The sequence below is a fragment of the Mesoplodon bidens genome, assembly GCF_964165515.1.
Source record: "Mesoplodon bidens genome assembly, chromosome: 16".
Taxonomy (NCBI): Eukaryota; Metazoa; Chordata; class Mammalia; order Artiodactyla; family Ziphiidae; genus Mesoplodon; species Mesoplodon bidens.
Window position 1 is genome coordinate 17,772,451 of NC_138173.1, and position 144,179 is coordinate 17,916,629.

The 144,179-nt window shown below is 42.1% G+C and overlaps 2 protein-coding genes and 1 pseudogene across 4 annotated transcripts; 2 read left to right on the forward strand and 1 right to left on the reverse strand.

Annotated features, from left to right (window-relative positions):
* Positions 1–1,211: 1,211 nt before the first annotated feature.
* On the forward strand, positions 1,212–37,948 carry TERF1 (telomeric repeat binding factor 1). 2 transcript variants are annotated; one of them, XM_081214307.1, is made up of 10 exons: positions 1,212–1,537; positions 6,309–6,404; positions 8,882–9,003; positions 10,734–10,820; positions 14,369–14,518; positions 15,277–15,389; positions 18,246–18,305; positions 20,010–20,101; positions 29,210–29,319; positions 36,578–37,948. In XM_081214307.1, the coding sequence occupies exons 1-10, from the start codon at positions 1,231–1,233 to the stop codon at positions 36,752–36,754; spliced, it is 1,314 nt and encodes a 437-aa protein (XP_081070433.1). In that variant the 5' UTR covers positions 1,212–1,230; the 3' UTR covers positions 36,755–37,948. The 2 variants fall into 2 exon arrangements, with proteins under 2 accessions (XP_081070433.1, XP_081070434.1); XM_081214308.1 differs by lacking the exon at positions 18,246–18,305.
* Positions 37,949–45,538: 7,590 nt separating this feature from the next.
* On the reverse strand, positions 45,539–72,399 carry SBSPON (somatomedin B and thrombospondin type 1 domain containing; the record flags this gene model as incomplete). Its single annotated transcript, XM_081258162.1, has 5 exons — positions 45,539–45,718; positions 51,126–51,302; positions 52,852–52,942; positions 61,288–61,482; positions 72,186–72,399. The coding sequence occupies 5 exons, from the start codon at positions 72,397–72,399 to the stop codon at positions 45,601–45,603; spliced, it is 795 nt and encodes a 264-aa protein (XP_081114288.1). The 3' UTR covers positions 45,539–45,600.
* On the forward strand, positions 46,128–47,984 carry LOC308629860 (heterogeneous nuclear ribonucleoprotein A1-like; annotated as a pseudogene). The gene is made up of 2 exons: positions 46,128–46,443; positions 46,663–47,984. The product of its transcript is annotated as a heterogeneous nuclear ribonucleoprotein A1-like (transcript).
* Positions 72,400–144,179: the final 71,780 nt, after the last annotated feature.

A 144,179-nucleotide genomic window follows, 5' to 3' on the forward strand; every position in this document is an offset into this window, starting at 1 on the left:
TTATTTATTTATTTATTTTTGGCTGTGTTGGGTCTTCGTTTCTGTGCGAGGGCTTTCTCTAGTTGTGGCAAGTGGGGGCCACTCTTCATCGCAGTGCGCGGGCCTCTCACTGTCACGGCCTCTCTTGTTGCGGAGCACAGGCTCCAGACGCGCAGGCTCGGTAGTTGTGGCTTACAGGCCCAGTTGCTCTGCGGCATGTGGGATCCTCCCAGACCAGGGCTTGAACCCGTGTCCCCTGCATTGGCAGGCAGATTCTCAACCACTGCGCCACCAGGGAAGCCCAAAAGAAACTTTTTATTCAGTTATAACCCATATACTGAAAAGTGCATATATCATGTTCATTGAATTTTCATAAAGGACCACACTGATGTAACTACCTGGACCCACGTAGAGAAATTTCTATTTCTTCCCTTCCCCCAACGCCCTCTTGTGCTCAAAGGTAAGTTTGAAAATTCAAAGTAAGTATTCACTTATTGTTGTAAAGCTGAATGCTATAGTCTATTTCAAGCCCTGAAAAAAATTCATTCCCATAATAATATACTCTTCCTAGAGCAAGAATTCGGAAAATTTGGTCCCCAGAGAAGCAGCCTCAGTATCACTGACTTGCGAGCGTATCACTTGCAAATTCAAGGATCCCAAGCCAGATCTACAGAACAAAAACTCTGGGGGTGGAGCCGGCAATCCGTGTTTTTAACAAGCCTCGGGGCTTATTCTGATGCCCGTTAAGGTTGGAGAAGCACAGATCTAAGTCTGTTGGAAGAGTTTTGGTTCGTGATCGCACAGTAACTGTTAAGTGAATACCAGGATCTAAAGTGTTACGCTCGAAAAATAGTGACAAGTTTTAATCACCTATCTCATTTTTGAAGCACACTGAGAGTAAAATGTTTTTCCATTTTAACTAACCGTGTTGTTGTTCTAGTCAGTGTTGCATTTTAGCACGAGGATAAAGCAGCCCCCCGCTCCCCGACCTCCTATTCTCTCTCCGCATCCAGCCAGAACTCGTCTAGTTTACCAACAAAACTGCACCCCTGGGCGGCGGGGAGTTCAACATCCAGAGGCGGGAGCAGATTTCGGCCAATCAGAAGCCAGGTTCGAGCCGCTCGCCCATCCCGGTGGTGTGTGATTGGTGGTTTCCCGCGGGCGGAAGCGACCCTCCGCGGCTCCGCCCCGCGCGGCGCGAGCCAATCGTCGCTCCGCAGGAAAAGACAGAAGCCGTGCTAGAGATGTAATATGGCGGAGAACACCGCCTCCGCGGCTCTGAGCCCGCGAGGGCTTGCGGATGGGGAGGATGCGGATTCCCTGGAGGAGCGGATGGTGGAAACGGCGAGAGATGATCAGGAGCAGTTTGAGTGCCAGGAACTGCTCGAGTGCCAGGTGCAGTTGGGGGCCCCTGAGGAAGAGGAGGACGCGGGCCTGGTGGCTGAGGCCGAGGCGGTAGCTTCCGGCTGGATGCTCGATTTCCTCTGCCTGTCTCTTTGCCGGGCCTTCTGTGACGGCCGCTCGGACGACTTCCACCGCACCCGCGACAGCGCCGAGGGTGAGCGCGCCCGGGCCGGGGGCGGGGACCGCGGCGGGCTGCCGAGGCCTGGTTTGCGGCGCTGTCCCCCAGGGTGTCGGGGATCGGGTTGCTGCGGCGCCGGAACGGAGAGCCCCCAGCTCAGAGTTGATCGTTGGTTCGAATGCTGCATCCGCCTCCTCTCAGCTCCTCAGTTTTGCTCAGATTCGTTAGAGTTGATAAAGGGTTAAGTGAGTTAAAATGAACAAAACTACACTTAATCCAGTGTCCAGTTCCTTTTGTCGCCTGTGGCGCTTGTGTTTCTTGCTTTTTTCGGCAGAGATACTCCTGTAAAGGCATTTATTTAACAAGTCACTGTGACCTAGGCATCAGTGTTTTCTATTACTTCGGGAGCTATCTAAACCTGGTTTAGCCCGCTGGCTCCGTGTAGGCTTCAGAATAAAAGTAACTGACAATGAAATCTGCCGCCTACACAAGGACAGCCTGTAAGCGATGGACAGAGAGAGACCTTGACGCCTAGAGAAGGCTAGCTGGCTTTTTGAATGATAACCGAAAGATGCTCTGGTATTTATATGAGTTGACCGTCAACTTTTTGCAGCCGAACGCAACCCCAAGCTACTATTTAGTAGGAAATCAAATACCTCAGAAAACCGTATTGGTACATTTCAGCTTCACGGTTATCCCGTGAGTTAGGCAAGTAATCTCAGTTTATAGAGGAGTGAACTAGTTAAAACAACCTAAAGCATTGATAGGTTAAAGGGTTGTTCCAGACGCATGCCTTATCTTCCAATTCAAGAAGCTTTCCTCCGTGTCACAGCTAACACTAGAGCCATGGTTAATTAACATTAATTAGGAAGTTAAATCCTGGAATGAAGCCAGTTCATTTAATAATTCGAATTATTAAAAAGTCCTCTTTGGGGAGGAGGCTAAAATTATCTATGTGTTAATGAATTTGAATTGGAAACATCAGTATGAGCTCCTGTTTATAACATATATCAATGCATATTACACATATATAGACACAGGTTAGGATATACTCATATATTTCCTTGTTCTGTCAGATGAAAGGGTGTAGAAGCAATGTAACCCTAGCATCAAGGGGTACACTTAGCGCTCAAGTCTTGGTTTCCAATACCATTCTCCAGAGAAATGGCCTGATTCTGGGACTGGGACAGGAAATATACAAGTTGAATCTGGAGCATCTTGTAACAGAAAGTAAGAAAGTGCTAAAAACAAAGCAAAACAAAACCCCCAAAGAAACAAAAAAAATCCCATAATTATGGAAGTAGTACAAAGGGACACGGGAGCCAATCGTAAGGGCTCCCAATGGCCAAAGCTGAAATAACTCGAGCAAGAAAATACAGTTGACCCTTAAACAACACACAGGTGTGAACTGCACCTGTCCACCTACAAGCCAATTTTTCTCAGTAGTAAATAAGACAGTACTACGTAATCTGTGGTTGGTTAAACTGGGAATACAGAGGGCCAACACTGGGATTTTCAACTGCTCAGAGGGTCAGCACCCCAACCCTGGCATTGTTCAAAGGTCAACTGTAGTGTTGGATTATAACCCAAAATACAAAATAAATATCCATAAAGTTCATACTGATGTAAATAAAGGGTGGAATAAATATACAAATGGAAGAAGAGACAAATCTCCGACGCAGAAAAATTCCAGGTAATTCATGTAGCTACTCTGTCCTCAAGGAGGTGGAGCGTAACTCCCCACTCCTTAAGTGTGGGCTGTGAAGAGCACAGGATAGAAAGGGGGAGAAAGTAGAGAAAGCTGACAAACACTGGCTCACCTAGGTAATCAAGGTCAGCATCAGCAGTGATAGCTAGTAGCATGTACGCTTGCTACAATGTGATGAAAATGGAACCTTACCTCTGTGATCCTCCTCCCCAAACCCCATAACTCTAGTCTAATCATGAGAAAAATATCAGACAAATCCCAATAGAGAGGTACATTGTACAAAATACCTCAAAATTGTCAAGGTCATCAAAACCTGGGAAAGTCTGAGGAACTGTTATAGCCAAGAGATGCCCAAAGAGACATGATGACTAAATGTCGTGTGGTGCCCTGGTTGGGATCTTGCAGCAGAAAAAGGACATTAAGTAAAAACTAAGGAAATCTGAATAAAGCGTGGACTTTAGTTACTAATGTATCAATATTGGTTAATTAATGTAACATGTAATACTAATTAATGCAAGATGCTAATAACAGGGTAAAGTGGTTGGAGGGTATATGGGGCCTCCTTACTATCTTTCTTCACTACAGTATGTATATTTAAAACCATTCTAAAAAATAAAGTTTATTTATTTATTTTTTAAAATTAATTAATTTATTTATTTTTGGCTGCCTTGGGTCTTCATTGCTGCATGTGGGCTTTCTCTAGTTGTGGCGAGCGGGGGCTACTCTTCGTTGCGGTGCGCGGGCTTCTCATTGCGGTGGCTTCTCTTGTTGCAGAGCATGGGCTCTAGGAGTGCGGGCTTCAGTAGTTGTGACACGTGGGCTCAGTAAAAAAGGACCTTGTAAGGTTCTAGCCCAAGACCCAAGGAATAATCTAGGTCATCTCCATTATTTGAAGGTTAAAGGTACAGAAACCCAGAAAGAGCAAACTTTTTCAGGTTGCATTGCTAAAGCAGATATGCAAACTGTGAACATAATATTGTCTCGGTATTCCATTTTTGACTAAAAGGACTCCCTTTTATCTCTTACAGAATTTCATTTACTACGCTTTTCAAGATTGTAAACATATACAACTCTGATGCTTCCTAGAAAATTCTTAGCTCTTTCATTCCAACTCAGAATTATTCTCCACCTCACTTATCTCAGATAATGCCTTTTCCAGACTGATATTCCTAATCTATCTCCAACGTGGGAAGCAGTGTAGAATTGTAATTAAGACCATGGGCTCCATAGTAAATTGTCTGAGTTTGATTCCTGGCTCTGCTGGTTTATAGCCATAAGACTTGAAGCAACGACTTGGTACCACCAGTTCCCGTGGTACCACAATTTCCTCATCTGTAAAATGGTAGTAATAATGGCAGCTACCTCAAAGGGCTGTTGAGAGAAGCAGATGAACTGATATGTATAAAGTAAGGTTTCCCAACCTCAGCCTGTTGACATTTTGCACCACATGATTCTTTATTCTGTGTATGCTTGAGGGTGGAGGGGGAATGAGGTGGAGGTTCTCCCGCGCATTGTAGGATCCTTGACCTCAGCCACTAGGTGCCAGTAGCACCCCTCCCACTCGTGACAATCAAAAATGGCTCCAGGGGCTTCCCTGGTGGCGCAGTGGTTGAGAGTCCGCCTGCCAATGCAGGGGACGCGGGTTCGTGCCCCAGTCTGGGAAGATTCCACATGCCGCGGAGCGGCTGGGCCCGTGAGCCATGGCCGCTGAGCCTGCGCGTCCGGAGCCTGTGCTCCGCAACGGGAGAGGCCACAACAGGGAGAGACCCGCGTACCGCAAAAAAAAAAAAAAAAAAAGTCTCCAGACATTGCCAAATGTGTCCTAGGGAACAAAATCACCCCTAGTTGAGAACCACTGCTAAGTGCTTAAATATAGTTATTACTGTTGCTGGTCATTAGATCCTCCCTGATGTAGTGTTTGGTTACAGGTGTGGAAAAAGCAGACAGCCAGGTTCAACCAGAGTAGGTTTTCATTGTTTTTGTTTTGTTTTATGCCTAACAGGGACGAAGAGCAGCAGGGCAGTGGTGTGTAGGGTATCTGTAGTTATCGCATACGTAGACTAAATATGGAGGGAAGTGAAGACAGAAAGGATCTGACTTTCTTCCCTAGAACAGATTAGGTCTTTCTTCTGTTTTGCTGCTATACCATACTTACCCTTTATGACACATTAACATTTTAATTAGTCTCTTGCATAATGTTTTGTTTAATTCGTGCCTTCTCAGACTAAAACCTTCCTGAGGAGCAGGGACTGGCTATCTTATTATTCAGACATCAGTCCCTACCACTGGCCAGCAGTAGATGTTCAGTCCATGTTGAATAAGTTGTGTTTAAATTTTATATAAATTTTGTGCTCTTTTTGAATCCTATTTAATTATATTATGACTATATTTGGTCCAGATAATCTCTGGTGTAGCATAAGGTTATGGCATATTAAAATTGAGGAAATAAATACAAATAAATGTTTTTATTTGTTGCATCTGCTTAGCAGCTGCAGGACTGTTTTTTGGTTTGCTGGTTAATATAATCTTTGTCTTTCATTTATACATGGTAAATTCAGTGAAAACCAGGATTATGGTTTACTCAGTGTTGTATGTACTTACTACCTAGCATAACATCTGGGTGGGTGTTCAAATATTGGGGAGATTAACATTAATAAATGTTTTTAAAATAAAGCTTTGTAAACTGAACAGACTCTCGCTTAACTGAAACCTTGACAGAAATAATATATTTCCTATAATATTAGGCATTTTAAGGTATAAAGTAAGTTTCCAGGTAATGATTTGACACATTTTACAGTTTGGATCTAAATCTCCCTTTTCATTAGTTTAGACTGCTACCTGTGAAAGTACGTAGTTTTCAAGATTTATTATTCTGCCTGTGAAACATCAGTTTTATTTTGAAGGAAAAGTCTTCATTGTTATTCTTTTTTGTTCTGATTTCCTAAAAGTTGTCTATAAATAAAGCATACACTCTAAATTTATGATAATCTTTGGGTGATATTGTAACTTATTTCTCTGCAAACCACACAGAGGCACTGCTGGGTCAAGTTTGGAGTTTTGTTTTGATGTTTTAATAAGATTCACTTTCTTCACTTTCAGCTATTATCCATGGATTGTCCAGTCTAACAGCTTATCAACTGAGAACTATATACATATGTCAATTTCTGACAAGAATTGCAGCCGGAAAAACCCTTGGTAAATATGTTTTTATCTTATATTGTACATATTTCAATCTATGTCTAAAGGGGAGACAATGAGAAGAAACAGATGGGAGTAGTCCTTTGTTTTTGAGAGTTTGCTCACGTGTATTTGGCATGTACATCTATACACAGACATATTTAAAGCTAGCAAAAGAAATATAATCTAATATCTTCTTAGAGTGATGGTTCTCAAATTTTAGCTTGCTTCTGAATTAGTAGAAAACTTGTTGCGGAGCAGAATGGTGAGTCCCCTTCTCCAACATGAGTTTCTGATTCAGTAGGGTGAGTGAGGGGCCCTGGAGTTTACATTTCTATTAAGTTCCCAGGTGATTCTGATGTTGCTGTTGGGGGACCATGCTCCATGTACTCTGTCTTAAAGACGTCATTGAATGGGGCTATGGTAACTTTGTGGTGACTCCTATTACTGCCATGCATACTCTGTTTCTAACTGGCAACAGTGATATTTGAAACCTCTTATTTCAGCTTGATTTCAGCACTTACTTAATAAGGGAATATGATTTTATAACTATAATTCTCTCTCTCCCTTGTCCTCATAGTTTATTTTATTTTATTTTAGATTGTAATGGCCACGCCAGGTTCAGTTTATCAGTAATGGCTAATATTTACAGTGTGGTTATTTAAAGGACCTTTTGATGCAAATAATTCCATATTTATATTGGTTTTTACAATTTACAAAACGCTTTCCTGGCAGTCTCCAGTGGTGGGCAGTAATCGCACGGAACTGTTCACTTATAAACAGACTGGGTGGCAGGAAATCCCACCCTTTTAGGACCTCTCTGGGAACCCACACTCATCCAGCTCTGGCTCATGTGGCGTGCTGTGTCGTGGGGGTGAGTTGGAGCTGGACAGTCAGTGGATTAGGGCTAGAGGCAAAGCAGACGTGTGGGAGACAGTAGGTAGGTAGGCTGGGCTGGTGGCCGAGGAAGAAAACGGGCCGATGTAGACCATAAGCTAACATGGTTCACAGAGCTGTCTGGTAAATTAAATGTGACAGAATGTTCTAGAAGTGCCTGGCTGGGCTTCACATACAGCAGTTGTTCATTATATTCTTATTTTCCCTTCCAACAACCTTTTCTCTCAAAACAAGGGTACAAAAAAAAATCCCTGTTTTGTGTGTGACCCCATGGTTTAATCTTGAAATTCACCAGGGTGCATCTTAGATATAATAGGCTGGTGTCAGTGATCAAGAATCACTATATTTCAAGAGAGGCAGCATTTAAAACTTCATTTTAGTTTATGTATTGGATTTTCAGCTACACGTGACCCTGAATTTCAAATGGAGATGTTTGTGTGTAATTTGCTAAGTAGTTACCAGCCACTGTGAGTCTTTGATAAGAATAAGCTGATAAATTCTGTTTTAAGAAAGTTTAACAGTAGTACAAATATTGTCTCATTAAATATTCACATAGTATTTATTTACAGCATTTTATAGGTGAGAAAACTGAGGCTTAGAAAGGCAAAATAACTTTTTCAACACCACACAGGTAATACATGATAGAGTCTGGAATAAACTCCAAAGTTTTTAAAACCACTATACAATATTGCAACAGATAGTATATGGTGATGAGAAAGAGGAAGGAGTAAAACGGTGACTCCTTACGTTTTTGTTTTTTTTAATAAATTTATTTATTTTGGCTGCGTTGGGTCTTCGTTGCTGTGTGCAGGCTTTTTCTAGTTGCACCGCACGGGCTTTCTCTAGTTGCAGCGAGCGGGGGCTACCCTTCATTGTGGCGCGCGGGCTCTAGGCGCGTGGGCTTCAGTAGTTGTGGCACGCGGGCTCAGTAGTTGTGGCTTGCAGGCTCTAGAGCACAGGCTCAGTAATTGTGGTGCACAGACTTAGTTGCTCCACGGCATGTGGGATCTTCCCAGACCAGGGCTCGAACCCGTGTCCCCTGCTTTGGCAGGCGGATTCTTAACCACTGCGCCACCAGGAAAGTCACTCCTTAGGTTTTTAAGCCTTGGTGATTGGAATAATGTTGGTAGAGAGAGAAGTTCTTGATTGATCCTGTTTCAAATATCTACAAAATATATAACAAGGATTTAAAGTAGTATATGTGAAGATCAAATTTCACAAGAAACTAATTTCATGCTCTGGCTCAATGAAGTCTGTTATACTGCAGTTAGACTTACAAACCATTTAAGAATTCTGTTACTGTGACACCTTATGTAAAATATCGTTTATTTCAGCTCTTAAAATCAGTATTTTAGTAGAGAAAATCTTCAGATGTTTTGTGGACCCATATATAGTCTTTTCTGTTTTTTTTTTTTTAAGTTGATTTTAATGAGGAAATTAACTTGAAACATCTTCCCTAAACTGGTATATATGAGAGCAGTGCCTGGCACATAGTATACACTCAGTCAATATTTAAAGAAATGAATTTATAAAAAAATTAACAAAGTAAAGTTCTTCATGGCTTTCTAAGTTACTTATTTTTATTTTGGCTTTAAAAGATGCACAGTTTGAAAGTGATGAACGAATTACACCCTTGGAATCCGCCCTGATGATTTGGGCGTCAATTGAAAAGGAACATGACAAGCTTCATGAAGAAATACAGAATTTAATTAAAATTCAGGTATGAGTGTTACTTTGTGTTATTATTATTTTGCTAGAAAATAAAAACAATTTCTGAAGAAACTAAGAGCCACTTAATAGAAGTTGGATGGTAAACCTGTAGTAAAGTTTAATATAATCATTCTCTTTAGAAATTTTACCTATGATTTATAGTCTTGACATGAGGTCTAAGAGTTGGGACTTAATGTTTTCCATCTAAGTGCATATTGCCCCCACGTTGGAAAATATGCCAGATCTATTTAAAGATTACTAAACAACTTTCAAAAACCAGTGGTTTGGGCTTCGCTGGTGGCGCAGTGGTTGAAAGTCTGCCTGCCGATGCAGGGGACACGGGTTGGTGCCCCCGGTCCGGGAAGATCCCACATGCCGCGGAGCAGCTAGGCCCGTGAGCCATGGCCGCTGAGCCTGTGCGTTCGGAGCCTGTGCTCCGCAATGGGAGAGGCCACAACAGTGAGAGACCCGTGTACCGCAAAAAAAAAAAAAAAAACAACCCAGTGGTTTATGCTCTCCCATTTAAAGATTACCTTTTATTTTTATTTTTTTTTAATATTTTTTTGGCCACGCCACATGGCATGTGGGATCTTAGTTCCCTGACCAGGGATCGAACCCGCTCCCCCTGCAGTGGACACGTGGAGTCTTAACCACTGGACCACTAGAGAAGTCCCTGAAGATTATCAAATAATAAGAAATGAATGGGTTTTTGCGATTAAGAGAATGTAAAATTTTAACTATGTAGAGAAAATTTTAGTAGGAGTAGCCTATTAAAGAGTGAGAAACCAAAGAAACTCATTCAAAGATATAATAGCAGGGAAAATATGTTTTGCTTACAGGCAAAGTATGTACTCAGGAATTTCATAGTTAAATAAACTTATCCTAGTTTTTAAAAGAATTTTCATGGTTGGGTAGGAGAAAATCCAGGTGGTTTCCCACCTTCTCAGGAATTAATTATTGATGGTGTGGTGACTGTCAATTAGAATTAAGACCTGAAGGGAATGGGCAGAAAAATGACTGCTGCTTTTAAGAATTTCAGCCCAGGGCAGAGGGATTTGTCATGTTATCCCAATCTTTTGGAGTTCTAGGGGAAGCAGGCGTTTGCTAAATATACTAGTAAAGTTGAACGGGTTACCATAAAATACATAGCAAATGTGTAATAATATATTGCTTACTGTTTGCCAGATACTGTTCTAAGCACTTTTATATATAATTCTTTAATCCTTAACTGCCCTATGAAATAGGTACTATTATTTTCACCATTTTACATTGGTGTAAAGAAACAGGTGCCAAGAGGTTAAATAGCTTTCCCAAGTTTACAAACCTACCCAGATGGTAATGGTGGTCCTATATCTCACCACATACGGTATCAAACAGGCCAGTTTATAAAATGATTATTCAAAAGCATCTGGCTTCCTGAGTTTCTATTGGCGATTTTCCTGGGGTCCTAAGTAGCAGCTTTTATATATCCTAATCATCACAAACACCACCCAGCTACCTCTTCTCTCTCTTCCCTTTTGCTTAAAATTACTATTTAGGTGGGTCCTCAATATATATAATGTAGCTCCTGATTGATTTATTAATTCCTGCCTTTAATAGCATTTATCAAATCAAAATTAGTAAGCTACATAAGAATATTTTAAATGAAGTAGTTTAGACTTACCTGAATTATTTCAATATTAAACAATTAGATATTTTAAAAAGCAATCTAAGGTTTGTATTTGTCATCCCATCTTTTAGGCTATAGCTGTTTGCATGGAAAATGGAAATTTTAAGGAAGCAGAAGAAGTCTTTGAAAGAATATTTGGTGACCCAAATTCTTATACGGTAATTATTTAAATTAGAATCAGAAGTTTGGAGCCGTTTATATGGAATAAAGAAAATTGAAAGAACATTGGAGGAAAGAAGAAATGTTTTCTCTTTTTTTTTTTTTTCCTTTGCGGTATGCGGGCCTCTCCCGTTGCGGAGCACAGGCTCCGGATGCGCAGGCTCAGTGGCCATGGCTCACGGGCTCAGCCGCTCCACGGCATGTGGGATTTTCCTGGACTGGGGCGCGAACCCATGTCCCCTACATTGGCAGGCGGACTCTCAACCACTGCGCCACCAGGGAAGCCCAGTGTTTTCTCTTTTAAACAGTATAGTCCAACAGAAATATAATGCCAGTCCCGTATGTGATTTTAAATTTTCTAGTAGCCACATTAAAAAAGTAAAAAGAAACAAGTAAAATTAATTTTAGTAACACTTTATTTAACCCAGTATATCCAAAAACATTATTCTTTTTAACAATCAATATAATAAGTATTGGTGAGATATTTTGCACTCCCTTTTTTGTACAGTCAGCCCTCTGTATCCTGGGTTCCATATCTGGGGATTCAACCCACTGCAGATTGAAAATATTTAGGGAGAAAAAATTCCAGAAAGTTTCAAAAAGCAAAACTTGAATTTGTCACACACTGGCAACTATTTACCTAGCATTTACATTGTATTAGGTATTATAAGTAATCTAGATACGATTTAAAGTATATGTGAGGAAATGTGTAGGTTATATGCAAATACTACACCATTTTATATAAGGGACTTGAACATCCTTGGATTTTGGTACCCGAGGGGAGTCCTGGAGCCAATCCCATGTGGATACCAAGGTACAACTGTACTAAGTCTTTGAAATCTAGGGTGTATTTTACACTTAAGGCTAAATTCAGGGCTTACGCCTTTCAAGGGCTGAGTAGCCTTGTGTGGCTAGTGGCTACCATATTGAGCAGTGCAGGTGTAGAAGAATGCATTATAACTTGCTTATTTTTCTGGAGGTTTCTTATGTTATCAGTAGTTTTTGTGTGTATGTGTAATGTTAAGGTCAATAGAAGTTAATTTTACAGTATTAAAAACAAAGTTATGAGAGCAAATTAAGCTTATTCAAAGAAACGTAGTTTTATACAGTTTTTAGTGAACTCTATTGAACAATAGCATACCTTTAGTAGAGGACACGTATCATAAGTGTATAAGTAGGTGTATTTTCACAAAAGGAACACACTTGTGTGGTGACCTCCTAGATCAAGAAACAGAACATCACCAGTACCCTCCAGGCACTGTCCTTCCCACCTTCTCAAGGGTAACCTCTATCCTGACTTGAAACATCCAAGATTAGTCTTTCTTATTTCTGAGCTTTATATAACGGAATCATATAGCCCGTTTATATTTTTAAGAGAGATACATGGTGTTGCTTATAACAATTGTTTGTTCATTCATATTGCTCCATTGTAGGAATATACTACAATTTATCCATTCTACTGTGGATGGACATTTGAGTTATTTCCGTATTTTGTCCATTACATTCCTTTACATGTCTTTTGTAGAAAAAATATGTGTTTCTATTGGGTATATACTTAGGAATAGAATTGGTGGGTTGTAGGATAATGCACATACTCAGTTTTAGTAGATACTGCCAGAGTTTTCCAAAGTAGTTATTATCAATTCCTCCAGTAGTGTGGGAGAGTTCCAGTTGCTTCACAGACCTTATATGTGGTTTTCATTATAGTCATTCTGGCAAATATGTAGTGCTATCTCATTGGGTTTTTAATTTCTGTTTCTTTGATGATTAATGAAGTTGAGTACCTTTTCACATGGTGGTTTGAGGGAGAGGGAATCACCTTAATTCACTGAAGGACTGAGCCTTTAGTAAGGCTTATTCTATCTCTAATTTGCCCCTGTTCCTACGGTGTAACCCTCCTGAGATTTCAGCTGGGAGCCTGGTATGTTTATTGGGTTCCCTGCCCTTACTTTTTTGCCTTAGTACTGTGAGACTACTGAAAATTCCACTCTGCTTGTACTTCACAGAAGAGGAAACTTTATGGCCAGTAAGCCTAAGAGAGAAAGTGTCAACCTCACTAATATTCGTAATCAGGTTAATACCAAGTAATGTATTGAAATAGCATTTCCTATACTTCTGATTGGCAATGATTAAAAATGTCTTAGCATATCAACAGTTGGCTCAAAATGTGGAGAAATGATAAGAGTGCCATACCTTCCTCTCAGAAGGGTAAATTGGTACTTAAGCTTTGGAGAGCATTTTAACAAAATCAGTAAGCATGCATTCCAGTAACTCCACTTCTAGATAAATACCCTAGAGTAACTGTTTTTACTTTCACTGCGTGCTTTTAAAACCATGAAGCTTTATTAAAAAAATAAAAACTGAAGAAAGAAAACTAGGCCCTACTGTGACAGTTGTTCTGGGATAGAGCTTGAGAAGTGGAATTTTTTTTTAAGCTTTATAGCTTTATTGTGTAACCAGCATTGAAAGAACTGTTGTCTAAGAAAAACTTGCACTGTGCCCAAGAAGACATGTAGGAAAATGTTTAATAGCATTGTGGTAATAGAAAATAGCCTACATGCTTTCAACAGGTTGGAGGGAAAGGTGAATAAATGGTATATATTTTTTAAATTTTACTTTTATTTATTTATTTATTTATATTTGACTGCGTTGGGTCTTCATTGCTGTGCGCGGGCTCTCTCCATTTGCGGCGATGGGGGGACCACTCTTTGTCACGGTGCACGGGCTTCTCATTGTGGTGGCTTCTCCTGTTGCGGAGCATGGGCTGTAGGCATGCGGGCTTCAGTAGTTGTGGCACACGGGCTCAGTCGTTGTGGCTCGTGGGCTCTAGAGCGCAGGCTCAGTAGTTGTGGCGCATGGGCTTAGTTGCTCCGCGGCACGTGGGATCTTCCTGGACCAGGGTTTGAACCCGTGTCCCCTGCACTGGCAGGCGGATTCTTAACCACTGTGCCACCAGGGAAGCCCCTAAATGGTATTTTTGATCAATGGAATACTGTACAACAGTGAAAGTAACTAGTAATTCTGTAAATATCAAATCAACATGGATGTCCTAGAGTTGAGCAAAATATAGAAAGTTTCAAAATACACATACTATAACACCATTGGTATAAAGTTAAAACCATGCTAAACAATGCTATATATATAGTTTATGGATGCATACATATGTATAGTGCAAGTGCAAAGGAATGCATGGATGTGCTAAAGTTCTAAATTCAGGATAATGGTTACTTTGAGAAGAGGAAGGCCAGGGTGGGGGAAGGGTGCCATCAGATTATGATAGTAAATAAGGCTTCTATTATACAGATAATGATTTATTTCTTAAACTTGCTAATGGATATTTAGGTTCATAAGGTTTTTTAATCCTTTAGCATATGTGTAAAATATTAATTTTTTTAAGTCAAAAATATATTGGTGGGCATTTAAAATGCGAGCATTTTTAGAACCTCTTGAGTTTTTGTTTATAAAGTGATTTTTTTCAGTTAAATATAAAATTTCTAGTATTTTATTTGTGATTTATGTGTTAATAAGTTTCTTCTGTTTTCTTTAGCCTTTAAAAAGGAAATTGCTTATGATAATCTCTAAGAAAGATACATTCCATTCCTTATTTCAACACTGCAGCTACAACCACATGATGGAGAAAATTAAGAGTTATGTGAATTATGTGCTAAGTGAAAAATCATCAACCTTTCTAATGAAGGTATGCATATTTCAGAGAGATTCTAAACAGACTTAAGAGTAATTGTTACAATAAAGGAGAATACTTGAAATAGAAATTCTTCAAAACTAATCAGAATTTTATTTAGTGATTTTGTAGAAGAATGTGGTGAAATGTTATAATTAGTGGATCTAAATTAGTGGATCTAAATAAAGTGGATCTTTGTAGTATTTTTACAACTTTTCAAAGTAAAAGTTGGGGAAATTTTTCAAAATACAAAGTTAAGGGGAAAACTTATCAAAACGAATTAAGAAATAAGTGAAAAGAAATAGTTTAATTAAATTTAAATGAAATTTTTAGCGTATTTTTGGGAAAAGTCAAATTGGACTGAAGATGGGTCATTAAAATTTTTCTTTTTACAACATTTTATCCTGTCTCAGCCTCAAAAAGTTTTAACTTAATATGTTATACGAGAGCATTGATTAATTTGAGATAGTTTTAAAATACATAGACTCTTAAAAAAATTTTTTTTAAAGTAACCTTTTATCTTAACACTGACTAGAGAGCATTGTCTGTATCAAGTACCTGTGCAAGGAAAGCCCTTCTCCATAATGCTTATAAACCAAGCAGGTTGCTGATGGTGATATCATAGTTACTGGGGAAAATAACGCACTGCCCTTTTTTGACCTGTGATGAGACACTTGGGTTATGACTGTCAAAGAACAAGGAGGCTTAATTAAATGTTACTTATTTTAAATGTCTTAATGCATCCCTTCGTCTCCTGCAACCCCCTTTTTAAGGCAGCAGCAAAAGTAGTGGAAAGTAAAAGAGCAAGAACAACAGCTTCTCAAGATAAACCTAATAGTAATGATACTGAATTGGAAACTGAAGCTAATTTGGATATAGGAGAAAGGTTTGTAAATTCATTAGTATATTTTTTGTCTTATGAATGTAATATCTGTGTAAAAGTGATGCTAGCGAACCACTGTTAATAAAAATGATTATCGAGTAGAAGGTATATTGCTTTACTGATGGCTAACATTTGGATGTTTGCGAGTGCTGTAGAGTTAGGGCTTACGCATATTCTGTTACATACGCTAAGCAAAAGTAGAGAGAAAATAGCACTGTGTAGCTAGTGTGAGTGACATCATTTCTCATCCTCAGGGAACATGAACTCTAGAACAGTGTTGAGGTTGAAAGCCTGAGTCATCTGTGCCCCTTAGTTCTCAAATCCTACCTGCCCTCCTGTGACTGTTGCACTGAGGGTTATTCTAATATGTTAAAATATTGTTCATCTTCTCTAAGGGTAGGCTAACTGCTTCATCTGGTGCGCAAGTGCAGAAACAGTGATTTGCTCCAGCGTGGGAGGGAAATAAGGCTGTGTCAGTCCTACAAGTTGAGAGACAAGAGTTCAGTTTCTAAAATTATTTCTTCTTTAGGGATTTTCAAGGGTAATTTTTACAGAATTGGCTTTTACCTTTTGCTTTAGAAACTAACCCTATGGGAGAAGATAAACTCTACCATTATAATGATCTTTTCTATTGAACCTATGGTCCATTCCTCCTCTTCATCCCCCCTTAAACCAAGGCCAAATAGTCAAATCCTTCTGGTCTCTGGATGGATGTATTTGGCAGTGGATGTAATATTACTCTTTTCTTGGGACCATGACATAAGCCCTGTAAGTCCCCACCTTAACTACTTATTGAGATGTGGGGATTGGAGTGTGAGTTGGATGGACATGGCATTGGTCACACTTGAGGACTGAGCTCAGTCTTACAATTCTTTTTGTCCCTGCCTATCAGAGCATGATCTGTTCCTCACTGCTTCATCTTGCCAAGGGCTCTGTTGCAGTCTTATTGCTCATTGGGTTTTTCCTAAGACCCATTTTGAGAAGTAGGGATTTCATTTTTATTGGCTCAGTTATTTAATTTTGTTTAGGAAATCAAACTTTAGTAATACCAAGACCCAGTGCATTCTATGGCCCAGCCTTCCTGCCTGCTGTAATACTGCTTTAAAGTAAAATAAGATTAGAACTTACTGTGATTCTTGCATATAATGAACACATTTCCTATGTATTCTCCTAATGTAGTACTACCCACTTATTTCAAATGCCCTCCTAGACACAAACAGCTCAGTGTGTAAAACAGAGCTCTTGATGTTCTCATCTGTCTCTCTCTACCCTAACTCTCCTCCTTTACCTCACACATCCAGTTGGTTATCTCCCCAAGTGTTAACGAATTCCATATCAGAAATGTCTCTCTAATCCATTCTTATCATTTATATCCTAGATTATTACTTAGCTTTGTGCCACACAAATCCATTCTTGATGTGACTTCCAGGGTTAGCTTCCCATAAAAATAAATCTGTTTAACTCACTTTCCAGCTTAATAACCTCTGTTGGCTTTCTGTTTCCTACTTGATGGATAAAATTTTATTGCATGGCTTCCAAAGCCGTATATAGCCCCTTTCTGGGTATTTTTTTTTTTCTCCCTCATATACACCTTGTCCCTAAGCATTAACCCCTCCCTGCCCACATCCATGGCACTTTCTAGCTATACAACTTGATCTTCAAATATTACAAGTTCTTTCATGCCTTGACTCTTGCTTCAACTTTGGATTTCCTTCTTTCTCTTCAAGGTAAGCTCTTATTTGCTATTCAAGGTCTAGCTCAAAGTTCACCTATAAGAAGTCTTGCTGAGCTCTGAGCAGAGTTGTCACTTCTGTGCTCCCACAGCACCAAGTCATACCTCTATAGGAGGACTTATCTTCGAGAATAACATATCTGTTTACCTGTCTGTATCTCACTAGATGGAGAGTGTTTTGGAGGTTCTTAAATAGCTTTGAATCCTTGGTGCCTAGTTCATTACCAGGCATGCATTACATCTTGTAGTGCACTAGACACGGAGAAAACCCAAAAACTAGAGACATGGTAAAGATAAGAATCAAGCAAATATCAAAACCATCCTGGGAGTCAAATTCACCAGTTTCAAGGCAAGAATGAATAAGACGTAAGTAAAGCAAGGATAGAAACAAGTGTCATTTCAAGGTCAGACAAATGCCGGGAAAGATGAAACCCTCATGCTGTCAATACTAGATGAAATATTTTGTTCTGGTAAAGCTTATAAACTATTTGAGGCAATAAGAATTACAGACTTGAAACAGAAACAGTAGCAGACACTACATAATTTGTTGTTAAAGTTTAAAGATAGACTTAAGTGCTGAAGGAGTTTGAGGGACAGCTTCAAGAAAGTGTGAACATGGAGCCGGACCTTGAAGGATGGTTAAGGTTTTTACAGGTGGATGGAAGAAGAAATGTCATTTCAGGAGAGAGGAAGAGTTCCAGTGACGGCATCGAGCTGTAGATAGTCATGCTGTGTTTGTTGGAGCTAATTTTAACTATAGCAGAGGGGAGGAATTTTATTAAAAAGTCTAGTTGGAGACTGCTGGGGAGGATAAGGAATTAAACTTGAATTCATAGAAATAAAGATCCATGAGAGAGTTTTTGAAAGAGTGACATTGTGAATGCTCAGTTACAGCTCAATTCTGCTGAACTTATGTTTGGGGAAGACATTGATTTAATGTCTCTGGTAAGCACATCTGGGCAAAAATTAGCCATGTTGTAATGGACTGTAAAGGTCTTAATTTTACCAGAGTTTCTTTCCAGAGATACTTTTTATAAGTTGAAAAATGGCTTGATTATGTGGAAAGTACAATCCTGATGAAAAGTTTCTCTTGTTTACATTCTTACAAATGTTTTCTTCTTTTAAAGTGTTAGTGACAAACAGTCTGCGGTAACTGAATCCTCAGGGGATACAGTATCCTTATTGAGGTGAAGTAATTTGACATTTTTCTTTTCTGTGTTTAAAATCTTTGAAGCAATTCATGCAAACCTAGGTAGTTTATAATAACTGCCACGCACATGGTATGGTTTGAAGAATCATCGCAGGGTCCTACTTACCTCCACAGATACTTAAGACTCTGATGGGTCTTGAAATGCCAAACTATGGAGACCTGCCTCTTGGGATCCTGGGTTGTTTCACATTATTTCTACAAGGCTTGCACGTGGAGGGGGTACTTGAACTTAAAGCAAATGATTAGTAAACTCTTATTCTGTCAGAAGCAACGGTGTGATGCTGGGGCAGGAAGGGGATGGAGCTGACATTTCTGGTGAATGCCCCCAATTGCGAGTTTATGAAATTACTTAAGAAGCTGTTTAATCTATTAGAAATGCTATAACAGACAATGTAACATGTTCAGAGAGCAGAACGTCTGCATGAGTGATTTCATAGTGTAGAGCAATTGGGATGCTAAATGGAACCGTGCGTGGGGGTGGCTGACCTGGTGTGGAGGAGGTCACTGGAGATGAGGAGTTGAGGGGCCAGTTTGTCATCCGGGTTATCCATGGAAACACGGAAATAGTTCATGGTGATGGCGGCACTCGGGGATCGAGAAAGGTCTGCAAATCCTGGGAGGTGCTTGGAAGGATAGTGAAAGATTATGGAGAATGGTAGATAGCGATACACCTCCGTGGCATGAATCCTCAAAGGCTAAGGTTTCTGTGGAAGCAGGATCCTGAAGGTGGCATCCATTAGGAAATGGGAAATATAGAGACCCACCTCTCGGACCCTGTGGTTTGCAGAAGATGAAGCTAATCTCTACTTGAGGAGGCCACAAGGAGAGAAATACTGTTCCCAGGGGAGAGCTAGACTTTAGACAGGCGAAGAAGTTGAGACTGGCATTCCAGAGAGCACAATGGAAAGTTTGGGGACGGCGGGAAAGCATTAGTAGGTTGCATAGAGCACTTATAGGGGTCAAAGTATAGATTTTAGGTGGTGATAAAATAGCTGCCTAAGCTTAGTTGAACTTTTTTTTTTCCATTGTAGTTTGTTCCTTTGTAAATTGGAATAATGCGAACATTGCAGGTTGTCCAAAAATTCTGCCACATCCTGTATTTCCAAACAGTCTTACCTTTCCAGAAAGCCCTTTCTGGAATCTATGAAGATAATCAAGTGATATCTACCATCATGTATAAAGTAATTTTGGAATTTCTGTAATTGGAATGCCAAAAGAATCTTGATTTCTGAGTAGATGAGATGGAGAAAATAAATGGGAGAGAGGGAAGTCTGAAGAAGAAAAATCTTAAGAGGCTAAAGATTAAGATGGAACATTAAGGCTTCCCTGGTGGCGCAGTGGTTGGGAGTCCGTCTGCCAATGCAGGGGACGTGGGTTCGTGCCCCGGTCCAGGAGGATCCCACGTGCCGCGGAGCGGCTGGGCCCGTGGGCCATGGCTGCTGGGCCTGCGCGTCCGGAGCCTGTGCTCCGCAACGGGAGAGGCCACGGCAGTGAGAGGTCCGCATACCGCAAAAAAAAAAAAAAAAGATGGGGCGATGGGGCATTAGTGCAAGGAGCACCAAAGGGAAACAGACCAAAGTAGAAGCAGGTCCTAGATAGAGATTGAGACAAATCATCTACCTTTTTCTATAGCTTTTCTAGTCTTTTCAGAACAAATCACAAGCTTTTGTATTTCATTTAGGTCTCACAAAAATCTCTTCTTATCTAAGTTGGAACATGGAAACCGACAACAAGATGTTAATAAGAAAGAGGAAAGAGTGGAAACTCCTCGAAGTAAGTACGCTTATTACAGTTTTCGGAGTGGAGAATCGATACATCCTTGAAAGCGATCCAGCCCTTGACTGCACCCCACAACACACAAACACACATCAGAAAACTAAAGCATGAAGGGATTAAATGTCATGACTTCAAAGAGTTAATTAGAGGTGGTGCTTAATTTAGAAAGTTACAGTTGGTTCTTGTTATTTACGGTAATGTTCTATAAGGTCATTGTAAACACTTAGTGAATACTGAATGATTACAGGGGAATACAGGGTTAGGTTCTTTTGAGCCTCTGGTTACAACATTTTGGTCAACTCTTCAATACATAACCTTGTTTTATGTGTTTCTGTTTATTTATTTAGGCCGCACCATGCGGCACGTGGGATCTTAGTTCCCCGACCAGGAATGGAACCCGTGCCCCCCACAGTGGAAGCACGGAGTCTTAACCACTGGACCGCCACGGAAGTCCCTGTTTCTGTTTAAAGAAACCTTATTTAATATACATTGTTGATTCATTAACATTGAACCCAGGCCAACAACACTGTAACTCATGCCTAACCACATATTTTTCTCTGTAAGGAACATCATTCATAGCCTTCTTGCACTCAGGAACACTAGACAGCACTTCCACAATACACTTGGGGAAAATTTTAAACAGCAGAATTACCCCCCAAAAAACACAAAAATACAGCACTAAATAGACTGTAAAAAGAACAATTATTTCTAGCCTGGAAGCAATAAGAAAGCAGAGCTTCACCTTGTTTAACCTCAGCTGGGAACATGAACTCAAATATTTTGCCACTCTGTGCATGTCCACCAGTGTCCACAAAAGCACTGCAAGTTTTGATTTTTGTTAAAACTTTCAGCAGGTAGGTAAATTTTCAAATACCAGAATCCATGAATATAATGAGTATTGACTATATATAGACTCCGTCATTGCAGATTGCATTTAGAATTTATTCCTCATTGCATTTAGAATGTATTATCCTTATAAAAGGCATTGTTTGCTAGATTTAAAAAACAAGCAACAATAACCTCCCAAAAAAACCTTAAAAGCAGTCCGTAATTATTTTCGATTATAATATAATTGTAAGTTCCTCCTAGGTATATATTCATTCAAAAAATGTTTATTGAACCTGTACTATGTTCTAATGCAAGGATTTTTTTTTTTTTTTTTTTTTTTTTTGCGGTACGCAGGCCTCTCACTGCTGTGGTCTCTCCCGTTGCAGAGCACAGGCTCTGGACGCGCAGGCTCAGTGGCCATGGCTCACGGGCCCAGCCGCTCCGCGACATGTGGGATCTTCCCAGACCGGGGCACGAACCCGCGTCCCCTGCATCAGCAGGTGGACTCTCAACCACTGCACCACCAGGAAAGCCCTAATGCAAGGATTTTTAAACTTTATTGATCCAAATCTAAATACTTACTGATCAATATAAAAATAATAGATGTACCAACTTGATTCCAGGTACATAGTATGCCTGAAGTAAATATTAATTGAATAAATTTATTCTTAGCTGATGGCTGATGATAGGGCCACTGTTAGCTAGTATTTGTAAATTACAGCTCTAAAACATTTACATCTGTAGATATTATCATCGTCCTCACTTTAAAGATGGTAAAGTTAAACTCAAAGAAATATTTGCTTCATGTTGGTGGAGTTCCTAGCTGCAAAATGGCTAGGAATCATAATTCTAGAGTAAAATAATTTGGGGATTTTCCTGGACTTTTAATTTCATAATACAAATTTCAAAGAAATGGAAGCATACACTTTTTTACACTCTAGCTGATCAGTAATTGAACCAATGAAGAATGTAATCACACTGTAGAGTGGCTTGACAGTGACTATGGATATTGAACCTAGAAGATCCTGTGAGTTTTAGTACATTTCTTGACTTTTTGTTAGATGTTAGTACTATATACATATACATTCCAAAAAAGTCCAAGTTGCTTAAAGGTTACCTAGGTATCCTCTTTTTCCTAATAGAGGATATTTATTTCATTAGTGCTAAACATTTAAAAAAGATTTTTTTAGACATCTTTTAAAAACAATTTTTTTTCAGTTTTGTAAAATTGCTATGTACTTTTAAAAAAATCAAATAATTCAGAAAAATTGAAAAAAAATCACTTAAATGCTTTCTATGCAGAAAAGTCTCACCAGCATTCAGTGAAATGATTAATATTTGAGTTAAAAGCTTTTTATCTATAAATTCAATCCTCAAAACAATCTGGATCAGTACTTTTTTTTTTTTAAATCACTCCCATTTTACAGATGAGGAAACTGAGAGAAAAAGAGGTTAAGTGTAAAAAGCCCTTGGTCACACAGGTCATGAACAGAACCAGAGCCAGAATTTGAAATCAGACATTTCTGACTTGAGAGCCCGTGTCCTTAAATACTGAGATAGATAGACTGCCTCAATGGAAGGATAGATAGAATCAAAGCAAATAAAAATTTATAAAAATGTGATAAGGTTACATATGTACTCTAAAATATATTTACATTTAATTTTTTGAAGGTGAAACTGAAGGATTCAATGAACTTCACATAAATGCTGTTTCATAAGAAATATATCAGTAAACCATATGATTCCTCCAAAATGAAGAATAAATAATATGAATTGCTTTGATAGGTTGGGTCAGTTTGCCTCTATAACTAAATTTCAACTTTAGACTACTGATTGATTTCAGCTGTAATGGGTGAGATTAGCACAAAAACTTTGGCTAAATGTAGTATTCTTTAGAAATACTTTTCCTTACAACTTTGCAGATTTTGCTCCATTATTTTCTGACTTTATGAGTGCTGCTGTGGACAGTCTGATATCAACCTGACTTTTTCCCCCTTTGTATATGAGTTGCTTTTTCTTCATAGTTGCCCAGGTTTTTCTAATATGTGCATTTAATGCTATAAATTTTCCTTTAATTACTGCCTTAGTTGCATCCCCAAATTTTTATATTTTCATTTTCATCAAAATATATATTTTTATTTCCCTTGAGACTTTTTTCTTTGATCTTCTGGGCTATTAAGAAGCTCTTTGTTTGGGCTTCCCTGGTGGCACAGTGGTTAAGAATCCGCCTGCCAATGCAGGGGACATGGGTTCGAGCCCTGGTCTGGGGAGATCCCACATGCGGCAGAGCAACTAAGCTCGTGCGGCACAACTACTGAGCCTGCACTTTAGAGCCCATGAGCCACAACTACTGAGCCCGAGTGCCACAACCACTGAAGCCCGCGTGTCTCGAGCCCGTGCTCTGCAACAAGAGAAGCCACCTAATGAGAAGCCCGTGCGCTGCGATGAAGAGTAGCCCCCTCTCGCCTCAGCTAGAGAAAAGCCTGCACTCAGCAACAAAGACGCAATGCAGCCAAAAATAAAAATAAATAAATAAATTTATTTTTTAAAAAAAGAAGCAACAGCTCTTCGTTTAATTTCCAAAAATTTTAGGATATTCTAGATACCTTTCTATTAATGATTTCCAATTAATTTGGTTCTGACCTGAGAATATGCTTTGAGGATTTCTTTCTTTTTCTTTTTTAATTTAAGATTTGCTTTATGGCCCAGAATATGGTCTGTCTTGGTGACTGCTGATGTGCACTTCAGAAGAATGTGAATTTTGCTGTTGTTGAATGGAGTGTTATAAAATGTCGATTAGGTCAAATTGATTCATAGTGCTTCTCAAGTGTTCTGTATTCATGCTTATTTTTTTGTCTTCTTGTTCTACTAATTACTGAGAGAGAAGTATTGAAATCTCCACCTATATATGAATTTCTCTTAATTATTAATCTCCGTTCATTTATTTTTGCCTTTTTAGTCCTCTAGCACCTGTTAGAACAGTTCCCAACATGAAAATCTCTGTTCAGAATAACTGGTGTGGTTTCCGTTAACCTCACCAACACATATGATCTGTTCCTGCACTGATACCATATCGTCTCAATTAGTGTAGTTTAGTAATAACTCAGTGTGTGCCAGGGCAATTTCCTTCATCTTTCTGTTACTCTTTAGGAGCATCTTGAGTACCCTTGGTGTTTTGGTCTTCTGTATTGTCCGGGGGAAGAAAACCACTGTATACAGTGAAGCTGCTACCACTTCATAGCTGCCAAAAGTGGACAACAAGACTTGGGTCAGAACAGGGTGGTTTATTGCAGCACAACAGACAACAATAGCATATAGCATCAGCGTAGTTGTGCCGGTTCCCCTCGCCAGGTCCCAAAGACAGTGCAGTGGGCCCAGGTAGATGCTCTGCAGGCAGTAGGTTGTACTGCAGGGAGGAACCTGGGGCCAAGGGCACTTTCTGAATAAGCAGCAAGCAAAACGTAGCAAATAATCCAGTTGCCTTCCCCAGGAGAGAGTTAGTTACAGGGTAGTCAGACCGTGGCTCCCTTGACCTATTTAGGTTCCTGACTAACTGTAGAAACTGTTTAGTATCAGGGGATGAGTAAGCCTTGTACATTCAGCAAGAACTGAAGGGATACTCAGGGCCCATGATGGACTAACTCTCCTAATACATAATTTTAGAATAATCTTGTTAAGTACTGCAAAGAACCCTGTTGAGATTTTGATTTAAAATTACATTGTAATAGTAGACAGTTTTCTTTTTTTTGTTTTTTTTAATTAATTAATTTTATCTTTGGCTGTGTTGGGTCTTCGTTGTCGTGCACAGGCTTTCTCTGGTTGCGGCGAGCAGGGGCTACTCTTTGTTGCAGTGCATGGGCTTCTCACTGTGGTGGCTTCCCTTGTTGCGGAGCATGGGCTCTAGGTTCACAGGCTTCAGTAGTTGCAGCACGCAGGCTCAGTAGTTGTGGCTCGTGGGCTCTGGAGTGCAGGCTCAGTAGTTGTGGCCCATGGGCTTATTTGTTCTGCACCAGGGCTTGAACCTGTGTCCCCTGCATTGGCAGGCGTATTCTTAACCACTGCGCCACTGAGGGAGTCCTAGTAGACAGTTTTGGAGACAGCTGACACAATTATATTGTCTTCCTCTACATGAACAAAAAGCATATTTCTTTATTTAGATTGTCTTATGTATATATATTCTTATAACTTGTATATGTGCATGCACACACACATATATATAGTAAAGCTTTATAATTTACTACATACAGATCTTGACTGCATTTGCTGGATTTATCCCTTAAAATGTTATATATTTTATTACTATTGTAAATATTATCTTTTGACTATTTTAATTAAATATTTTAACTGTTGCTAATGTACAGAAACACTGTTGGGTTTTGTTTATTGATCTTATATGCAACCATCTTGCTAAACTCTTTTTAATTCTATGTGTATATTCTTTTAGGTTTTCTATACAGTTGACCCTTAAACAACATGGGGATCAGAGGCACCGACTCCTGTGCAGTCAATGCATCCTGCTATCTCTGCCTCAAAAACAAAAGAATTGATAAGTGACTCACCTGAGGGCAGGAAGCTGAAACAGCATAGAATCAGAACGCAAACCCTAGTTGTTTTGATTCCACATATTGTGATCGCTAATCGAACACAAACTCTTCCCCACACTTAAAGATCTGTAAAATGAAAATACAGGTACTATGTTTATTGAAAAAACAATCCGTGTATAAGTGGGCCCATATAGTTCAAACCCATGTTATTCAAGGGTCAACTGTACACACTATTTTCTTTCAGTAATTACCATCCTGTTTCTTTTGAGTCGCATATACATTTATTTCTTACTAAACTGTGAATAAGAGGGAAAGAGGGAAGGGTTTACTTCTTACACTGTGTCAAATACTCCTTAAACATTATATTAAGAAATTACAACAATCCTATAAGGTAAATATTATTCCTTTTTTAAACAGATGATGAAAAGGCAGGCACTAGGAGGTGAGATGATGTTTAAAAGCATAAAAGAATCAAGAGGGCTTCCCTAGTGGCGCAGTGGTTGAGAGTCCGCCTGCCGATGCAGGGCACACGGGTTCGAGCCCTGGTCCAGAAAGATCCCACATGCCGCAGAGCGGCTGGGCCCGTGAGCCATGGCCGCTGAGCCTGCACGTCTGGAGCCTGTGCTCCGCAACGGGAGAGGCCACAACAGTGAGAGGCCTATGTACCGCAAAAAAAAAAAAGAAGAAGAAGCAAAGCTAGATATAGACTATACCTCATGACCTATGTTTGAGCATCCTGTCTTACTTAGAAATTACCCTGATGTCCAAAATTATACTTACCGTTTATACTAGATTTTAAAGTTAACTAAGGATCTTGGGAATTATATTTAAGTTGACCTATTACAGAACCTAATTACTGCTGCTATCAAAAAGTTTGTCAGAATTATACTTCAGTTTAATTAAACACATATTTTTTTTCTTATTAGTTATCTATTTTATACATATTAGTGTATATATGTCAATCTCAATCTCCCAATTCATCCTGCCACCCCCTGCCCCACTTTCTCCCCTTGGTGCCCCTACATTTGTTCTCTACATCTGTGTCTCAATTTCTGCCCTGCAAACCGGTTCATCTGTACCATTTTTCTAGGTTCCACATATATGCTTTAATATACAATATTTGTTTTTCTCTTTCTGACTTCACTCCATATGACTGTCTCTAGATTCATCCACATCTCTACAAGTGACCCAATTTCGTTCCTTTTTATGGCTGAGTAATATTCCATTGTATATATGTACCACATCTTCTTTATCCATTCGTCTGTTGATGGGCATTTAAGTTGCTTCTATGACCTGGCTATTGTAAATAGTGCTGCAGTGAACATTGAGGTGCATGTGTCTTTTTGAATTACGGTTTTCTCTGGGTATATGCCCAGTAGTGGGATTGCTGGGTCATATGGTAATTCTATTTTTAGTTTCTTAAGGAACCTCCATACTGTTCTCCATAGTGGCTGTATCAATTTACATTCCCACCGACAGTGCAAGAGGGTTTCCTTTTCTCCATACCCTCTCCAGCATTTGTTGTTTGTAGATTTTCTGATGATGCCCATTCTAACAGGTGTGAGGTGATACCTCATTGTAGTTTTGATTTGCATTGCTCTAATAATTAGTGATGTTGAGCAGCTTTTCATGTGCTTCTTGGCCATCTGTATGTCTCCTTTGGAGAGATGTCTGTTTAGGTCTTCTGCTCTTTTTTTTCTTTTACACTTTAAACATCTTACAATTTTATTTGTCACTCATACCTCAGGAAAGGCGAAAAAGAAAGTAAATATATTAGCTTGGTAGAGTCTTTGGTAGAATTAAGAATATAACGGGGCAACACCTTGCAATTCTGTAGTGCAGTATCACAAGCAGTGTATTGACATTGATTCAACCAAGATATAAAGTAGTTGCATCACCACAAGGATACCTTGTGTTGCCCTATTATAGCAGATATAACTGTTTTAAAAGTTTATTTTTTAATTCTGGTCGGTACTACTATAAATTCTAAGTAATATGTTTGTATTTGCATTTCTTTCAACAATGGCTCTTAAACTAGGAACTTACTACTCACTTCCAGAGTTTTATTAGTTTTAAATCTACTATTGGTTGTCTTTATAACTCGAAATAATATACTGCTATATTTTATTTGATTTTAGATAATACCTCCTGACTCCCTGTAATGTGAAAGGAGGAAATTACCACTCCTTCACCTCACTTTTCTTCTACCCACATTTTCTGCCTTCTCACTGCTGTCCTCTATACTACTTTTACATTGTCAAGGTTTACAATATTGTACATCTTTTTTTATGTTAATTAATTTTATTTTTTTTAACATCTTTATTGGAGTATAATTGCTTCACCATGGTGTGTTAGTTTCTGCTTTATAACAAAGGGAATCAGCTATACATATACATATGTTCCCATATCTCCTCCCTCTTGCATCTCCCTCCCACCCTCCCTATCCCACCCCTCTAGGTGGTAGTCACAAAGCACCGAGCTGATCTCCCTGTGCTATGCGGCTGCTTCCCACTATCTATCTATTACATTTGGTAGTGTATATATGTCCATGCCACTCTCTCACTTCATCCCAGCTTACCCTTCCCCCTCCCCGTGTCCTCAAGTCCATTCTCTCTGCCCTTTTTTTTTTTTTTTTTTTTTTGCTGTACGCAGGCCTCTCACTGTTGTGGCCTCTCCTGTTGCGAAGCACATGCTCCGGTTGTGCAGGCTCAGTGGCCATGGCTCACGGGCCCAGCCGCTCCACGACATGTGGGATCTTCCCGGACCGGGGCACGAACCCGTGTCCCCTGCATCGGCAGGCGGACTCTCAACCACTGCGCCACCAGGGAAGCCCTACCTATTTTTTGATTGTGTTGTTTTTTTTAATATTGTGCTGCATGAGCTGTTTATATATTTTGGAGATTAATCCTTTGTCCGTTGATTCGTTTGCAAATATTTTCTCCCATTCTGAGGGTTGTCTTTTTGTCTTGTTTGTAGTTTGCTTTGCAAAAGCTTTTACGTTTCATTAGGTCCCATTTGTTTATTTTTGTTTTTATTTCCATTACTCTAGGAAGTGGATCAAAAAAGATCTTGCTGTGATTTATGTCAAAGAGTGTTCTTCCTGTGTTTTCCTCTAAGAGTTTTATAGTGTCCGGTCTTACATTTAGGTCTCTAATCCATTTTGAGTCTATTTTTGTGTATGGTGTTAGGGAGTGTTCTAATTTCATTCTTTCACATGTAGCTGTCCAGTTTTCCCTGCACCACTTATTGAAGAGGCTGTCTTTTCTCCATTGTGTATCCTTGCCTCCTTTGTCATAGATTAGTTGACCATAGGTGTGTGGCTTTATCTCTGGGCTTTTTATCCTAGAATGGCCCTTCTTCTTGATACCCTTTGCAGGAGCGGTTCTGCCAGGCCCAGGTTGGAAAAGAAACACCCCCACCCTGATTTTCAAAGACTGATCTTTGCACTATATCACGCTGCTTCCAGATTCAAAGGAAAAAAACTAAACAGTTATTTTTTAAAAAAATAGCTAACCAGTAGATAGGAATTTCATGTTAACCTTTAAAAATATTCTTCTGGGACTTCCCTGGTGGTCCAGTGGTTAAGACTCCATGCTTCCACTGCATGGGGCATGGGTTCAATCCCTGGTCAGGGAACTAAGATCGCACGTGCTGCACGGTGTGGCCAAAAAAAAAAAATTATATAATTCTTTTAATGTGAGACAGTTTTTGATGACAGCATTTCTACTTTTAGGTGGAAGAAAGAAAAAACAGAACAGTAGGCGAGCCACTGAAAGCAAGAGAATACATGTTTTAAACAGTCAGCCTCCAACTCTTGAAAAACATCAACCTAGAAAAAGACAGGTATGTTTATTATAATTAAATAATACTTAATGGATATTAAAGTCATAACTTGAATAATTGTGATTATTTCACATTATTTATGTTCAACCCTAAAAAATCTTGAGGATAAAATGTTTTCTCTTTGCCATCTTTAATTTTGCCATCTTAGATTTGTTGACCAATTTGCCTATTCAAAGTTCACCCACATTTTAAAGATATTCTTAAGCTGGGTGTTAGTGACATTTATTTAGAATTATTGTATTACTGTCATCATAAAATCAGTTCATCAGATGTAGGGTGGAACTTAAATCTACTTGATAAGCTTTTATATTTGTATCTTCCTAACAGAGATTCTATTTATTTATTTACTTATTTAATTTATTTATTTTTGGCTGTGTTGGGTCTTCGTTGCTGCACGCGGGCTTTCTCTAGTTGCAGCGAGCAGGGGCTACTCCTCGTTGAGGTGCACAGGCTTCTCATTGTGGTGGCTTCTCTTGTTGCGGAGCACAGGCTCTAGGTGCACAGGCTTTAGTAGTTGTGGCACACTGGTTCAGTAGTTGTGGCTCACGGGCTCTAGAGCTCAGGCTCAGTAGTTGTGGCGCATGGGCTTAGTTCCTCTGCAGCATGTGGAATCTTCCCAGACCAGGGCTCAAACCCAGGTCCCCTGCATTGGCAGGCGGATTCTTAACCACTACGCCACCAGGGAAGCCTCCATAGATTCAATTTAAGTAAGATTTTTCTGTGCTTTAGAAAAAAAAAAGAAAAAATATCGTTTGGTAAAGAATTTTTCTATTCAGAAAGCCACAATGGGTCCCTTTTAGGATTCATTTCATTTGTTTGCCCTCTCCGTGATTATAGGCCTGTGCCATCCGTCCAGTTTCTGAAACGATTGTTTACTGTATTTTATCTGGTTTTCTAGTTGTTCACAGCAGGTGAGTAAATCTGGTCCTTGTTTGATCATATTGGCAGTGGAAGATGATCCTATACTTTTCTTCTTACTCTTCTTTATTTAAGATGCTTTTTTTTTTTTTTTTTGATAAGCTATTTGCAAATGGTTCATTGTTGAGGCGCTGGGCTAGGGTCAAGTTCTAGGTTACTAGGGATACCTCCTGTGACTCAAGTTTATTTTGACCATGACTTCTCCCCCAGTGAACATAGCAGTCAACTCCAATTTTTGGTTTACTTCCTGCAACTATTGCTTGTCTGCATGATTCCTAATTTAGGTCCACCACCTCTACTTTTTGGAGGTAATGCTGGTTGAGGGAGGCTCCTGCTGTTGCAGACCAGGGATTTAAGGTGTACACCTCAGGATATGTTCCTTCCTTTGGAAAAGTGTACGCCACGGGCTTTCTGTGATCTATAGGTAGAGTGGCTGTGCTCCACTTCTTCACAAACCTTTTGTCAGTTTCCACCAATAATGGACCCCATTCACCTTTGTTATCGTTCAGGCCAAAGGGTTCTCTTAATCTTACGAGTTTGGGATTTCATTTCTTTCCTTGTTTCTCTTGGGTGGATTCCCAAAGGAGAATGAGGAAATGTTGACCATATGCCACTATGTGCAACCAAAAGTCATAAGATATTTTTTGTCTTTGATTTTTTTTTTTCCACTTTGAATATGATGTACCAAGATGTAGATTTTTTGGTATTTATCCTTCTTTGTGTTCTCTGAGCTTCCTGCACCTGTTTTGTTTTGTTTTGTTTTGTTTTTTTAATTAATTAATTTATTTATTTTTGGCTGCGTTGGGTCTTTGTTGCTGCGTGCGGGCTTTCTCTAGTTGTGGCGAGCGGGGGCTACTCTTCATTGAGGTACGAGGGCTTCTCATTGCCGTGGTTCTCTTGTTGTAGAGCATGGACTCTAGGCACGCGGGCTTCAGTAGTTGTGGCTCGCGGGCTCTAGAGCGCAGGCTCAGTAGCTGTGGCGCACGGGCTTAGTTGCTCCGTGGCATGTGGGATCTTTCTGGACCAGGGCTCGAACCCATGTCCCCTGCATTGGCAGGCGGATTCTTAATCACTGCGCCACCAGGGAAGTCCGAGGGCAGGCTTTGTTAATGAGAACAGAATGCTCTGGATGTATTTTGAAATGGGTATTTTCCTCTTCCGCCTGCTAGATGCAGGAGGAGATTATTCTGTCATCTTCACCCTGAGAACCTGGTGGGGCTTTTGGAGAGCAAACTCACAAGTTGTGGGCCCCCTGAGATTGGGCCCCTGGAGTTTTTAACTCAAGCTTGTTCACAGTGAGCCTCCCTCAATTTGTCCATCACAGTTAAATGTTCCTCCCAGTACTGGCCCCAGCTGTGAGCTGCTTCTCCTGGCCTTCTGCTTCCACTAAGCTATGATTCTCTGTATCCACCTTTCTGTTTGCCCTGTGACATTAATTTTCTGATGGATCTAGGAAGAGTTGTTGACTTTTCAGTTTGTTCACCTTTTTTCTTGTTGTGACGACTGAGGTGATATTTCCAAGCTCTCCAGGTTGGTCTAAAATCCAGAAGTCTCTGCCTCATACATTTTATCTTTCCCTGTTCTTCTGGCAACAATTCTAAACGGGATTATAGGAGTTACTTATAGATATATATCAAGAAAAGTTTCTTTTTTGTATTTGAAACGAAATATGGAATATCAACTACATAACATAGAATACAAGTGATATCGTCTATCACTATTTACTATGTCAAAAACCAATTCTGTGTCTGGTTTTATTTTTAGCTTTCCACTGTTGGCTTTTTGGTGGGATAATTTGTTTCAGATGAGTGAATGATTTTATCTTACTTTGTGTTGAGATTTTGGTTCTTTAAAATTTTTTATTGCAGTAGCCTTGCACAGTTTCTTCTTGGACAGTTTCTTCTCACTGCATTTGTATGTTAAACAGACAAAGATATTTTTGCCTGCCTCATCACAGTTTGAAAAGAGGCCTTCCTTTTGTAAATTTATTCAAGAAAAGAAGTGAGTACCTTTCTACAATAAAGACTTTTTTCCCATAGATGGCATGTGATGGGAATTAGGATACAATATTTTTTAAATTACAAATGATATCATTTTTTAATATACATCATGTTTTATTTTAAAACATGTCTACACTACACTGAGCACCTACACAGGTGTGACCAAGAAACCCACAATCCTGTCTCAGCAGGCAGTGGGTCCAGTGTGTGACTTGAGGGTGACTGTTATTTTTCACAGTAAGAGAAAAAAGAGAGGATAAGAAAGATGAAAAAGCATTATTCCCAACTCCTGTTCAGGAATCTGAGTGATGAAATGGAAGGATATTTCAGTTTATAAAGCTCTTCCAAAGCCCCTTCTCACAATCAGTTGATGTTTAAACATGGAACCTGGGTTGGTGGGCCAGCTAGAGTTGAGCAACACAAGGGCACACTGTTTAAAATAACTTCCACACATTACTGCAAACAATGGGGGGAACGGGCTGTGCTTTCAGACTGATAGTTTACTTTTTCCTGTCTTATGAACCTGTGAAGTTTAGAGGACATAAGAACTGCACAACCACAATTGTGACACAGCGTCTGCTCAGTATAAAAACTTTTTGTTAAGGGGAAAGAATCCACTTGGCCTGTGGGGAGAAATGTCCTGAGTTGGATGGTACCAATATATAATATTCAGTTGTGACCCCACAGAAATATGTGGTTTACAGTGAAGACTAGGAATCGGGTCTCTAAATCCAGCTGCTTTTTTAAAATTAGTATTTTATGTGATTATGTTTGCCTCCTATATCTTTCCCCTGAGGCAGAAGGTAAATGTTAGAAAAGTGGCGGGTTCTAGTCTCAGAGACACACACAGGGTTTCTTTGTGTTTGGGCACCACTGTGGTTCTTGGTTGCTGGAACACTTCAGCCTCTGGCACCATTGGGCTTGCAGCAGCCTCCTCAGCATCACGGGCTGAGATCTCCAGATTCCTGAACAAAGTAGCCAATCTGAAGGTCTTGCATCACGGGAAAGCGATGCGCCCTTAGCTCTGGCTCCCCATCCTCTGAGGGAAGTGAAGGGGGCAAGTAGGGGCACACCTTTGAATCACCAAGTCATTGATGGAGAAGGCAGTAGAGCAAGCCTAGAGCTTACCCGGTGGCCTTGTGAGAAACAGTTCCTTCTCCAAAGTATAGACTTACTGGGACTTCCCTGGCAGTGCAGTGGTTAAGACTCTGCCTTCCAATGCAGGGGGCATGGGTTCGGTCCCTGGTTGGGAACTAAGGTCCCACATGCCGTGGGGTGCAGCCAAAAATTTAAAAAAAAAAAAGTATAGACTTTACTATTTATGATCTAAAATAGAGGTCTTTTTTTTTTTTTTAAATAGAGGTCTTTGAAATGATTTATCTGGACCAGTGAAAGATAGTTGCTCACTACATATTATCCAAGTTTAGATTTTCTACTTGATTATTCACACCAAATCAGGCTTTAAAAATAGACCAAACTAGGCTGGAATGTGTACATTTCAACAGATCAGAAACTGTAAAATGCTTCTGCCATTTACTGACATAGCCCTAGACCCAAGGATTCCATTGGTGTAAGTAAATACCATTTTTAAAGTATTACTGAAGCATTGTTTTTTCCTCTAAAAGGCACTAGAAATGATATGCAATTTTTGAAGTATAAGTAATATAAACTTTTTAACCTTACGGAAAGAAAAGATTGGTGCATTTTAATTTGTTGTATGCTGTTTGTATCTTGAGTTGTGGGCATGGCTAGGATTGTTATGATTCTCTTAATTGATTTTATTTTTTATCTTTCAAGTAAAGCAAAAGACAAAAGAGAATAGTACTAAGGGCACAGTTTTTGCTTGTGTCCTGAAATACATTATCTTTTTTTTTGCCATACCGCAAAAAAATGTCTTTGTCTAGAGGTTGATTAGCTGTGCCCTTGTAGGCAGCACAGTTGCTGATAGGTGGCGGCTCAGACCCGCAAGAGGTATAATGATGGACACTGCCAATCTTATGGCCCTGAGCCATACACAAGATAGTTTTCATCTCACGTTTGTCTACAAGCATCTGGAGGTTCCCTTTGATAGTGTGTCAGACAGCTGAGCTGGATTCTTTTTTTCTTTAATTGTAATAAAAGACACAAAACAACATTTGCCATCCTAGCCATTTTAAAATATATCGTTCAGCATCATTAAACACATCTTGTGCTACCATTACCACCATCTATCCAAGGCGCTCTTTTTTTTTTTTTTTTTTTTGCGGTACGCGGGCCTCTCACTGTTGTGGCCTCTCCCATTGTGGAGCACAGGCTCCGGACGTGCAGGCTCAGCGGCCATGGCTCATGGGCCCAGCCGCTCCGCGGCATGTGGGATCCTCCTGGACCGGGGCACGAACCCGTGTCCCCTGCATCGGCAGGCGGACGCTCAACCACTGCACCACCAGGGAAGCCCTACGGAGCTCTTTTTATCTTGCAAAAGTAAAACTCTGGACCCATTAAACAATAACTCCTCATTCGCCCCTCCTCCCAAACCTCTGGCAACCAACTTTTCTACTTTCTGTCTGTGAATTTGACTGTTTTAGGTACCTCATACAAGTGGAATCCTACAGTATTTGTTCTTTTGTTTGTGTTTGACTTGTTTCACTTAGCATAATGTCCTCAAGATTCATTTACATTGTAGTACGTGTCAGCGTTTTCTTCCTTTTTTAAGGCTGAATAATGTCTCGTATTTATATACCACATTTTGCTTATGCACTTCTCCATCAGTGGACACTTAGGTTGCTTCCACCTTTTGGCTATTATGTGTAATACTGCTATCAACAGGGGTGTACAGATTTCTCTTCAAGTCTCTGCTTGCAGTTCTTTTGGATATATACCCACAAGTAGAATTGGGTCACATGGTACTTTTAATTTTTGAGGAACCACCATACTATTTTCCCCAGCAGTCACACAGTTTTTCATTCCCATTAACAGCACGTGAGTTCCAGTTTCTCATCGTCGCCACCACCTATTATTTTCTAGTTTTTTTGATGGTGGACATCCTAATGGGTTTGAGGTGACATTTCCTGGTGGTTTGGATTTGCACTTCCCTAATGATTAGTGATGTTGAGCATTTTTTTCAGGTGCTTATTGGCCATTTGTATATCTCTTTTGGAGAATTGTCTACTCAAGTCCTTTGCTCATTTAAAAAATTTATTTATAGTAATACATAGCATAAAACTTACCACCTTAATCATTTTTAAGTGTATGATTCACTGGCATTAAATGCATTCACGTTGTTGTGCAACAACTTCCGAAACTTTTTCACCTTGCAAAACTGAAACACTGTACTCATAAGACAGCTCCCCATTTCCCGCTTCCTCCCATTCCCTGGCAGCCACCATTCTACTTTCTGTTTCTGGGAATTTGACTACTCTAGATATCTCACGTAAGTGAAATCTTACAGTATTTGCCTTCCTGTGACTGATGATGAATGCATTTTTAAAGCAAATGTGAGTCAGCTGGGGATATTATTCATAGTTCAGAAACAGTAAGTAATCACTCAGGTGATCATATTGCTCCTCAGCATGTCAGCAGCAGGAGTGATTAGTTGGTCACCTACAGCAAATGCCAGGTGTCAGTAATCTTTTTCTGTTTATAATACGGAATTTGACTTTTAAAATTCTTCAGTCATTTTCTCCAAAAACAAAATAGTGTTTTTTAAACTAGTTTGTGTTAGTTCTCAAAAATCTGTTTTAGAGAAGATTTGAGTTTTATGTGTGTGTGTACTTTGCCCAACATAGAACAGGGTTTTCACGGAGTTCATTAAGGGAGAATTAAATATTCATAAGTTCTCATTGGTATTTGTGAATCCTACATATCTCTAATCTATTAACAGTTGTAGAAAAGCATCTTAAGAGACAGTGTGGGCTTAAAGTCAGATGAATTGGGTTTGTGTTTAGCTCCGTCGCTTTGTAGCTGTCTGATCTTGGGCAGCTGAGCCAAAGTGTGTTCATGTAAAATGAACAGTAATATAGTCAGGACCCTTGACAGTATCACCACAGTAAGATCTTACAGAAATCTAAGATATGTTTACAGAATTTCTTCCACCATTAAGAAATTGTAACATGATACTGATAAAAAAGTTGTATTTATAGTAGATATGTTATTTACGGAATTGTTTCTGTGAATAACTGTTCTACTTTTTATCTACTTTTGACGGATGTTAACTAGACTTATTGTGGTGATCATTTCACAATATATATGAATACTGGATCATTATATTGTACACCTGAAACTAATAAAATGTTGTCATTTATACCTCAATTGAAAAAAACATAATTGTTTCTGTGAATAACTATCTTACTTTTCATCAAAAGGCGTGGATTTGGGAAGAAGACCAGAATCTGAAATCTGGCGTGAAGAAATACGGAGAGGGAAATTGGTCTAAAATACTATCACATTATAAATTCAACAAGCGAACAAGCGTCATGTTGAAAGACAGATGGAGGACTATGAAGAAGCTGAAGCTGATAAACTCAGACAGTGAAGACTGAGTGTCTTTGCGGAGCCTGATAAGACAACAGTTAAACATTTTGATTACTGCATTTTGCATGAAACTTGGTGGTCATTAATGTAGCTTAAAATTTTGTTTAGAGCATTACAGTATTTTTCTGTGGCACAGTCATTTAATATGAGGATTTGTGTTACGAGAGCAAGATAAGAATCTTTTCACTCTGATAAAAAAATAAACTTTTTGAGCCCTAGTGCTTTCAAAACTCCTACCTCCAAACCCTGTTCCAATAAAAAGGTGAAAGCCTGGTAAGAGAAAGAATATATTGCTGTTAACCTATTCTGTGTCTGTGGGCTGATTTCAACCCCATGACACACATAAAAATGAAGTTTCTAAGTTAGTGAATAGGCCTTTGACATAAGGGGTAATGATTTGATTTATGGCCTTAATATATGAATTACTAAGATATTTGCTTATAGAATGATAAATGTACAAAGTAATCTGTGAGTTATACTTAAATTTTTCTTTTGGTAGTTTCATGTAAGGGAAAAAACTTGAAAATAGTAATACGCATAGGACAGAGTTTATACTACTACTAAGAATAGCTTATGTCTCAGTTAGGTACATTGGATTTTTGTTCTAGTGTTAAAACTTTGACGAAGATGGCTTTAAATAAAGCTTCTTTATAACCTGCTGCCATAAATATCCATTTCTCTGATATTTTCATTTAGTTAGATAAATATTGGGCCTAAATGGTATTCTGTAAATGCTTAAATGGGTTTTAACCATGATCATTTTTTTTTGAATTTTTAAATTTTATTTTATTTATTTTTTTACATAGCAGGTTCTCATTAGTTATCCATTTTATACATATTAGTGTATGCATGTCAGTCCCAGTCTCCCAGTTCATCCCACCACCACCACCACACCCGCCACTTTAACCATGATCATTTTGACAACTGTGATAAATACTAAATAAACAGATCATGCATACCTTATTAGACAGTTCTGAGTTTTCACCAACATATTCTTTAGAGGATTTAGTCAAAAACTAGAATTATTTAACATTTTGAGTTATGTATGCTTTATTTAATAAATGCGTGAAAATGCTTAAGTATTTGCTTAAAAAGTTAAATGATTACTTTGTAATCTGTATTTCTTTATGGAAGTTTTATACATTACTTTCTCATTGTTCCTGAAGTTGTTGTCCTACACGTATAATAAATAGAAACGTGGATAGTGTTTCCTGACTCGGTCCATCCTGTTACACCACTAGTTCCTGTCACCGTGTTTATTGCAGACATTTTGATGGTTAGTGCCAAAGCTGACGGCATGAGCCAAAATAGACCAGTTGGTCAACCTCATTCCAAACGTACCCTAAGTCATCAAATCTAAGTTGATATTAACTGTAAGATGCCCAGTTATTTTATGTGCCACTAAAAAAACACTATCAGTTATACTATAGTATGGTTTTTTCTTAATTAGAATTTTATTTTACTTTAATTAAAAGAGCTGTTATAGATTTATGTAAGCATAGATTTTTATCATATAACTTGTGGGTGCATAAAAAAGAACAGCAAAATGGGTAATTAATTGTATTCCTAGTACTTCCTCATTTTAATCTGAATCTTTTGAATTTTTAAATTGAAATTTGTTGAGATAACTATAGATTCATATATAGTTGTAAGAAATAATAAGAGAGGTCCCTTGTACACTTGTTCCAGCTTACCCCAATGTCAATTTGTAAAACTATAGTATATCACCATCAGGATATTGGCATTGATATAACTCACCAATTTTATCCAGATTTCTCCAGTCTTGTACCATGTGTGTGCAGTGTGTGTATTTAATTCCAAAAAGCTTATCATTTGTGTAGGTGCGTGTATCTACCACAGGCAAGATACTCCAACACTGAGGATCCCTTCTGTTGCCACTCAACTCTCCATCATTCCTCCAACCCCTGGCAACCACCAATCTGCCCTCCATTTCTAAGATTTAATTCAAAAGGTTACATAGAGAGTGACATGGCAGAGTAGGAAGCTCCAAAGAGCCATCCCTCCTCTGAGGCAAGGAGTAAGCTGACAAAAACTGTTAGAATCAACTTTTTGAAACAAATCTAATAAAACTTAAAACAACTGGGACACGCTTAATGAAGAAAAGAGGCTACTAAATTTTGGTAGGAGGATTTTGGTGTTTTTGCTTACCCGGCTTAAGGCCACAAGTAAGTGACTTGTGTTCTTGGTGTGGCTTGGTGCTTCGGCAAGTGCCAGTACAGTGCTCAGAATTGTGATGGTGTGTTTTGACCTGTCTGGCAGTTCCCTGAGGGTTCAGTTCAGAGATTTGCCTTTGTTTTGCCCCTTCTGAACTCTTAAGGGCTTTAAAAACATTACCGACATCTGCCTGGGGTCAGGGACAGCAGACAGACTGAAAAGCCTGGAGAGGAAGGTACATGGGGGGTTACGGCTTTGAAGGACTCTGGAGTAAACCAGGGGATCCAGAAGGCCAGGCGCATGCCCAGGACTAGACACAGTCTCAGCAAAGACCTGGGAGGACCCTAGGCCTGTACGCTGAGTGATCTTTAGGCTTCATAAGTGCAGGAGGTGGAGGCTAAGGCAGAGTTGTAGGTGGCGTTGAACAAGTGCCCCAACTCAGAGCCAATCTGCCAGTGCTGGGAGCGTATCCTTCTGTTTGATTTAAGGAAATTAAATGAAATACTCTGTATTCTTTGCCATTTTTTCTTTCAACATGTTCGTGTACGTAGCTGTTCTTGTTCATTTGCATTTCTATAGAGTAATGTATAATTCTGTCACAGCCATTCGTTGTGCTGTTGAGTTGTGGAAATAAATGAAGACGACTCAAAAGAGAAAACAAGCAGGCTGTTTATTCAGCGCTTGCTATAGCAAGGGAGTCAGCCACCATCACTTGTGTTTGGCAGAGGTACGGGCAGACGTTCATAGTGGGAAAGCTTTCTAGTGAAAGTGGGAAAGCTTTCTAGTGAAAACCTAAGGCTTCAGGTGCTCTCTGATTGGACATTGTTGGCATGAGGAAGCTGAGGCTGGCCAACTAGCAGCATGCATCTTTTGTTTTTTTTTTAAATAAATTTATTCATTTAATTTTTGGCTGCATTGGGTCTTCGCTGCTGCGTGCGGGCTTTCTCTAGTTGTGGCGAGCGGGGGCTACTCTTCGTTGCGGTGCGCGGGCTTCTCATTGCGGTGGCTTCTCTTGTTGCGGAGCACGGGCTCCAGGCGTGCCGGCTTCGGTAGTTGTGGCTCGTGGGCTCTAGAGCACAGGCTCAGTAGCAGTGGTGCGCCGGCTTAGTTGCTCCGTGGCATGAGGGATCTTCCCGGACCAGGGCTCGAACCTGTGTCCCCTGCATTGGCAGGCAGATTCTTAACCACTGCACCACCAGGGAAGCCCAGTAGCAGGCATCTTATGTGATTGTTTGGGGGAACATATTTGGCTTTCTCTGGTTGGTCCTGAGTTGGAAGTAGGGACCAAAAATAGGGATGTTGGCAGTCATCGACCAAGTCCTGCCCATTCTGGGTAGATAGCTGCGGGGATTTAGTTCGGCGTTCTAAACTCATTGCTGCAGAGGTTGTGGCTTGGAGTTGTCCTATAAGGTTTGCCCATTGTCAGTTTTTATATTCAATCCCTGAGTTGTTTCCAGTGAATGGCTGCAAGGCTTTTCCAATTTACATGAAGTGTAAAATTAGGAATAATAATATTACACTGCTCCCTAAAGGCGATTCTCAACTCCTTCAGCTCTTTTCTCAGTACTGATTTTTATACTTACTAAAAATATGCTTATGCTGCTGTTTATTATTTTTCAGTGTGAGGTATTCTATTAGTGACCCCCCACTACATAGGATGACATTTTAGGTCTCTTGTACGTTCCCCCTCCACCCTCCATAAGTACACAACTTGCACCCATACAGATGCTTCTCCCCAGTTCTTCCAGCGTATTTGCATCAGTTTTTGATTAAACCAATATTCAGTGTTTGTATATAACTCTGTAACTGTTTTTTACACCTGAGCTGTGTGTACTCATCACTTATTTATCTCCAAATTCTCTGACCAATTTGAAGACCTCTGAATACATTGAAATATGTCATTCTATTGACATTTTTTTTTCTGGCCGCACTGTGCAGCTTGAGGAATCTTAGTTCCCTGACCAGGGATCGAACTCTGGGCCGCGACAGTGAGAGCACCGAGTCCTCACCACTGGACCGCCAGGGAATTCCCGATTTCATTTTTGTTGTTGTTGTTGTTGTTGTTTTGTTTTGGTGACAGCCCTCCTACTCCTTGGTGCCTGCTTGCCCTCCAGGCTTGCTGCACAGCTGTCAAGCTTACATCTCCCTTATCTTGGCTCTGGGCATCCCAGTCATCTCTCTCCTGGTTTGAATTCCCCGTTTCCTGGATCCTCTCTCTTGGTTTTAACTCTCGTTTATCTAGAGCATCTCATCCTATACCTCCTGAGAAAATATGCATAGAGTGAAAAATGTGTATATCATGCATGTCTGAAAATATCCTTTTTCTAGCCTCACATTTGATTAATAATTTTATTGGATATAGAATTTTCATTTGGAAAACATTTTGTCTCAGAATTTCAAAGGCATTGCTCTGTCATCATCAGCGTCAAGATGTTGCTTTAGGTAGTCTGAGACCATTCTGATTACTGAGACTTTTCATGTCGCCTACTTTTTTTTTTTTCATCTCTGGAAGCTTGTAGATTCCTCCATGTATTCAGTGATCTAGAATTTCATGGTAACATGCTTTGTTGTGAGTCTTCTTTTCTTTTTTAACTAATGAGCCAGGCATTCAGTGACTTCTGAAATCCCTGTGCTAAGTTCTAAAAAATATTATTGTGTTATTTCTTTGCTAATTTTCTCCCTCTCGTTTTTTTTGCACTTTCTGGAACTCCCATTACTCAGATGTTGGATCTCTTTGACTGATCCTCTAATTTCCTATCTTTTGTCTCCAAATTTCTATATCTTTAATTTTTTTGTTTACTTTCTGGGGAAAATGTCACAAAATTTTACCTTCCAAGTTTTCATACCATATATCTACTATCAAACTTCTTAATTTACAAGAGCTTTTAATTCTCTGAATGTTCTTTTTTAGGACATTGTGTTCTTATTTCGATTGATATTGCATCTCTTCTGACCCTGGGAGTGTTTATTGCCTGAGTTTTGTTATATTGCTTGTTTCTGTTTAATTTTGGTTTCCCTCTTGCTTTGTCAATGGTTTTCCTCAAATGTTTGGTTGAACTGGGCTGTCCATTTATATTTATGAGTGAGTATGAAGAAGCTGGTTGGAAGCTCTGTGAGCACTGATGGGCACTCACAGGTCAAGGTAGTGATTGGACAGGGACTTGGCTATTGCAGCTGCTGGTACCTACAGCCATTTTCTTGGATGATCTATTTCCTCAGAGAGGAATCTAGCAAACTGTTCTGAGCGGGTGAGAGTAGTTTTCTCAGAGCACGTGGACGAGGGACCTGGGGAGGGGGCGGTCACCATTCAGAATAGATACTTAGTCTCCATTCTCAGTTGTTGCTGGTGTTTCTGATCTGGAGTCCCCTGCAGAGAGTTGTTGCCTGGCTGCAGAGCCATCTAAGGCTCTAACTGTTTCTTATACCACTGTCAACCATTCCATTTTTTTTTTTTCCTTCGGCACGCGGGCCTCTCACTGTTGCGGCCTCTCCCGCCGCGGAGCACAGGCTCCGGACACGCAGGCTCAGTGGCCATGGCTCACGCGCCCAGCCGCTCCGCGGCATGTGGGATCTTCCCGGACCAGGGCACGAACCCATGTCCCCTGCATCGGCAGGCGGACTCTCAACCACTGCGCCACCAGGGAAGCCCAGAACTAAACAACTTAAATTATTACTATGGCTTTTTATGCATAATTGCAACATTCTTGAATAAAAACATTGCAAGAAAGGCCCTAAAAAAAGAATAGTGAGATTATAGTTCACCTTGCTCCTTTTTCTACTCTTTTCTTTTCCCTTTTTTTCTTTTTCCACTTTTCTCTTCTAAGTGATCACCATCTCTAATTCCTTTCCCCTTCTTTCCTGAGTGGTTATATTTATTTTTGTTCAAATTACTTTTCTTGTGCACTTTTGAAAAGCAGCCTATTAAGTAATGCTAGGGCCCGTAAATCATTGTAGAGTGTCCGTGGAAAGGACCCCAACTCTAAGATACTTGTTAAAAAGGAATATCAAAGCAGTCTTAAATTCTTTGATCTTTATCTCTGAAAATAGAACTTTTGGTTCTTCATTAATCACTTGGACTACATGTTTCAGTTCTGTACTGTTTCCTTTGCTAGAACTAATAACAAGCTTTTCAAGACCATTATTTAATACTATGTCTTCTAGCCCATGAAATTCTTCTCAAGAATAGAAATAAAAATATGCTTTAATATGAAAGTAATTAATGGCCATGTACTGAAAGCTAAATATGTAATTTGAAAAACTGATTTTATACAACTCAAATATGCTAACTATTATAACACATGTTGGAACCATAAATACATCATAGCTTTATTGCTGTTAATCATCATAACTATGCCTATCAATTCTGAAGTGTTTTGTTTTGGTTTTGGTGAAATTTTTTTTTATTCTCTGACCAGTCCAGAAGATTTAGGTATTTTCTAGTCAAATAAAGAAAGAGCTTTTAAAAATGAACAGAAAGTTTATTTACTGGTATAAAATTTTAAGTAACATTGAAAATTACCCAAGTATGCCTTCAAAAGTTTTGCTTTACAGATCTTAGAAATGGTCTTAAAATGTTAATAATGAACTTATAGTTGAAGTTCCCAATCCTGATGAGACTCAAATTTTAATTATTAATCGCTGAAGAATTTAATTTACCACAAAAACAATTCTGACAGTTAAATGAACATATAGTCAGAAATATTGCTACTCTCAGCATTAAATATTGGGGACTTTTCCATCCCTGTTAAACTTGCTTTTGTCATTATGTCATTACATGATAAGTACCAAGAAATATGTATTTTAGTAAATCATTTGTTAGTAAATAATATTTTATACAAAGGAAACCAAAAGAATTTCATATACAGGCATACCTTGTTTTATTGTGCTTCTCAGATATTGCATTTTTTTTTAACAAATTGAAGGTTCGTGGCAACCCTGCATCGAGTAAGTCTACAGTGCCATTTTTCCAATGGCATTTGCTCACTTTGTATGTCTGTGTCACATTTTGGTAATTCTCACAATATTTCAAATTTTTCATTATTATTCTATTTGTTAAGGTGATCTGTGATCTTTGATGTTACTACTCGCTAAAGGCTCAGATGATGGTTAGCTTTTTTTGGCAATAAAGTATTTTTCAATTAAGGTATATACATTGTTTTTTAAGAAATAATGCTATTGCGCACTTAACAGACTTCAGTATAGTGTAAACATAACTTTCATATGCACTGGGAAACCAAAACTTTCTTGTTACTTGTTTTATTTTGGTGGTCTGGAACCGAACCCAAATACCTCCGAACTTTGCCTGTAGTTTATATCTCGAGATTCAATTCTCCGAAGAACATATCCTGAATTTAAAATTTGTTTCAGAAATGAAAAGGGCTTCGCTTTTACAGCACAGTCTTTGGCAATGACAGGCTTTCCATCGAAGCTGAGTTCTGGATGAGAAGCTGAGATTTGGCTCTGACTGCAGCCCAGATCCTGCAACAAGGCACTTTGTCTCTGGTCCATTGATTTTCCAATCATAAAATAAGGAGACTAATACTTCTCTGTGTGTGTATGGTGGGGAGGGGCATGGGGGGGGCGGGGATCATAGCATTCATAATAAATCTATGCCTTCCCTAATCTATACCTCTGCCTTCTACTCCAAACAAAAAATACGTGCTGTAGGGAAAAAAAAAAAGTAGTAAGTTTACTTCAATTAAAATTGAAGTTGGACTCCAAAATTATTTTAGTCAACTTACGGCTTTAAGCCTTGGAAATAATTTTGGATATTAATGATGGTAGAATGTCCATAATTAAAGCAATTGTTTCATTCTTTGGTGCCAAAATTTCACTTCATGGAAATTATAACATTTAAAGGAACTTGTGCTGACCTAGAACGAATATTTGATTGATGCTTTTCAATTAACCAAAGAAAATTTCTTCTGTTTCAAAAAAAAAGGTATTTTTAGGGAATTCCCTGGCGGTCCAGTGGTTAGGACTCTGTGCTTCCACTGCAGGGGACACGGGTTCTATCCCTGGTCGGGGAACCAAGATCCCACATGCCGAGCAGCACGGCCAAAAAAAAAAAAACGAAAAAGGAAGTATTTTTAGCAGAACTGTTGGTTTCGCATAACAAAATGCTTACTAAATCTCGGACAACTTGTCCTGTGGAAAATTATTTGTGACAATTTGCTTGAACTTATTATTTCAGAATTTATGGAATAATACATGGGAAATGTATGTGTAAGTGTACATATATCTGTAGACATTTTTTAAAAAAAGAAGTTTTTAAGAGATTACAGAATAGAAAGAAAGAATGCAAGATTCAAATCGTGGATACCCTTAAATGACAACTTACCAATACATGGACCATTAAAATATAGTAAGTTTAGTGCAAACAGGTGAACACTGTGTCCAATGGGCCACCTATTGAATGAGGAGACTCCAGGCGACAGATGGAGGACAGAAAACCACAGGAGACTTTAGGGTGGGTCCTCAACTTAGTAAAAATGAAAATAAAGGCACTGTGTTTCTTGAGAACTGACCCCCCAATTTCCTTTCTCTACTTCAGAGTGTGGCAATGACATACATTCAGGAACTTTGGCCAAAGAGTTTTTAAAGAATTATGAAGCGCTGAACATGACTTGCTAGTATTTAGCATGTTTACAAACACATTTTGAAACACTTATATCGCGATCTATATAAAAATAAAACTGTGAACAGCTGGACAGGAACACTGTTCTACTCGCCGAACTTTTTTCCAAGTTCCTTGACATCGAGGATTGCCAATTGCTTGCCAGTGGAGGGTCTGATTTCTGAAATGATATTTTGAAAATGTGAGTTATGCTAAAGCATACCAAAGAAAATTTTAATTTACAGAATTATAAATTGAGGTTTGTTGTTTTTTGGGGTTTTTTAGAAAATGATCACATCTTGAGTTTTGAAGTGTATTACAAATTGAAATTTAAAGAAAAATGATCACAAAACTGAGTTTCCCTTCTTCAGGTTCTGTCACAACAAGTTACCAATTAATCCCTATTTGAGAACACCCCCTGTTGAGATTGTAGTTTGAGGTTACTGCATTCGCGTCTCTCACTTGCTCTGAGTATATGAAGCGCTACGTAAGGGGAAATGGCTTTCTGCTTTGTGTACATTTAAGTTAGAGGGGTCTGGCCTTTCTGCCTGTGGACGCCGTCGAGTAAGCATTGTTGACATCTGCCCCTCCCATTGCTGTCATGTCTATATCAGAGTCACCCAAAGAGCCCAAACAGCTGCGGAAGCTCTTCATCGGAGGCTTGAGCTTTGAAATAACCTATGAGGGTCTGAGGAGCCATTGTGAGCAATGGGGAGCACTCACAGATTGTGTGGTAGTGAGGGATCCAAACACCAGGTGCTCCAGAGGCTTCGGGGTTGTCACGTATGCCACTGTGAAGGAGGTGGGTGCAGCCATGAAGGCAAGGCCACACGAGGTGGATGGCAGAGTGGTGGAACCAAAGAGGGCCGTCTCAAGAGAAGATTCTCGGGCTTCCCTGGTGGCACAGTAGTTGAGAGTCCGCCTGCCGATGCAGGGGACACGGGTTCGTGCCCCGGTCCGGGAAGATCCCACATGCCGCAGAGCGGCTGGGCCCATGAGCCATGGCCGCTGGGCCTGCGCGTCCGGAGGCTGTGCTCCGCAACGGGAGAGGCCACAACAGTGAGAGGCCCGCGTACCACCAAAAAAAAAAAAAAAAAAATTAGAAAAAAGAGAAGATTCTCAAAGACCTGGTGCCCACTTCACTGTGAGAAAGATTTTTGTTGGTGGCATTAAGGAAGACACTGAAGAACATCACCTAAGAGATTGTTTTGAACAGTATGGGAAAATTGAAGTGATTGAAATCACAACTGACGGAGGCAGTGGCAAAAAGAGAGGCTTTGCTTTCGTAACCTTTGATGACCATGACTCCGTAGACAAGACGGTCATTCAGAAATACCACACTGTGAATGGCCACAACTGTGAAGAAAGGAAAGCCCTATCTAAGCGAGAGATGGCTAGCGCCTCATCCAGCCAAAGAGGTCGAAGTGGTTCTGGAAACTTTGGTGGTGGTCGTGGAGGTGGTTTTGGTGGGAATGACAGCTTTGGTCATGGAGGAAACATCAGTGGTCGAGGTGCCTTTGGTGGCAGCCGCGGTGGCGGGGGATATGGTGGCCGTGGAAATGGCTATAATGGGTTTGGTAACAATGGAAGCCATTTTGGAGGTGGTGGAAGCTACAATGATTTTGGCAGTTACAACAATCAGTCTTCAAATTTTGGACCCATGAAAGGAGGAAACTTTGGAGGTACAAGTTCTCCCCTATGGTGGTGGAGGCCAATACTTTGCCGAACCGTGAAACCAAGGTGGCTATGGCGGTTCCAGCAGCAGCAGCAGCAGGAGCTATGGCAGTGGCAGGAGGTTTTGATGACTACCAGGAAACAGAGCTTTGCAGGAGAGGAGAGCCAGAGAAGTGACAGGGAAGCTCCAGGCTCCAACAGATTGTGAACTCAGCCAAGCACAGTGGTGGCAGGGCCTAGCTGCTACAGAGAAGACATGTTTTGACAATACTCATGTGTATGGGCAAAAAAACTCGAGGACTGTATTTGTGACTAATTGTATAACAGGTTATTTTAGTTTCTGTTCTGTGGAAAGTGTAAAGCATACCAACAAAGAGTTTTAATGTAGATTTTTTTTTTTTTTGCACCCATGCTGTTGATTGCTAAATGTAATAGTCTGATCATGATGCTTGAATAAATGTGTCTTTTTTTTAAATGTGCTGTGTAAAGTTAGTCTACTCTGAAGCCATTTTGGTAAACTACCCCAACAGTGCGAAGTTAGAATGCCTTCAGGGTGATGCCAGGTTCCGTTCAAAATTTATTTACAACCTGCTTTGGTGGAGAAGCTACTGTCTTCCGAGACCTTGGTGTAGTTGAACTGACAGTTACTGCGTTGTGACCTGGAGTTCACCGTGAAAAGGGTCACCCAAGCCAAGTCATGGAGTTTTTTGACTATTAATATATGATTGTTGGCATATCCTGTGCAATATATCTAAATTGAATTATGGTACCAGATAAAGTTATAGATGGGAATGTAGCTAGTGTATCATGCATTATCATGTGTAATCAATAAACGATTTAATACCCTCTTAAAAAAAAATAAATTAGAGGGGTCTGAACCAAACTCTCCCTTGAAATCCTTTCCAGCTCTTTGATTCCATAATGAAAAATGGGAGCAGTGAAAAGAAAAAAGCCATATTATTGAAATTATTATTTTTAAAGTCACTGGAATTTCAGCCTGGGTTGAAGGTGCTTTACAGATACAAATTAAATTATAATATTCATTTAAAGTTAAAATATGGGGCCTCCCTGGTGGCGCAGTGGTTGAGAGTCCGCCTGCCGATGCAGGGGATACGGGTTCGTGCCCCGATCTGGGAGGATCCCATATGCCGCGGAGCGGCTGGGCCCGTGAGCCATGGCCACTGAGCCTGCGCATCCGGAGCCTGTGCTCCGCAACGGGAGAGGACACAACAGTGAGAGGCCCGCGTACCGCAAAAAGAAAAAAAATAAAATAAAATAAAATAAAATAAAATAAAATAAAATATGGATGAGGTAGTCAGGAAAATATTAAGTCTAAATATTAAGTTTCTATTTCATGTGAATTCCTTACCCACTTTACTGTTCGTATGTGTACTCAGTACAGAGGCTGTTGGGCACAGGAGACAAATAAACATAAATTCAAGTTATTAAATATTAAAATATACTATGGGAATAATGATTAACTGGGAAGGTCCATATTTTTCTTTCAAATCTGTATTTTTCACAGTTCTGTCTGACATATTTAAAACCATAACCCATGCCCATCACAAATTCTACCCTTCTTTTGGTTATGAATAGTGTTATCGGATTTAACTAGTAGATAAGTACAGGACTGGCATGGATTTTTAGGGTGGTAAAATGTTTTCAAGGGTCAATTCTTTTGGACAATCTATAGATTTCTGTAGATTTCTGTGATATGATGATTTACAAGAAATATATATTTGGTCATTCAAATGACCAAAATATATTTTTCATGTGCATTTGGTCTTTGTCCACCGTTCCTGGCTGACAGCTCCTAAAGCCGTTGGAATTTCCTAAATGTTGAGAGTGATGCAAATGTCTTGTTTATGAGGTGATTTTTGGAATCACCTGAAGTTGAGAGTTGGTTGCCAGGAGAACTAACCAGGTGGTTAGAGGGTTGGAACTTTCAGTCCCACCTCCCATCCCCAATCTCTAGGGAGGAGAGAGGGGCTGGAGGTTGAATCAATCAATAGCCAATGATTTAATCAATTGGCCCTGCCACCATTGTGCTTGGCTGAGTTCACAAATCTGTTGGAGCCTGGAGCTTCTCTGTCACTTCTCTGGCTCTCCTCTCCTGCAAACCTCTACATAATGAGGCCCCCGTAAAAGCCAAAAGGACAGGGTTCAGAGGGCTTCTAGGCTGGTGAGCACGTGGAGATGTGGGGAGAATGACACCCCTTCCCACACCCTGTGCATCTCTTCCATCTGGCTGTTCCTGAGTTATATCCTTTTACAGTAAACTGGTCATCTAGTAAGTAAATGTATCTCTGAGTTCTGTGAGCCGCTCTAGCAAATTAATCAGACCTGAAGAGGAGGTCATGGGAATCTCCGATTTATAGCCAGTTGGTCAGAAGCACAGGTAACAGCCTGAGCTTGAGAATGGGATTTGAAGGGGGATGCGGAAGGGAGCGGTCTTGTAGGACTGAGCCCTTCACCTTGTGGAATCTGTTGCCATCTCCAGGTAGATAGTGTCAGAACTGAGCTAAACTGTTGGATGCCCAGCTGGTGTCCCACGAATTGCTTCTTGTTGTGCGAGGAGAACCCCCTGCCCCCCACACTGGGAACTGGGGGCTCCGAACATCAAAAGCGTTTCTGACCCTGCAGAGCTGGGCACATGGCCACTATCTCAGTCATGATTTTATGACTACCCCACTGAGCAGTGATTCTGAAATTTTGCTGTGGGTATGAATCACCTGGGGAGGGTTCAGCAGACTGTGACCCATGGGCCAAATCCAGCCCACCCCCTTGTGTAGTCTATGAGTTAAGAATGATGTTTACTTATGATCCAGCCATTCCACCCCTGGGTATATATCCAAACAAAACGAAAACACTAATTTGAAAAGATACATGCACCCCAATGTTCATAGCAGTATTATGTACAATAGCCAAGACAGGGAAGCAACCTAAGTGTTTATCAATGGTTGAAATGGATATGTGGTATATATACTACTACTCAGACATAGAAAGAATGAAATTCTGCCATTTACAATAACGTGGGTGGACCTGGAGGGTATTATGCTTAGTGAGGTAAATCAGACAGAGAAAGACAAATACTGTATGTTATCACTTATATGTGGAACCTAAGAAGACAAATACTGTATGTTATCACTTATATGTGGAACCTAAGAAAATACAACAAACTAGTGAATATAACAAAAAAGAAACAGACTCACAGATATAGAGAACAAACTAGTGGTTACCAGGTGGGGAGAGGGATGGGGGGAGGGGCAACTAGGGGGAGGGGATTAAGAGGTACAAACTACTGTGTGCAAAATAAATAAATAAGCCACAGGGATATATTGTTCAGCACAGGGAATATAGTCAATATTTTATAATAACTATAAATGGAGTATAATCTGTAAAAATTTTGAATCACTATGTTGTATACCTGAAACTAATATAATATTGTAAATCAACTATACCTCAATGAAAAAAATAGTAATAGAGAAGAATGATTTTTATGTTTTTAAAGAGTGAAAGAAAATCAAAAGGATATTTCATGATACATGAAAATTATATAAAATTGAAATTTTAGTGTCCATTAATACAGTATTATTAGAGCAAAGACAAGCTCATCGGTTTACATAGTGTCTATGGCTGCTACTGTGCAGGTCTTCGGTAGTCACTTGTGAGCTTGGCCTGAACCCCAATATCCAAATTCACTCACGCATCTCTGATACAGAGCCTCTAAGTCCCAGAGTATGAACTGGGTCCTGGACTCTGGAATTGCCAGATGGAATGTTCTCCTTACTGTTTTGATTCCCCAAATCATGCCTTGATCTGCTACATCCTGGTCTGCTGTTCAGAACATGGAGAGGACAGACCTCCCCAAATGAGCACCAAGAAAAATCCTCCAACCAGTTTCCCTCCCTTACCCGTCAGAGTCCAGGCCGTCTCCAGAACATCGAAGGCTCGCAGAGTTCATAGCTGGAGGCTGACAATCCACACACACCGTGTAGCCCTCTCGGAGATACTGCATCCATCGGGTCAGGGGCCGGTTTTCCATGGCGCAGTGGTGAGTCAATGACTCTGTCTTGAACTCCATACAGTATCTAGAGCAAAATAAAAAGGATCAATTTCACTTGCTGTTAATTAGAAATGGCCTAACGCTGGAGGAAGGCTTAGGAAGGCTGGAACCCCCCGAGGACATGAGACAGCCCGGAGAAGTTAGGGCGTTGCATGGTCACAGGTCACAGAATGCCTTGTCAAGTTTCTTATTCGCTGAACTATGATGTCTGACTGACAACTGAACGTTTTTGCTGTTTTTCAGTCCATGGTTGAATTATCTGGTCAACACGAATTTGCAGAAACTTGTTTCGTATTCTGTCTAGTCTGACCACGAAATTGTGTCTAAAAGCACATTTCAGCAGGAAAATTGCCCTTGATAACTTTGCTGAGATTTTAATGAATTACAGAAAGTGAACAAGACCTTGCTTGAGCCTGAGAACATGTGAGCCCCAGGAGGGCTAGTCCTGGATTTCCAGGCCAGCACTTGTGTTTTTCTGCCCCACAAACATTCCTGGGGCCTTCCCTGTTCTCTCCACCTGGCTCACCTGCATGATCTGGGCTAATGAGATGAGTTTTGACTTGAAGTCAAGCATCAAAGTTACACTGGGCATCACAGATAAAAGGACATGGGAAGCTGAGACATGTTTTCTTGTAACAGACTAGTGTCACCTTATACTGAGCTGCGGGAAACACTCTATTATGTGACTAGACTCTGAAGGCTCTGGGGGCGCATCCAGACATGGATGAATATTTTAGAGTCTTGTACTTAAAAGCAACACAGTTTTGCAATTCTTCAGGGAAACAAAGCAATGTGACATTTTAGGTCCTAACTATGCTAAAATGGGCTAGTTTTTTTTTTTTAATCCATACAATTATGAGCTGTAAAAAGTTAGATGGAAAGTGTCTGGAGAATCTGCTTCAAAGAAGATCTTTAATGACGGTAAGTATTATTTATTAGATACCTTAAGGTATTAAGGTAGGAAATTCTATTGATGTAGCTTCAGTCAATTTCAGACAGCTTAACCCTGACATCTTTTCAATGATATTTTCTCATTAAATTCTCATAGCAACCCACGGGGTAGGAATTAATATTCTCATTTTACAAGAAGGAAAAACTAAGGAGCAGTGAGAGGTAGTGTGGGGGTTAGAACATGCAGTGTGTCTGGCATCTCTATTCTGACCGCAGAAGGGTGGATTTCTAATGAGGTCAGAGGTTCCTCCCAGCCTGAGCCATTAGGTCTTGATAAAGTCCTCAGAGCTCAGGTGGAGGCCACGTTCAAATTCACCAGATGGAGGTGGTGCTGGAGTCCACAGTCCCCTAAGGACTATAAGATAAGCATCCTTAGTGGGACTGACAAAATAGTATCATCTCATTTTTATGCAGCATGTTTCTTCTTAGGGATCAGACCCCAGAAACAAATCTTTTTTAAACATAAAACAGGGGAGGGACAAGTACTTCCCAGTTCTGTGATAAAGAGTCACATTTGTCAATGAACAAATAACAGAAGAAAACCCATGTAGCAAGTTACCTTTGTGGGCTGACTTGACCGGCCAACCGGAAAAACATAAGTAAAAAAAAACCCAGCAAGTTACCCAGCATCCTCTGTGTCTGTGGACCACTGTGGGGAGGCCGCTTGTCTTGTTCGCTCCTTGTTGAATGCAGAGGTGGTTATAAAGGCAGGGACTGGAAAAGGAGAATGACCTTGAACACGTGAAGCCTGAAGTACCCAGAGCAACATCTCCCAAATTTGGTTTCAAACCCGTCTAAAGCCTTCCATCCCTAAATCTATGGGACACCATCAAGGAGTGCAAGGAGGTGAAATCAGAGTCCCCAGAAATGAATTCCATAAAGCTTTGTGCAGTGTAGTTGGGTAGGGTAGGGAACAGCAGGCTTTTGATAAGCACGCTTGTCTGCAGTGATAACACCACGTGGAAAGGCAGGAGAGGGGCCAGGAAGCACAGCCCAGAGGGAATCATAAAAAGATGGGCAGGGTTGGGGGAACCAAGGAAAAAAGTAAGGTACTAGAGAAAGGGAGAGGATTTTTTTTAATGGAAAGAAGAGACACAGAGAAGAAAAGGGAAAGAGAAAGAATAAAGGAAAAGGAGAGAGAAAGGGGGGTAAAAGGAGAAAAAAAAAGACAACCAGAGAGGAAATGAGAAAGGGAAAAAACAAAAGGAGGAAAGGGTCAGTGTTCCCAGGTGTTCTGATAACCACAGCCTGGAAGTTTCACCATCAACCATAGAACCCAGGGTGTGACCACCAGGTGCCGGCCAGCATAGCACTCTCTCCACACCAAACTCAGAGAAGAAAGGTCCTAAAGCATCTCTCCTTTCCCCTCTCCCCACTCCCACCTCTGACACTCTGGGTGGGAGAAAAGAAAACAGCCAGAAATCCTTCCCTCCCACCTCTGCTCTCTTATTTTGTTTGTCTACCTCCTATTTCATCTCTAAGTCTGGGGGGACATCTGTTGCTCTGTGTAGCACCTGGAGATAACCTCTTGATTCCACCCTGCTGTCAATGCAAGAAAGGCAGGGTTTTGCCTTGTTCGTCACGGGAGCCCTCACACATTTACATGCTCAATAAATATGTGTGCGAGGAATGAATGGGTCGATGAAGGAATGAATGAATGAATGAATGAATGAAATTGCCACCAAGGTTCACGGGTCCTACTTCCCTGAGGTCTTCTGTTCCTGTACTGAGCCTTGCAGCTGAGATGGCTCAACCAGCCTTCTTAGCTCTCCTTTCAGAAACTGGACCATCCCAGGAAGGGGAGATACCAGCTCAGGTTGACTTCTGCGATGCCCATCATCAACAAGGGCACAATGGCGTGCGGGTACCAGCAGCAAAAGAGAGGCTTCAAGCCTGCATGTTCATCTTGCTAAGCTCCTTCCTGCCACAAGATGGCAGCCTTAATTCTTCTTTAGATTTTCTGAATGAGGACTCATTTTTCTACGGCATGGGAATATAAGACAAGCGTAGCCACTTGATCCTAAGCGTCGCAGGCACCGCTTTTGTCCCGTGTGTCTGAGCACCTAATCTCTGGAGTCGGAACGCTACCCACATCTAGTGTAAACTATAGACTCCCAGCCGAGTGGCTCTTCCTCGCTGTGCTAACATGTTTGTTTTCCAAAGAGAACATGTCATTCTTTCTAAATGTGACTGTAGCTTTTGAACTTCCAAAATCCACGGACAGAATCAAAAAGGACAAGTGAATGCATGTACGTTAGGATCCTTCTCTGCTTCTCTTAGATCTAATTATCAGAAACACAAACAGCGAAAGGCTTTTCATTTTCTCATGTATTGTTTTCATTTCTGTTCTTCTGACGCATTTATAGGCTTATTCACTAAGTGAAGAATGCGTTTACTGCGACATCCACGTAACATTATGTCAGTCAAACTATAACATTTTCAGGATGTGTTTCTTTAGCGCAGAACATTTATCTGAGCTCCTAATTTGTACTGCAGGTATTATTACAAAAGTTCAAAGGCAATGCACTTAATGTGTAGCTTGGGGGCTGGGTGGGAAACTTGGTTAGGAAGTAGAGGGCAAGTGTATGACTATAGTTTCTGATACAAAATCTGAAGAAGTTCTAAGATAATAAAAATAAAAGCTAACAGTGATGCACCTCTAAGTTTCCAGGCATGATGCTAAGTTTTTTTCATGTGTTAACTCATTTAATTCTCATAACCCCGATCTGAGATAGACCCTATTATTTCCCCATTTCACAGATGAGGAAACTGTGATCCAGAGAGGTTAAGAAACGTATTCAAGGCTCATGTCTAAATGCGGCAGGCTGCCTCTATTGCTATGCAGATGACAAAGTTTCACTCTTTTAAGTTTCAATATTGCAGCATATTACCGATGAATTGCTTAAATTCGGCTGTGTTTTCCCTTTCTGTGCCTGATCACTGACCTTAATGCGAAGTGAGATTTGAGAGAGGGAGATGGTAGCCCTGACCCTCGGATTTCCCTCAGGCATGGGGGAGGGGCGGGAAGTGTGGTCCAGGAGGTCGGGGAGGGCTCATGGTGGGCGCAGATGAACGCCTGGAGCAGCATGGCACCTTGTACGTGTGTAGCCTGCTGTGTGTAGCCTGCTCGTTTACAAAGTGCTTTCACGACGTATGTTATGGATCTTCACCAAAGTTTTGTCAAGAGGTGTTCTGAGCAGGTTTTCTCAACAGAAGACTGAGGCTACTCAAGGTTAAGTGAAGTGAAAATAAATAGTAAAGGACCAAGCAGGAGCCCCAGTATAGACACTAGCTTCTTTAAGACTTATTATCCATGCCCAGTGTCAAGCCTCTGTGCTTATGACCCATCATAGAAGCAAGCCAGTCACCCTGGACCTTGTCTCCTCCGTTTCCTGCCTCCTCCAGCCCGGGCTTGGTTTGGTGGCACATTCTATTGAGAGGGGCGTCCTTCCCTCTGGCAAGAGTCTAAAGTAAACAATCCAGATCTCCTGGCGAGCTCTGAACCAGCACCGCTTTTCAACATCCCCCAGAAATTCAATTTTTCATTACTTAAGAGCAGTAAGTAATTTAGAACTGATCTTTGCCTCCAGCCCCGCTTTTGCCTCTGTGTGGAAGCACGTAACCGGTGCCCCAGGACAAAGGCTCTCAATAAACGCCAGCTACCCCTCCTTTCCCCTTCCTGGCAACAATATTCAATGTAATAGATTCTTTGTTAACAGACTATCTGCCAGCTTTTCTGGCATCCCATCAACCTACCACTGTTCGCTTTTACAACAACTTCCACTTCTAAAAGCGTGGCACTGCACATACTTACTTTGAACGTGAAAGTAAATTAAATTTGCTTTGAGAATTTCATAAAGCCCTCTGACACAATGGGGTGCCACAAAAGCAGGCTTAGAACCACTGGTCTGTAGATATGTGTAGAAGACGACAGAATGAAAATTTGACAAATAACACCAGCCTGGAAGTATATGGTTCACGATATGCACAGCAATCTCGCAAGAGGAAAACGCATATAAACAATTGTCAGTATGGGAAACAAATATATAATATGGGTTTTTGCATTTGTTTTTATGATAGAAATAGACTCATGATGCATGTTAAATGAAACAGAAGGAATGCAATGGCTACTTGATCATTAATAAGAGTGTCTCAGTGATCATGTTTCATGCACCGGCCTTGCATGGCCTTTATAGTTCTACTTAATTACCAGATTCTGTAACTGTGATTTTAAAATATACTACTACTACTAATATATGAACATTAATGACTTTACAATATCAATATTAATTTGTAATATAATAATAATAATAACTAATGATAACACTTAACAGCAAAACTATCGAGGGGGTAAAACCCACAGGATTTAAAGCCATGAGATCCAGGTTTAATTCTGGTCCCTTTACAAATTCTGTCATGTCACTGAGCTCCAATGTCTCCATGTGTAAACCAAGAATGATGACACTGCCCTACCTCCGTGACAGGCAGAAAAATGGCCCCTCCCCAAGACGTCCATGTCCTAATCCCCAGAAGCTGTGAATATGTTATGTTACAAGGCAAAGAGGAATTCAAGTTGTTACTCAGTTGACCTTAAAATAGGGAGATCATCCTGGATTATCCAGATGGGCTGAATGTAAGCACAAGGGTCCTTCAAAGAGTTAGAGGAAGATGTTACCGTGGAAGAAAGGCACAGAAAGATGCAATGTTTCTGGCTGTGAAGATGGAGGAAGGAGGCCATGGGAAAAGGAAGCTTCTGGATGATGGAAAATGTAAAGAAACTGATTCTCTCTCAGAGCCATCAGAAAGGAATTCAGCCCCACCTACACCTTGATGTGAGCCCAGTGAGACCTGTCTGACTTCTGACTATAAAACTCTAAGATAATAATACATTTGTGTTGTTTAAGTCACTAAGTTTGTGATAATTTGTTACCTCCAGCTTTCTGAGGTATTGACAAAAGGTAATACAACCACACCCTGTGTATGTTGCTCTAGAACATGTTTTCCTGTGAGTGAATCTCTTCATTTTAGTGTCCTTTGCCATTTTGGTAGGCTGAGAATTTCAGTTTATCAAGTCCTGGTTTCATGAGGATTAAAAATATTATTTCAGTTCTTCCTGAAATAATAAAGATCAGAGTGAAAATAAATGAAATAGAGACTAAAAACTGTAGAATATATCAATGAAACTAAGAGCAGGTCCTTTGAAAAGATAAACAAAATTGACAAATCTTTAGCTAGACTCACCAAGGAAAAAAAAAGGACTCAAATAAATAAAATCAGAAATGAAAAAGGAGAAGTTACAACTAATGCCACAGAAATACAAAGGATCATAAGAGACTATTATGAATAATTATACACCAACAAATTGGACAACCTAGAAGAAATGGATAAATTCCTAGAAACATACAAGACTGAATCACGAAGAAATAGAGAATCTGAATAGACTGATTACTAGTAGGGAAATTGAAACAGTAATAAAAGAATCTTCCAACAGACAAAAGCCCAGGACCAGACGGCTTCACTGGAGAATTCTACAAAACATTCAAAAACATTTAATAACCTTCTCAAACTTTTCCAAAAAATTGAAGAGGAGGAAAACCTTCCAAACAAATTTTATGAAGCCTGCATTACCCTGATATCAAAACCAGACAAGGACACAATAAAAAAAGAAAATTACAGTCCAATACCCTTGATGAACATAGATGTAAAAATCCTCAACAAAATATTAACAAACTGAATCCAACTATACGTTAAAAGGATCATACACCACAATCAAGTGGGATTTATTCCAGGGATGCAAGGATGGTTACATTGATTTGCAAATCGATCAATGTGATATATTTACAAAACGAAGGATAAAAATCATATGATCATCTCAAAAGTTGAAGAAAAAGCACTTGACAAAATTCAACATCCATTTATGTTGTTGATGTCAACAAACTGGGAATAGCAGGAACGTATCTCAACATAATACAGGCCTTATATGACAGACCCACAGCTAACATACTCAATGGTGAAAAGCTGAAAACTTTTCTTCTAAGAGAGGAGTAAGACAAGGATGGGCACTCTTGCCTCTTTTATTCAACATAGTATTGGAAGTCCTAGCCACAGCAATTAGGTAAAAGAAAAGAAATAAAAGGCATCCAAATTGAAAAGGAAGAAATAAAACTGCTACTATTTGCAAATGACATGATACTATATAGAGAGAACCCTAAAGCCTCCACCAAAAAACTGTTAGAACTAATAAAAGAATTCAGTTTCACATAGGAACAAACTATGAGAAAGAGAAATTAACAGAATAATCCCATTTACACTTGAATGGAAAAGAATAAAATACCTAGGAATAAATTTAACCAGGAGGTGAAAGACCACTACTTTGAAAACTGTAAGACACTGATGAAAGAAACTGAAGAAAATACAAATAAATAGAAGATATGCATTTTCATGCTTCCTGTTCCCTTTCCTGTGACCTGCACCATCCTGCTCTGAAGAGATCCAGGGCTGGGAAGGGAAAGGGGTCTGGGCATCCTGGAGCCACAATGAAGATTCAGATGTGCTGCAGGAATACGGTCTAGCAGCCAATCCCTATAACTGAACGGTGCAGTTGCTTTTTCTGATAAATCTGCTACAGGCTGTGACAGCCATCCAAAAAAGCAATAATGTCCCACAGCGACTTCCTCCCCCAGCCTTTCTGTAGTGTTTCTGCAGAGTGCCTGAGCTGAATGAGAGCTCGTTCTGTGACCGTTGTTGTGAGCCCTAAATTATTTCCCTGCGAGCTTAACTCCACTGCCGTATCCGTGAAGGGCCTCTGCCCTGGCCCTGACACTACCCACTCCACTCCCCAAGAGATCTTTTCAAATCACAGATCTGATCACATTGGCACCTGCAGAAACCACCCCAGTGGTTTTCCACGGCTCTTAAGAGAAAGACCAGAATCCTAAACAGGGACCCCAAGGCCCTGCATCCAGGGGGGTGTCAGCCCAGAAGCCTCCCTCTCTGCTCCCCACACACTGGCCTTCCTTCGGCTTCTCATAGGGGCCTTGTGCCTCCCCCGTGTTATATAAATCAGCCAAAGATGGGCCCTAGGTGGTTTATTTTCTCACAGCAGGCTGAGACCTGTTAGCCTCAAAACCTACTGGCACCAAACTCAAAGTTTTATACATCCAATTTTTAAAAATTAATTTATTTAATTTGTTTATTTTTGGCTGCACTGTGTCTTTGTGGCTGTGCGTGGGCTTTTTTTCTAGTTGCGGCGAGCGGGGACTACTCTTGGTTGCAGTGCGTGGGCTTCTCATTGCGGTGGCTTCTCTTGTTGCGGAGCACGGGCTTTAGGCGTGCGGGCTTCAGTAGTTGTGGCACACGGGCTCAGTAGTTGTGGCTCGCGGGCTCTAGAGCACAGGCTCAGTAGTTGTGGCGCATGGGCTTAGTTGCTCCGCGGCATGTGAGATCTTCCCAGACCAGGGCTCGAACCCGTGTCTCCTGCATTGGCAGGCAGATTCTTAACCACTGCACCACCAGGGAAGCCCCAATTTGTTTTTAAAATAGCCACACAAGCAGATTTTGAGTCATTTAGGTCCTGCCTGTTTTGCATACCCTGTGAAATTACACCCAACACCTGCCGGCCATTGATAAGGTAAAGCCTTATGGTTATAAGACCCCAAGCCGTCATGGCACCTGCCCTCTGAAGGCCTCTCACCCAGAGACTCCAAACCATGCTGCTTGGCTAACATCACCTAGACACACAAGCTCCTGGCAGATTCCTCTCTTCCCCTTCTGTATGGGGGTCGCCATATCATAGCCTCTGGACATCCCCTCTCACGCAACCCTGTAAGGCTGTTGTGTGTTCCTGAGTCTCGTGGTCATGCGTTTTTCCTAGATCCGTCCCCAAAGCCCTCACACGCCCTACACCTGACTGTCTGGTCCACTACACTGGTCTCTCTGCCTAGATAGCTCTGCATTTCTCAGCCTCATCTCCACATCCTCAGGGAAGTCACTTCCCTTCCTGGCCTCTGGGGATCCCCTCCTCCACCAAGGCCAGGGGGAATCTGCTTACGACACACACTCACAGCTCCCTGCACCTCTCCCTTGTTCAGTACCTGTGGCACCACACTGAAGCTGTAATTTTCTGTGATTAGTTTCCTAGGATTATCTGCGTATCATCTCCCCCTCCCACTAGACTGTGATCTACCTGAGAGCAGACCCCATGTCAACTTTCCCCCCCGCCCCGTTGTAACTGGCATGCAGCCCAGTGCCTGGCTCTCAACAAATATTTGTGTGTGGGAGGAAAAAAGGGGGAAAATGGCTTAGTGAGGGTCACGCTGACATGGAATTTTCCAGGTCCCTATGAAAAACATGTGATCTTTGCTCCCCTGAGAAATCAGTGTTTCGCTCTATCAGACTCAATCCCGATTAACACCCCTGTTTTGGCCTTTTTGTTTATTTCTGTGTGAGTTTCCTCTGGCTGCTGACCCAAGATCAAGCCGACTCCTGGTCTCCTTGGCCACAACCAGAACGACCTTCCCAAATCATAGATCTGATCACATCAGCTCCAATCCAGTCGGCTTGAGAGGAGAGGCAGGTGTTTTAATCATTTTATCATCCTTTCGGAATTTCTCTGTTTTCTGCTCTTTTCACATGTATGCAAGCATTCGTGATTCAACAGGAATGACCTTGAAAGGTGAAACAGGGTTAACCTTACTGGACACATCCTAGCCTGAGTGAAATATTCTCATCCTACCTAAAGTCCTTTGTGGTCAGCTTGACTGAGTTTGCTCAGAAACCACGGTGCGCGTCCGTTACACTGGGCACACACGCACAGCGGCAAAGGGGCCACCGCCGGGTTGTAACTGGGAGGCGGTGGGAGGAGGCCTTTACATAGCGGACGGACGTATAATGCCTTGATCAAGTATTTCCTGAGCTTCCTATCTCCTCTGGGCAGACTGGCCCATCCCATTCCCTGCAGCTCATGGAAATTTCCCGGCCTGGCACATGGCCTTCTATGGGACGAAGGGATGGAAAGTCACCAGAGACCCCAGGGGCAGCGATCAGGGAAAGCGCAGTACCGAAGGCGTGCCCGCAGTCCTGGCCCTGGTGCGACGCATACTCCAAGCAGCCGGCTCTCTCCTCCAGGGCCGGGCAGGGCTCGCCGCCGTTCCGGGGCTCCTGCCGTACCGCGCGCCTCCGCACGCGGGCCGTGGGCCTGCACTGGTCCGCACAGCCGCTCCAGGGGCTCCACTCCCCCACGATGCACGGGCGAGCTGAAAAACAGCACGACGGGACGCACACCTGAGCAAACCCAGAGCCTGCCAGGCCGTTCCCGCCAACGCACACAGTCAAGTTCAGCCCGCGTACACGGCGCCTGGACCCGGCCCTGGATCAGGGGGAAACACCCCCAGTTGACATTGATGCCACCCGCCCTGATGGTGAACTGATAAATGGGTATCTGTTAGAGGCAGGCGGATGTTCCAGGATCACGAAGATGGGTCTGAGCCAGGACACACCCGAGTAAAAGAGACTGATGCCTTCAGGGTACTTCCTCTTACTCCCTGGGCTTAGATTAGGTCTTCGCTCTTGTTTTCCTTTGATTGTAACTTTATCCTCCTCTGGCCAGAACATTTTTATGGTAACAGTAACACACATTCATTGTAGAAAACATAAAGGAAAAAAAATTATAAAAAATAAAAGGTATTTCTCCCACCAATCATCCCATCACTTACCCAGGTCAGTTCTTATCAGGAAATGTGCCTCCATAAAACATGACTTAGGCCGCACCAAGGACCCCTACCCAGCAGGTTTCTCCTGGGTGCTCTAGTCTCATCCTCCATGGCTCAGAGACTCATACACTGTAAGAGGCGAAGTTTAGAGACCAGCAGCCAGGGCCCACAGAGGGTAAGAATAGCCAGGGTCAGGCATGAAAAGGCAGAGTCAGGGTGAGAATTTGGTTCTCAAATGCTCTGTGCAAGACTGTAAAATCAATGTGGTTGCACATTTAGCTTTTTCATTTAAAATCCCAAAGAGTCTTTTAAAACGACTGTAGTGAGTCTTTTTTGTTTGTTTTTTTGTTTTTGTTTTTTTTGTGGTACGCGGGCCTCTCACTGTTGTGGCCTCTCCCGTTGCAGAGCACAGGCTCCGGACGCGCAGGCTCAGCGGCCATGGCTCACGGGCCCAGCCGCTCCGCGGCATGTGGGATCTTCCCGGACCGGGGCACGAACCCGTGTCCCCTGCATCAGCAGGCGGACTCCCAACCACTGCGCCACCAGGGAAGCCCTGTAATGAGTTTTTAAATTGAATTACTTGAGGACTTGGAACTGGATATAAGAAAAGGACAAGGAGACAGAAGATGTACCCTGAACCGGATGCCAAAACTCTTTCTTTCCCACAAAATGTGACCCACTTTTCCCAATCACCCTCATACTTTCAAGTTTCCAGAGTCTTCACCACGAAAAAACCTGAACTTCTTTGAAATCTGATTGGACTTCCAACAGTTTGTACCTGAAAAAACTCATTTTGCCTCTCAGCAAACTCTAGTTGAGGGTTCATGGCACTTGGAAGCTGTATCATTTGGTAGCATGTAACTACACCTGACATGAAAAGGGTCCCATACAACATAAAGCTCGGTCAGTAATCCAAAAATTTCACACTGCTTTAAAACATGCTTTTACTAATCATCTAAACACTCATAGGCATCACATGTCACCTACCTAACGAAGCAAGAACGAGCCACATGAGAGTTGGTTCCCAGTATCTGCCAGTGCACACATCCTTTGGAAAATCAATAACAGGTCACTTCCTGCTCTTCATCTCTTGTTGACCTTCCCATTTTATTTTCACAGTCCCCTGATTTAATGGGCCCATAGAACCAGAAGGCATTTAAAGAGGCTGCCAGATTAGGAGCTGGTTGAGAAAGACACCTTCTGTCCTTAATTCCTTTAATAACTCTTTCTCCCTCGAATCTCTTCATCCCTGAGTCTAGCTAGTCCTGCCCTGATAGGTTGAACTTGAACTACACTTAATAATACACTTCATTCAAAGATTAAACATTTAGACATCACTATAAAATACAACTTTGTGGGACTTCCCTGGTGGTCCAATGGTTAGGACTCCACGCTTCCACTGCAGGGAGCACGGGTTTGATACCTGGTTGGGGAACTAAGATTCCACATGCCATATGGCACAGCCAAAAAAAAAAATAGTTATAGCCTAAGTAGGGAGCACTTTATTTTTTTAATTTAAATATTTAATTTTTTTTTTTTTTTTTGGCTGCATCAGGTCTTAGTTGCAGCACGTGGGCTTAGTGGCATCCCCTGCATTGTAGGGCTGATTCTTAACCCCTGGACTACCAGGGAAGTCCTGGGAGCACTTTTTAAAAAGATACAACTTTGCCATGGCTTTAACTCAGAACTTAGTAATATGGCCTTGGGTTACACCCTATCCATATGGTAAAAGTTGACATGGGGGGATGAATTTAGTCTCTCAGTATTTCTTCAGTATTTGTGTCTCATGTCTCATAAATGTTTATTTTATTTGGTTTGACCAATAGGCAAAGTCCTCAAATCACAGAATCATTGAATCAACTGTTGTTCCTATGGGTTAAGGTTTGTCCTTGGCAAAATACTATGCCCTGTCTTTCCAATTCATGACTTTAACAGCCTCATAAAGAGAATCAGAAAGTTCTGGGGCCCTGAACAATAACATCTCGGGGACTTTATTGTCAGAGAAAGTGAAAAAAGTTCACATAGATTTTCACCAGTGGAAAGGGGTTCCACAAAATATTTTGAGCTGGAAAATGAGTCTGAAGTATTCATTCCTATTCTGCACAAAAAATTCTATTATTAATTAACTTGTGAACCTTTTTTTTTTTGCGGTACGTGGGCCTCTCACTGTTGTGGCCTCTCCCGTTGCGGAGCACAGGCTCCGGATGTGCAGGCTCAGCGGCCATGGCTCACGGGCCCAGCCGCTCTGCGGCATGTGGGACCTTCCCAGACCGGGGCACAAACCCGTGTCCCCTGCATCGGCAGGCGGACTCTCAACCACTGCGCCACCAGGGAAGCCCAACCTGTGAACTTTTGATTATTTGGATTGCAATTTGTCACAGGTGATCTTTGGTCACGGAGCTTGGGAGAAGTACAGAAACTTGTGAGAGATTTATTACCACAAGTCATATATCTCAGCCGCATGACACAGATTTCCTTTTGAACTCTTCCATTAGTGCTCTTGTTCCCTTCCCACTAGAGGTTACCTAACTCACATCTATACTTAGCATATCAAAATATTCTTTCTTCAAATCTGGCTTTCTCATCCTTCTTGTTTCCCTGGCTGTCACTGGGGGCTGGCAGACTGCTACCTAGTGAGCAGAATGATCTCCTGACTCCATTTGCCCCAGCTTCCCTGTGTCTTAATACTTGGGAGTTGATGACACCCTCCCACCCCTTTTAGGGAAGAAGCCCAGATTTAATGGGTGCCTGGAAGAGCGGCAAGCTCTTTTTTTCTCCTTTGTTTCAACTCAACATAACATTCAGGTTGAGTTTCCCCAGAAGCAGACCCTGAGACGTGGATCTGAATGCAAGCAATTTATTTGGGGAGGTGATCCCAGGAAATATAATAAGGGAATGGGGAACAGAGACAGAGAAGAAGACATAGAAGAGAACAGAGGTAGGAAGTAGACTCCTAAGCTTCTACTTTGGGTCCAGTGGGCACCTCTGGCTCTGGGCTCACTGGGCAGTGAGACAGTGGATAGATCCGGAGCACAAGGAATCATCAAGCCCTTCATGATGTACCAGCTAGTACCCCTTCCTCTGGAGCTTTCTGTTTATCAGACGTCCCCACTACGGCCACGAGGAGAACAGCCAAGAGCTGAAAAGTAAGTTATACAGTTCAATAACGAATCTGCACACAAGAGTAGGGTACATTTTTCCATGTCCTAACAAGGATATCCAGTCGTATCCAAGTACAATTACCTTAAAAGGTGTACCACTAATCTTTTTTTTTTCTTTTTTAATGACTTTTTAACTTCCTTCCATGGCTTTGCCATTGAATTTCGAATAAAATCCAACCTCCCTGCATGGCCCACATAGTCCTGGGTGACCTGCCTGTGCCTGCCCGTTGCTCCCACCCAGAGGCACCCCCAGTGCCCCCTCTGCCCCAGGCTCCACCCACTCTGGCCTCTTCACCCCTCTGCCACACCCACCCAGGCTCTTTCACACTCTGGGACCTTTGTGTTTTCCTTTTGCTGGAATGTTCCTCCCACACTGGGCATGGCTGGGTTCGGCTCATCCTTGAGGTCCAGCTGAATTATTTTATTTTCAGGGAGTCCTTTCCTGGCCAGCTCATCTCATTAGACACACACAAACACACACACACACCCCACAAAATTATTTCCTCTCACACCTCTGTGCTCCTTGCCTTCTAACATCTCCATAATTCAAATTACATATTTATTTATTTTGTTTATTGCCAAATTTTTTATTTCGTGCCTAGCACTTGGCACATGGCAGGTGCTCAGTAAATATTTGTCTAATCAGTGAGTGAATGAATGAATGAAATGGCATTGGGTGAGTTCCTCCTCCTTTCTAAATTAAATTCTACATCCAAACAGACTCTGGAAGTAAGAAGCCAAAGCACTGACAGAGGCTCTAGGGTGGGAAGGAAAGCCGGTAGGACAGGGGCAAAGTCAGACACTCCCAGAGCCAAACACAGAAGACATTCCTAAACTGGGCGACAGCTGTCTGGGCTCTCCTGGCGAGGATGGCCCCAAAGGGTGGCCACTGGAAGGAACATTGCTTTCCACGCCTTAAGGTCAGGTAGAGCCCAGCTTCTCCTGGCGGCCACACTCTGTCAAGGCCTTCTTTTTTTACAGGCTCCGGATGCACAGGCTCAGTGGCCATGGCTCACGGGCCCAGCCGCTCCGCGGCATGTAGGATCTTCCCGGACCGGGGCACGAACCCGTGTCCCCTGCATCGGCAGGCGGACTCTCAACCACTGCGCCACCAGGGAAGCCCATGTCAAGACCTTCTTAATCCATTTATATCTCCTGCCAGTACCACCTCTTGAAAGTGACAAGCTCTTTTAATATTAACATCTGTGGCGTGAAGTGGTATTTCCTTTTATTTGAGTCCAATTTCCCTCGCCTGAGAATTTCAGAATATGGTGGAAAAAAATCTGTGTTTATCTTATCGGTTCCACTGGTGGACTTACTGTTTCAGTAGACCCCCTTTTATCTTATCGGTTCCACTGGTGGACTTACTGTTTCAGTAGGCCCCCTTTTATCTTATCGGTTCCACTGGTGGACTTACTGTTTCAGTAGGCCCCCTTCCCTGCAGCCTTTGGACACATCTCTCTATAGATGTTTCCCCTCTCAGAATTACCACTGGACTTTCCCCATACCCATTCACAGCCCGGTGAGAGGCGGCAACCAGGACTAGACACACTATTCTCAGTATGTAGGTACCAAAGGGTAATTAAAAAAAAACTTTTGTTTTCTAATGCCTTTCTTGGTGATGCCAAATACACACACACACACACACACACACACACACACACACACAAACACGGCAGCAAACTGAGCTGAAAGCCAGGCTCCTTCATTTCCTAAATATAGTCTGGATTATTTCTTCTTAATGTAAGGCCTTGCTTATCTTCATGTAGCCTCACCTTGGTTAATCACAGACACTCAAGCCTTCCTCTTTGTAATCTGGCCCTGCCTGCCTGGCTCTTTGCCACCTAAAAGTTGAAGGCCACCCACGATCAAGCCCTTTCTCCCTCACATTGTTAAGTTCTAATCAGGTCTAGTCCTTATCATTCCTAAGGAAATATTCTTTTCACACTTTACCCGCAGCAGTACCATTGATGCGTAACTTCTGTTTCTCGACAATCTATGGAGGAAAAATAAAACTGTCCCTTTACACACACACACACACACACACACACACACACACACACATCTCAGGGTGACACAATTTTAACTGTATGTCATCTGCCTTTTTCCCTCTCCTTATGTATGTGTACCCTTTCCCAGGAACCCTGTCACAACTTCTCTGAAAGACTAAGGAGAGCATAAATATTGCCCAAGTGCCTATGGACCCCCTCAAAAAGCACCAATAAAATGATCAAGTATTTGTTTCCTCTTGCAGAAACTTCTGTTATCTGGCCCCTGGTAGGTTTTTTTTTTTTTTCTTTTGAGACATTAACTGGACAAGTTTATGAAATGGTAACAAGACAGGGACATGAACTGTCACCTTAGAAAAACAGAATTTTAGACCCATGCAAGCCTGGGAAAAAAGGGGAATCAAAATCAAAAAGATAATGATGCTTTTTCTGGGTAGGAAGTTTCCAGGTAAATTCTTTTCTTCTTTTGTGCATTTCTACACTTTCTGCAACAAACATATATTTTGTGATCAGGAAGGAAATTTTTTTTTTTTGGCTGCGCCGGGTGGCTTGCAGGATCTTAGTTCTCCAACCAGGGATTGAACCCACGCCCTCCGCAGTGAAAGTGCAGAGTCCTAACCACTGGACCACCAGGGAATTCCCAGAAAATGTTATTTTTAAAAAGGACATGTGGATATGCCTCAGATGGCACTGCCCTCTGAAGTCCAGGTAACATCCTCCAGGTGGAAACCAGTGGTCATATTTTTTTGGACAAATGTTTGTAAACAACACTGCAATAGCTCTTAGGGGATTGCAAAGAGGAGCGAGACACATGTTTTCACCCTTGAGGGGCATACAGTTGATGGAGAAAGAAGACTCACTCACTTTACCAGGATTTATATGGAGCCTACCCACAAAGTCCACAGCTTCTCATAAAGTCTAGTTTCTCCGAGGCAGTGAAAACGTAATGTTTAAACATGTGGGCTCTGGACCCAGAGCTCCTGGGTTCAAGTCTCACTTCATCACTTATTAGCTGTGTGACTTTGGACATACTGTTTGACCTTTCTGTGCTCTGGTTGCCTCGTCCATAAAGGGAGACCAAAATGAAGAATACTTGGGTGGGTTGTGAGACCTAAGGAAACTGAGAGCTGGGAGGTACCTGGAGAGTGCAGCCAGTTGGTTTCTTGGATTCCCCGTAAATCTAGGAGAAGACACTGGGCTATAGAGGCGACTCAATTTTTGTCCTGCTCCACTTGGGTTAATGATTACTCTGTCCTTAAGTTGCTCATCCAAGACCCAATGCAACCTACTGCTTCTACGGTCTTAGAATGCAGACTCCACGAACCCAGCTGATGAGTTAGAGACTGCGCGTTATGAGCCTGATAAGCAAGCCTTCCAGGAAGTTCTTTCAGGGCAGGGTAACTCAGACCTGTCCCCTCCTCAGCCTCTCCCCATCCCTGATCAGGCTCAGCCAGTGGAGAATTCTCTATCCTTTATCCTCTGGGGGGGTGGGGGGTGGTTATGAAGATACGTTATTGGTGTTGAAACCCATACCATCAACATAATTAGATTTTTCTGAGATGATTAATTTCAGAACTGACTTTTTTGGGCAGTTTAGTAATTCTTCAGATTCAACTTATTTTTATTTTTTACTGAGTAAAAAAATAACTTTCAGACTTGCCTGGCGGCGCAGTGGTTAAGAATCCACCTGCCAGTGCAGGGGACACAGGTTCGAGCCCTGGTCCGGGAAGATCCCACATGCCGCGGAGCAACTAAGCCTGTGCGCCACAACTACTGAGCCTGTGCTCTAGAGCCTGCGAGCCACAACTACTGAGCCCGTGTGCCACAACTACTGAAGCCCGCGTGCCTAGAGCCCGTGCTCCGCAACAAGAGAAGCTGCCGGCAATGAGAAGCCCGTGCACCACAACGAAGACCCAGCGCAGCCAAAAATAAATAAAATTTAAAAACAACAACAACTTTCTATTTAGGAAAAAAAAAGTTCCAGTACGGTCATCTCTTAGCCACACCAAAAAATAATGTGTTTCTCAAGATGAAAAAATCAGAAGGGCTAGAAGTGAGTTCCACTGACAGTTACATTTTTCATGCACGTTTAATGTCATTTCAGTCAAAACTGCTTCGGGCAGCATCAATAGTTAACCTAACATTAGGTAAGAAGGAAGTGGATTCTAAGAGGCCGAATGGCTCTATGTACATAGAATAACTGGAGGCTCTGCGCCGCTGCACCTTATGTGGTATGATCAATTACAGCTGTGAGTTGCCACAAACAGACGGGGCGGATGGCAACTTGAAAGCAGGCAGCGTGGGTTCAGATCTCACTCTGCTGCCCACCGGGTGACAGGAGAGCCCTCTGAAAGCCCCAGTTCCTGCAGCTGGAAAACGTTCATAATGCAGGCCCACCTCCCCTTTCCCCAGATCCCCAAGTCAGCACAGTTGTGATGCTGGTCCAGGGCTGAGGAGACCGAGCATCTCGGCTCCGTCCTGCCCTGCACTCTCGCCCTCAGCTCTGAGGCCAGAGCAGGCTTGGGCTCGCCAAGTGGGCCATCTTCCAATTGTCTCTATTTTCTTACTGCCTTCCCGCAAAACACCAGGCACAGAGAATCTACCAATGAGGAGCCTTTTCCATCCCCAGTCTGCTTTCTGCCTAGGCCTGCAAAAGCCTCTGTTAGCTCCCTGGGGAAGGGCATTTAAGGCTCCTGAAAATGCTCCTTTAAAAATTCTAGCAGCCACCATTTCCTTCTCTGGCTTGGGCTTCTTTGTCCACAGCTCACAGCCTCTTCCTAACCACAAAGGCCCTGGGATTTCTTTCTGAGTTCCCCCGGGATGGTAAGGTCTTCCCTCTTCTGCCATGACTTCCCCAATAAATCCTCAGTCCGAAATGATAGGCTCTTTGTTTTAATATCTCTGGACTGAAAATAAGGGTTTTATTTTTTGACCAAATAGAGACTTGGAGGATTCTGCAGCTCCTCATAGCGCGTTAGGGCACACGAAAAAGCCGGTTTTCCTCCTGACACTCGCCTGTCTAGCGGCGTTCACTGTCTGTCTTGTTCCCCAGGTGAGCCTCAGGGCCTAGCCTAGCGACAAAACGCTGATGCCCACAGGGAACACTGAATGGCCATGAGATGCTTTCCTCTTAGAACTCCCCTTCCCCTTCTAGAGGCTTCTCCCTCATTCTCTGGGACCAGGCTTGCCCATTACTTCCTCTGGGAAGTCTTCCTTGAATTCCTCTGGTCTTCTGAGTTTTTCCTCTCTGGCTTCCCGGATCCATTATTTTGGCACTGAGCATATTGCAAATGGTTTTGTGTGTGTTTCCCTGCTCGGCTCTGAACTTCCAGGGGGCAGAGATTGTGTCTTCATTGTTTTTGTATTGCTGTGCTTACCACAGACCGGGGCCCATTATCTGAACTGCAGGAATTCTGTATTTACCTTTAAAATGTAGGCAGATCCCTTGAGAGAAAAGGTTAGTGAGAGAGGCTGCCATGGTGGAAAGGTTTGGGTGATCCAGGTAACTGAGGCGAACAGGAGTTTAGGGAGGATTCTGTGGGGAGGGAAGAGCGGACGCCCGGCCCAAGGGTACTACATCCCCTGAGTAACTGACTCTTCACCTTACTTTAGTAGTAAAGTAGCCTGGCCTTGGAGCAGAATAGGGAAAGAAGCTTATCAAAAAGATCAATATTCTCAGGTAAATCATTAGCTTTCAATCAAGATTTTTAAAAATCTTAATGTTGGGACTTCCCTGGTGGCGCAGTGGTTGAGAGTCCGCCTGCCCATGCAGGGGACACGGGTTCGTGCCCCGGTCCGGGAAGATCCCACATGCCGCGGAGTGGCTGGGCCCGTGAGCCATGGCCGCTGAGCCTGCGCGTCCGGAGCCTGTGCTCCGCAACGGGAGAGGCCACAACAGTGAGAGGCCCGCGTAGCGCAAAAAAAAAAAAAAAAAAAAAAAAAAAAAAAAATCTTAATGCTTTTCAACTGTGTTCTTTCAGCAGCAGGCCTGGGTGACCGTCCTGCGGTGGGCTGGTGGCCTCTCCCGGCAGAAAAGAGGCAATAGGGGTGCTAGTCTCCACCAGGCATCCGGTTTCCCGGGGAATGACACAGCCCTGCAGGTCACCAGGAAGATGCTGAAGATCCCGCAACGCTGGGCTCCTTGAGGTCAAACCCTAATGTATATGTGGCTTTTGGAGTGATGGGATATCAGGGCGCAGGGCTACTTTTCTTTCCAGAGCTGGCTTTTCTCAGGTACGCCTTGTCTTTCAGGACTGTACTCACCACGTCTTCCTTTACCTTTTAATTTAATGAAATCAGCATTTGTTGAGCCTATACTAGGGGCTGTGATAATGTGGGAGATTTAAAGATGAAAAAGATGGACCCTAAAGGAAATCCGGCAAGATTAAAACATACTAGGAACTTTGAGATAAAAATCTTTATCTTGCTATATGGATAAAACTGAATTCAACGAATATATGGAACACCTCCTAGGAGGAAGGGGCTGCGCTACACGCTGGAGTGCAGGTGAGGACAACCGTGGTCCTCCAGGAACTTGTTCTCCAGAAGAAAGTACCCTCCCAGGACAAGACCTCGGCGCCAAGTGGGATAATTACACGTTCCCCGCCCCCCATCACCCCTCTCCAGGGTTAACAGATTGCACGCATCGGAACGGGCACAGGGGCGTGCCTCTGGGACCTGTCAGCGCCATCTCTCCAGGTGGGAGGTGGCCCTACCAAGCCGCAGCTCCCAAGCAGAGGGATTCATTCGGCCGAGGTGGCCAGCGCCCTTCCAGACACCAGGGCTCCAGCCCCTTCCACCCAGGCTCCGGTGGGAATGGGGGCATTTGGAGCCGTAGGTCTAGACGGAGAGGACTGGGAGATCCCGAGATGGAGGGGGCTGGGGACCCTAGGATGGAGAGTCTGGGGTGCACCTAGAGAGGGGGGTGCTGGAGGACCCTGGATGGAGGCGTCCGGGGTGGGCCGGGATAGACGGCACCGGGACACCTGGCTGCCGGGCTGCGGTCCCTGGCTTGGGGCGCTGTGCCCCTCCGCTGCGGGCGAACGGCCGGTTGCCCACCCTCTGGCCCGCCACCCACCTGGGCACGCCCTGGCGTAGTCGAAGCAGCAGTCCCCCGTGAGGCGGCAGGCTTGGTCGCAGAAGCACGTCCCGTAGACCCTGTCCTGCCTCCAGCCGTGGGCGAAGCAGGCGGGGTCCCGGCCGGGGCAGCAGCGCCCCGCGTCGGCGCAACCGGCCAGGGCCCCGGGCCACAGCCGCGCCAGCGCGCACAGCGCCATCCACAGGGTCCTCATGGCACGCGCTCCGCACACCTTCGGGGCGAGCGCTGGGCTTCTCGGAGAGCGCCGGCCCCGGAGCAGCCCGACCTGGCCCTGCCCCGCGCCGGCCCCCGCCCTTCCCGCCGCCCCTCCCCAGCCCTGGCGGCGCGCCCGTCCTGAGCCGGGCGGGGAGGGCGCCTCAGCCCAGGGCGCCCGCGATCGAAGCTCCGGGCCCCGGCTCCCTCCCCGCGGCGACCCCACCCGGAGGCAGCGGAAGAGCAGGTGCTCTGGGATCCCAGCGGCCCAGCGAGGTGCCGGGCCGCCAGCAGCCCCGTCAGGGCGGCCACCACATCTCCTGGTTCCCAACTCTGCTTCCTGACGTCTGCGGACACGTTAGCCCGCGGGGCACTTTGACTCCAAGGCCAAGAGCCGAAGAGCGCTTGATGTGCCCGTGCGGGGCTCAGCCGCACCGTGAGCGCGGGTCACCCAGGCTTCGCCCAGGCGGCCCACGCTGCGCTTTTCCCGGGCCACCAGTCCCCCGCCCCCGGGCCACGCAATCGAGAGCTAAGACTGAACACGCATCCTTCATTCCTGCAGCATTTTATAATGGGATTTTCCTGCCCCAGGAAAATGCCACTTTGCTTCACAGAAGAGGCAATTAATGATAACATAGAATATAAACGGTGCTCCGCTTTCTGTTAATGCAGATTTCCCCAAAGAAATTCTGCTTGATGATATTTCAGAAATAATTTCCGCTTTAATCAAGTGCCAGCCTAACTTTCCATAGACATTCTCTTCCACCTTCCTCTCCAAATATATTGTATTTTCTGTACTTTTTTTGTTAACCGAAAATCCTGGAAGTTTCATTTTATTTTATGTTCTTAAATCATTTAAACTATTAACGGTTTTTGTAAGAAACCAGGAATATAAAGTTGTCTGTATCTGTGAGTCTGAGAAATCTAATTAAGTTCAGAGCTAATTTTTTTCCTTTCTCGTGTAAAGACTTCTCAGAGAGGAATTTCCTTTACTCTTTAGAGACTAGGAAAGTAACAAAAGAAAAAAAAAACTTTGCTGTGAAAGTAGTAAAACAATACAATAATCACATTAAAAATAAGCAAAAAAGTTGTGAAATGAAGAAGATTGAATACATTATAAGAATTGTACCTTATGAACTGTAATCACAAGTGAAGTTTGACAAGTGCACAATGCAATTCTTTTTTTCCCACCGTCCAAGGAAAACATACTCTAAAATCAAAAAGAAATCCTTTCTTTGTGATTATTTATACTTATAAATCTCAGGCTTGGAAATACTTTTGTTTTCCTCTTTAGGCAAATCTCTCTTTTTGCAATTTAATTTAAAAATATTTACTTTTTTATATTTTTAGTTCTTGGTAGTTCGTACTAAATAGCTTTGTCAGAAAATTATACCCTCTGCCTTTACTTGTGTTGTAGGTTTTATTAGCAGCTTTGTACTAACTCACTCATGTAATTTATACCTCACTCCTTCCCTAAGGCTGTCTGCTTTATGGAATGCCTTTAGTTAGAGACTTGTTCTGTAATGCCTTAAGAATCTAGGAAAATGTAAAGGAAAATGATCCACTGACAAATTCATTTTCACATACAGAAAGTAGAAGCTGACCTCCGGTTTAAGAGAATTAAAAACATAATGCCAAATGCTTGCTCAAATACTTTTTTATTCACCCCCTTTTTCCCCTTATACCCAGACAAAACCAAAACCTAAAATCAAAAACAAAATGTTGGGGGTCTGTGATCAGGGAGGTTGGGTCCAGTTCTGATTCTATGATCTTGGACAAATTGCCTCAGTGTCTTCATCTCAAATATCGAACACTGAACTTTTTCAGATTGCTGTGAGCTGTCTATAGAAACAAGGTGATGTGGGTAAATTGAGCACAAAGTGGGCACTAAATATCTATTAGGTACTGTTCTAATGCCCACCCCACTCCCATTTCATAATTTAAGCCTGAGCCAAGTAACAGACAAACTCAGTTTTAATAGTGTGCAAAGTAGGGGAAAGCACAAAGTTAAAAAGAAGAAACCGGGGCTTCCCTGGTGGCGCAGTGGTTGAGAGTCCACCTGCCGATGCAGGGGACACGGGTTCGTGCCCCGGTCCTGGAAGATCCCACATGCTGCGGAGCGATTGGGCCCGTGGGCCGTGGCCGCTGAGCCTAAGCGTCCGGAGCCTGCGCTCCGCAACGGGAGAGGCCACAGCGGTGGGAGGCCCGCGTACCACAAAAAAACAAACAAACAAAAAAACAACAACAACAAAAAGAAGAAACCGCAGACACAGGAGTCCCTCAGTATGGGGGTGGCAGCGGAGGAGGGAAGCCCCCTTCCCTCCCTCCTTCCCCACAGATACCAAAATCTGCAGGTATTCAAGTCCCTTATATAAAATGACATAGTACAGTTGCCCCTCCCCCTCCCGGTATCCACTGGTTCCGTATCCATGGATTCAACCAACAGCTCGCTGGTCCAACGTGGAACCCGTGGATACCGAGGGCTGGATGTAAATGATTACTACTTATCAACAGCCATAAAAAAGGTGCTTGTCTGTGGTGACTTTGAAAGAAACTCACAGTTTCAAGTTAAATCTTGCTCTGTCTTGAAAACATCAAAATAAGTTTTCCCTGAGCAGGCCCCTGCAAAGGAAATAGTTCTTGCTGGAAGGCAAAGTCAAGGGGACACTGACTTTTAAAGCAATGGAGTTCACATTCTTACCGGAAACCGGGTGCTGGTCAAATGTAACAGTCACTTTGTTGTCCATGTCTTGTAGATTTTTGGAGAACAGAAATCATCTCAGTGATCATGTGGTGAATGTAGGAAGTAATCAAATGCACCTTAAAAGACACCCTTTCTTCTGAAGTGTGGTTTTTGAAAGCTGCCCAAGATTGGTAAATATACCGAGGGGAAGAGAGGCTTTTCTGTTCATCAGATTTCAGAATGCAGTAATTTTAAAGGACGTCCACACATATGATCTCATTCGACCTTGCATAACTGTGAGGAAAATGTTGGCACCCCCATTTTGCAGATGACAGAGATTAGACATGGAGCTAATTAGTGACAAAACCAGAGCAGAACTAAAATTATTCCTTCCAAGACATTGCAGAATTCTTCCCACTACTTAAAGCTTGGTAGAAGTGGTGGTAAGAGGCTAATGGAAAGTAAGGACAAGTAAGATTAAGTGCTGTACTAAACACTGTAACTAGCGTATGTGGAAGTGAAAATACAAATCATTTCCCAAAAAGTTTGGTTACACGTCAGATGGATAGGGAGTTATAAAAGGCATCCAGGGTGCTCTGAGGGCTGTCGAGGCAATCTCTCGAGATGGACAAATAGAAGAGTTGATTCTTTTTTTCTTCCTTCCAATTGTATTGAGATATAATTGACATACAGCACTGGATATGTTTAAGGCGTACAGCATAATGATTTGAGTTACATACATCATGAAATGATGACCATGATAGGTTTAGTGAACATCCATCCTCTCATATAGATGCAACATTAAAAAAATAGAAAAAAGTTTCTTTCCTTGTGATGAGGACTCTAAGATTTACTATCTTAACAACTTTCATATATAATGTACAGCAGCGTTCAGTATCTTTATCGTGTTGTACATTACATCCCTAGTACTTACTTATCTTATAACTGGAAGTTTGTACCTTTTGACTGTCTTCATCCAAGTCCCTATCCCTCCACCCACTGCCTCTGGTAGCCACAAATCTGATCTCTTTTTGCTATGAGTTTGTTTATTTTTGAAGTATAATTGACCTCAACACTCTGATAGTTCTTAGTATACAACATAATGATTCAATATTTCTATACATTTCAAAATAATCGCCATAAGTCTAGTTGTCATCTGTCACCCTACAAAGATATTACATAATTATTGACTATATTCCCCACACTGTACATTTCATACCTGTGACTCATTTATTTTGTAACTGAAAATTTGCACCTCGTAATGTCCCTCACCTATTCATCTCCTCCCCAAAGCCCCCTCCGCTCTGGCAACCACCAATTTGTTCTCTGTATCTATGACTCTGTTTCTATTTAATTACGTTTATTCGTTTGTTTTGGGTTTTTTTGGTTTCACATCAAATAGAATAGTTGATTCTTAGGCAGGTTTGGGGGCATCTGTCAGAGGCAAAATAATGCATGGATATCGATAACATCATATTTTGTTGATGCTCAGACACCTTTAACTGTAAGATTCACCATTATTTTATGTAACACTAAGAGATACTGTGTAAGACAAAACACTGTCGATTAAAGTATGGTGCGTACTCATATGTGGATTGCAGTATTGTCTTAGTCTGTTCGGGCCGCTATAGCAAAATACCATTGACTGGATGGCTTATAAACCACAGGAATGTATCCCTCAAATGTTCAGCGTCCAAGATCAAGTTGCTGGCAGCTCTGTGTATGGTGAGGGCCTGCTTTCTGGTTTACAGACAGCGCCTGCTAGCTGTATCCTCACATGGCAAGAGGGCTAGGACCTCTGCGAGGTCTCTTTCATGAGAGCACTAATCTCCTTCACGGGGCCTCATAACCTAAGCACCTCCCAAGGGCCCCACCTTCTTATATCATCACCTTGAGCATCAGTTTTCAACACACGAATTTGGGGGAACCATAAGCATTCAGTCCATTGCAAGAATGGATCTCAGTTTCAGAGATGTTAAAACGCATGAAAATGTGGGCTTAGAATTAGTGAAAAATTGAAAGAAATAACGCTTTCATCACTTTACATTTTATAATGTGCTTTTCAGGAAATCCCATGGGGCAGATATTGTTAGTTTTCTCATTTCATTGGAGGGGAGGCTCAGAGGAGCTAAGTGACCACTCCAGCACTCCAGGGCTCAAGCCGAGTCCTCCCTTCATGGCTGGCATTGCTTATCTGGTTGTAGTCATCCCCTTTCTGTGGGTGAGATGCTACTCCAGGCTGAGGGCCTAAGATGGGTAAAAACTGGTCCTTCCCTAAGGAGACTGAGGTCTCGTGGAGACACTAGACATGTAACGGTCATCACAGTGTTTTGTGATGAGGGCTATTCTAAAAGGGGGTGATGGGGGTGTCTGCGATGACTGACACAGGAGCTGGACAGGCAATGGGAGATTGAATTTGGGTTCTAAAAGATTGGGTCACTATCAGTCCCTTACTTTCTCCCTGCAAAGTGCAGATTTAGCCCCCAGGAAAAGCTTGCATGCCTTTTGGGAAGGTCCTGCCTTGGTAGGCTGACACTTATTCATCTAATAATGCCTAAAGTGCAGACAAGAATCCAAATCTGCTTGTTAAAGATTGGTGTGCTTCGCGGACCCTGAGCAATTCCTCCCCTACCATCTTATAGCAAGCAGTCAAGGACACCATTATCAAGGTTTATGGTGCCAATTTTGTGTCTTTGACCCTATCAATACAATGGGGTGGGTATGAAGGTGGTAAAGTAAATTCATTTGTTGCCCATAAAATATTCATTTTCGGAATTCCCTGGTGGTCCAGTGGTTAGAACTCCGTGCTTCCACTGCAGGGGGCACGGGTTCCATCCCTGGGCAGGGGCATTAAGATCCTGCATGCTGTGCGGCGTGGCTGAAAGATAAGATAAAAAATAAAATAAAGTTTCATGCTTCCCTCCTTTTCTAACAGCCCCTAAAATTTCCTTTTCAGAGGGAGAGCCCTTTCCCTCTATTATATGACAGCGGCTCATTTTGGGTGGATTAACCTCGCCTCAAGTGCCAGGGATGAGTTCTGAGGGTTAATTCCATCCTCAGCCTATGGACCAGTCCAGGCATTAGTCCAGTCAGAGCCCCAGGATCGGGATGTTTGTTCGTTCCACAGATGACTCAGTTTCACCTTTGCCCTCACTGGATGTGCATGAGGACACATGTGGCCTATGTGAAGCCACCTGAGGTATTAGCCAACGAGCCAGGGAAGGCAGAGCCAGGGGTCACAGGGCTCTGATTTTTTTTTAATTTAATTTAATTAATTTTTTTATACAGCAGGTTCTTATTAGTTATCCATTTTATACATATTAGTGTATATATGTCAATCCCAATCTCCCAGTTCATCCCACCACCACCCACAGGGCTCTGATTGAATGACACTTGAAATCACCTTTCCATCTTTCAATTCCCTGCCCCAAGAAATCCCTCTTATAATTTATACCAGTTTGTTGCAAAAATTTCTGTGGCTTAAGACAAAAGCACCCAACAGAGGTGACGTGGAAAGTGAAGAGCTCAGGTTGTAAAGAGAAAAGTAAATTTGAACTATGGTTCTATCACTTACTAGCTATGTAACATGGAATAAATTATTGTAAATCCTTCACGCCTCAGTTTCCTGATCTGTAAGATGGAGATAAAGAAGGAAAGGATTAAGCAATGCCTAGTTTAGTTCCTGATATATTAGAACAAGTTGGGAATTAATGATAATTATTATACTTCTTCTCTGGACTTTAACGCAAAAGACATGCTTTAATTATAAGCAATAAAATTCCTTTTCATAAACTATTCATGTTCATAATCATAAACTGTCAGACCATAAGGTACAATTGCAACAGCTCTGCACTAGGAGTCCAAAGACCTGTCTTCTAGATCTTGCCAATGAGTGACCTTGGGCAGTTCATTTAGGTTCTCCGGACCTTGATTTCTCTTATATAATTTGAAGATGTGAGCCAAGACCATCTCCAATGACCCTTATAGCTCAAAGATTCTAATATTCAACTTTAGTAGCGATATAAGTCATGACAGAGAGGTCCTGCATGCTCTCTTTGACCCTAACATTAGGCTACAAGTAACACAGTTGAAGAAGCCCTTCTGCAGAGTCCAAGTCTCTCCAAGTTGAGATCAAACGGGCTTATTTGGAGACAGACATTTATGTCCACAGATTAATTACAAGTTCACCATAGATGCTTGCATGGATGTGTATGAGTCAAGGAGATTATGGTAGAATGACACGGTTTGAAAAAATCTGATTTAGGAATCAGGAGATGGGAATTTTGACCCATAACTCTTCTAGCTGTATGACTTTGAGGAAAGTATTTAATTTCTCTGTGTTCTAGAATCTCAGCTATCAAATGAAGGGCTTTGAGAAGCTAAGATCTTCGATGGATCCACCACTGATTCTATGACTATAATCATCTAGTTCTGGTCTAGACAAATTATGCCAATTTTTGTATAGCTTGTGAAGTAAGGGAAAAAAAGTTTTTAGAGAGTTTTCTGGTATCATGTGAAAATTAAATGACTCTCATGTTTCAGTGTCCGTAAAAATTTTATTGGAGCACAACCATAACCATTTGTTTACATATTGTCTCTGGCTTTTTTCACTCACAAGGGCAGAGTTGATTACTTGCAGAAGATAGAAGCTATACAGTCCACAAAGCCTAAAATATTTACTATCTGGATATTCACAGAAAATGTCTGGCTGACCCCTCTAGTCAATATGACCAGCTCTAAAATTCATGAACTAATATACCTTAAACATTTTGTAAACTACATAAACATTCCTCTGCATGGAAGAGGTTCATGTAAAATGGAATTCTGAAATTAAAAAGGCACAGTCAGAAAACTTCCGCCCTGCAATCCTTGTTTAGGACCGTTGAAGCTCTGGCTTGTGCCTAGTTGGGCCCGAGTTGTGAGGAAATACTGTGGAACTGTAAGCAAACCTTAAAAAATGAAAAGGAGAAAAATCAGCTGGATGACATTAAAGAAGTCATGTAATTTACTCCTTTTACGGTAAAATCACCTGCTTTGAGCCACAGCAGGGATCTTTATAGCAGACTGTTCTTTCTTCCTATGTGCAAAACTCCCACTAAGTCAGCGAACGGCATGAAGCCCTCAGAACTGCTTGCCCCACAAGCCAGGGAGAAATGTGCCTCTTTAAGGAAGAGGAATGTTCCTACTCACTTCGTTCTAAGAAGCAAGTGGGAGGGAGACGCAAGAGGGAAGAGATATGGGAACATATGTATATGTATAACTGATTCACTTTGTTATAAAGCAGAAACTAACACACCATTGTAAAGCAGTTATACTCCAATAAAGACGTTAAAAAAAAAAAAAAAAAGCAAGTGGGAAACCAGTGCGCTCGCTGGTGTGCCTGGAAGCCCTGTGTGGCTGGGAGGCAGTCCACGCTGCATGTTATGACTTTGACTTTGATCCTAGACATTTGCTTGAGAGAAAACATGTTCTTTGCATGCTAAGCCTCCAGATACTCTCTTATTTATGGAGAATAAGGGAGCTACCATTTAGCCAGGCCTATTTGGTACTGTGAACTATATTACATTCTTAATGTATTTTAGTTTGTTGAAGCTTATGAAGCACCCATTACTACCTATTTTTGACAGTTAAGGAAATTGAAGTTTGATGACATTGAAAAATTTGCCCAAACTAGAGGCATTCAAAACTGTTCTGTGCAATTGCAAGAATCTACATTTTTTTCTATTCTGACAAGTATATAATCAACACTGGATTTCTATTAAAATTTCATAGGCTTTTTAGGATAAATACCTCTACAAATGGCACATAGATTATTAAATAACTGAAGTCGTTGAACCCTGTGGTATCATTTCCTATTATCAGTTCCTTAATTTTTTTTTTTTCAGTTACAATTTTTTTTTCTTGGGATGAGAACTTTTAAGATTTACTCTCTTAGCAGCTTTCAAGTGCACATACAGTATTATTTTTATTATTTTTTTAATGGGATCTTTTTTCTCTTTTAAATTAATTAATTAATTAATTAATTTTTGGCTGTATTGGGTCTTCGTTGCTGTGCGCGGGCTTTCTCTAGTTGCGGCGAGCAGGGGCTACTCTTTGTTGCGGTGCACGGTCTTAGTACGGTGGCTTCTCTTGTTGTGGAGCGTGGGCTCTAGGTGCACGGGCTTCAGTAGTTGTGGCTCATGGGCTCAGTAGTTGTGGCTCGCGGGCTGTAAAGCGCAGGCTCAGTAGTTGTGACTCACGGGCTTAGTTGCTCCGTGGCATGTGGGATCTTCCCAGACCAGGGCTTGAACCTGTGTCCCCTGCATTGGCAGGCGGATTCTTAACCACTGTGCCACCAGGGAAGTCCCACGTACAGTATTATTAATTATAGTCGCCCTGCTGTACATTCCATCCCTTATTTACATGACGTTTATTTTATAACTGGAAGTTTATACTTTTTTTTTTTTTTTTTTTTTTTTTTTTTTTTGCGGTACGCGGGCCTCTCACTGTCGTGGCCTCTCCCGTTGCAGAGCACAGGCTCCGGACGCGCAGGCTCAGCGGTCATGGCTCACGGGCCCAGCCGCTCCGCAGCATGTGGGATCTTCCCAGACCGGGGCACGAACCCGTGTCCCCTGCATCGGCAGGTGGACTCTGAACCACTGTGCCACCAGGGAAGCCCCAAGTTTATACCTTTTGACCACCTTTACTCATTTTGCCCACCTCCCACCCTCCACCTCTAGCAACCACCATCTGCAGCTATGAGCTCAGTTGTTTTTTGTTTTAAAGATTCTACATATAAGTGAGATTGTACAGTATTTGTCTTTCTCTGTCTAACTTATTTCACTTAGCATAATGCCCTCAAGGTCCAATCACGTTATCCCAAATGGTGGGATTTCCTCTTTTTTATGGAATTCCACTATGTGTGTGTGTGTGTGTGTGTGTGTGTGTGTGTGTATTCTTTATTCATTCATCCATTGATGGACACCTAAGATGCTTCCATGTCTTGGCTATTGTGAATAATGCTGCAGTGAACATGAGACTACAGATTTCTTTTCAAGCTAGTGTTTCCGTTTCCTTTGGCTAAATACCCAGAAGTGGAATTGCTGGATTATATGATCATTCTATTTTTAATTTCTTGAAAAACCTCCATACTGTTTTCCATGGTGACTGCACCAATCTACATTCCCACCAACAGTGCCCAAGGGCTCCCTTTTCTCCACATTCTCACCCACACTTGTTATTTCTTGTTTATTTGATCATAGCCATTCTGACAGGTGTGAGGTGATATCTCATTATGGTGTGATTTGTATTTCCAACAGTTCCTAAAATTCTCAAACACTTAATTAATGATAGAGAATGTTCAATTTGGGGTCGGAAGAACTGGGTTTTAGTGTGTTTTTGTTTTCCTACTCCCTGCTTGCTTAAACTCCACGAGTCTCAGTTTTCCTCACCTGTAAAACAGGGTCAGTAAGATATACCTTGATAACAGGGCTCTTTTATGAAAATGCTTTGTAAGCACGTATTGTTATTACTTGGTCACTATTGGATTCTTCATATATATAATTTTTACATTAAAATTTTAGCTGTTAATATTTTAAGAAGTAAACGGGAGCATGCCTCAGAGATTTAAGTAGAGGTAAATACAAATAGATGTAAATACTATTGACCTAAAAATGTAATTTTTTAAGAAAAAAATGATCTCTTTTTAGTAAGCTCAAAAGGATAAAATTATTACCACAATGAAAAATCATCCTCTAATTTTGTGTAAGATGCTGTGCAAAGAGAATGGTACAGCCACTGTCACAAACCCTCTAGGAGTTTGCATTTCACTCAGATGCAGCAAAAGTTTAAATTCCATGCCCGCATGCCACCCTGTGCACCTGTCTAGATTATAACCATCAGAAAAATTTCCCACCAGTCTCTGCTCACAGCCTTCCAAGAATCATCGAGGCTGCTGGACACAGCTTGACAGTAGACTGCATGTCCAGCAATTACTGTGTCCGGGCTACTCCACTTGCAAATATCTGACAAATTGGAAAGACCCACCGGCTTCCTCCTCCCGCCTCTGCGAGCTGTTCCTATCAACAGCGCCATCTTCTGGCTGTCCCTGGGAACTGATTCTTTTTCTTCATCGGACGAGATTTTCGCCAGCCATCCCCCTCAGGCCTCTATATTTCACAGTTCACAATTCAGTTCATTCCCTCCTAAGAAATCATTCTTATACGTGTATACACACGTTCTCTTTCATTCCTAGATTAATTTGCTAGGGCTGCTGTAACAAAGTAACACAAACTGGGTGGCTTAAACAACTGACATTTAAAAAAAAATTTTTGGCTGCATTGGGTCTTCGTTGCTGTGCGTGGGCTTTCTCCAGTTGTGGTGAGCAGGGGCTGCTCTTCATTGCAGAGCACGGGCTCTAGGCGTGTGGGCTTCAGTAGTTGTGGCACACGGGCTCAGTAGTTGTGGCTCACAGGCTTAGTTGCTCCGCGGCATGTGGGATCTTCCCGGACCAGGGCTCGACCCTGTGTCCTCTGCATTGGGAGGCGGATTGTTAACCACTGGGCCCCCAGGGAAGCCCAAACAACTGAAATTTATTGTCTCACAGTTCTGGAGCCAAAAGTCAGAAATCAAGCTTGTCAGTTGGTTGGTTCCTTCTGAGGGCTGTGAAGGAAAGATGTGTTCCACGCCTCTCTCCTTGGCTTGTGGATGGTCGTCTTCATAGTCACATGCTATTCTGCCTGCATGCGGTCTCTGTGTCCAAATTTCTGCTTTTTATTGGATCATCCAGTCATATTGGATCAGGGCCCACCCTCATGACCTTAACAACTATATCTGAAATAACCATATTTCCAAATAAAGGCACATGCTGAGGTTCTGGGGACTAGGACTTCAACACATACATCTGGGGGAGGGGGACACAATTCAAGCCACAGCAGCTTCCCTCCTCTTTCCTTCCAACTCCTTCCTCCAGGCGTTGTTTTAACTCTCATTCTCTCCCCTGCTCCTGCTCCTACCTCATTAACCTGCACATTATATTATATGATGGAAACCCGTAAGAATGGGCATGTCTAGGAAAAAGGCCATGTGCTGTGAAACCTGACCTGGGTGGAGATGTGAACACCCCCCCAGATCACTCAGGATCTCTTCCGAAGCTCCTTGCTTCCTCACCCTCCTTTATTTAAACTAGCTTGTTTTCTTTTCCTTAAGCACCACCATTCAAAATAAATATTTCCGGGCTTCCCTGGTGGCGCAGTGGTTGAGAGTCCGCCTGTCCATGCAGGGGACACGGGTTCGTGTCCCGGTCCGGGAGGATCCCACGTGCCGCGGAGTGGCTGGGCCCGTGAGCCATGGCCGCTGAGCCTGTGCATCCGGAGCCTGTGCTCTGCAACGGGAGAGGCCACAACAGTGAGAGGCCCGGGTACCACACACAGAAAATAAATAAATATTTCCTACACAGCATTTTTCTGTTTGAATCACTCATGTTCAAACCGCATTGTGTTCTGCTATATTTTCATTGTCAGTGTGTAGCATTTTAACTGTTATAAAATATATTGGGGTAAAAGACCTTCTGAGATGGTAATTCCTCTTCCCCATCCCCCCCTCCTCCCCATCATTGATATAATTCTCTTTCTCTAAGTATTTGTGTGCTGGCCACTACGGTAGGTGTGGGAGATACAAACACAAGTGGTCATGAGGTCTGCTATAAAGAAACATACAACCCAGATGGGCAGATCAACTTAACTAATACTCTAAGTCGTATAATGGTAGTATTTATAAAGTGCCGTGGCAGCACAGAAGACGGAGTGACTCATTAAGCATCAGGCATCAAAAGTCATCAGCCCCGATCCATCTAGTAAAGGACAGCATTCTTGGTGAAGATAAAATTTCATAATAGGTTGAATGTTGAGAGAGAAAGGCTGGCCTGCAGAAGAAAAGGGCATTCTGGGACAATGGGGGCAAATTCCAAAGTAGACGGAAGATGCGAGTGGGATAATGGATGAAAGGATCTTTGAGCATCTTCCATCCAACTATTGGCCTCCATCTACTGCTATCGATTAGTTGGAAATTGTTAAAGGTCCAAGCATGTTAAAGTGATGGATGCCATCTTTGACCTCAGGGACACACACATTGATCAGTGGACATGAGTGAAGTATTTCTGAACTTCCTTAAAAAATTGCAACTCAAGCCTCTTCATCAACCGACAAGAGTCATTATAATCATCCAACCAATGAACTGTTGACACGCTATTTCATCTACCCTCAGATGACTATTATGGGCTGCAACGTGACCGGTCATCCATAGTAATTTTTAATTTTCTCTTGGTAGTTATTTTCATATAATTTCTCTTGTATCAATGCTTCAGTTTGTTTGGGACTAAATTATTTCAGCCTTTGCCATGTACTCTCCAAGCTGAAACCTGGACACACTCATAAGTAGGCTTTAGAATGAGTCTTTTGCAAGAACAGTCTCAGAATCCCGATTTTCACTTGCATCATTTGATTGTGTCCTTAAAAGCCGGAAGGAATATGTTTTGTTTGTTGTCTTTGATGCCGAGATTTCATCAGGATCTTGCAAACAGAGCCCCTTATTACCACTGACTTCTCACTGTTACTTCTCTGCAGTTAATATGGGGTGAAAGTATTCATGACCCATGTTGCTCCAACCAACTCCTTCCCCCAACCCCAGAATGGCTTCTTATCGCCCAAACCGTGGTGCAGATCCAAGAAATATCAAAATGTTAAAGCTGAGGGAATTAGAGATGATCTTGTCCAACCACATACTTTTACAGTGAGAAAAGTAAGGCCAGAGACGCTATAGGACTGACATGATGATGTGGAATCCAAACCATAACTCAGGCCCCTAGATACTCAGTTTTGCCATTTAGTGTTTCCTGTGTGTTTTTGTTTGTTTCTGTTCCAGCCCTCACCTCTCTCTCTGTTAACCATGTTAAGGATTTTTATCTTTATCCAAAAAAAGATAGGGAATCCACTGTGTGAGCATGATCTGATAGGTAAGATTTTTTCAACCGTCCAGTGGCCAGTAGAGGATGGATTGGAGGGAGCGCTGTCCCAAAGATGTGCTATTGTGTCTGTCCTGATCCCAACCCTGAAATGACCCCACATGTGTGTCTTGGATTCCACCGACCCCAGCCACAGCTCGGTGTCCTTGGATGGACACCTGATCCCAGGGCAACCAATCAGCAGCTCTAACAGAGTCCACTCAAAGAGAGAGAGATGTTGGCCTACTACTCTCTCGCCAGAGATGCTGATTGAGTCCCTGGGATGGACCCCCGGGAATCTGTGTTTAGAAAGCCACAAGTGATTTCAATGATCAGCCAGATTTTGGAGCCACCACTCTAGGGAATTTGAGTTCAGAGACACAGAAACAACTGTTGGCTGTGGTGGGTACTGAACCAGGATCGTTGTGATGTCGGAGCTTGAGACCGTTTGGGGCCAAATGCTGACTGAGTGCTTAGAAGACATTGCTTGAGGGCTAGAGGAACAAGAGAGGCAGAGAAGAAAGGGAGGGATCTGCTATACTTCATTTCATATCCCCATAACTTCGAATAATATTGGATCTTCACACTAATCCTTCCTTCCTCTGGCCTGTGTGTGTGTGTGTGTGTGTGTGTCCTTGCTATTGGAACATCCATCACATTGGAGGAGGTCCCTAGGCTCAGAATCTTCCCTAACCTTTTCTTCCCTTAACTTTCTATTCTTCCTCACTTCCTCCACCCCAACTCGGACCTTGGTCAAAGCCTTCCTCTCTTCCCAGAAACTGATGACGTTACTGGATAAGGGTTTGGCGTGATATCTATAAGCAGGCACATTCCTCTCTGAAAATCTTCCCAGGATTCCTGTAGCACAAAAAATGATGGGTTCTTGGACGGTGTAGGGACCAGAGAGGGCTGGGAAGGAGGCTACTTATGATGGACGTGCTGGCGGCCCCTTTGCTTCACAATTGTCAATCACACCATGTGATTGAGATCAGACAAGCCTGCCCAGGGAGCTCTGATTTTAGCATCTACGCAGACCCTTTAAAATTCAACCCCATGTCACCCACCCTCATGAGCAGAAACGTGAGTCCTGACCTCCTCAGATAGCTCCAATCTGAAAATCATGTTGTATTACGTGGTCCAAGAAGTAGCTCCTTGTAGATAAAACTAAAGATACCACCACGGAGGAAGACAAGTGGAAGTTTCTATTCAAAAATGGGTCATGGGCTTCCCTGGTGGCGCAGTGGTTGAGAGTGCGCCTGCCGATGCAGGGGATGTGGGTTCGTGCCCCGGTCCGGGAAGATCCCACATGCCGCGGAGCGGCTGGGCCCGTGAGCCATGGCCGCTGAGCCTGCGCGTCCGGAGCCTGTGCTCCACAACACGAGAGGCCACGACAGTGAGAGGCCCACGTGCCATAAAAAAAATATTTAAAAACGGGTCAAATTGAGGGGAAGAAGAGTTATCAACCTCAAGAAACTTTATTTCTAGTCAAGTAATCCTTAATATGTGAATACACACATACAAACACACACAAAGTAAGAGAGAGACAGGGAGATGGGTAGTCTGGAAGAATTTCCAGCAGAATGTTAATTGAGGTTATTTTGGAATGAGGTGGTCCATGGCTTTGTTTTGATATTTTTGTGTGTTTGCTTATTTGTATTTGTCTTAATGTTTTTTGTTTTTTTTTTTTGCGGTACGCGGGCCTCTCACAGATGTGGCGTCTCCCATTGCGGAGCACAGGCTCCGGACACGCAGGCCCAGCGGCCATGGCTCACGGGCCCAGCCGCTCCGCGGCACGTGGGATCCTCCCGGACCGGGGCACGAACCCGCGTCCCCTGCATCGGCAGGCGGACTCTCAACCACTGCGCCACCAGGGAAGCCCTGTCTTAATGTTTTGTAATGAGCATTACATTTGCAATAGTACTGTACTAGTATGGAAAGAAAACAGAAGACTGAAAAAAATTTTTTCTAAGAAAAAAAAGAAAAGAAAAAAGGCAAGAAAGGAAGGAAGGAAGGAGGGGAGAGGGGGCGGGAGGAGGAAGAAAAACTTCAGAAAATGTACTGTTATTGTTTGGACCCACTCTCAGTCCTGATGTATGTGTCCACTTGCTCTACAAAGCGATGCTTTCCCAAACTGTGTGTGTGAAGTGTGGAGGTGAAATGCACCCCCAAGAAGAGGAGAGCAGAGACAAACCATCTGCATGGGGGGAAGCTGCTCTTCGAACAGAGGATTTACTCAATAGTAAAAATACTTTGTTCCTGTTTCAAGTTTAAATTATAGCCACAGCGATATTGAGAACCCGATGAAAGGATCTTTCAGGTCAACTTCAAAGCGGAGCTGAGACGGGAGATCTGTCAGTGGAGAGCTGGCCTAACCTCACTTCCACCTCCTCGCCCCACCTGCCCACTCACTTTGTAGGTTCTCCAGGGGATTTAACTGATGGAATCAAGATGGGAGACTTCACCCATGCTGCTCTTCTGTATTTTTCTTTTCCTTTTTTTCCTCACTTGCTTATTTCCTTGTGTCTGTTTACTCTTTAGAGACCTCTCTCTCTCTCTTTCTTTCTCTCTTACCCAAAAGCCTAGGATGAAAGGTCCTTAAAACCAGAAGCTGCCTGGCTGTGTGCACACAGGGTGTTGAGTCTGTGACTCACAGTTCATTCCTGGTTGACGAGTGGGTGGTTTGCCTTCCTGGGTCCCAGGCCCTAGCTGGAGGCTAACCCAGAGCTAACTTCTCATTAGCATGAACATTGGGTCATTTCAGCTTACAGGAATCCTTTTAATTTTATTTTTAAGATTACTGGGAGGATCCCTAAAGCGCTCTTGTATTTTTCTTTAGAAAGATAAATTTATTTTAATATCTTGGATACTGATAAGCCTAAAGCAATATCAGACAGGTCAAGATTAAATGAGCATTATAATTATCAAAACTGCAATTTAAATTCCAGGCCTCAGAGGCCAACATTTCAGAGATGGGCATTTCCCTCCTTTACTAATAACAGTAATTAACCATTGTATTTTGTTTGTAATGCACACAAGGCATTTCTACATTATCTTAGGTGAACTTTTCTATAGCCCTGAGCAGGAAACAGGGCATGTATTGTATTATCTTCAGTTTACAAAGGTGGGAAACAAAAATTAAAAGAAATTAAGTGACCCTTGGAAGAAGGTAGCCCCTGGGACAGGACTGAGGCACAATTTTTCCACGCCTACCACCTCTCAGTCCAGTCTCAAAGAGACAGAAGCTCCTTTCCTGAAATTTATTTCACTGTCTGCAGTGCATCCATGGTCAGGATGGTGCTGGGGAAGAATTTGGAGGCTCTCTAAAATAGATTTCCAATAAAATTGTATGTTTCACATTTTTTCCAAAGAGGAAATGCAGATGGCCAACAGGCACATGAAAAGATGCTCCACATCGCTAATCATTAAGGAAATGTAAATCAAAACCACAATGAGGTATCACCTCACACCTGTCAGAATGGCTATCATCAAAAAGAACACAAATAATAAATGTTGGCAAGGATGTGGACACCGTTTCCTTTGTACACCGTTGGTGGGAAAGTAAATTGGTGCAGCCACTGTGGAAAACCTTATGGAGGGTTCTCAAAAAACTAAAATAGAACTACCATGTGACCCAGCTATTCCACTCCTGGGTATCTGAAAAAAACAAAAACACTAATTCAAAAAGATGCATGCATCCCAACGTTCATAGCAGTATTATTTACAATAGCCAAGATATGGAAGCCACCTAAGTGTCCATCAACAGATGAATGGATTAAGATGTGGTGTATATATATATATAACATATATATATACATATATATATATATATATATATATATATATATATATATATATATATAATGGAATACTACTCAGCCACAAAACAGAATGAAATTTTGCCATTTGCAGCAACAGGGATGGACTTGGAGGGCATTATGCTAAGTGAAATCAGTCAGACAGGGAGAGACAAATACTGTATGATATCACTTATATGTGAAATCTAAAAAATACAACAAACTACTGAATATAATGAAAAGAGCAGACTCCAGATATAGAGAACAAACTAATGGTTACCAGTGGTAGGGGGTGAGGGGGCAATACTGGGCTGGGGGGAGTGGGAGAAAAAAAATAAAAATAAATAAAATGTATCTCCAATAAACTTGTATGTTTTATGTTTAATAACATTATTTATTTAAATATTTTAACATGTATATGTCGCTTTGATCAATCCTTATAATATTTGAAAACTCACTCCAGAATAAAATTTTAATAGTTACAGTTTTAGAAATATGGGAAACCTAGACATTTAAGTTTATATGCATATTTTTATTGTAAAACATTATGATAGGGTGGTTATTAAACTTTCAAGCATAACCAGATAATAAGATAAAATTCTATGGGAGAAGTGGGTTGGAAATACAAATTCAAGGAAGCAAAGAAACATTGCAAACTTTCCCACAGTTAGAGAAGGGTTTTTCCGTGCTTTACAAATGGATGACAGTGGTTATAAAATAACTATGGTATCTGTAGTTTAATGAATGTATTTAAGAGAGTAATATAATAGCATTATGTTTAAGTACCAATATTTATACTACAATAGAAATTGTATCCGTTGCGTCAAATTACATCACTGATAAAAAATTTTAGAAGTCAAATTTTTTTAAAGCATGAGCGTTACCCCAAGTTTATAACATTCTTTGGATAAGGGGGAAGCATAAAGAAATATTTTGAAAACCAACACATTAGAGCACCCGTTGCCTCATCTGAGGGTGAGAGGAACAGTGAAAGGTGTGTGCCTTAATGAACTATTTAAAGGGAGCGAGAAACTTTTAATGGAGTAACACAGATCAATGCCAATTTGGATATGAGACTTCATTTTGGACTAAACTAGATCCAACTTTTTAAAAGCTGAAAGTGACCCAAAAGCTGTGGGATGGGGGATTGGACAGAGTATTTTTTTAAAGGCATCAATTGGATAAAATAAATTGAACTATTTTGTGTTTGTAATTAACCAAGTTCTGACTGTTCAATAAACCACTTATATAATATCTTTCCACTGAAAAAACAGGACTTTTCCTTTAATTAATGCAGCTGAGCTGTGTGAAAGGGCTAAGGAGAACCACAGTGGGTTGCCTGTAAATTGAGGCAGCCTGAATTATATCACTTAATGAGGTAGCTGGGATTTAAAAAATTCATTCATGTAGCCATGAATAAATACACTTATTACTATAATGAGACAGGGTTGGTATACATTTTATTCCAGTTTTTATATGAGCAGTGGGAAAATGTTCATATAAATAAGTATATGGAAATGAAAGATATTTTGATATAGCAAGTCCCTCAACTCCTTGAACTCCTTTAGAGCATTCTGTAATCAACTTATTTTTGATCATCAGTTTACAACTTAAAAAGGCCATCCTTCAATTTTGTTGAAAGTAAGTATTTGGAAACCATCTGAGTTACAAAAATATGTGTTCCTTGATCATTAGAATCACTCATTTTCGGGACTTCCCTGGTGGCACAGTGGTTAAGACTCCATGCCCCCAGTGCAGGGGGCCCGGGTTGGATCTCTGGTCAGGGAACTAGATCTCACATGCATGCCGCAACTAAGAGTTCACATGCCACAACTAAGGATCCCATGTGCTGCTACTAAGGAGCTGACAAGCTGCAACTAAGACCTGGCACAACCAAATAAATAATACAATTTTTTAAAAATTAAAAAATAAAAAAGGACTTCCCTGTTGGTGCAGTGGTTAAGAGTCCGCCTGCCAATGCAGGGGACACAGGTTCAAGCCCTAGTCTAGGAAGATCCCACATGCCACGGAACAACTAATCCCGTGTGCCACAACTCCTGAGCCTGCGCTCTAGAGCCCGCAAGCCACAACTACTGAGCCCAAGTGCCACAACTACTGAAGCCCACACACCTAGAGCCCGTGCTCAGCAACAAGAGAAGCCACCACAATGAGAAGCCCGCGCACTGTGACAAAGAGTGACCCCCCTCGCTGCAACTGGAGAGAGCCCGCACGCAGCAGCAAAGACCCATTGCAGCCAAAAATAACTAAATAATTAATTTTAAAAAAAGAACAGAACACAGTTAAAAACAATGAGATTTTTAAAAAGACCCTTAAAATATATTTTTTTAAAAAAAGGAATCATTCACTTTCTCCACATCATCGCCAATGCCATCTGTCAAATGGCCCTTTGTTAGGTTCTCTAGAGGTTTGTCAGACCCAGTACAATGCAGTGTAGCTAGATTAGAGATGGATGATATCTTTCTTTTGAAAGATGGAAGAAGGACAGTTATAAAAGCAGAGGTGGAAAATGAGCATTTTCTGGCCTACAGGTACCTTGCTGGGCAAAGACATATAAAGAAGTATATATGTGGATGTTGATGATTGAATCTGATTCTCTTAAGGCTATCTGTGAGCTGCACAACTTTTGGAAAGATTTTGTGTATTCCAGGGTAATATGTTTGTGAAATAATGGAAAATGTATATTTGTCCCTGCCTCCAGTTCCTAGCATAGAACTTCCGAAATCCTTGCAATTTCCTGGGTGGTAGGAGTGTCTTTTGTTCTGATGAGGCGACCCTGGGTGGGCTCCTGGGTGAGGGCTGGTCACCAAAAAGACCAAGCCATGATTAGAAGTTTGGAATTTTCAGCTTTGCTCCCCTTTCTCTTGAGAAGGGAGAGGGGCTGAAAATGAAGTTAATGATTGATCATGCTTCTGTGATAAAGCTTCCATAATGTCCCAAAAGCACAGGTTTCAGAGATCTTCTGGGTTGATGAACAGGTTTTGGTGTTGGGAGAGTGGTACCCAGACAGAGCATGGATGCTCCATGCCCCTTCCCAAATACCTCGCCCTATGCACCTCTTCCATCTCCATGTTCATCTCTATCTTTTATCATATCCTTTTATAATGAACTGGTGAATGTAAGTAAACTTTTTTTCTGGGTTCTGTGAGTTGCTCTAGCAAATTAATCAAACCCAAGGACGGTGTGGTTGGAACCTCCAATCTACAGCTGGTTGGTCAGAAGCCCAGGTGACAACCTGGGCTTGCAACTGGCGTCTGAAGTGTGTGTGTGTTGGGGGCAGCGGTGTGGGGCGGGAGAGAGAGTCTTGTAGGACTAAAGCCCTTACCCTGTGGAATATGATGCCATCTCTGGGTAGATAGTGTCAGAGCTGAATTAAATTGTAGGACACCAGCTGGTGTCACGAAGACTTGCTTGCTGTTGTGGAGAAAACCCTCCACACATTTGGTGACCAAAGTGTCAGAAATGAAGTGTCCTGTGTGAGCAGTAAAGGAAACACACAGGGAAGAAACACACAGGTGGAAAATGGAGTTTTTCCATTACCGTGTTCCAGCTTGCAGACCACTGCCCGGGGAATATTTCAGGCTCCACCATTCCTCACACTTCTCTATCTTGTTACCCTTTTTTAAAAAAATTATTATTATGTTTTTTTTATTATTATGTTTTTGGTTGCACTGGGTCTTCATTGCAGCACGCGAGCTTTCTCTAGTTGCGGCGAGTGCGGGCTACTCTTCACTGCGGTGCGCACAGGCTCTAGGCGTGCGGGCTTCAGTAGTTGTGGCTCGCAGGCTCCAGAGCACAGGCTCAGTAGTTGTGGCGCATGGGCTTAGTTGCTCCACGGCATGTGGGATCTTCCCAGACCAGGGCTCGAACCCGTGTCCCCTGTATTGGCAGGTGGATTCTTAACCACTGCGCCACCAGGGAAGTCCCTCCTGTTACCTCTTGTTTCTGCTCCATGGCATCTTCCCTGGCATCTGCCTGCTGCCCAGTCTCCTGTGTGGTCTCTCGGCTCCACGGTGACTCTCTGAGGGTCAGTTTGATCCCTTTCCTCTCTTCCAGCCCAGCAGCTCAGAACTCAGCCTGAGTCTGGTGCAAAACCAACAAAAACCCAATACACCAACAAACATTAGTTTTAAGAATACTTGCTTAGCTCAGTATTAATAGCTCAAAATGAAAAAAGGAGGTTATCTTAGGTACCTTAGCAAGGCTCCTTTCCTATAAAGTTATCCATAAAGAGGGAGAGAAAAGGTAAAGGGCTACACAAATAGCAGCTACTACAATAAGTATGGTAACAGGCTTCAGTTATTGATTACTTACTGTGTGGTGAGATCCTGCATACATTAGCTGAAGTGTTCCTCGTAATAAAGATATGCTGTAGTCAATTTTATCTTCCTTTTACAGATGAGGAAACTAAGGATCTAGGGTGTTAGGTAGCCTGCCTGTAGGGCTTCAGTTAAAACCCACACTGTTCTGATTCCCAAGTTCATGGTCTTAATTAACCATTATGCCTCCTAATAGCAAGTCCATGAAAAGTGACCATTTATGGCTCATGTGATGCTCCAAAAGTCATCGCCTTCCTGTGTCCTCCACACCCATCCACTCTCCTTGGTCCTCCTCTTTTTGCTCTTCCCATATTTCTTTAGGTGTCTTAAGTCTTCTAAAGGCACCCTTGAGCATTGCATCATTCCTCCCAGGTTTAATAAGCTCAGCACACCCTGGTCTGGTGGGAAGAATAGTCAGAATTTGGACCTGTTTCCAATGTCACATTCCATCTCTGGACTATTTTTTCCACTGAAGCCCACACAGAGTAATTAATATTGAAGAATAAGACAAAGTCTTCAATAATTAAACCTGGAAAGGAGCCAGCCAACTGGCATCAAAGCCAGAATCAATGTAATTTGGCTTCATTGAGCTGGACAAATAATAAAGAAAAGAACATTTAGTCACCACTGGAGTATTTGGGCTTTAGTGGGGTGATAAAATCTGGAGAATAACAAAAGAAAGGAGATAGATAGGAAATTGCAAGTAGCAATGTGAACAAGGACAGCTAAGCTGAAGTGACACATGAGTTGGAGGTGGGACATAGTGGAAAATATGACGTGGCCTGTAGACAGTGAGAGGCTTTATACGGTTAAAACCACAGATCTCACTGACCTGTGAGTTTTAGGTTCTATGTTGGCAGTCAAAAGGGACATTTGGATTAGCTAACAATTGTTTTGAAATCAGTTCTATTCCAGTAGTGCTGGCTGCACCCACGGGCATGATGAAAGGAGTGGGAAATGAGTGGAAAGTCCCACCCTCACAAATACACAACCAAATTCTCCCCACTAGTTACCCTTCTGGATTAGAGCCCTCGAGGTGTCTATTATAATGTGTACCTTAAGAAGATGTTGGAATGGGGACTTCCCTGGTGGCGCAGTGGTTAAGAATCCGCCTGTCAATGCAGGGGACATGGGTTCCATCCTTGGTCCGGGAAGATCCCACATGTCGCAGAGCAGCTAAGCCTGAGCGCCACAACTACTGAGCCTGCGCTCTAGAGCCCGTGAGCCACAACTACTGAAGCCTGCACTCTGCAACCAGAGAAGCCACCGCAATGAGAAGCCCGCGCACAGCAACAAAGAGTAGCCCCTGCTCGCCGCAACTAGAGAAATCCTGCGTGCAGCAACAAAGACCCAAAGCAGCCAAAAATAAATAAATATGTACATAAATTTATTAAAAAAAAAAAAGAACATGTCGGAAGATTCCAGTGCTAGGACAGCTCTCACAGCAAGAGGGGCCACATACTCAGTGCTGCTCTACCATAGCAGATAGAACTGCAAAGTCCAGAGTCGACTACCAGTTTTGTTTTGGATTTTCAATTTTCAGAGAAGGTATTTCTGCAAACTTTTCTTAGGTTGACCGAAATACATTAGAAAAGAAAATATACCTTCCATTTCAATGAAGTATTAAATGCCCTGAAAAATCACCCTCACTGGCGAGTGAGTAATTCACCTCAGTTTTTTTTTAAATTGAGGTGACATTTGCATAACGTAAAATTAACCATTTTAACACGAACAATTCAGCCAACTGACAAAAGCCAGACTCAACGCAATTTGGTTTTACTGAGCTGAGCAGATTATGAAGAAAAAGAACAACATTTAGTTACCACCAGAATATTTAAGGCTATAATGGGGTAATAAAAGCTAGACCACAGTTGTATGTAGTACATTCATGATATTGTGAAACATCACTTCTATCTAATTCCAAAACATTTTCATAACTCCAAAAGGAGACCCTGTGCCTATTAAGCAGTTACTCCTAAATATTCCTACCCTTAGCTCCTGGCAACTACCAACCTGTGTTCTGTCTCTATGGATTTACCTATTCTGATCATTTCATATAAATGAAATCATACTATGTGTGACTTTTTGGGTCTAGCTTCTTTCACTTAGCATAGTGTTATCAAGGTTCATCCAGGTTGTAGTATGTATGTGTAATTCATTCCTTTTTAATGACTGAATAATATTCCATTGTACGGATACACTGCATTTTGTTTACTTATTCATCTGTTGATGGACATTTGGGTTGTTCTGGCCATTGCGAAGAGCACTACTATGAACATGGGTGTACATGTATTTGTTTGAATGCCTATTTTCAATTCTTTGGGGTATATACCTTGGGAGTGGAATTAGAGGATCATATGGTAATTCTACGTTTAACTTTCTGAGGAACTGTCAAACCGTTTTTCATAGGAGCTGCACCATTTTACATTCCCATCACGTCTCCATTTGTTGCCAGCCTCACTAATACTTGTTATTTTCCTTTCAGGTTGGTGTTGTTTAGTTTTGGCTTGGTTTGGTTTTAGCCATCCTAGTGAATGAGAAGTGATCTCATTGTGGTTGTGATTTGCATTTCCCCGATGACTAATGATTTTAAAGTCTTTTCATGTACCCATTTGTACAGTTGACTCTGAGATTCTGCATATGCAGGTTCACTAACCTCAGATCATGTAGTAGTGTAGTAGGTATTTATTGAAAAAAAATCCACCTATATGTGGACTCCACAGTTCAAATCCATGCTCTTCAAGGGTTAAATCTATATCTTCTTTGGAGAAATGTCTGTTCAGGTTCTTTGCCTATATTTTAATGGGGTTGTTTGCGAGTAATTCACTTTTAAAAAGTGGTGTTTATTGTTTCACAGAACTATTCCTAGTTGGTATTTTCTAACTTTTGGGGGGCAGTGAGGGCCAGCATCCTGACTTTTTATATCTCTTACCTTGACACTATCCTAAGAGACACCGTCCTCTGATCATAGTCCCAGAGAAGAACTGAGCTCACATTTACTGAGTCCTGACTATGGCTGAAACACCATTTTAAGTGCTTTTACCTTTAATAACTCATCTAAGTGTCATGAAATCCTGACGCAACACATTTCACAGAGGAAAAAAACAAGATAAGAAAGGCATTAAGTGACTTTGCTTCAGATCCCATAGCTAGAAAGTGGCGGAGCTGGGCTTTAAACCCAATTCAGATGACAGGTATCAGTAGAGGTACAGTAACATTAGATTGAGGCAGTCCTCAGCTCAAATTTTTGCCCTGTTTCTAAAAGGTGGATTCCAGGTCAGTTTTTACTCCAGAGTTCTAGAAAGCTAGGAGGACAGGAAGACGAACTACTATGTGCAAAACTAAACTTTCTCCAGAGAATAGCAAGCATATGAAAGTCTTAAAATTTTATCTACACAAATAGAAAGATGTTGACAAAAATAAGCACCCCGTGGATAAAATGGACAAATTGCAGTGAAAAACTAAGAATGTCCACTAATGGATGGGATCAGTGATAGTGGACATATGAGGAATTGGAGTGCAGCTTTAGGAGGGCTGAGACCAGGACTCCATGAAGAGAACCATGGGCTGTTCAATCCCTTATCATCAGGAAAATAGGTGAATATGCGGAATGCCTCTTAGAAAAGTCATCGGGTGTAACCTAAAGAAAACCAGGGCACCAAAATTTGCTCACCAGGGAGTTAAAAAACAAACAAACAAACAAACCCTCAGTGATCTGTTCTATATTTTAACACAGAAGAAAAAGTCAATCCAATTACACTAAGGTTTTATGTAACTGCATTCATTAAGCACAGGATGTGCCCAAACTTCTTCCCAAAAGTATGCTAAGTAGGCTTTGAAGATGTTACTGGCTCAATGAAATGCATTAATAGACCTAAAAACATTAATACGTTTTAATATGAGTGAGTCATGAGCATGAGATACACCCTATTCCCCCCAAAGCCTTCATTTTCCCACCCACTTCCATCCCTTTATTTCCTTCCTATCCCTTTCTTTTAAGTTTTCCTTTCATTAAAAATTACTTATATGGGCTTCCCTGGTGGCACAGTGGTTGAGAGTCCGCCTGCCGATGCAGGGGACACGGGTTCGTGCCCCGGTCCGGGAAGATCCCACATGCCGCGGAGCGGCTGGGCCCGTGAGCCGTGGCCGCTGAGCCTGTGCATCCGGAGCCTGTGCTCCGCAACGGGAGAGGCCACAACAGTGAGAGGCCCCCGTACCGCAGAAAAAAAAAAAATTACTTATAGCTTTATAGCAAGAATTGAGGTCTATAAGAAACTGTCATAAACTAGAGAGCTAAATGCCAGGAAAAAGAGAGGAGTTTGGAAAACAAAATTGATTTGGAGCAAAGCAGAGAGCAAAATTCGCAAAGAACAGGTTGAGTGCAAATTGCCCAAGGGTTTGAGTCTGTGGTTCATGTCTGATATTAAATGGACTTTGTAAATAGCCAGTCATCTAATGTATAGACATTAATTTTTGAAATATCAGTAGACCTAGAAGAAGTGGATGTTTGACCCAGATAAATATTAGAAACAACTATGAAATTCACAACCACCGAGCAAATACGGCTCAGGAAAAAGCGCAAAGAGCAGTGAAATTTCCCTGCATTTCATGAAATCACTTGTTAGTCCGTTAGGTATGTTGTCAAACGATGCTCTTTTCAGAGCCTGTTTCATTGAGGGGTGGATAGATATGATCCACGGGAAAGTTGCTGGAGGGAAGAGAGATTGCTAGACAGAGAGTTAGGGAAGCTGTCCCTGCGGAGTAGGGTTTGGAAGAGGATCCGTAAGGAAGAGACAGGGGTGATCAGGCAGGAAGGATGTAGGAGGCTCTTTCAGCCCGGGTTTGGGTGAGAACAGAGACATCCTGAGCAACAAGGGAAGGTCAAGAGTGCGTCTGCTTGGGAAAAATGAGAAAAGGAGCCCGATGAGAGCGTCACACTGTCTCATGCACCAATGCAGAGAAGCGAGCGGACTTGTGAGCCGGAAAGAGAGGTGTGCCCGGGTCAGAAAGCCTGGAGAGTGAGATTGTTCCGGAAGCAGCGCTTGGCCTCAAAAAAACAAGAGCATTGTGCTGCTAAGAGTGTGAGTGAAAGCCTCCAGATAACCTTGACAAGGTCTGTCCTTTGAAGCAGGTTTTGTTTTGAGTCAGCAGATGTTAGAAACCTTCAATGCAACATAGATCTACACAGGCTAAGTATCATCCCCATCTCTGTGATGTATTGGGTTGGCAAAAAGAGGGGTAAAAGTCCAATGCATAGAGCAGTGGTTCTCAAACCTGGGGTGATTTTGCCCACCCCAGGGGACATTTGGCAATGTCTGGGAATAGTTTTCTTTGTCACGACTGTGGGGGGTTGCGGAGAGGGGCGGTGCTACTGGTGTCTAGTGGGTAGAGGATGGGGATGCTGCTAACCACACTCCAGTGCTCAGGACAGACCTCCCTCTCCCCCAGCAAAGGATCATCCAGTCCAAAATGTCAATAGTGCTAAGGTTGAGAAACTCCGGGATAAACTGATCCATCCTCCCCCTTTCCTGTGCTCCATGCTGAGGACACCCGTGCACACGTACATGCGGACTGAATTCAGGAATCCAGTCTGTGTCCCAGATGTCAGTGTGTTGGGCTGTCATCTGGAGACCAGAGAGTGACTGAATAATGACAACAATAATAGCTACCAATTTTGAGTATCATGTGCCTGGTCCTGTGCTTTACTCATCTCTCATTTAATCTCCACGGCAGCCCTGCTGGTTAGGTATTCCCAGTTCACTTTCACAGAGGAAGAAACTGGGACTGTGACCTCCTGTAAGACAGGGACCGCATCTCTTTCATCTTTGAAATCCAACTCCGGGCACATGGGTGACACCCAATGAATGTTTGTTGAATGACTACTCTGTTGGAAAGTAGGCCTCCAACACAAGGTTTTGATGATTCAAGAGGCCTGGTGGGCGCTTCCACTCACCACTTCTCTCTCTCAAGAGGGTTGGCACAATTGTTCAAAGCCATCATTCCGCGGAAACATCGGGTTTTGGTTACTTCAAGCATGGGACTTGGCGACTGGCACCAACAGATACGAAGAGAGTCGTGGTATTTGTCGGAAGAGAGCCTGATGGAGAGACACGTTTTTCTCTGCCTTTTGTTATGCTTCTTTTTTATTTTTAATTCTTAAAATTCAAAATAATAACCTACATGTTAAAACTTAAATTTTTTTTACATTTTTTTCAGCTTTAACTAAACATTTTATTTATTTATTTTTAAAATTTTCATTGAAATATAGTTGATTTACAATGTAGTGTTAGTTTCAGGTGTACAGCATGGTGATTCAGTTAAACATATACATATAAATATATATATATATTCCTTTTTTTACATTCTCTTCCATTTTATATTATTATAAGATATTGAGTAGCGTTCCCTGTGCTCTACTGTAGGTCCTTGTCATCTATTTTATATATAGTAGTGTGTATATGTTAATCCCAACCTCTTAATTTATTTCTCTCCCTGCCCTTTCCCCTTTGGTAACCATAAGTTTGTTTTCTATGTCTGTGGGTCTATTTCTGTTTTGTAAATAAGTTCATTTGTATATGTTTTTTTAGATTCCACACATAAGCAATATCATATGATATTTGTCTTAAAAACTTAAAATTTTTAATGCTCATGTTTATGTGTTGTCATTTTAAAGCAAAAGTTAATTTAATATCTGGTCAAGAAGAGGAGAGGAAGAAGAAAGGGAAAGCAGCAAAGTGTTGTTCTAACTGTGGGATCACCCTGTTGTTTCTAAAAGAAATGGATGGTTAGAAAGTTGATCTTGGGATTAAAAAACAAACAAGCTTGACTCAGTAAATAGTGCTTTTCTTTCTTTTTTTTTTTTTTTTGCATTGATACATACAGTGCACTGAAAGAAAATGGGTTTTGTAGTTCTTGGCTTGATAATTACCCTGGAAAATGATTTTGCAATGTTAGTGACTGCAAGAGATTGTTTATTCCATTACTTTCACCCTGAACAAGCCCACATCTTTCTCTAAAGCATGTCTTATTTTTAGAGTTTATAAATCAAATGTATTGTCAAGATGGAATGCAGCATGAAATGCACTTGCAAACAAAAACCCAGCCTTATTCAGCAGTCCTTACACAGCAGAAACCAAAGTGCAGCCACTATGACTTTTCTCTCCATGAGGCTATAACTTTGACCCTTCTTGAGATATTTACCATGTGTTACTGTAAAAAAAAAAAAAAAAAAAGATGAAGACGTCTACCTTTAAAGAAAATTTGGTTATTTGAACAAATATGTAGCAGGAAAGACAAAAACCAACACATAATTCTTATTCATTCCAACATTTGAGACCACAAGTTTTAAATATGTAAAACCCACTGGAGATATATGAATATTTAAAATGAGCATAAGAAGGAGACTAAGCAGAAGAAAACAATTCATGAACATACGATCACCTCCACGTCTAGGAAGAAAGTGTAGGTCTTTGGCAAATCGCTGATTCTCACTGCCTCCCAGGCCCCTCACCTGAGGGATGAACATGTAGAACCCTGTTTTTCCAGGTCCCTTCCAGGTCTCACACGTCATGATTCCCTCTTTCTCACTCCCAAGTCCATTAACCACTTCATAAGTCATACATATTTTGCAGAACACTGATTACAGCCATTTGAAGGGTTTTGTTTTAGACCCAAAAATTCCAGTGGGAATCTTGAAGTCAACCTGATAATGGAACCAGCTTCCAGGGGAAATCAAGCTGCTCAGAGAGGGACCAGCTCAACCGCACTTTACCGCTGATGAGCTGACATGATGGGATACACTTTCCCTTGTCTTTGCTGATGGCATCCTAGTATTTAAAGAGCCTCTGTTCCTTATCCCCCTGTCAGGGGCCCCAGCCACGGGGACCTTCAATTGCCCATAGCCGTCCCACTTTCTGACTTTGAACCTTAGGCTCACCACTGCAGAGCTGTCTCCTATTTCTGGTTATATCTCATTCAGATACATACTTTGAAACCCATTGTGCGCCTTTCATATGAGCCCTAGTGACTTTATACCTCGGAAAGTTTTTATGTTTATTAGCTCACTGGTTGTTTGGAAATGGCAGTGTCCAACAGTAATATCAGAACATCCAGTTTCGAAACATAGTCCTACTATAAAACAAACCCCCAAAACCTGTATTTCACTTTGCCTTAATTTGCTCATCTGGAAAAAATGAGAACTAGTCACAGCCTTTGCTTCCTCAGTCAGACACTGTAAGGATAAAATGAGATATATATACGTAAAAGAGGTCTGAAAAGTTTTTGTTAGATGTGATATCAATATAAAGTAATATTCCACAATGAAATTAATGTTAGGACAATCTCCAAGAAATATTTTTAAATGTGTATGATGCCTCTTTATGTCAGGTGTTGGATAAATTATAGGTTTCAGGTCCAAGTTAATAGAGTGGTGGGAAAGAATTCTCTCTCTCCCCACGCCTCCCACCCCCTCTTTTCTCCTTGCCTGAAACATCTGGCGGCCCTTTGTAGTTCTGGATGATTTGATTTGGAATTCATTAGTAATAATTGATGTGCTTTCTGGAATTTGTTTAAACAGTTAATCGTGTGGTGAGCAGCTAAGCCAAAAAGGATTGTGTCCCAAGTACTGAGATGGGCAAGAACGAGTGCCTGGTGCCTGAGGCTTTAGAAAGTCTCCCCCAGGGCTGCCCCTCCCCCACTGGGGGTGGGAGGGAGCTTGGCTGTCCTGGGGGAAGCTCGGTTTCCTTGTAGTGTTTGTTCTAAAAGCACCCTTTCGGTAGAGTGAGGAGGGAACAACCAAAGACATTTGTGCTTTAATAACTATCAGTGATGGGGCCACACAAATACATAGGGCTAGGAATTGGCATTTAGGTTTACAACTTGGAAATCTGGAAAAGAAAGTGTCCACACAGGCAGCTCTAAGCAGAGTGGGGAGGATTCCCCTAAGGCAACTCTGGGGCAAGGGTTCTTCACCATTCTGTGGGTCGTGGACCTCTACAAGCATCTGATGAAAGCTACTGTCAGATATGTGTGACACGTGTATGATATATATATGAATATGTGTGTGTGTGTGTGTGTGTATTTGTGTGCAAGTCCCCTGGGCACACAACTGTGATGGGTTCACAAGTGCCTCTAAGACTTGGGTTAAGAAGCCCTGAAACACTGATGGTAAAATAATATTATGCTAGTTATGAATCTTTCTGTTATAAGTAACAGAAAACCCATCTTTTTTATAAGCCCCATTTAAAATTCAATGGGCATAAAATTACTTTGTTAAATTGTTATAAACATTTCAAAATGTATACTTTCAACTTCTGCCCGTATCTTGTCAACAAACACTTGGTAGACTGGCCTGGGTCCATGGGTCTCTCAGTCTCTAGCCCTGGATTAATCACAGACCCTCTTACCCCTCGGGACATCATCAGTTTTCTCCTCTCCACTAGATAACTGTCATCAACATTCAAACACACTGCTAGTTCGAACTGACTTAACCATGAAGGGAAGTTATTTTATTTATTTATTTATTCATCTTTTTTTTTTTAAAAGAAGATGTTGGGGGTAGGAGTTTATTAATTAATTAATTTATTTTTGCTGTGTTGGGTCTTCGTTTCTGTGCGAGGGCTTTCTCTAGTTGTGGCAAGCAGGGGCCACTCTTCATCACGGTGCGCGGGCTTCTCACTATCGCGGCCTCTCTTGTTGAGGAGCACAGGCTCCAGACGCACAGGCTCAGTAGTTGTGGCTCAAGGGCTTAGTTGCTCCGCGGCATGTGGGATCCTCCCAGACCAGGGCTCGAACCCATGTCCCCTGCATTGGCAGGCAGATTCTCAACGACTGCGCCACCAGGGAAGCCCCATCATGTTATTTAATTCTTCCTCTTGCCTTCAAAACGTGAGCGTAGGATTCAGTCTTCCTTCCCCATTCCACATATTGCCAAGAATCCAGTATATTAACCATGAAAGGAAGTTATTGATACTATGCCCACAGAAAAACCAGTTGAAGTATCTTAAAGGCTGTTTTATCCTTAAATCGTTCAGCATACCTTTCTAAATGTTAAACTCTGTTTTCACATAACAATTATGCTAATATCACACTTAAGAAAATGTAAAAATAATTCCTTAATATCATTGAATATTCTAATTTCCCCCATCCATCCCCCCATGTTTGTTTACAGTTAGTTTGTTTTAATCAGAATCTAAATAAGGTTCACACATTGCATTTGTTTGCTGTATATCCTTGGTCTCTAATAATCTTCAAAGTTCCTCCCTCATCAACACACGCCTGCCATGTTTTCCTTATGTCATTGACTTGTTGAAAAGGTGGGTCAGGTCTATTGTAGAAGGTTCCACATTCTGGATTTCTCAACTGGCTTCTTCATGATATTGTTTAAACAGTTCTATCACTTATATTTCCTATAAACTACTAAGTTAGATCTAAAGGCTTGATTAAATTTGGGCTAAAATTTTTGGTAAAACTACTTGGTAATGTTGCAATGTATCCATAATGTATGATTTTGGAGGAAAAATGTCTCACCCTCTCACTTTTAAGGAGACGGAAATTGATCAGTGGGTTTGAGTGATGAGGACTTTATCCCTCCCTGTAAAGATATTCTTCCCCATTTATAATCAGCAAATCATCCGTGGGTTCATACAAAGTGCTATCAAATATCAAAGATGTCTACCTCTGCAGTAATGTGTTGGATTTCCTTTTTGGTTTTTTGCCTCTCTTTTTCTTGACATCTATAAGCAATGCTTCAGAAGGTAGTTGAAAAGTAAAAGTTTTGAGTCTTTGTATATATCAAATGTCATTATTTTGCCATCATACTTAATTAATAGTATGACTGAAAGTAGATTTTGAAGAATTAGCTGAAACTTGAGTTTATGTAACTTCTTATGTGGAATGTTATTTCTTTCAACTTCCTTTGTGAAACACATGTAATATTTCTGAACAGGTTCCAGCCTCCAGGAACTATGATAGATATGGAAATTCCTGGACAAGTCTGGGTGCTTTTTGCTTTAGTGTGAATTCAGTTTCTGCAGTGTGCTACACTCTTCTTATCAAGCCCCTAGTTCTCTTCCTCAAGCATATAGAAGCTGGCACATCTTGCAAAATTGGTGACACTGAATATTTGGGGTTTTGTTTTCTACAAAGCAATGAGAATTGATCAAATATTTTTCAAGTTTTCTTTTTATTTCACAGTGATGTTATTTTCTCCTTTTCATCTCTTGCTCTTTTCTCTGTAGAACTTCAGGCTATTTTTTCTTCCTTTGCTTCTAGCCAAACTTTATCACCATGGGAAACCGTTTGTTAACTTAATATGCTCCCCCAGAGCTTATGCATTCATAGATGATATCGTGGAAAGATTGGAAAGACCTAACTTTTTTTTTTTTTCTTTTTTTGGCCACACTGCACGGCAATGCGGGATCTTAGTTCCCCTACTAGGGATGGAACCTGTGCCCCCTGCAGTGGAAGCACAGAATCCTAACTGCTGGACTGCCAAGGAATTCCCAGAAAGACGCAACTCTTTATATTTTTCAATACACACCTTGGGTAGAGGCAGTTTATGCTTTGCTGGTATTCTTTCCACTTGAAGTATCTAACTTTCTTTTGGAATTCTAACATTCTTTCAATTTTGTGAAGATGTGCCAGTAAGAGTCATTAGGGATGATGGCTTCCAATTGCGTTATTGGAATAGAATTTAAGTAATAAGAAAAATAGAAAATTGGGAACTTATGTTCAAGACAAATAATGGTGCTCTTTATAAGCCTCTGACAAAGACATTTACTAAAAATCTTTTTTTTTAATGTATTTATTTATTTTTTATTTTTGGCTGGTTGTGTCTTCGTTGCTGCTCGCGGGCTTTCTCTAGTTGCGGCGAGCGGGGGTTACTCTTCGTTGCGGTGCGCGGGCTTCTCACTGCGGTGGCCTCTCTTCTTGCGGAGCACGGGCTCTAGGCGCACAGGCTTCAGTGGTTGCAGCACGTGGGCTCAGTAGTTGTGGCACACGGGCTTAGTTGCTCCGCGGCACGTGGGATCTTCCTGGACCAGGGCTTGAACCCCTGTCCCTTGTATTGGCAGGTGGATTCTTAACCACTGCGCCACCAAGGAAGTCCTTACTATAAATCTCTAATAAGTGTTTTTTCAGGTGCAGATATTGGTATTGCTGAAGTTTTCTAAATACATAAGAATTATAGAATTTCAGAGTTTTGAGGCACCCTAAAGTGATGATGTCTAACTATTCATCTTACTCCCATATTCCTCCAGATAAAAGGGCAAGCGCCCTTGGCACTAGCCCTTCCCTGGAGCAGAACTTTCCTGCCTCTTACCCCTCCCCCCATCCACTGAGCACCTGCAATGCACCAGCTGCTGTGCCAGGGGCCCAGGGACCTCAGGAGGCAACCTTGTGGGCACAGAGAATAGGAGGAGGATAGATGAGGATGAAACAAAGTGAGATGCTTCCAGATGCTCAGAGTCAAGACAAGACAGTGCATCCCAGAACATGTGATAAGAATTCCCACTTTGCCATCCTCCCCCCACCCGGCCCCCAACTGGCCAAACCGGCAGTTGTTACAGCATGCTTACAGAACTGGTCTTATTTTATGTTCTGAAAAATGTCATTTCACCTTTCAAGCAGTGTTACGTTGACCCCCATTCCCTGTGGAAACATTTCACGATCTTAATCTTATAATTGTTAAGATGACGTTGAAAAAGAATGGGGAGGGTTGTTTTCCCAGTCTTTGTTCTCCCCTGTCTCCCTCTGGTTTTACCTGAGAATAATCTTGGGGACTTTATGGGACTCCTGAGAGCCCAGGGATGGTCAGTGTGTCCTTGTCATTTCTTAGCCCATCCTTCCCCCAATGTGACTCTGAGTACAGCCTATAGACAGTGCAGGTAACCTGCCCACACGCTGTCTCAGATCCTGCCAACCAGGAAGAGGAGGGGGTGAATGCCCAGGGCCGGCTGTACCACGCCTTTGTAGGTATGTGTATAAGGGACACGAGCATCCATGGATCTGGGTATTTGCAGTGGTAGGCGAGGGTGGGGTTGCGGGGGGGAGTGCAGTGTCCTGAATCCAGTCCCCAGTGGGTACCGGGGGACGCCTGTAACCCCCTTCACGGACATGGAGGGTTATGCCTCTCCATTGTCCTTGAGGCGTTCCACGATCTATTTCTTTTCTGCTTTCTATCTCCTTTCTTCCTCTTCTCTATTTTCTGTTTCCTTCCCCTCCTTCACACCTTTTGTTCTCTCTCTTCCTGTTTCTATTGTCTCTCCCTCTCTCTCTGTCTCTGTCTCTCTGTCTTTGTCTCTGTCTCTCTCTTTATCTCTGTCTCTGTCTCTCTTTATCTCTGTCTCTGTCTGTCTCTGTTTCTCTCTCTTTGTCTCTGCCTCTTTCTCTTCATCTCTATCTCTGTCTCTGTCTCTCTCTAGCTCTGTCTCTCTCGCTGATGATGGACAGCATTCTGGACATGGATCTAGAGACAGAGATAAAATGTTACAGCAGCAGAAGGAGTACGGGACATGGGGCTAAGGTTCAGGAAACCTGGATTCCCTCCCTGACTTTGTCATTAATATTTGTGACAGGATGAGATGAAAGATGTGAATGTGCTTTGAAAAATAACTCAGAGTACAATTGTCCATTCTTCCCCAGCTCCTGCTCTCAAAGTGAGATGAGGACGCCCAACGACCATAAGAAGTCTCGTCAGCCACCCTTGTTGTGCCTGGCGTTGGTTCGGAGACTCTATTCAGCATATAGAACTATTTTTGAGTTTTAAAAGGCCCAACTTAGAGTGAGAAAAGCTGAAGAATTTGTGCACTACCTGACACGGGTGAAGCCTGAGAATACATAAGCCCTGAGCTCAGCTGAAAGTCCAGATCAATATTGTCATTCTGGAGTTGCTGTTCATTGAGCTCCACACGGAGGATTACGGTCACGGTGAGTGATGGGACTCTTGGGTCCAGCTCCGGACCATGAAGAGCATGACACAGACACATGTCGTTACCCCTAATTACATTCTTTTCTTAAATTTATTTTTATTGAAGCATAGTTGATTTACAATGTTGTATTAATCTCTGCTGTACAGCAGGGTGACTCTGTTATACACATATACACGTTCTTTTTTATATTCTTTTCCATTATGATTTATATTAGGATATTGAATACAGTTCCCTGTGTTATGCAGTAGGTCCTTGTTGTTTATCCATTCTATATGTAATGGTTCACATCTACTAGCCCCAAACTCCCAGTCCATCCCTCCCCCATCCCCCTATCCCCCTTGGCAACCACAAGTCTGTTCTGTGAGTCTGTTTCTGTTTCATAGATATGTTCATTTGTGCCATATTTTAGATTCCACATATAAGTGATATCATATGGTATTTGTCTCTCTTTCTGACTTACTTAGCTTAGTATGATAATCTCTAGGCCTATCCGTGTTGCTGCAAACGGCATTATTTCATTCTTTTTTATGGCTGAGTAGTATTCCATTGTATATATGTACTACATCTTCTTTATCCGTTCATCTGTTGATGGATGTTTAGGTTGTTTCCATGTCTTGGCTATTGTGAATAGTGCTGCTATGAATATAAGGGTGCATGTATCTTTCTGCATTATAGTTTTGCCCAAATATATGCCCAGGAGTAGGATTGCTGGATCATATGGTAGTTCTATTTTTCGTTTTCTGAAGAACCTCCTTACTGTTCTCCATAGTGGCTGCACAAACTTATATTCGCACCAACAGTGTAGGAGGGTTCCCTTTTCTCCACATCCTCTCCAGCATTTGATATTTATAGACTTTTTAAATCATGGCCATTCTGACCGGTGTGAGGTGATACCTCATTGTGGTTTTGATTTGCATTTCTCTAATGACTCCTGAGGTTGAGAAACTTTTCTTGTGTCCACTGCCTATCTGTATGTCTTCTTTGGAGAGAGATTTGTTTAGTTCTTCTGCTCATTTTTCTTTTTTTAATTTTTATTTATTTATTTACTTTTGGCTGTGTTGGGTCTTCATTTCTGTGCGTGGGCTTTCTCTAGTTCCAGCGAGCGGGGGCCACTCTTGATCATGGTGCGCGGGCCTCTCACTGTCGCGGCCTCTCTTGTTGTGGAGCACAAGCTCCAGACGCGCAGGCTCAGTAGTTGTGGCTCACAGGCCTAGTCGCTCCGCGGCATGTGGGATCCTCCCAGACCAGGGCTCGAACCCGTGTCCCCTGCATTGGCAGGCGGACTCTCAGCCACTGCGCCACCAGGGAAGCCCTTCTGCTCATTTTTCGATTGGGTTTTTTGTACTGTTTTTGTTGTGCTGTGTAATTACATTCCTGAATGGGTCACTACTGATCTTTCTGATACGGACCTATCCCCAAACACATGCCACAGGGAATGAAAGTGACTCGTACAAACTGCTGTGTGCATGCCTAGTGTAATTCCTTCATTATCCCCATACATTCAAGTCCTCTTTTCACTCTCGAATTTCTCAAGCCAAAGGGTACAAATAAATAAAAGGGGACACTTCGGAAGCTGAATGACCTGCTTCAGTTTAGGACTTCAGTGAGATAAATCAAAAGTTGTCAAAGTGTCCACCAGCATCAGCAGTTCCTGGGAATTATTATATAGTAAGTCCCCTACATACGAACCTTCAAGTTGTGAACTTTCAAAGATGCGAACATGCCCAGAGAAAGGACAAAGAGAGACAGGAGGAAGAAGAAATAACTGAAGAACTGAAGAGATTCACAACGCAGGAAATGACAAGGGGATTTTCTTTATTTGAGGAGGCACTGTTAGTTTTGGAGGCACAGGACCCGAATGTAGAACAGTACATGAAGTTTGCTGCAGCCATTCAGAATGCAGTCCATGTCATCTATGACGAGAAAAAAAGAGCTACTACCTAGACATCCTTGGATCACTTTTCCAAGATGGCAGATAGAATTGAATCCATCAAGAAACCAGAACCTGTGCCATCTACATCAGGCATGAGTGAAATGGCAGCTTGCCCTCCATCTCCTGTTGCTGACGATCCTTCAGCTCTACCATCTCCCACCTCCTCTCCCTCCTCCAGTCAGTAACTCTTCTGGCCTCTTCACTCGAGGTCAGCCCTGAATGCCAGCTGTTGTACTGTACTAGTGTACTTTTCAAGGTACTGTACTGTAAGATTAAAAAGTGGTTTATTTTTTATGTATTATTTTTATTTATATATTACAGTATAGTACTATGTAGTCGATTGTGTTAGTTGGGTACGTAGGCTAACTTTGTTGGACTTAAGAACAAATTGGACTTATGAACTTGCTCTCAGAATGGAACTCGTTCATATGTAGGGGACTTACTGTAAATGCAAATTATCAGGCCTCAATCAAGACCTACTGAGTCAGAAGCTTTGGGGGATGAGCCCCAACAATCTGGAGTTTATTCAGCCTGCCAGGTGTTCTGATGCACATAAAGAGTATTCATTTTCTATCACTGCTGTAACAAATTCCCACAGATGCAGTGGCTTAAGCAATACCTATGTGTTATCTTGCAGTTTTACAGGTCAGAAGTCTGACATGGGTCTCATCAGGCTGAAATCAAGATGTTATCAGGGCTGCATTCCTTTCTAGAGGCTCTAGGGAAGAAACTGTTCCCTTGCCTTTCCCAGCTTCTAGAGGCTGCCTGCATTCCTTGACCATGACCCCTTTACACCATTTTCAAAGCTAGAGACAGTGGATCCAGTCCTGAGATGGCAGGTCCTCTGACCCTTCTTCCACTTTTAAAGATTCATGTGATTAGATTAATCCTGCCCAGAAAATCCAGATGACTCTCTCATCTCAAAGTCAGCTCATTAAGAAACTTAGTTGTATCTGCAGACTTAATACCTTTTTGCCATGTCATGTAACATATCCACAGGTTCCAGGGATTAGGATGTGGACATCTTGGGGAGGGCATTATTCTGCCCACTACAGTCCACCCCTCTAACCTCCAAAGAGGCTGTCCCACATCCAAAATGCATTAACTCCTTCCCAGGTCCCCCTAAGTCTCAACACATTGCAGCATCAACTCAAAGTTTAAAATCTCATCTAGATCTCATCAGCTCAAAAGTCCCAAATCTCACCATCTAAATCATCTAAATAAGGTATGGGTGAGCCTCTGGGTATAATCCATCCGGGGGCACAATATTTTTCTATCTGGGGACCTGTAAAGCTAACGAAGCAAGCTATTTACTCCTAAAATACAATGGTAGGACAGGCATAGGATAGCAGTTATAGATGGTCTCATTCAAAAAAGGAGAAAAGGAAGGAGAAAAGGAATCCTAGATCTCAAGCAATTTTAAAATCCAGCTGGGCTTCAAAACTCCCCTGGGTTTCAGGACCTTGGAATAATTCTCTGTGGCTCACTGCTCTGCTCTGTAGGTCATACCTTCCTTTTTGTAGCATGTCTTTGTAGCCAAGTAGCTTTATCAGCCTGTGTCCTGGATTTTGGAGGATCAACAGGCTTCTTTCATCTCATAATCTCTCTGTCCCTTTCAGTCCAAGCTGGAAGTGTTTCCGCTGGTATAAAATTCTCAGGAACCTGGGTCTTCCATGTAAGTCATGGTGATTCATTCCATTAGACAAGACGATCCTCCAAAGACCTTTCCTAGATAACCCCAGCTCCACTTTTGGCATCTGCTGAGATGACTGATGGTATCTCTGAGCCCCATTCTTCATCTACAAAGAGATTTTTTTGTGACTCAATCTTCTGAACTTTTAGTCTTTCTAAGGTATTAGCAAAGGGTCCAGCCACACCCTCTGCTTTTCCTCCAGACCACGCTCTCCTGACTGTGAATCTCTTCATTTTAGCATCTTTAGGCATCTGGATAAACTGAGAATTTCCCAAACCATCAAGACCCGGTTTCTTTTGGTTTACCTGTTCTTCCCTCAATTTATCTCATCCCTCTCCCTTTTTACTTCAAGCAGCAAAACCAGGTCACACCTTCAACAGTTTCCTTGGAAATCACAGCCTATCCAATACCATCATGCACCAGTTCTGCTTTCCACATAACTGCAAGACACAATTCCACTAAGCTCTCTGCCCCCATGTAACAAGTATGTCCTGTCCTCCAGTTTCCAATAACTGTCCGTCTCCCTTCTAAGTCTTCACCAGCAGCACCTTTAACATCCATATTCTACTAGCAGCTTTTTCTCCATGATTATGGTGTTCTCTAAGGCAATTTATATTTTCTCTACCATGTTCCTCACTTCCTTCTAAGTCCTAATTAGCAGAACCATTAACATCTAAATTTCTGCTGTCTGTTCAAGGTAATCTAGACTTTTTCTGTCACACTCCTCAAAATTCTCCCAACCTCTGCCCATTGCCCAATTCTAAAGCTACTTCCACACTTTTAGGTATTTGTTATAGCAACACCCCACTTATGGTACCAAAGTTTGTATTTGTTTTCTATTACTGTCATAACCAATCACCGCCAACTTAGTGGCTTAAAATAATACAGATTTCTTATCTTACAGTTCCATAGGTTGAAATCTCAACAAAGGTCTTGCTGGGCTGAGGTGACAAGCTGTCAGATGGGTGGGATTCTTTGTACTTAGACTTTGACTTGGACAGGTTGAAAACGTGTCTCAGACCAGACCGCTGGCACTATGGTAGAGCATCTAGCCCAATGCTTAGAATCCAATAGGAGCCTAATAAATACTCATTGTAGGTAGATATGACTGAAATTTGTATTGCTGGCAAAAAGAAGATTGAAATATAAACACTATGAACACAAAGACAAATACAAAGAGATGAAAGCAATTAGAATATGCTAACTATAGAAGACAAAGATGTTCCAACATAAGAATAAGTGGTATCCTTGAATTAGACAGTCTGATACATGGATTAGTAAAAATATCCTAAGATATTAGTTGGGGAAATTTTCCTGAATTGGAGGATAAACTGAGTCTGCAGATCAAAAGTTCATACCATATACCAAGAAAAATGCATACCAAACAATGAAAATGAGATATACTTTGGTTAACTTATTGAAACTCACAAATTAAAACCTCTAGGGATCCAGGAAGAAGAAGAAAATCGCCTACAAAGGGAAAAATTAGATACTAAAAAATATATTTTTTAAAAAAAGAGAATAAATGTAAGAGAAAAATCTCAACATGAAATAACTCAGGTAATATTGTTTTTTGATACCTGCTTTAAAAATATCTGATGAAATTCAGGTATCTGAAAAATAAATCGAAATAAAGAACACAGAAATGGAAAAGCCATAACAAAAACACTATTGTTGAACTTTGCTCCATTTAAGTATATAGTTAAGACAAATATTTAGGGTATTTTGGGTTGCAAAATGGATATAAATGCTATGAACTCTGCCTAACAAAATAAAAATAATGTCACAAAATTGGGGGGTGGGAAGTGAGAACTTTGAAGACATTTTCATAGTGAAGCAATGACTGATACTGCCTAAAATTTTAAAAGTAATTACAAAGAAAATAAAGACCCAAACTTCTAAGTGTTAAGAGTGGCACACCAGACCCACCTTTAGAAGGTTCACAATATACCTGAAGGTTTTAAAGGAGCTGAGTAGCCACAGTAAACAAACAGAACAGAGCTTCTCAAATTAACCACGGAATACTTTTTCATGTGATGTTCCAGAGAACATACTTCCAAGAATGCAGCTTTAGTCACAAGTAGAAGATGAGATCCAGCAGGAATTAGGCAGAGAACTGGGGCTGTGTGATCTAGAAAAAAGAAAAATGGAGCAACCATAGTCTTCACGTCTGTGATGGATTATTGTTAATAAGATAGTCTGGATGGTCTCTATATATACTAATAAAACAAGAAGAAATAGACTACACTATCCAATCAAGTATTTATTGAACGTTAATCATGTACTCAGAACAATGTGAGCACCACGGGAGGTGAAGTAGGGGGAAAGATCCATAGTTAAACCATTCTCACTGGGAAATAAAATAAGCCTCCAGAAACAGAGTAAAACCACATAAAGTGGTGTCATTAAACTCCCTGTTTCTTGTGAAAACATAATGTGATAAAGATCATGGGGGTGGGGTGGGGGAAGGGAGAGCAGTGGGAGGGGTGATATCAGGGGAGTTTTGTGGAGGAGAGGGACCTGAATCGGGCTTTTGAGTGAGAACATGGGCACCCAATGGGAGGGGACCAGGTGGAGGGCATTCAGGGTAAGAAGAGCAAGAGGTAAGTCTTGAGAATGAGGATAAGGCCCTTGTGCAGGGCATCCTGACTAATAAGACAAAGATAAAGCCAGAAATATTTGGGCTGAATAGCAGGGAAACTGGATTTAAATTCTTTAACAGCAAGGACCTCCTCTTACTCACCATCCCATCTCTAATATCCAGTGAAATCCCTGCCGCTGAAACAGCACCCAATAAATACAGGTGGGATGACTGGAGCTTTCTTAAACCTAGGGCTTGCTGGCTTTTAAACTGTTAACAAGGAAGTTGTAAGAACCATCAGTTAGTATATCTTGAGTGTCTACAATGTGCTGGGCTCTCTGATAGGTATGAGAAAACAGTGGAGGCAGGTAAGGATCCCACCTGCAGGGGACCCTATTCAAGTGGAGATGTTTGCCTGGAAGACTTGATGTGTCACAGTCCACTGACACGGGTGAGTTAAACACAGCTTTTGACTAATGTTGAAGGGGTGAATTACATCCTCTTCCACCCATGAGAGTCTACAGCCAACCCTGGATGGTATGAATGTTCTGTGCACTTAGCAAAATGCCTAAAGAAATGCTATCATAACTTGGTCAGGTGAGGGACAGACCCATCCTGACCCTGGAGGAGACCTATGAGCATCCATCCCATCGATGACAACATCCCAAATCAGGTTGTGCGGATCTGCCTGACCACAGACAGCTCTGTGTGTTATCGCAGAATGCAGTGAAGGCACACCCAGAATGATCCATATGTGAAGCACCATGATGGGCTGGCACCCTGCTGGTTACCCTCGTGATTTGTGGGGGACTGGACTGTGGGCAACACTAGCTCCCATGGAATGGTTTCTGAAAAGTTTTGTTTTTGTTTTAAAATAAACGTTAAGACCAGAATCAGTGAAGATAAGGGGGGAGGGGTCGGAGGGAGGTACTTAGATAAGCACTCAGGGGCTTTCAGAATATTCCAGTCCTCTATGCAGGAGTTTCAAAGGATTCAATGTGCTTTGAACTCACAGAGCCATATTTCATCATAATTTTTTCCCTAGATTAACATTCAATTAAATATGACGATGGAGAAGATATCCTTCAAAGTTTTATCAGTTGCCTCATCTTTCTCCTCCCACCTCCCTCCTGCCCCTTGTCTCCTCCCTTCTCGACTTAAAAGTTGGAGGATCTGGGTACATTAGAAAACGTTAGTTAGTGACATGTTTCCTTTACATGTGTCTTGAGTCAATAAGCATTGGATCATGGTAAAATAAAATACTTGGAAGGAAAACAAGCCCAGTTCTGTGTCTTCATGTTATTTAATTGTTTAAATTCCTTTTCCAAATCTACCATATCTATATATCATATCTGCATACATAACACCATGCTAAACACGTAATGCCATAAATCAAATCAATTGTTGATTTCAGTTCATTGCTTTCTGTTCTTTTCATACAGATGATAAATCAGCTCCTGAATATTTGCCCAAGAGTTATCCACCTTGTGAATCATCTTATTTTCAAGAACCACTTTCTCTACTCATTTGGCATTAGCACACACTGTGTAAGGAGGTTCATGTTGGAGAATCTTTAGAAATAACTGAATTAAGGTTGGTGCTAAAATCCAGACTGAGAATCCAGCAATTCCACTTCTAAGAATATATCCAAAGGAAACAAAAACACTATGTTGAACAGATATCTGCACCCATGGATGAACCTTGAAGGTATTATGCTAAGTGAAATAAGTCAGACAGAAAAAGACAAATACTGTATGAGCTCTCTTATATGTGGAATCTAAAAAAACACCCCAAACTCATAGAAACAAAACAGATGGGTGGTTCCCAGAGGTGGGGGCAGGGGGTGTGGGTGAAATGGGTGTAGGTGGTGAAGAGGTACAGACTTCTAGTTATAAGATAAGTTCCAAGGCTGCAATGTACAGCATGGTGACTACAGTTAATGTACTGTACTGTATACTTGAAAGTTAAGTGAGTAAATCTTAAAAGCTCTGATCACAAGAAAAAAATTTGTATTTATACAAGATGATGTATGTTAACTTACTTTGGTAATCATTTTGCAATATATATATATATCAAATCACTATGTTGTACACTTTAAAGTAATACAACGTTATATGTCATTTATGTCTCTTTTTTTAGTGATTCGGTTATATATCTATATATATACATTCCTTTTTTAAAAAAATCTTTTCCATTATATGTTATTACAAGACATTGAATATAGTTCCCTGTGGTATACAGTAAATCCTCGTTGCTTATCTATTTTATATACAGTAGTGTGTATCTGTTAATCCCATATGCCTAATTTATCCCTCCCCCACCCTTCCCCTTCAGTAATCATAAGTTTGTTTTCTATGTCTGTGAGTCTGTTTCTATTTTGTAAATAAGTTCTTTTGTACTACTTTTTAGATTCCACATATAAGTGCTATCATATAATATTTGTCTTTCTCTGTCTGCCTTACTTCACTTAGTATGATAATCTCTAGGTCCATCCATGTTGCTGCAAATGGCATTATTTCATTCTTTTTTATGGCTGAGTAATATTCCATTGTGTGTGTGTGTGTGTGTGTGTGTGTGTGTGTGTGTATCACATATTCTTTATCCATTCATCTGCTGATGGACACTTACCTTGCTTCCATGTCCTGGCTGTTGTGAATAGAGCTGCTGTGAACTAAAACAACAACAGCAATGACAAAAGTAAGACCTTACATGTAAGATCACAACACTGGCAGCCTACACAAATTTACGACCAGGAAATTTCTTAGAGAGTCCCAGTAATAAAATAAATGAGATCAATATTTTTACAAGTTGCTTAGATCAAATGTCACTCACCTAAAGCCATTGTCACCAAACTCCTATTTCCAAGGTGTCATTCCTTCAAATCTGGCATCAACAGATTGTAAGCTGGTCCTATGATGTAGCTGAGTGGTATGCAGTGTTTTCATACAAGTTCTAAACTACTGACCGAATGCATGTCAACATGGAAATACTCTTTTGGAAAAAGTAGCATTTTTCTTCTACAATGATAGAAACAAGGTTTTTTCCTCCAGCAACTGGTAAGATGTTCAGTACAAAAGGTTGAGAACCATTGCCCTGATGGCCACCCAGAGAATATTGTAATTTATCCAAAGGATCAGTTCTCAGGAGTTTCTGCATTTCGGAAATAGGGCACAATACTGCGGCGAGTGGCAGCTTAATGCAGAACAAATTTTGACGTGACAAATTCCTTTGAAAACGTGAGTCCATGATGGAAATATGTAAACCCTGAGACCTCAGGAGACTTCAGAGATCAATAAAGGGGAAAAGGACACAGCAAAAGAAGGTACAAGTTTCCCCTCCTTAATGTGAATTTTTGTTTTGTTCTGATTTTGTATCCAAACAGTATTCTTTACTCGTGAGCAGATGTTCAGTAGCAACTGGAAATAGTAAGTTCAATCAAGGGCGCCATTTGCTTTGTGTTCAACACACATAGTCAAAACAAAAACAAAAAAAGAGGCCTCCAGAGAGTCTTCCTTGTATGACTGCTCTCTCTTTCCAGGTGACATGAAACGAACATAGCCGCCCACACCAGCTGAGCCCTGCATCCTGAGGGAGGTGGCTCCACCTTACGTGGGCCGGAGCATCCAGTCTCCCACAGAGGGAAGGGTGGTGAGGTTTGCGCTGCATCTCCAGATGCTGTTTTCACAAAATGTGAGGATTGCTATATATGAACTCCTCTTCTTAGTAAACTCAGTTCCAACGGGAATCCATCAAGCTTCACTCTTCTTTTTAAAAAGAATCCTAGAACTCATCTATTTACCTTGTTTTTCATAAAGGCTATGGTGGAACTTCCTGACTTTCTGTGTATTTCTTCCATTGGGCTCTTTCTTGAATCACCTTACTTTTTTTTTTTTTTACCTTTAATCAGCAAAGTTTTTTTTTTTAATCTGTATTTTTAAGTTGAAGTATAGTTGATTTACAATGTTGTGTTAGTTTCAGGGGTACAGCAAAGTGATTCAGTTTTATATTTATATATGTATATATAGATAAATGGAATATTTATAAATGGAATATTTCCTGCCATATCAATAAACAAAGGATGTCACGGTCACCGATGATTGCAGCCCTCCGATGCGCTCTGGTGAACCCTGAGGAAACTCAGGATATGAAAATAGGGCCCCAGATAGCTCAGGTGTACATCAAAGGAATGACTTCAGTGAGCCCAGACTCTTGCATCTTCCCATAAATAGAAAAGCGCTAAATTCCTTAACTTGAGATATCTGGTTTTCTTTATTTAACAATAATCTTCTGACATTCCCAATTACCTGCTCTTTGCTGCAAAACTCCTATATATCCTGGCTCCCCACCCCGCTCCTCAGAGCAGTTTCTCAGAGATATCTAAAATGCTGTCTCCCGGGTGGCAGTCCTCATTTTGTCCCAAATAAAACTTAACTCAGGACTTCCCTGGTGGCACAGTGGTTAAGAATCCACCTGCCAATGCAGGGGACATGGGTTCGAGCCCTGGTCCAGGAAGATCCCACATGCCCTGGAGCAACTAAGCCTGAGCGCCATAACTACTGAGCCTGCGCTCTAGAGCCCGTGAGCCACAACTACTGAAGCCCGCACGCCTAGAGCCCATGCTCCATAACAAGGGAAGCCACCACAATGAGAAGCCCGCGCACTGCAACGGAGAGTAGCCCCCACTCACTGCAACTAGAGAAAGCCCACGTGCAGCAGCGAAGACCCAACACAGCCAAAACTAAATAAAAAAATAAATTTATTAAAAAAAAACTTAACTCACAACTCTCACATTGTGCATTTTTTTAGTCAAATATATATATATATATCTTTTTCAGATCCTTTTCCATTATAGGTTATTACAAGATATTGAATCTACTTCCCTGTGCTATCCAGTAGGTCATTGTTGTTAATCTATTTTATATATAGTAGTGTGTATATGTTAATCCCAAACTCCTAATTTATCCCCTCCCCCTTTTCCCCTTTGGTAACAGTAAGTTTTCTTTCTATGTCTGTGAGTCTATTTGAATCACATTTTGAGGATATAGCCCTCCTTCAGAAGACTGGTATGAATAATCTATGAACACAAACTATATGATGACACACCTGGAGGTTTCAGAAGAGAAACTCAGAGTAGCCAAGATGGTTTCTTCTGGAAAGCACTAAAAAAGTACCTAAAAAACTTCCTTGTGTTGGAAGTCCAAATGAGAAGCTTGGTCCACCTCATCTCAGGCAAAGCATCTCAGCTCTCTAACCCTCAGTCTCCTTATGATAAAATCCTTTCCCAGAGCAAATTGTATTAGGTCCTTAATAAATCAGAAACTGTGGAGGGTCTGAGATTTTACCCCACTTGCAAGCTAACAAGTTAGCCTACCACATCACAGGTTTATGTTTATACCAACAGAAGACACAAGACCTCTGTATCTCTGGGTCAGAGACAAAGACCATTTCTTATAGCAGAAGCAACAGCCAGAGCAATATCTTGCTTTGGTTCACCAACGTGACAAGGACCAGATGATACCTGCACATACAGTGTGGTATATCAGAGGAGAAGAACTCTGAAGTTAGGAAAATCTGATTTTATATAGGGCTGCTGGTAACCTGCCCATCCTCCCCTCTAAAGAGAGAGATTACTTATTACTTTGGAATGTAAGCTAAGCTCCTCCAGGGAGCAAAAGAAAAGGGCGTTATCTTTATTACCCTGGGATGTCTCCAGAGGAAAAGAGAGACATCTCTAAGCTTTGCTATCCTGGAATGTCTCCTCATGCTAAACCATGGCTATAAATGCCTTTGCTCAGAGGACATCAAACATGTAGCATGTAGGAGCACAAGGAATCCATAGATAAATGGCCCTCAGCAGTCACTCGCTTGCTTACAACCCTCCATGGATTTCCTCTGTAATTAGAATAATATCCAACCCTGCCTTGTCATAACCTAGGAGGGCAACTTGATCTGGTCCCTTCCTATCCAGTCTCATCTCATTCATCTCCACTGGTGTCATTTGTGTCTCTTGGACATATCAAGTTGATTTTCTTTCTCTCTTTTTAAAAAATTTTTATTGGGGTATCGTTGATTTACAGTGTTGTGTTAGTTTCAGGTGTACAGCAAAGTGACTCTGTTCTACAAATACATAGATCCACTCTTTTCTAGATTCTTTTCCCATATAGGCCATTACAGAGTACTGAGTAGCCGATCAAGTTGATTTTCACCTTGCAGTTCTTGAACTTGCTACTCCCTCTGTCTGGAACACTATTCCCTGGGATCTTCCCATGACTGATTTCTGATCTCCATCAAGGACACAGCTCAGTTGTGACCTCCTCAGAGAAGCCTTTCCTCTCCCCAACACCAGTCCCTCTCAGTCACATCACCATCTCATTGTCTTCATAGCCTTTATCATTATCTTCTGTTTCGTTCTCTGTTTACTGTCCGCCTGCCCTGCAAGAATGTTAGGTCCTATCAGGGTAGAGAACGTTGTACTCAATTCTTAACCTAGTAGCTAGAATAGTATCTGGCTTATTTTAGTAAATATTTGTTGAATGAAGGTTGAATCTGTAGAATGGAGATAATCATAGTTATTCCATAGAAGCTTAGATAATTTATAGTATGTGAACATGCTTTGTAAACTGTAGATAAATATAAGGGAAATGTATTAATAATGGCTCCAATCATGTAGGGATTGAGGGCAGGGTATGATATAAGAGTTAGCCCTACACTGTACTCTAAATAGTCATCAGTCTACCCTTGAACATAACATCCTCTGGCAGAGGACATATATCAAATTCAAATCAATTCAAAAACCAGCAAAGATTTGGTGCTCGTTTGTATATACATTTTACTTTTGATTTATTTGTGAAAAACTGGGAATGGATAAATGAATTTGATGCAACCATATTTTAAAAATTTCTTTAGAACTTTACCCAGTAGGGGACTAGACACTCAGTAAATGTAAATTAAAATGAATTGAATTAATAATCCAATATGTAGGGCTTCCCTGGTGGCTCAATGGTTGAGAGTCCGCCTGCCGGTGCAGGGGACACGGGTTCGTGCCCCGGTCCAGGAGGATCCTGCATGCCGCGGAGCGGCTGGGCCCGTGAGCCATGGCCGCTGAGCCTGCGCGTCCGGAGCCTGTGCTCCACAACGGGAGAGGCCACAACAGTGAGAGGCCCGCGTACCGCAAAAAAAAAAAAAAAAAAAAAAAAAAAAACCAATAATAATCCAATACGTAAATAAAGATTATTTTCTTCATTCAACAAATATTTATTGAGAATTTTCTGTTTACAGGATGCTGTATTAGGGTCTGGGCATCCACCAATGAAAGTGAGTTTCTGTTTTCAAGGAGTTATTTATTATCAGATAGAGATGGATGAATGAAATTGCCGAATCTAAGGTAATATTACTATCTAGTACCATTGACTGAAGCAGAAAATTCATATTCTTTTTCTGATTTGGCTCATGACTTATCCTCTCAATGGTTCTGTTTCCCCATATGTAAAATGGGTAGCCCTTGACGGGCTGCGTGTGTTGAAGGGTGAGACCATGCTGATCCAGACTGTCTTAATGTCCTTCTTCCAGATTCTCTTCCTTTATGGGGATAAAGGCTTCCTTCTCAGCTGTCAAGAGCTTCCATCAATGGGGAGAATAGGACCTGCCATATTTCTCAGTGCTAAGATCAAATGAGACTATATGCAAAACAAATTGTTTTATAAACCCTAAACTTCCATAAAAATGTAAATCATGGGAATTCCCTGGTGGTCCAGTGGGTGAGACTCGGCACTCTCACTGCTGGGGCCCCAGATTTGATCCCTGGTTGGGTAACTAAGATCCCACAAGCAGGGTGGTGCGGCGAAAAAAATTTTTTTTAAGTAAAACATACACAAAAAACAAAGTCCCAACATATATAAAATTATATTTATTTTAAAAAATGTAAATCATTGTTATCTACCAGCTCCTCATCATCCAGTAATCACTGAGTGCCTGTTAAGTGTAGGACACTGTGCTGGGCCCTGGAGCCGCAGTAAGAAGGTCTTTTAGTAGAGTGTCAGAGGCAAGCTGGAAATGAGGATGGGGATCAGACTGCAGCGTGCATTAAAGTCTGAACAACAGAATTCAGACTGATCCAGTAAGGAAATGGGAGTCATGAAAGATTTACCAGGCACAGAAGAGTGATGTGGGCAGACCATGGTGGCAGTTTTGCTATTTGCCAGCAGTCAGTGGGAGGGCCCGCCTGCAGCTTGCCTGTGGTCCTGGTGGGAGGTGACTAGAATCCAAAGCAGGGGAGTAATAGTGAGAATGAGGAAGAGGGATGGATATAAGCATTACTAGAAAAAGAACTGGATGCCAACTCATCACTTAATATACTACTTGTTACATGCGTGGGATCTTGGAATTGGCTTGCCTGAGTTCAAATCTTGGCTCCACCACTTACTAAGGTTGTGCATGTGAGCAATTAACTCAATCTTTCAGTTTCCTCATCTATAAAATGGGGATAATATTAATATAGGGTTGGCCAAAAAGTTCATTTGGGTTTTTCTGTAACATCTTCCAAACGAAATTTTTGGCCAACCTAATACCTACCCCATAGGGTTTAAGTACATACAAAGATCTTAGAACTGTGCCTAGAAACACATAAGCACCGAGTGAAGATCAGTAATTACCATCATTAAACTCTTCAGAGATGGCTCACAGATTCCCATTACATTCAGCTCCTCTCATGAACCTGGGAGACTTACATGTACATTGCAGATATAGTGCCCTTGCCTGGACATTTCCATACTTTCTCAGTTTAATGATCTCTTTAACTTTAATGATCTTCATCTCTATATCTATATATTTCTAGGACCACACCTGCCATCTTATTATCAAAACTAGAACTGTTTTCATATCAGAAATCTTAAGCTGCGACATTCTACTCTCTGCACAATGTAGCTCTCTCAAAAACTCATTTCTACCACACCAGTTCTTCAACCTCAAAAATCTCTAGTCTTGGGCTTCCCTGGTGGCGCAGTGGTTGAGAGTCCGCCTGCCGATGCAGGGGACGCGGGTTCGTGCCCCGGTCCAGGAAGATCCCACATGCCGCGGAGCGGCTGGGCCCGTGAGCCATGGCTGCTGAGCCTGCACGTCCAGAGCTTGTGCTCCGCAATGGGAGAGGCCACAACAGTGAGAGGCCCGTGTACCACAAAAAAAAAAAAAAAAAAAAAAAAAAATCTCTAGTGTCTTTGCCCTCTATTTTCTCCCAGTTGATGAACTCCTTCCTGGTATCTCTTCTTTCTCTTCTGCATCTGGACCCCATTGTGTTTTTTTGTTTTGCTTTGTTTGGGGTTTTTTTGGGGGCCACCTCATGCGGCATGCAGGATCCAAGTTCCTTGACCAGGGATCCAACCCGCACCCCCTACAGTGGCAGCACGGAGTCTCAACCACTGGTCCGCCAGGGAAGTCCCTGGACCCCATTGTTGATAGTGTGAGCGTCTCTCTCCCCTCTCTTTCCCTAGCATCCCTATACAGAAAGTCCCCTACATACAAACCTTCAAGGTGCAAACTTTCAAAGATGCGAATGTGCATTCACATGTTCAATCACGTGTTAGTTCACGTGTCTGGCGTACATTGTCACTTGCGTTCATCTACTACCAGTGGCTGTGCTTTTGTGTACTTTACTGTACAATACTGTATAGAGTACAGTAGTATAGTATCTTTATTCCAAGCCCAGGATGTCTGGAAGCAAGTGTAAAAGCAGAGGTGTATAGCCAGTTGTGTTAGTTGGGTACCTAGGCTAACTTTGTTGGACTTAAGAACAAAATTGGACTTACAAAAGTGTTCTCAGAATGGAACTCCTTCGTACGTAGGGGACTTACTGTGACTCTGGGGCTGGTGCCCACCAAGCCTAGATCCAGGTCATAACTCCTCTTTCTAAGGCTACCCCCAGTCTGCTCGGTGCTGCTGGGGAAAAGTCACACAACTCTGAGGATGGACCCTGGTTATGTTGCTCTTGCCCTTGGTCGGCTCCCTCCCCCAACTTCTCAAAGATGGTCTTAGCCTTCACCACTCTCCACAGGCTTCTTCACGAAGCCCTCTTTTCTCAGCTGATGACCTCCACTGAGGAAACAGAGATCTTCAAGGGAAATCTGTTTTAACCTCTTGCTCTCCTGGCTGCCAATTCGTCTCCAGCCATACCCATTCTTACCTATGCCAGTCTCAGAGGATGAAGAGTCAGGAAGAGTTGTTCAAGACCAAAATCTCCTCCTGTATCCTTAAAGTCTTTCCATCATCTCCTCAAAAGTCTGCTTCCATTGAACAACCTAGCCTAGCTCCTGAATTTTTTAAACCTTTCTCTATTTAGTGACTTTCCCCTTCAGCCTCCCCTAAAGAAGATTCTTTCAGACTCAGAGAAAAATAACATCTCTTTCAACTCCAGCTTCCCCTCTGGTTACTATCAAATTTCACTCTCTTCTCTTTCTCATGCAAACTCCTTGAAAGAGTAATCTACATTCACCGATTCTAAGTTTCAGCTCCTGTTTCCCCCTCAAGGCCTTGTAGGGTGACTTCTGCCATTACTCAGCCATAAGAAAGAATGAAATAATGCTTCCCCTACTCTTCTCTCTCTCTCTCTCTCTCTCTCTCTCTCTCTCCAATGAAGTTCTAACTGTCAAAGCTGATGAACATTTTCCAGATTACTTTATGGACCTCTCCTCCATTGAATACTCTTGTTCTCACTCTCTTTGAGACATTTCCCTCCCGTACTGTTCACAGTGATGTCTTCTTCAGTTGTTTTCATGCCCCTCTTACCATTATTTCCTGTCTTCTTCATGGGCTTTCTTTTGCTCTAGCCATCCTTTATTTATTTCTTTTTAAATTTTATTTATTTATTTGTTTGTTTGTTTGTTTTGGCTGCACCGGGTCTTAGTTGAGGCATCCAGACTTCTTAGTTGCGGCATGTGAACTCTTAGTTGCGGCATGCATGCAGGATCTAGTTCCCCAACCAGGGATTGAGCCCAGGGCCCCTGCACTGGGAGTGTGGAGCCTTAGCCACTGGACCACCAGGGAAGTCCCTCTAGCCATCCTTTAGATGTTGCTGTTTCTAAGGTCTCTTCCTTAGCTGACTGCTTCTTTTATTCTACATAATTTCCCAGAGCAGTCACAGGTGATTTTATTCTTTTTTAGGGTGTTAATTACTACATATTACATGCCAATAACTCAAAAAATCTACCTCTTCAGATCCTTCTCTCAAGCACCAGACTTATACATCCAACTGCCTCTGGACACCTCTACCCCGTACTCCACTGACATTTGAACTCAAAGTGTCCAAAATGCAGCTCACTATGCTTCTTTCTGAACCAGCTTATCTGCCTCCCCTCCGCCCCACCCTGCCCTTAGTTTGTAGCACACCTTTTATTCTGTCACACAAACTAGAAACTTGGTAGTTATCTTAGAACCACCCACAGTGTTCCTTCCCCTCATGTCCAACAATCATTTATGCTTGCCAATTTTACTCTCTAAATATTTCTCAGCTCTATTCCCTCCTCACCACCCTAGTTGGGCTCTCACTTTCTCTTACTTCTCTTGGACCAGTGTAATCATCTCTTCATTGGTTTCTCTGCCTTCAATCCTGGATCCCACAAGTCTGTTCTCTTTTCTTATTGAATCAAATCCAGGCTCTTTAATATGGCACAGAAATGTCTCCATGATCTGGCACTCGACAAATTCCCTAACTTCATTTTGTTCTTTCTTCTCTCACAATTCACACTCTAGATATGATGACCTGGTTTTACTCTGTAAACTTACTCTCTTATTTCAGACTTCTAGTCCTTGCTTGGCCTAGGCTCACTGACCAGAAAGCCTTGAGCACATTTCTCTCCTACACACACCCCGCTTCACTTACTCAGGTTCACTTTGCTGGAAGGCAGTCCCTGATGGATCTTCAACCCCCCTTTATTTTGGCTTTTGTCTGTGCTCCTTGTATAAGTCTCAGTCACTGCACTTACATTCTTTTATGATTTTTTCTTTGCATATCTGCTTTCTCCACTGTACTCACCTCCTCTGTGAGAAACTGTCTGAATTATTCTTTCATCTCCAACATCTAATCTGTTATAATTATGACAGATTAGGTGTTCAAATAATATTTGTTGAAGAAAAGACAGAAAGAAAGAAGGGAGGGAGGGAGGGAGAAATGGAAGAAGAAAGGAAGGAACAAAAGGAAGAAGGATCATTTTTGTAGTGGAAAAAATGTCACTTTCAAATACAACTGTTGATTAAATACAGTGATGATAAAATAGAGACATAAACACTTTGATTCTGTCTCGGTTAAACCTGGAAGAAATTATAAGTTAGCATCAACTGGATGTCTTGGGGGCAAAATCCTCTTATGTCAAGTACTAGTCATTAATAGACAGGTGGGCTGAACAACTTTTCATCCCTATAATCTCAGCAGTATAAAGAATAAAGAAATCAGACAGAGGGAAAATGTCTTATTTATATTTGAGTGATATGGGCCACGACCATTGCTACTTTTCCTAAGAAGAAACAAGAAGTTTCCTGAAATTTTCACAAGTTCTTCATGGGTTTTTCTGTCGAGGATGGTCCTAAAATTTAAATACAAAATTTCTGGAATGTAAACTTTAATCTCAAAGCATGTAAAAGAGGGAATTTTTTATTTAATCTATAGAACATGTTTGTTTCAGGGACTGGAACTTGCTCACTTAAATGGTAAATTAACTGTTAATCTGACTCATTATTATATAAATTCTGTGGAATTATTTGTTCACTAGAGAAAATTATTCAGGTCCCTGGGTCTAGTTTTCCTCTATGCCAATTTTGCAATGCATAAAAAAAATAAGGAAGTCTTATAACTAACTTAAACCCAAACACCATGAGAGGTCTAGTATCTTTGCAAACATATTATCCCTTTAAAATTTTATTTTATTTAATTAATTAATTTTTTTGGCTGCATTGGGTCTTTGTTGCTGCACACTGGTCTTCTCTAGATGTGGTGAGCAGGGGCTACTCTTCGTTGCTGTGCACGGGCTTTTCCGTGTGGTGGCTTCTCTTGCTGTGAAGCATGGGCTCTAGGCTCACGAGCTTCAGTAGTTGTAGCACGTGGGCTCAGTAGTTGCGGTGCATGGGCTCAGTAGCTGTGGCTCACGGGCTTAGTTGCTCCACGGCATGTGGGATCTTCCCGGACCAGGGCTCAAACCCATGTGCCCTGCACTGGCAGGCAGATTCTTAACTACTGCGCCACCAGGGAAGTCCCCATATTATCCCTTTTTCCCACCACACACTGTTATGGATTCAGGTTTCTAAAAAACATTACTGGAGGTCCAGTCTTTATAGTCTCTGCATAGAAATTTCTTTCAAAATGTTACAGACTTTATTTTTAAACGTTTTAAATGTAAAAAATAATACAAATACCTTCTACTCTGCCCTGGTTGGAATTTCCCAAACATTGGAAGCAATTTGAAGTCATTCCTCTATCATTTTTTTCCATTTCAGTAATATTTTCCCCATTCCTCTTAAGGAAAAGATTAAGATTATTTTCCATTTTATGGCTTAGCTGCTAATAACAGGGCATTTAAGAACAGATATCAGGAAAAAATTAAAGAGCTGGGGAGTAGGGCACCGCTGAAAGCAGGTCCCCATTCGCTGTCTAATTACATGATCATGGATCCAGAATGAAATTGCTTCTCTCCAAGAAGCATGGCCAGGTGATGACCCAATGATTAGGGGAACAGGTGAAGGAGACACCTGAGTGCTGGTCTCAGAAAGCTGTACGAAGCAGGACTCCGATGCTGTGGGTGGTGTGGCAGGCGTGCAGCACGGCTCCTCGGTGCTACAGTGACCACCTGAGACGGCAGCAGGCCTGGGCCAGTGGGCAGGCATCTTGCTGTGTGTTTATATCCATTAGATGAATGGCCAGTCAAACGAATGATGGGCTATTCAGTTGGAAGTGGCCTTAGGAAAAACAAATAACAGATAGCTGCCTTTCTAACATCTCTGCTCTTTTGTAGAAAAGAAAGACTTAGCCTCATCGCTCTCTTTTGAAATTAGTAGATTTTAAAGATGCCTTTGATAAATTTCTTGGATTTAGGAGTAAGAATTATGATATGATTAGCTGTAATTTATTGAGCTCTTACTATATGCTGCACACTTTACATTTATTTTCTCAACGAAGCCCCTCAGTAACCCAATGAGTGTTATTGCTCCCTTTCACGCAGCTTATCAATGGCAAATCCAGGTCTGAACCCCCAATCTGTCTGACCCCAAAGCCCTTGCCTTGACCACAACCTACGGCACTTGCCAGATCTTAAGCCAAGTAGAAGACAAGCATATCTGCTGATCAGGCTGGCCAGCCTTGGAAATAAGCAGTCACCAGAACCACAGCTCCTGAAGACTCTCCCAAATGCCTGCCACCAAGTCTGGAAGATAAAGTGAAGGTGAGCCATGGTGGTGACAGTAAGGAGGCAGAACGCATGGGGCTTGGTGACTGTGTGAGCCAAGGATGACTCCCAGGTTTCTAACCGGAAGGGGTGAGGCAGTGGAGGTGCCATTTGCTGAAATGGGAAACAGAGGAAGAGGAGAAGGTTCGTGATGCTGGGTTCAGATTGGGATGTGTTGGGTTTGAGATGCCTGTTGATATTCAGGTGAACACATAGACAATTAAATCTGGAGCTAAGGAGAGAGGTACACATTGGAAAATAGAAATGTGGATGTCACCAACTTATTGGGACACATGAGGTCAGAACTATGGATAAGATTGTCCTAAGAGAGCCTGGGGAATAAGAATGGGAGCCTTGATCTGGACACCTGAATGCTACCAACGTGTACAGAATGAATAGAGGAAGTGAAACTATGAAAAGAGATGGACCAGGAATGACCAGAGAGAGGGAAAACCAAGGGGCATTATTCTAGAAACCAAAAGAAGAGAAAATGTCAAGAGAACTTGCCCACCCATCTCTAACACCACAGACAGGTCAGTAGATGCGTTCTGTGCTCCCAAACATCTGCCCAAGCCTTTATTATGTCTTAACACTGTTTATCTGTGTCTCTAATTCAGGGTCAACAAGATCTTCAAGGGCAGGGCCTGGTTTTCTCTGTATTCCCAGGATCTAAAATATGTCCAGTGACTTGGGCAACTGAGAGCAGTCTCAATGAATTTGTAGGGGCGGAATTCTCGTTGGAATGAATGGGGGAAGAGGAATTTAAAATGCGGCTCAATCTCAATTATCCACACTGAGGGAACAGAACAGAAATGTGGGTGAAACACAGAAAAAGAGGCAAGCTCAAAAGTTACACTTGACCTTGAACACAGACTCCATAGAGAGCTTATATTCTTTCAGAGATCCAGGCAATCCCTCCTCCAGTCCTAGCCCTCCTGTGTTGTGGCCCTAATGTCTGCAGTTGAACCCCTCCCAGGAAGAGGAAAGAGACAATCAACACCTCAAAGGGGATGAGTCCATGATTAAGTGAGAACTGACTAGTATGGAAGGGGCGTAGAAGAATGAAGCTTCGTGTAGGTAAAACTCTGCTGCTGTAGATAACAGATAACCATAAGGTGTATCATCCCTATTTTCATGATAAACAGAAGGTCTGAGTGTTTGCAAGCCAGTAAAACATTTTCAAGTACTTTAAGATTTTGGACTAATGTCATTCAGAGAGTGTTTCCTTTGTAAAGGTATCATTACAATAATGAATGTTTTGCATTTGGGGAAGTGGTGTCATATTTGGAATGTTCAGCCAAAGGGGAAAAGATTAGTAGCTGGTTTTAATGACCTCTGGAGAACATGAGAATTTTCGTTTCTTGAGTCTTCTTTTTTTTTTTTTCACCCCAAAGTCAAATGAGGGGTGGCGTAAGGAAAAATTGAAAACAGAAACAAGTGAGCTGGTTTGATCATAATAATTTAAAAAGTACTTCATGCACATATCAGTCTGTTGCTTAAAGTACTTCCACAGGCATTATCGGATTTGATGGATATTTATAAACAAACAAACAAATGCAGTTAGCTGTGATAATCCTCATGAAAGAAATGAGGAAACTGAGGATCAGATATAGCTTCATCTTCAGTGGCACCTTTTTTTTTTTTTTTTTTTTTTTTGAGAAAATGCCCAAACCAGCATTCTCTTCCTGGTATGTAATGATCCTGCCACCTGCCTGCCCTCCCTCCCTTTCTACTTTCTTTTTCTTCCTTCATTTCTTCCTTTTTCCCTCCCTCCCTCCTTTCCTTCCTTCTTTCCTTCCTTCCTTCAGAAAACCATTAACTGAATACTCTGCTATTGTGATATTGTGATATAATAAGAAGTGTATATTTTGTTCTTCATCCCTGGCTTCTGAAACAGCTCCAGACTAATAAAGGTGAAAAGAGCATCTTTTGTCATTCATTAGCCCCTTTCCACCACACCCGAGTTTATGTTAATGAGGTGACTTTCGGAAAGCGCCAAGGGAGAGGGGATGTGGGTTTCCAGGGCAACCAACCACCTGATTAGAGGGCTGGAATTTTCAAACCCACGTTTGGCATCAGAAGTAATAGCAGGAGGGCTTCTCTGGTGGTGCAGTGGTTGAGAGTCCGCCTGCCGACGCAGGGGACACGGGTTCGTGCCCCGGTCCGGGAAGATCCCACATGCTGCAAAGCGGCTGGGCCTGTGAGCCTGCGCGTCCGGAGCCTGTGCTCCGCAACGGGAGAGGCCACAGCAGTGAGAGGCCCGCGTACCGCTAAAAAAAAAAAAAAAAAGGTCATGAGAAGTAGTAGCAGGAGAGAGGGAAATGGAGTTTTCTTTTTAGTGGAGAACTACACAGGGCACTGAATCTAATAAATTTATTTATTATTATTTTATTACTATTTATTATTATAAAATATCTTTATTATTATTATAAAAATCTAATAAATATCTTACCTGTGCTCCCAAGTTCTTCTATCTCCGAATAGACCTTCCTCCTGGAAGATGCGAGCGTTCATGGTAGTCCAGGGCATGGCCCTGGGTCCACTGACAAGCTCTTTGACCTTGGGCCAGTTGATTAAAATTTGTGTACCTCAGTTTCCTCACGAGTAAAGCAATACTTCCCTCAGAGGGTTGTTAGGAGTTTGAAATGAGTTAGTATTTGTCAAGTGCCTACCTGGCACACAATAAACATTGTTTAAGTGTGTGTTTAATAAATAAATGAGCTGGGCTAGCTCAACATTCCTTTGTGGGAGAAGAATAATTCTTTATTCCTATTGCTCAGCAACTTGTTCACACAATCGAACCCATCTCCAAATACATGGGAGCGAGATATTCTCTTTATTCTTTCTTTCCACCAACTAGAAGAAATTCCATAAATGAAAGAGTTTATGAGAACCAAATGCATATAACCAAACATCTCTCATAAGGGCTCAGATCCAATGCCTACTTAAGGAAGAAAGTCTGACTCCTTCATAGGGAGTGCCCTTTACGCAAACCCCAGGGGGCTTTCCATATCTGAAATGGAGAGGTTGATGATTCCAAGAGACCACTTTTTGAGATTGTTGAAGTGATTTCGTCAGTTTATGCCCTTTGTGGGTGGCTGGGAAGATTTTACAATCTGCAACCAATTCTTTCCAACTGCTGGAGAAGAGGAATATTCACTCATGGTTGTTTCTACTCGGGTCCTGAGGTCACAGCATGATTTTTTTTCTTTTGTCCTTACAAGGAAATCTTGAAAACTTTCTTCAGATGGGGAACCAAAAATAGTGACAAGGAGGAAGGGTTGCCAAAGATGTGTCTTTTATTTTCCCTCCCCCTTTATTTCATTTATAGTAAAATCTTAAATCTATGAGAGTGGTTTTGCACGTCCCTCCCACTAGACACTGTTTATCTCGAGAGGTAATTCATGCCCCATTTACTTCATAGCTCTCAGGATCTCTTATGTTTAAACAGCTACTACTCCTTTCTGTTCATTTTTACTTACCAATAATTTTTCAGAACTTTACACTCAACCTCTTTCTGTCTCTTCCAAATTTCATCAGATTTCTATAATCTCTAAGAGAGGCAGCATTGGATAAATGCAAAATCAGATAAATGCTAAATGCAAATCAGAGCACCACAGGCTCTGGGGGCAGAACATGGGTTCAAGTTCTGGATCCACCACTGGCTTTGAACTTGGGAAAATCATCTGTCCTATTTCCTCACTTTTTTTTATAAGATTTTGAAAAATATATTTATTATTATTTATTTTTGGCTCCACTGGGTCCTCGTTGCTGCGCTCGGGCTTTTTCTAGTTGTGGTGAGCGGAGGCTACTCTTTGTTGTGGTGTGAGGGCTTCTCATTGGGGTGGCTTCTCTTGTTGCGGAGCACCGGCCCTAGGCGCACAGGCTCAGTAGTTGTGGCTGGCGGCTCTAGAGTGCAGGCTTAGTAGTTGGGGCGCACGCACGGGCTTAGCTGCTCCACGGCATGTGGGATCTTCCCGGACCAGGGCTCGAACCCTGGATTCAATGTGTCCCCTGCATTGGCAGGCGGATTTTTAACCACTGCGCCACCAGGGAAGCCTGTTATTCCCTCACTTAACAAATGTAGGTAACAATACAGATGGCTCCCCTTCCTTCCCCACACAGCTATTGGGAAGGTCAAGTGAAATGACGTAGAAGCACTCAAAAGCTCTATCTTAAAATAAGTTACATTTATGCTTTATGCATTTTTGCGCCTGCACAGCCAATTGGGCACTTAGCAAATGCCACCTGAAATTTAAAAATATTTGTACTATTGCCGTGTGAGTGCCTTGAGTTCAGACATATCATTGGTGCTTAATAAATGCTGATGGTTGATATCACGTTCATTTAGCAGTTTACAATTTCTTTTAGTAGACATGAATTGGGCATCTCCTGAATGCCTTGCACTCTATTGAGCACCAGTGGGGAGAAAAGGTGAGTAAGACTCGGACTCAGCTGGAGGAACAGAAGTGCAAACAAATCATAGTCATTCAAGATTACATATGCTAGTAAAGAGCTTAGAGAAAGCATTAGACTAGAGGCTACTGACTTATCCTGGGCAAGTTGAAGCCGACTTCACAGAAGAAGAAGTGCTCTCGAAAAAAGGTGGGTGGGAGCCATTCACACATTCCACCAGTGGCCCTTCACAAACTCTTGGGAAGTAGGCAGGGCAGTTACTATATCCCCACTTTACATGAAAAACTGGGAGCAGAACATGTCAGAGGTTTGCCCAGGAGCTCCTGGCTATGGAGAGAAACAAAGTGGGCACAGAACTGGCTCCTAATCCAGTCCTGTTTCAACCATGCCTCACGGCTTCCCTAAGTAACGTCCATGACCATGAGTTCAGCCCTGGAGGAGGTCAGGTGTTTCTCATTTTCTCAGTTAGAATGAGTCAAGCAACCCATTTCATTTAATTTATTGCATTTCCCCTTCCATTTTTCATAATTCTCTTATTTATGAGGCCGGAGTTCTGAGTGATTCCCCTTCCAGGAATCTTTCCCTAAGGAAACAGTCAGAGAGAGAGATACAGATTTATGAACAAAAACTTTCCTTGCAGAGCTATTTATAATGACAGAAAATAGGAAACAACTGAAATTTCCAACAAAAGTAGACTAGTGGGTAGCCCCTAAACAGCTTTCCATATATTTTATAATGACATTTTTAAAGTGCTTACAATTAATGCTATTTTAAAAAAAGAAGACAGGATGAAGACTCGTGTTCACAATTTTGTTGGGTATACCTGCCAACACATGCAGAGAAAAAAAGAGAGGGGCTCTCAGCAAGATGTTTACAGTGGCCATCTTGGAACTATTTGTATTTTCAATACAGTGTGCATTTTATCATAAAAAAACCCCAATAAAATTGTTTAATAAAATGCAAAATTCATCAAGAGGGCAATAAAACAGAGACCAGATTTCTGTATTATTCACGGTTCTCCAGAGAAATAGAAAAAATAGAACTATACATATACATTTATATACATATATATACATAGAGAGAGAGAGAGAGAGATTGATTTTAAGGAATTGGCTCATGTGATTGTGAAGGCTGGCAAGTCCAAAATTTGCAGGAAACCCAGGAAAGAGTTGACGTTACAGTTCAATCCAAGGCTATCTGCTGGCAGAATTCCGTTTAATCAGAGGTTAGTCTTTTTCTATTAAGGCCGTCAACTGATTGGATGAGGCCTACCCACATGATGGAGGGTAATCTGTTTTACTCAAAGTCTACTGGTCTAAATGTTAATTTCATCTAAAATACCTTCACAGAAATATCTATTGTAGAATAATATTTGACCAAATACCTGAACACTCTAGCCTAGCCAAGATGACACATAAAAGTAACCATCACATTTCCCCAACCCCTTAAGACTTCTCACCAGTTGACTCAACTGTGTGAAGACAGGCCCTGTCTCCTCTCTGTCTTCCTGTTGTTTGGTACAGGTCTGGTTCATGGTTGAGCAGGTGTTGGGATTAGTGTGTGGGTGAGTGAGGGACCAATCTGCTAAGAAGTTAGCCAATAATACTACAAAATTATCTGCTCAGAATGTCCCAAATCTACAGTCAGGGTCGCTTAAACTGGGACCAGGCCAGCCATGCCAGAGGAAGCCACATCACACTATAAGGGCAGGCTCCAGCCACCATAATGACCCCAAATCCTACTCTACCCTCGTTTGTAGACCTACGAAAAACTCTCCCTGAGCCCAGAGACTACTGAGGACATGCAGCCTCCCCAGTGGTGGTGTCCTGCCAAAAGCAGTGGTCAGGTAGAGGCAAGTGTTCTTCAGGACCAGAGATGTGGACCCTCCAGGGGCTGCCTGAATACAGGGTCCCCCCTGGTTGGCCTCCATTGCCTCGGTCCAGGCAGTGAAGAGAAGCTCTTCATTGTGCGCTACAGCCGGACAGAGATTCCTGCTGAGCCCCTGATGAGAGTATATAGCTTCTCCAGACACCAGAAAGTTCTCACCCATCTTTCAATATGGGCTTTGTCCCTTCAGGGTTTCCTGTTTTACTGATTAGGTCAACTCTTGTGTTGGGCTAGAATCTTCCCTGCAGCCATAGAGCCCCAGAGTTTCTGACCCTCTGCTGTTCCACCTCCATCTGGAGCCTCAGAAGGGCTGGACTCTGGGTGCCCCGTCAGTTCAGAACAACCTGGATTGGTAAAGACGTTTCAATAGCTATAGTTACCAGAGCACTAAGGCCAGGAAATTCAGGAGGCTGATAAAGTGATTTGAAAGAAGAATCAAAGAGCAAGGTCGGTTTCCGTATACAATGGATGGATAAAAATCTTCTGTTTAATGAAGTGATCTTGTTCTAGTTGTACAAAAGGTACTTTTTTATTTTGAAAAATCTACTACAAGGAACAAGTTCTAAGATCTCACTTATTTCATAGGAAAATTCAGACATAAGAGTCCTTATTAATCAACTATACTTCAATGACATAAATCTTTTTTTTAAAAAAGAGTCCTTATGGAGGGAAGGAGACTATACTTTCATTTAGGGATGGGGATAGAGGTTGTGGTTGGTAGACGTCTGACCATGTCAATGCCCCAGTCAGTGGCAAGTTTGAGGTGGGGGTGAGGGGAGCAGGCATCAGCCCATGAAGGAAGGACCTATTAGGTGGGCTGGTCCCTTTCTAAGCACAAAAGTGCTAGCATACAATCTGGATAGGAGTGTGTCAGCTCCGTGTACAGCAGGTGAGCATGCCTGGTGGGCAGGTGTCCCAGAAAACCAACAGCTTGAAAAGTAGAGGTCACGACGGCTGTCTAATGTGATAACAGCACACCTTGATGGGGATTTACCAACAGCCAGGCACGGTTCCAAGTGCTTTGCAGAGATCATCCCATTGAATCCTCCCAATGTCCCTATGCCGTAGCTACTAGAATTCTCCCACTTTATACCTAAGGAATCTGGAGCCTAGAGAGATGGCATGATTTGATTTGCCCAGAGGGCTCAACCAGTAACTGATGGAGCTGGGAGTTCTTCCAGCAGTGTGATCCCACGACTGTCACTCTTAAACTGTATGCTACACGTACACACACACTCACATACATACACATACCCAGATTTCTTGGGATGCTAGAGTCAGATGTCTTTTCTTTTTCCCTCGTGCATAAAGATGACGTGCACACTACTCACTTTCCTCCCTTCCCAATCCTAGCCTGAAGCAAGTTTCTGACCCCCACCCCTGTTCCACCTCACCCCAAAATTCCAGTTGCAAGTCTAAGCAGCTGTGTTCAGGTCTTGAGCTTTCCTTCTTTATGTTCCCTGCTGTGAAAGCTCTGGGCTAGGAAGTCCCCACGTATTAGGATGAATGGGCGCTCTAAGCCCGTTAGATGGCTGCCCTTAGACACGTGTTTCTCTGGTGCTGGCTGAGGGGAGCAGTGTGGAGGAGAAGCAGGTGAGCCCCGGGCTCTGGAGACCTCAACTCTGTCTCCAAACAACCAACAAGGATTCTTCTCTCTAAACTGAAGAAACTCGTCTCAGCCGTCTCTAAAACTCTAACAAATGGTGCCTCGATGGTCTCTTTCCAGGTGTGTAAGACTGGTCATTCTTCCTTTGGTAGCCACCAGGCTTTCCCAGGGAGCTTGATGGGTCTATCTTTGGGCAGGAATGAAACACAAAGATGTTAATTTTGGGAAACTGGCCATCCACACACACAAGTATTCATGGTGTCCTTTGGGGCATCAAAAAGCAAGACCCAAGCACTGACAGTGAATGCATCTTTGCCAAGTCTTGGAGGGGAGGTTTCTGATTTACAGGTTCAAGTTCATTCTTCAATCCAGAACAACTTGTTTCTCTTCCTCTCCTTTCGGGATATTTGTGGAGGTGAATTCTAGGATTACCTAGTCATTCAGTGAACATAAAAATGGTGTGAGACTAAACGACTAATCTTTTTAGACCAGTAAGAGTTTCCTGAGACCTATCTTTGAGAAAGGTAAATACTTGCTGTTTATCCATTCTGTGCATTAGACAGCATTAGGAAAGCACCAAAGAACAAAAATAACTTCTGGGAGGCAGGCAGGTGCCCAGAGGCATTGAGTTGGAGCCAGGGGGCCATGTAGAGTTAGGGAAACCACCCCTCACAGAGCTAGAAGATAGCCAGTTTCGGTTTGATGCACCACCCTGGCCTTTGGGATTTTCTGAACCTTCCTTAGAACGGCAGGATTAATGCTGTGATCTCATCCTCTTTCAGACTTTGCTGGGGCCATCCAAACCAAGAGAGAAAATAAGTATGGTTAGTGGCTTGGCAGCCAATAAGGTGGGTGGGGGGCTGATATTGTGCCATTCCTGACTAGCTGGTTTCTTGCATTATGAAGCCCTCCTTCTCAAGATAGGAACCCCCTGAAACTATACTTTCCAGCTTCACTCATACCTATAGTATAGACATGTAACCAGAGCCAACTACATAATTTGTGGGGTACAGTGAAAATGGAAAAGGTGTGGTCCTTTATTTAAAAAGTAGGAGTGCTGGGGCTTCCCTGGTGGCGCAGTGGTTGGGAGTCTGCCTGCCAATGCAGGGGACACGGGTTCGGGCCCTGGTCTGGGAGGATCCCGCATGCCGCGGAGCGGCTGGCCCCGTGAGCCACAAATACTGAGCCTGCGCGTCTGGAGCCTGTGCTCCGCAACGAGAGGCCGCGATGGTGAGAGGCCCGCGCACCGCGATGAGGAGTGGCCCCCACTTGCCGCAACTAGAGAAGGCCCTCGCACAGAAACGAAGAGCCAACACAGCCATAAATAAATGAATAAATAAATTAATTAAAAAAAAAAAAAGTAGGAGTGAAAGGTACAGTTAAAGGCACTCAAATATAAGCCATTTTTCTTTAAAAATATTTTATTACTCATAAAATGTACTGTGGGGTAATAGTGATACATTAATACCTACATAAATTTATAAATTGCAAAAAAATTGCGCCATAATTTTAAATAATATTATAAGGAAAATACTTTATTAATGTAACATCTTGACTGATCTTAAGATTTTTCTAACTTGTTTTTCTAAAAATTCACTTATTAGATTCTCAGAATTTATACTTTTAACAACATGATTTCAATCAATATAATCAAAATGAAGTCAGTTGCTCTTAGCAAATGTAAGATCACAAATAACTTTTCACAATTTTTAATTTTGAGAAGGACTCTTGTGATGCCACTGCTATTGGCGTTGTTAAGAGTATTTTGTAGTCCCCGACAACACCGGGATAAATTTTTGATAAATTATTTTGAAATACAAATTTTAGTACATCTAGAGTTGATGATTCTTGCAGAATGAATTTTCTCAAAAGATTTAACTCCTCATACAAATCAGTTTTGTGTAAGTCTGAAATTAATTTTAAATGCGAATTTATACAATGACAGTTTGATGTTTCCTCTGACAGTTCCTATAATTTGTTGAGGTCATACAGGAAACTGAAAGTGGCCCAATGATTTGTGCATAATTCAAAACACACCTGTTCATACATTCTGTCACGGTATCTTCAAATACAAAGAAAAATTAATCATAAAATTATCTTCCTTGTTAATAATTGGTTCATCCAGAGCTTCATATGAAAAGAATTTTTTTTTTCCATCAAATATGGCAAACTTAAAAATTTTTTAATTTCCTCTCTAACCCGGTGGCAATTTGCTTTGCAATGTTGCAGCAGTTTTAAAAACCAGATTCGGGCTTCCCTGGTGGCGCAGTGGTTAAGAATCTGCCTGCCAATGCAGGGGACACGGGTTCGAGCCCTGGTCTGGGAAGATCCCACATGCTGCGGAGCAACTAAGCCCGTGAGCCACAGCTACTGAGCCTGCGCATCTGGAGCCTGTGCTCCGCAACAGGAGAGGCCGCGACAGTGAGAGGCCTGCGCACCGCGATGAAGAGTGGGCCCCACTCGCCGCAACTGGAGAAAGCCCTCGCACAGAAACGAAGACCCAACACAGCAAAAATTAAATAAATAAATAAATTTATAAAAAAAAAAAAAAAAAAAAAAAAAAAACCAGATTCTAAATTCTTTGAAGAATTCCAATTATTTCCTAATACGCTTTATTGCAACGTCTATGTGTACAGAGCTTTTATTTTGGAAAAACTTAATAAGCACTAGCAGTTCCCATCCTGGCTCTCAGGCTGGAGAATCTAGATTCAGTTTGATTCACTGTATAAATATTTGTATAGATGCTGCAAGAATGCACAGACCGCCTGGTTTCCCACCATAATCCCTGTCCTACTCCATATGGAGCCCTCTCCTTCTGCCAGGGAGCGGCCACTGCCACCACAGTTGCCGCTTCTTTTACTGTCGCTGTTGCCATCACCACCACCAATCTGGGCCCAGGTCCCTGCCCGGCTCCCACCTGGGAAGTTCCCAGTACCTAGGACTGTCCCCAGGTGAGGCCACGGACACTGGGCATCCAAGCCAACTGCTCAGGGTACACACTTCCCTCACGCCTGAGCCCATGTGTGCATATGCTGCCACCCAGTGTGTCTCCTCTGCACTCGCACACGCTCCATCGCCCCAGCAGACTTCACATACAAAATCAAGTTCAAAGATAAGATTATTCAGAATTTCAAGACAGCGGCAGCAGCAGACCATTAAACTAAGCATGGGCCGCTTCTGAGAGAGGAGCCCTGTGCACGAACTTGCCCAGGTCACGCACCATAGAGCCACCATGCATATAAACACGGTCCCAGGGATGTGACGCACCCCTGAGAGAGTTTGATTCAGGAGTGAGCTGAGCAGAGAAACAGGTGTGGCAGGGAGCCGTCTGCTTTGCCAACACAGTTGCCCATGGACGCAGTATGTTTCTGGGGTAGACAGTATTTCCACACCACTGCAACTAGAATGGTAGGGTAGAGGGAGCAATGCCTCGATCAAGTCCATGAGGGAGCATTATTCTGGGAGGGACTCCTGGAAATGTACCCTGGAGCCCCTTTCTCTACATCCTCTGGGGTCCTATGGGCCATCTACTATCTCTCTCTTTTTTTTTTTTTTGCAGTACGCGGGCCTTTCACTGTCGTGGCCTCTCCCGTTGTGGAGCACAGGCTCCGGACGCGCAGGCTCAGCGGCCATGGCTCACGGGCCCAGCCACTCCGCGGCATGTGGGATCTTCCCGGACCGGGGCACGAACCCGTGTCCCCTGCATCGGCAGGTGGACTCTCAACCACTGCACCACCAGGGAAGCCCCATCTACTATCTCTTAATAAATCTCTTTCTGCTTAAACTAGGTTGAGAGAATTCTTGTTTGCAACTAAGAACCCTGATATTCTGGTAAATGTTTTCTCCATTTTGCAAATGAAGAAACTAGGGTTCAGTGAGAATTTGTCTATGGCCCATTGTACTAGTGAATGGTACAGGAAGGATTCAGACCCAAAGCCTGGGATCTTAGCTACTGCATTGCATCGGTTCTTCTTCATACAACATCAGAGAGCTCACTGAATCATCCTCTATACTGCACCATAACTTTGTACTGAATATTTGTTAATTTTTTCCTCGAATAACACCTTTTTTAAAAAATAAATAAATTTATTTATTTATTTTTGGCTGTGTTGGGTCTTCGTTGCTGCACGCGGGCTTTCTCTAGTTGCCGTGAGCGGGGTTACTCTTCGTTGTGGTGCGCGGGCTTCTCATTGCAGTGGCTTCTCTTGTTGCGGAGCACGGGCTCTAGGTGCGCAGGCTTCAGTAGTTGTGGCACGTGGGCTCAGCAGTTGTGGCTTGTGGGCTCTAGAGCTCAGGCTCAGTAGCTGTGGAGCACGGGCTTAGTTGCTCCGTGGCATGTGGGATCTTCCGGGGCCAGGGCTCGAACCCGTGTCCCCTGCATTGGCAGGTGGATTCTTAATCACTGTGCCACCAGGGAAGCCCCGTGAACAACATCTTTTCCTTGGGGGAACTGCCTCTTCTGCCCTTGAAGGTACTGTCAATCACATGCCTTGACTCCTCCCTCAGTGAATGGGAGGTATGTGATAGAGCCTGGGCCAATCAGAATATCCCATCTTCCTAAACACAATAATGGGTCCAGTGGTGGACTTTGGGTACGCGGGCCTCTCACTGTTGGGGCCTCTCCCGTTGCGGAGCACAGGCTCCGGACACGCAGGCTCAGCGGCCATGGCTCACGGGCCCAGCCGCTCCACGGCATGTGAGATCCTCCCGGACTGGGGCACGAACCCGTGTCCCCTGCATCGGCAGGCGGACTCCCAACCACTGCGCCACCAGGGAAGCCCCAGTGGTGGACTTTTGACTCAAGCAAGGTCATTCAGAGTCCACTTTGGAGGATAATATGCAAATTAGTTGGGGTCATCTTTCTATCCAAATGGAGTAAGAAAGTCACAGAAAAAAGCAGAGCTGGGGGCTTCCCTGGTGGCGCAGTGGTTGAGAGTCCGCCTGCCGATGCAGGGGACACGGGTTCGTGCCCCGGTCTGGGAAGATCCCACATGCTGCGGAGCAGCTGGGCCCATGAGCCATGGCCGCTGAGCCTGTGCGTCCAGAGCCTGTGCCCCGCAATGGGAGAGGCCACAGCGGTGAGAGGCCCGCGTACCGCAAAAAAAAAAAAAAAGCAGAGCTGGAAGACCCTCCTGATGATATCATCTGAACCCCTGGATCTAGCCATTCCTATGGCTTAACAAGTGAGCTGATAAATTATTTTTACCTGTGCTACTTTGAACTGGTTGTCTTGTCTCTGAACATTAGATACTTCGTATAGCAGAAGGGCAGCAGGTTTGAATCATGCTCTTGGCTACCACCTGCTGCCTGCTTCCATAAGTGCTTGCGAAGACTTACCCACTGACCCAAAGAGCTCCTCAGCAGGGGCCATTTCTCTCCCATTGTTTATTTTCCATTTCTGTTCACAGTGGAGGTCACATTGAGCAGAAATTACTGCTACAACCATCCACTCTACATATAATTCATGTATCCTTTCTTCTCTTTACCCTCTCTCCCCGGCCATGCCTGACTCTCAAATAAAAGGCATTACTAACCCTTGTCAGAGACAGAGAAAGGTATGAAGAACTTCTCTTTAGATTTTTGACTGTCTATTCAACCTCTGGTAGCACCAGAAACAACATGAAATAGTGCAGATGATGTGATTCATTATAGATCATGTGACTTGGTCAAAACCAGTGTCTGGCTTTCTTCAGAAATCTAAACTAAAAGGTACTAAAAGGAACCACAGAAGTGATCTCTTTCAGTCTCAGTCAGTGTCAGTGTGGGTGGCTCTCACTGGGATATGAGAGACAGTTTCATAAGAACATGGACATGGAACTAAATAGCACGGAATCAGAATTATGCCCCGTCTTTCCCAAATCTAATAAGAGGAAGCATCAGACAACCAGGAATTAAGGGTCAGTGTATAAAGTAACTAGCCTGCATTCATCAAGAATGTCAGTGTCATGAAATGCAAAGAAAGGCTGAGGAATTGCTCCAGATTAAAGAAGAGTAAAGAGAAATGACCACTAAATGCAATACGTGATCTGAACAGGTGCCTCCACTGGGGAAAAAATGCTATAAATGTCATTACTGGGTCAATTGACAAAATCAAATTATAGCCTGCAGTTTGATAGAAAAATGGCGGCCATGTTAAGTTTCCTGCATGCGATTACTTTACTGTGATTATAACAGAGAATATTCTTCTTCTTAGGAAACACATACTGAAGTAGAAAGGGCATGGTTGATGCAACCTACTCAGTGGCTAAAAAAAAAATATTATAAGCGTATATAGAGAGGGTAAATGTGGCCAATATTCAAAACTGGTAAATGTGGATAAAAGCTCTACTGGAGTTCTTTTGTTCTTACACCTTTTTTTTATAAGTTTGAAATTATTTCCAAATAGAAAGTTTTCTTACAAAAGAGTAAGCCAGTCTTTCAATTTTCTTTCAACCCTCATGATTATGTCAAAGAGAAAGTATGTTTGGGATTAATATATCTTTAAGAGTTTTCTAACACTTGCTAAGCTCCCTTTTTAATAAAGAGAGCGCAGGCCTCTGGCTCAGTCTTTGGCAAGCAACAGTTACCAGCTAGAATTTAACACCTTAGTTTTGTTTTCATTGTATTTACTTTCTACTTATGGGAAGTGGGGTAGCTGTCCTTGCATGGTAAGATATACAATTACCTTTTAAATAGATTTATATAATTAGAAATGAGTTAATATAAAGAAATATTTGTGTTTCATTTTAATGTAAAGTTAATAAACATGAATATAAAAGTGCAGGTAGGGCTTCCCTGGTGGCGCAGTGGTTGAGAGTCCACCTGCCGATGCAGGGGACACAGGCTCGTGCCCCAGTCTGGGAGGATCCCACATGCCGCGGAGCGGCTAGGCCCGTGAGCCATGGCCGCTGAGCCTGCGTGTCCGGAGCCTGTGCTCCGCAACGGGAGAGGCCACAACAGTGAGAGGCCCGCGTACTGCAAAAAAAAAAAAAAAAGTGCAGGTAGAATTTGGAGGATAAAGATAGGACGTTTAATTACAAATTGCCTGACATTTAGTATGCACTAATGTTTCTATTCTTGGTCTATTTTGGGTCTATTTTAATGGCTTCATCTTACAGGAAGGGAAAGTGGAACCATGAACGCTGGGTGGCTGCTCTACAATGACACAGTCCCTAGTGATGATGGTGGGGCAGGTACGCCGATGAGGGAGCCCTCCTGGCCATTGCCCATTCCACCACCCATTGCCGTGTGACTCATGACACAGGAGTGCCAAGACCAGCTCTACAATAAGAAACACAGCTCCGCAAGGTATCATTTACCATTTACACACATGTGCGCAAACTAGTCAGCCAAACTAGTCAGGTAACTCACAGCCAAAGCAACGCTCACTGTTGGCTTAGACCTTTGACCTTGAAGCAGTCTTGTCTCTCCTATTCTCATTTCCCAAGCGCCCAATGGAACAGAAGGAGTCATTCCTATATAGTTTATGGACAAACTCAAACATTCTCTTTCCAAAGCAGTGATATGATCCTAGGATCCTGGAAGC

What these genes read in the sequence shown, in the direction of transcription:
- TERF1 (XM_081214307.1), top strand. Translation starts at nt 1,231, where the DNA reads ATGGCGGAGAACACCGCCTCCGCGGCTCTGAGCCCGCGAGGGCTTGCG. An exon ending in AGAATTTAATTAAAATTCAG is followed by an intron (nt 9,004 to 10,733) that starts GTATGAGTGTTA and finishes CCCATCTTTTAG; the next exon opens with GCTATAGCTGTTTGCATGGA. An exon ending in AAGAGTGGAAACTCCTCGAA is followed by an intron (nt 20,102 to 29,209) that starts GTAAGTACGCTT and finishes TTCTACTTTTAG; the next exon opens with GTGGAAGAAAGAAAAAACAG.